The sequence below is a fragment of the Hemiscyllium ocellatum genome, chromosome 45 (assembly GCF_020745735.1).
Source record: "Hemiscyllium ocellatum isolate sHemOce1 chromosome 45, sHemOce1.pat.X.cur, whole genome shotgun sequence".
Lineage (NCBI taxonomy): Eukaryota > Metazoa > Chordata > Chondrichthyes > Orectolobiformes > Hemiscylliidae > Hemiscyllium > Hemiscyllium ocellatum.
The window spans coordinates 16,374,501-16,518,679 of record NC_083445.1 but is presented as its reverse complement, the minus strand read 5'-3'; the positions used below and the strand labels follow the sequence as shown (position 1 = coordinate 16,518,679).

Genomic DNA, 144,179 nt, shown 5'->3' with positions numbered 1-144,179 from the left:
ATAGCTGGTTGCCTGGAGACAAAAACAGATTCAAATTAGACCAATCAGTTTAAATTACACCCCGAAATATACCAAATTCCAATCAAGTTTGAATTTAGTATATAGACAATCTTAAAAAGCAATGACGTAAACCGATGCTTTTAGGGTATAAGACTGGGGAAAATTGAACACTTGGGAGGAGAACTACCAAGCCACCAGCATGTGAAGACTGCCAACAAAATAGCTCTCTTAAAGATACCTTTATCAATCAGTAACCTGTGAGGCAGAATTCACAAGTAGAAGAAAAGAAGACCGGAATACAGAGAAGAACTGAAAGCTGCCTGGTTTTGAAATAAGAAGTTTTGCTTTGTAAATCTTAATCGTGATTTTTTATCGGACCAGCATTGTAGAGGGAAACATCAAACCTTTTCACAGTACTTGATAATTACAGTCTACCCCAAATTGCCTTCAGAAAGAGGTCGTGAGCCACCTCCTCGAACACTGCAATCCAGACACTGAAGGATTTCCAACATAATATTCTACATTTTGACTCAGTGATGATTAAGGAATGGCCAGGTTCTAGTCTCTAATCATGATACCATTCAATTTGGGGTGGGGAGTGGGAGGTCACACAGGGTGGTGTTTCCATACATCTGTTGCCAGAATTGAGATTCTTGTCACTAATGCGCATGGTCCTTGGAACAAATACCAGCCACTTCAAGGAGCAATGAAAAGTCCATCCACATCACTGCAGCAAAACGAATGATGGTCTCCACTTCTTCAACTGTCAGGTCTATTTCACACAGTGGGTGAGACAAAAACCGTTTCATCATCACTCTAAGCTCTACAACAAAAGGAAAAATACATTCTTATGATTGCATTCAATGAGTTACTTTCTGTCCAAAATGCAATGGTGCAGGGTCCTCTGATGGTTCAGCAGAGTTCATTTCAGCCACGCGGATTGGAATAGTCTCATTTTGAAGTCAACTGGATGACAGATGGCCTCCTGGTTTAGAAAAGGGAAATACTAGTCAGGGTCTCTGCTATCCACGACACTTGGTGGCTATACATGTGAGCATACATCATAGATATGATAGCCCCTGTGCTGGTTATCACCAAAGTGGCACATGAGTGCCAATGGGAGATGGAAATCAGTGAGAATCATAGAACCCCTACAGTGTAGATAGAGGCATTTGATCTTGGACAGTGACAGCATCAAAACTACCACCCATTGTACTCACCAGTATCTCCCTGGCTTCAATAGGACCATTTTAGGCAAACCATATAATGAGCAAACGCTGTGACAGCACCAAATTTCATGGTGCATTTTTGTTGAATTTCAACTCCACTTTTTTCTGAGGATTTCAATATCAGCTGAACATTCTAACATCAGTGTATCTGACTGAGCCAATGACACACAATAGGCGTCAATCAATTTGCTGTCAGTGCAACTTGAATAGAGGTCAAGTAAAACCCACTTACCGCCCTGATATTCTTTGGCATGATGGTGACTATATTCTTGGGCGACATGATTCTCTTTGAATTGAATAGCATGGAAAACCATTTCTGGCACTGCACCCTCACCTGACAGGAAGAAATACAATATACACCTGGTAAACCCCGGACATGTACACCCAGTGTGATCATTTTGATTCACAAACGAGAATCCATTTTAAAGTAATTTTGGCTTGATACTTATAAAGGCCATAACTTGTTCATGTAGAGTCAGCATGGTTTTCTGAAAGGGAAATCATGTTTAATTGAATTTATTGGAGTTTTTGTGGACTTATACAAGAATTCCCAAAATGTATTTGATAAGATGCCACAGTAAAGATTACAACACAAGAACTTGTGCTGTGAAGGGTAACATATTCACATTGACAACGGGTTCATTACCTAAGAGGAAGCAGAGAGTGAGATAACTGGGCATTTTTTGGGTTAACAAGATTAGATGCCACAGGGATCAAAGGTGGAGCCACAACTATTTACAATCTAAGTACAGAATTTAAGTACAGAATGAGTGGTAGCTAAATTTGTTAATGACACCAATGTAGATAAGAAATTAAGTTTTTGAGACAAAATAGAGAGTTTGCAAAGGGATATTAGAGAGATATAAGAGAATTGGCAAAATTTGGAAAATTGACCGAGATGTGGAACAATATAAACTTGCCACATTGGCAGCAAGAAGACATTGGAGTGTGTCTAGGAAAACTTAACAAACAGTGAAATTCACAACTGATCTTGGAGGAACCTGTTTGGGAGAGGTCACATAACAGAAACAGATAGGTTAGAATTTTAAGTGCAACCTTGCTGTAAATCTACAATAGTTCAGAGAATCATAGAATCCCTACAGTGTGGAAACAGGGAGTTCGGCCCAACAAGTCCAAACTGAAGAGTAAATAGTGAGTAGAGTGGGTTCTTTCTTGCTTGATATTGAGCTCTGACCCTTGACTAAATATGAAAAATATAAGCCATAAATATTAAGTTAGCCTGGAGTTGTGTTTTGTAGAGCAATAAGATGGTGCTATTTTCTAAGAGCAAAAATAGCCCATCTTGTCAGTTGTGGGTGTTTTGAGAGAGTTTATGTGTTACTGATGATTATATCTGCAATAAATGGGTTGTTGAAAATCTTATCAGATTGAATGGATCGGTTGGACTGATAGAGGCAACAAGGAATTGAAAACAGCAATGAGGTGTGATAGATGGTAGTTACAGGAAGGGAGAAAATCCGCAGGTACAGTCACATATATGGGTTAATGCTAGGAAAGTTAGGAGAGGTAGGCAGGTAGTGCAGGAGTCTTTTGTGGCTATCCCCATTTCAAGAAAGTGTGCTGTTTGGAAAATCTAGGGGGTGATGGATTCTCAAGGGAATGTCGCATGAACAGGCAAGTTTCTAGTATCAAGACAGGCTCTAATGTAATGAGGGGTGCGTTGGGTTGTAAATGATTGACTATGTTAGGGGCTGCTCTAGTCAGAGGCACAGACAGATATTCCTGCGGCCAGTTGTGAAAAATCAGAATGGTGTGTTGCCTCCCTAGTGCCAGGTTCAAGGATGTCTCACTTGAAGGTGCAGAATGTTCTCAAAGGGGAGAGGGACCAGTAGGAGGTCATTGTACGCATTGGAACCAATGACATAGAAAGGGAAAAGGATGACATTCTGAAGGGAAAATATAGGACGTTAGGTAGGAATTTTAAAAGGAGGTCCTTGAGGGAGGATATTCCTGGGAATACATCCAGGGAAGTTATTTGGGTGGAACTCTGAAATAAGAAAGGGATGATCACCTTATTGGGATTGTATTGTAGACCTCCTAATAGTCAGTGGGAAATCGAGAAACAAATTTGAAAGGGGATTTCAGTTATCTGTAAGAATAATAGGGTGATTATGGTAGGGGATTTTAACTTTCCAAACATAGATTGGGACTGCCATAGTGTTAAGGGTTTAGATGGAGAGGAATTTGTTAAATGCGAACAAGAACATTTTCTGATTTAGTATGTGGATGTACTGACTTGAGAAGGTGCAAAACTTGACCTACCAGGAAGATATCGCATGTCAATAGCAGATCATAGTGTGCCGATAATTTCCAGGATTATAGCTGTTTCTTCATTTCCCTGAAAGCTATGGCTTCACAACCATTTCCAAGACCCACCCTCTTTTAGGAGTTGAAGCAAGGTGTCAGGATGGAGGCCAGGTTATGGACAAACTTTCCGTAAGAGCTCACCAGCCCAAGGGGAGACCTGAGCTCCGGTACAGGTGTTGGGGCCAGGGCACATTTGATTGCCTTCACTTTATTGACCAATGAGGATGACTCGGTATTGTCAACTCAATAGCCCAAGGAGGTCACTTGGGGTGCCTGAAACACACACCTTTCCCTACTTAGCCAGACGCCCTCCTGGAAGAAACACCTAACAATTATGTCCGAGTTCTCTAAGTGCTCCTTATTGGTCTTCCCTGTTATGAGCACATCATCTCGATAAATGGCGACCTGGCGATCTTGTAAGATGTTCTCCATCATCTGCTGAAAAATTGCATAGGCTGACAATACCCCAAATGGAAGTCTCGTAAATTAGTACAAATTTTCATGACTATTAATGGTAATATCAGTGTGGGAATCCTCATCTAACCACAATTGCAAATATGCATGGACCATGTCCAGTTTTGGGAAGGACAGACCCCCTGCCATCTTGGATATAATTCCTCGATGTGAGGGATAGTGTATTTATCCAGCTGAGAAAAGCAGTTTACCACTTATTTAAAATCCCCACAAAGGTGAACCGACGCTTTCTTCACAATCAGAACAACAGGTGCTGCCCATCCCAGAAACTGGACTGCTTTGATGGTTCCTTCGCTATCCGGCCTCCTGATTTCTACCTCTACTTTTGCGCCTGAGGCAAATGGCGGTGGTCGAACCTTGCAGAATTGTGGAATCACTTCCTGGTCAACATTAAAGATGGCTTTGGTCCCTTTGATAGTCCTGAGAACTTCCTGAAAGACTTTGGTGTATTTCTTTAGAACTTCACTGGCAACCATTTTCTGACTGAAAAATGTTGAACCAATCTCGGTGAATCTCTCGCAACCAACTTCACCTCATGAAGCTTGGGTCCAAGCCTTTTACCACAATCACTGGGAACCGAATCAGCTGCTTCTCAAAAGAGACAGGAACTGAAGCTGGAGCCTCAATCTATAAAGTTTCCCTGGGACACCTTCTCAGTCTAGCTGAGGCCTTGAACTGACTTCAGGATTGCAGTCCAGAGCAAAGTTTGTTAAAAAATGGTTCTGTGCACACTGACACAGCCGCGCTGTTATCGACCTCCATAAGAACTGGATGACCATTCCACAGAGGTTTATTTTGATTGATTCTGATTTGAATGATGTTAAGCAATTTAACTGTTCCAAACCAGATGTACATGGATGTTCCAGGGTGTGAACTCTACTGGAGAACAGCCTCTGACTTCTGTTAATTAAGATCTGGTGGGACTCCTTTCCGATCTCAAGTCCACACACTGGCAGCAACTACAATGGCTTGCCAGCTCAGATACTGAAGGAAATTTTAACTGTTTGGCAGAGGCTTGGCTTTGATTTGGGGTTGTGCTGTGGGCTGAACTAGAGTCCCTCTGTTTAGGATATGTCCTGAGGCTATGCAATTGTCTTCACTCAAGTGATGTTCCCCAAACGTAGTTAGACTGGCGATCATGTCCATTTCCATCGGAGTACCCTGTAACTCATGTGCTCCACTTGGCACAGTTTCCAATGATAAAGCCAGTTGTGGTGCAGGTTTGAAGTCCAACTGGGTTTCAGCTAGTAGGTGCTTTTGTATGGTCACATCATCAATCCCACGTACCAAATGGTCTCTCAGCATCCCAGGTTAAAACCAAAGTCACTTGCACTGCCAAGCATTTTTAACCTTGTCAAAAATCCTGTTACGGATTTCCCTGGTTCTCGACTTGCTGAGTCAAAATGATAGCATCTCAGAATTATAGGAGGCTTAGTGTAAACAGCTTTTGAAATGCTTTTGTATCTGGTGCCTCAGTGGAAGTCAGGCTCCGAATAACTGAAAAAACTATGGGTCCACAAACTGTCAGGAGAATTACTCATTGCATTCCATCTGTCCCAGTGTCATTTGTCCGGAAAGAAGTGATGCATTCTTTCAACATACTGTGCCCAGTTGTTGATGGCAGGGTCGAATGAGTCAAGCTTCCCAAATAATGGCATCTTGCTAGAAATGCTTCCCCCAGCTCAGAAACTGTTGTCAGTGAGGTCTTTCAGAAACATGCTTCACTCTCATTGTCACTGAGATAACTCCACAGCGGCCAGTTTCCCATCACTGGAAATTCCTTGACATTGGTTCAAATCCCTCTGAGCCAGCTCTCAGAGTGTCAGAAAGTGTTGCGGAGTGTCTTTTTACCTGTCAGCCTGGGCTCCCTGAACGGACGTGATTAATAGCCCCAATCAGGGAACTCGTATGCCTGTGCCGCACAACAAGGCAAGAGAGCAGTACTGTTAGCCTTTGAGATCTGGTTCAAGTGTCAAAACACAAAAAGGCAAAAAGCAAGGTAAGTGATACTGTCTGCATCCAAGTGAGCACAGTGTGAGTGGACACTAATAGCAAATGAGTGTTATTTGCTGCCCCAGTCCATCAGCTGGATATAATGCAGTGTCCTTGCAGTAGCAGGTGTTTCAGGGTGGTAGCTGTCTGAGATCTTGTTGCCAAGATGGAGCTCGAGAGGAACAAGCTGGAGTTGCCAGGGAACTGTGCAGACTTTCACTTTGAGAATTCACAGCATCTGCTTCTATCTGGCAGATGGGAGAAAAGGAAGCTGTCAATTTATGAGATAAGATTAAATAATGATGGGGGTGAGAATGAGCAATGTTTCCAGTTAAAGGATTGGACACTCTGGAGTCAGGAAACATGTTTCCGCTGACGGGTGAGTGCCGAGCCAGAGGACACAGCTTAAAAATACGGGGTAGACCATTTAGGACAGAAATGAGGAGAAACTTCTTCACCCAGAGAGTGGTGGCTGTGTGGAATGCTCTGTCCCAGAGGGCAGTGGAGGCCCAGTCTCTGGATTCATTTAAGAAAGAGTTGGACAGAGCTCTCAAGGATAGTGGAATCAAGGGTTATGGAGATAAGGCAGGAACAGGACACTGATTAAGGATGATCAGCCATGATCATATTGAATGGTGGTGCAGGCTCGAAGGACAGAATGGCCTACTCCTGCACCTATTGTCTATTATCTATTGTCTATTAAAGCCTTCTTGCTGATCATTAATGAGAATCTTGTCTCAAGGTTCAGAACTACATTAGAAAATACAACTTGTTGCTTGTCACATCTAGAAACATTGCCCTTGACTTCCCACTCAAATCCTCCAGATTTCTCACCATAGCCCATTTCATTCAGGCCCTGGGAAGATTCTGTTCTCTCTAGTGAAATATGACAAGTACAGTTCCTGTCCATCATAAACATGTGCAAGTTATTGTTTAGATATAAATTGGAGCTGCTCATATATAGAGGGCTGCAAACTGCACTGATGTCGTCTGATAAACTGTTAAAATATTAAAACTGTTAAACTGTTAACTGATAAACTGTTAAAACTACCAGGGATATATTTCCCTCCCCTCCCCTATCAGCGTTCCGAAAAGACCACTCCCTTCGTGACTTCCTCGTCAGGTCCACACCCCCCACCAACCCAACCTCCACTCCCAGCACCTTCCCCTGCAACTGCAAGAAATGCAAAACTTGCGCCCACACCTCCTCCCTTACTTCTCTCCAAGGCTCCAAGGGATACTTCCATATCCGCCACAAATTGACCTGCACCTCCACACCCATCATCTATTGCATCCGCTGCACCCGAACGTTTGCGGAACGTTTCAGAGAACACCTCTGGGACACCCGGACCAACCAACCCAACCATGCCGTGGCTCAACACTTCAACTCCCCCTCCCAATCCACCAAGGACATGCAGGTCCTTGGACTCCTCCATTGCCAGACCATAACAATACGGTTATCATCTTCCACCTAGGAACCCTCCAACCACAAGGGATGAACTCAGGTTTCTCCAGTTTCCTCATTTCCCCTCCCCCCACCTTGTCTCAGTCAAATCCCTTGAACTCAGCACCGCCTTCCTAACCTGCAGTCTTCTTCCTGACCTCTCAGCTCCCACCCCACTCTGGCCTATCACCCTCAACTTGACCTCCTTCCACCCATCGCATCTCCAACGCCCCTCCCCCAAGTCCCTCCTCCTTACCTTTTATCTTAGCCTGCTGGACACACTTTCCTCAATCCTGAAGAAGGGCTTATGCCTGAAACGTCGAATCTCCTGTTCATTGGATGCTGCCTGACCTGCTGCGCTTTTCCAGCAACACATTTTCAGCTCTGATCTCCAGCATCTGCAGTCCCTGTTACTTTCTCCCTGTTAAAATATAATGTCTAATTTCACAATAAAGCTCCTGTTACAGTGCACGAAGCAACTTCCTCCACTGCAGTGGCTGCACATGTGGATGATGTAAAATGTATAAAAATATTGAGGTTGTGCTCAGACTCACTCAGTGCATGAGAGAGCTCTGCTGAAGCATTTCCTCTGGTGATACTGCGGGCGGAAAGTCATGAGATTAGGAACAACTTACTTACTCCTGGGTGAGTACAAGGAATCAGATGGGGTTCACTGTCTCAGTATTTTTATATTACACTAGAACAGAAACTGTACTGAATGGGAAATTTCAATGGTTGGAAAGAATGGATGTCCAGCAGGAACGCTGATGTGTTCTCAGCTCAGCTCGGTTCATTCACAGGATAGAGTGTATTTAGTGTTCGAAGTAAAATGTTGTAAGAATTTTGGGGTGAACAAAGAACAAAGAGAACAAAGAACAGTACAGTGCAGGAGCAGGAGCTTTGGCCCACCAAGGTGCATTTTACATGATGCCTTTTTAAAGTAAAAAGCTTTTGCCTTAGACGGTCCATATTCATCTATCCCCTGCCTATTCATATATCTGCCAAGATGCCTCTTAAACATTACTATTGTATTCACCTCCACCAGTTCCTCTGGCTTTTTCCTATGATGATGATGTTAGCTTGTATGAGGGGGCATAATTACAAATTGAGGGGTGATAGATTTAAGACAAATGTCAGAGACAGGTTTTTTACGTAGAGTGTGGTAAGGGCGTGGAATGCCCTACCTGCTAATGTAGTCAACTCAGCCACATTAGGGAGATTTAAACAATCCTTCGATAAGCACATGGATGATTTTAAAATAGTGTAGGGGAACGAGCTGAGAATAGTTCACAGGTCAACATCGAGGGCTGAAGGGCCTGTTCTGCGCTGTATTGTTCTATGTCGTATGTTCTACGTACCAATGTCAAAGACTCCACATCCTTCCAGTGTGACAACTAGAACATGTACAGCATAGTCCAATTTGGAGTATAAATGCTAGCCTTGACTAGCTACCTGTTACCTGTTTCTGTGCCGTAGATTCTAATTTAATTCAGTGAAACTTGAACAGAACCTCCCCAGAGCAACACTGACAGGACAGCAATGATTACAACCAGCAGCAGTCAGCACTGGTGGGGTTGAGTTATAAAGATGAGCAAGATAGGCTGGGACTTTTTTCGCTGAGGCATAGAATGTTGAGGGGTGACCTTATAGAGATTTATAAAATCATGAGGGGCATCGATTCAAAAAGTTAAACGGCAACGGTCAGTTCAAAACCCGGGTGGATAATTTTAAGGTGAGAGGTGAAACATTTAAAAAGGACCTGGAAAGCAACTTTCTCACACAAAGGGTGGTTCAGGGTGTAGGTTTGCTCGCTGAGCTGTAGGTTTGATATCCAGATGTTTCATTACCTGGCTAGGTAACATCATCAGTGGCAACCTCCAAGTGAAGCGAAGCTGTTGTCTCCTGCTTTCTATTTATATCTTTCTCCTGGATGGGGTTCCTGGGGTTTGTGGTGATGTCATTTCCTCTTTGTTTTTTGAGGGGTTGATCGATGGTATCTAGATCTACTTGTTTGTTTATGGCGCTGTGGTTGGAGGGCCAGGCCTCTAGGAATTCTCTGGTATGTCTTTGCTCAGCCTGTCCTAGAATAGATGTGTTGTCCCAGTCGAAATGTGGTTTCTTTCATCTGTGTGTGGGGCTACGAGGGACAGAGGGTCGTGTCTTTTTGTGGCTAGCTGGTGTTCATGTATCCTGGTGGCTAACTTTCTTCCTGTTTGTCCTAAGCAGTGTTTGTGGCAGTACTTGCATGGAATTTTGTAGATGATGTTGGTTTTGTCCATGGGTTGTACTGGGTCTTTTAAGTTTGTTAGTTTTTGTTTAAGAATGTTGGTGGGTTTGTGTGCTACCAGGATTCCGAGGGGTCTTAGTAGTCTGCCTGTCATTTCTGAAACTTCTTTGATGTATGGTAAGGTGGTTAGGGTTTCTGGCTGTGTTTGGTCTGCTTGTCGTGATTTGTTCTTGAGGAATCTGCGCACTGTATTTTTTGAGTATCTGTTCTTCTTGAATACGTTGTATAGATGGTTTTCCTCTGTTTTCCGAAGTTCGTCTGTGCTGCAGTGTGTTGTGGCTCGTTGGAATAGTGTCCTGATACAGCTTTGTTTGTGTGTGTTGGGATGGTTGCTGCTGTAGTTAAGTACTTGGTCAGTGTTTGTCGGTTTTCTGTATACGCAGGTTTGTAGTTCTGCGTTGTCCTTTCTTTCGACTGTGACGTCCAGGAATGCGAGTTTGTGTTCGGTTTCTTCCTCCTTGGTGAACTTTATGCCTGTGAGAGGGTTGTTGGTGATGTTAAATGTCTCTTCTACCTTGTTTCGTTTTGTGATGACAAAGGTGTCATCTATGTAGCGGACCCACATTTTTGGTTTGATGGTTGGTAGGGCTGTTTGTTCTAGCCTTTACATTACTGCTTCTGCTATGAATCCTGATAGCAGAGATCCCATGGGTGTGCCATTGGTTTGTTTGTAGACTATGTTGTTGAAAGTGAAATGGGTGGTGAGGCACAGATCCACTAGCGTCATGATGTTTTTGTTGGTAATGTGATTGATGGTGGTTGGTGTGTGTGTGATGGTCTCTTCTAAAAGTGTGGTAAATGTTTCCTTTGCCAGGTCGATGTTGATGGAGGTGAACAGTGCTGTTACGTCGAATGAGATCATTGCTTCGTCTTCCTCTATTTTGGTGTTTTTGATGATTTTTAGGAATTCCTGGGTGGAGTGGATGGAGTGCTGTGACTCTTCTACTAGGAATTTCAGTCTTGCGTGTAGTTCTTTGGCCAGTCTGTAAGTTGGTATTCCGGGTAGTGAGACTATGGGTCTGAGGGGGGCTCCTGGTTTATGGATTTTTGGTAGTCCGTAGAATCATGGGGTGTTGGTCCCGTCGGGTTTCACTTTCTGGAAGTTCATCTTGTTTAATTGTCCGGAATTGTGTAATTTTCTTTGGAGATATGTAATTTTGTTTCCTAGTTGTGGGGTTGGGTCTAGCGCCACTTGTTGGCAGGTGTTGGTGTCTGCGAGTAGTGCATTGGCTTTCTCTATGTAGTCCCTTCTGTTCAGGATGACTGTGAGCTGACCTTTGTCTGCAGGTAATATAAGGGTGGTTCATATGTGGCACACAGTCTGTTCTTCCATAACATAACAGTTTGCGCTGTACAAAAATCACACTTTAGAAATAGTTAAAAAAAATCACACAACACCAGGTTATAGTCCAGCAGGTTTATTTGGAAGCACTGGCTTTTGGAGCACAGCTCCTTCATCAGGTGGTTATGGTGTATCACCTCCACACCCAACTGATGAAGGAACAGCGCTCCAAAAGCTAGTGTTTCCAAATAAACCTGTTGGACTATCAGCTGGTGTTGTGTGATTTTTAACTTTGTCTGCCCCAGATCAACACCGGCTCCTCCTCATGCCTCATGGGTTTAGAATTAGCGTTTAAATTTTGGCAATGTAATTGCATCGCAGCGAACAGTGTCCCCCATTCATCAATCATATTCCGGTGAATTTGTGTTGATGAAACATGTGTTATAGCAGATCGACCTGTAATCAGCCAGAGGGCGTGATAGATGCAGGTACAGTTACAACATGTAAACAATATTTGGACAGTTACATGAGCAGGCAAGTGTGACTAGTTTAAAATCTTTGAGAAACTTGATCAGCAGTTGGACTAATGACTCTATGACTAAGACAATTTTACTGCTCCTCAGATGCTGCCTGAACTGCTGTGTTTTTCCAGCACCACTAATCCAGAATCTGGCTTCCAGCATCTGCAGTCATTGTTTTTACCTAAAATAATTCACTATCCTGCTGCTAAGCCCTAATCACTCCATCATCCATGGCCATCTTAGCCTATGTTTATCACTCAAACCCTCCATTCCCAGCAACATCCTTGGAAATCTTTTATGAGACCACTCCTTCCTTAAAGTACTCTGGAAGAAGCCTCACCAATATCCTGTACAACCTCAACATGACATCCCAACTCCTTTATTTAAAGGTTTGAGCAATGAAAGCAGGTGTGCTCAACATCTTCTTAACCAACCCCTCCACCTCTGGCGCAAATTTCAATTCTTCTCCTGGTGTTCCAGATATCTCAGATGTAGGGCTGGCTTGTTGAACCATCTAGCTTTTTCCACTGCCTGTTGTCATCCTATGTTTAAATTCCACCACCCGTTCCCCTCTCCCTACATCCCCCTCACCTTCGATGGTTTGTATTGCCCTCAATGGGCTTTGCACGTAAATTATTCAGTCAGGAATATGGGTGATTCACCAGTTAATTGATGAAAAAATAACATGGGTGATCTGCTGAAGGAAAAACATTTGTTCATGTGCATGTAAGAGCAGTTCTGGATAGAGAAAACAAAATTAGAATCCATCATAAATAGTTGTGAATTTGTGCTGAAATAACTGCAAACTTCATTATCAACTTGGGAACAACAGTTTGTGCAGAGTAATTTCATTCACTCTTTCAGGTAATAAGGTTGAACATTTCCCTCCAGTGGTCTTTATTTGACATTACCACACAATTGCTTGCACTGCAAATGACAAAATGAAACTCAACGATCAATTTGTCTTTGGAAGACGGTCAAAATGATTCTTCATTGCTAGTCCTGCTTGGGCTCAGCTTCTGGTCTATCTTCTGGAACTGACTAAGAGGCTCTTTACCATTTGCTAATGTGTGAAATACATGTTGCAAGAGCTGGCCTGGTAGTTGTCTTATCTTTAATTCTTCCCCTCATCTAGAAATATCATAACTAGGTGGAGTAGACAATTCGGCTGCTCGAGACTGCTCTGCCATTTAATGACTGCTCTCGTCTCAGCTCAACTCCATTTTCCTGCCAACTCCCATAATCCTCTAACCTGTTACTAATTGAAAATCTATTGTCTTCTTAAATTGATTCAGTGTCCTGCCATCCACCACACTCTGAGGTAGTACATCCCACAGATTCATGGTCCCTGAGAGAAGGAATTCCTCCTCAACTCTATTTTAAATCGGCCACCCCTTCGTCTAAAACTATAACCTCTTGGACTAGATTGGCCCACAAGGAGGAATATCGATTCCATGTCTACTTTGTCAATCTCCTTTAATGTCTTACATACCTCAATTAGATCACCTCTCATTATTCCAAAGCCTAGCATGTCTCGGCCTGAACTCCTCAATATCTCCAAATGAGACAAGCCTTTCATCTCTCGGATTAATCTAGTGAACGTTCTGTGAACTGTCTCCAATGCAATTACATCTGTCTCTGGGAAGGCTCATCAAATCTGAGTCAGCCTTCACCTGGCTAAAGCAATGATAATATCCAGGAATTCTGTTTGAATTGATCAAGCTTCTCATCCAGCTTTGCTTCAGTTAAGTCAACAGTTCGCTGGTCTTTCTCAGCAATTCTTTCAGTTTTCCTGAAAAGTTTGCAGAGAAGGTTCATTAGGAAAAGTCTCAAATTGTTCAACCACTGTGAGAAATGGACTGGAACACCAGATTATTGGAGTATGTCTTCTACAACTGGATTTGTGGCACATTGGGAGGGCCAGTGGACAGCAAATCCACACAACTTGTGAGAAGACACTTAGTCTGGGTGATAGTTAGTTAAGGTATGGAATGCACTGCCAGGAAGTGTAGTGGAGGCCGGTTCAATTGAGGGCATTAGATGAATAGCTGAATTAGAAATAATGTGCGAGAGTATGGGGAAAAAGCGTGAGAGATTGACATGAAGCAATGATGCTTGTTTGAAAAAACGATGCAGACATGATAATCGAATGGTCTCTTTTTGGACCATAAAACCTCTCTGATTCTGTGATGAGGATGTCTGATGCTGACAAGTTGGAAAGAGGCCTGACATTTCAGCGTTGATGTTTTTATTATTGTCTGTGTCTAAATGAAAGGAGCTGATCAATGACAAGTGTGAAACAGTGCACAACACCAGCTTGTATGGATATTGCACCCTTTACATCATGAGATGTCTCAAGTGACTTGTCTTGCCATGAGGCTTGTGGCTCTGGTTTCTATTCTGCACATTGATCCGATGCCTATCCTGAATTCTCTGGTACGTTGTTCACTATAATGGCTTCCCCTAATCTCTGAGTGGCTGCTGCCTGATCTAATAAGTTCTGTAAACTCTCTGATTCACTCTGTTGAACCTAATAATATTCTCTGTAAGTACATCTCTCACTAGTACAGACTATTTTACCCTTTCTCCACAGCCACTTGATTGTGATTGGAGATCTTTCTGTTGCGTTATGATATAGCTCTCAACATTATATCCATTCCCATAATGCTACAACAGGAGAGCAATCAAAGTAAAACTGACTCTGGGGCCCTAAAGGAAATGCTACAATGTGTGGTGAAATTTTTGACCAAAGTGATAGATTTTGAGAAGTGTTAAAGCAGGAGACACAGGTTTAGGGAGGGAATTGCAGAACCAAGGGTGTAACCTCCCCTCAGTACAGTCACTGAAGGTGGAGGGTAGGAATGTGGAGATGCTCAATTATTACATGTTAGGAGATTACAGATCTCAAGGGTTTATCAGGTTGGAGAAGGTTAAGAGAGCAAACAATCGAGCCATAAACAAGGAATGGAGTGGTGGGTGAACAGGACTTTTTGTGAACTTTTATCAAATACTTGAAGTTTTCTTTTCCTCCCAGTGATCTTCTTCACCAATGGATGGGATTCATGGAAAACCAAAGCCATAAACTGTGGCAAAGGATTCTATCTTGGAACAACCAGGACATGTGTTGGTGAGTCATGGCATGGAGACTAAATTTCTGTTCCTTTCTTCCGCTGATATTAATTCCAATAATGGCCACTAGGCAGCAGGAGGACTCAAATTGAGAAATACTGATTATAACATAGGAAATTTTCAATATTTATACCTGATACCAAATTGGAGATGTACAATAAAGAATGTGGGCCGCTTATTAAAAAGTTTATTTCTATTAACAAACTTTCGGAGTGACATTTGGTGAAGTGTAAGGTGGTTCATTTTGCTGAGTGGAATAAAGAGATTCCTGATCCCTTGTCAGGGAAGTGCCTATGGTACAGTTGTTAGTGCACTTGCCACTGAGCAAGTAGCTCTGGGTTGAATCCTCCAAGCAGGGGAACCAATGAAAATTGCAGCACCAATGATGGGTTTCATGTCACTGAATCTAAAAGGAATTCCCTCTTTCATGTTTTGAACATAAGTCTCTCTCGCCAAAGGAGAAATTTATTGTTTGTAACCAGTACCATCATGTTCTTCCCAATGCCAGGAAAAGGGTCAGCAGGAGGTCATTCAGCCCATCAAGGTGAAGGTGAGGACTGCAGATTCTGGAGATTAGAGACGAGAGGCTGGTGCTAGAAAAGCACAACAGGTCAGGCAGCATTGGAGAAGCAGGAAAATCAATGTTTCGGGCAAAAGTCCTCATCAGGATTGAGTCTGGGAGCCTGGGTGATGGAGGGATAAATAGGAGGGAGGGGTGGGGCTGGGGGGAAGGTCACTGAGAATACAATGGGTGGATGGAGGTGGGGGTAATTGTGATAGGTCAGAGAGGAGGGTGGAGTGGATAGGTGGGAAGGAAGATGGACAGGTAGGACAGGTCATGAGGGTGGTACTGACTGGGAGGTTGGAACAGGGATAAATGGAGGGGGGGGGGGAGGGTGAATGAGGAAACTGGTGAAATCCACATTGATGCCATGGAGTTGAAGGGCTCCAAGGCTGAAGATGAGGCATTCTTCCTCCGGGCGGCAGGTGATAAGGCAGTGATGATCGAGGAGGCCCAGGACCTGCTTGTCCTCAGTGGAGTGGGAGGGGGAATTGAAGTGTTCGGCCACAGGACAGTGGGGTTCGTTGGTGTGAATGTCCCAGAGATGTTCTCTGAAGTGCTCTGCAAATAGGCGCCCTGTCTCCCCAATGTAGAGGAGAATTCTTCTGAGGATGTCATATAGCAGGGGTCCTTTGCAGTTCTGAGAAAGTGTGTCCCTCAGTTGAGGCACGGCTGACTGTAGAGAGATAAGCTGGCATTGCATGGCAGCGAGTGTGGAGCCGAGGATCCAGAAGGAGAACCGTTTCTGGAGATTTTGAATTTGTTGTCTGTACTGGCTCTGTTCAGACCCAAACTGTGATGGTCTGAATGTAGTCCGGAGTCCATGTGGGATCAGTTGGTTTATTCCTCTGAGGATGTACAGTGGGGATGTACACCTTCATTCCTGCAGACAAGCTTTTGTCCGTAACATCGATTTTCCTGCTCCTCAGATGCTGCCTGACCTGCTGTGCTTTTCCAGCACCACACTCTCGACTCATATTCAGCCCATCAAGCCCATTCCCTCAGAGAATGCAATTTGAGACACGGATGCAATATTGTGGTAGTGTCAGGAGACAATTTCTTTTATACATTCATTCACAGGATTGAGGGCATCACTGGTAAGGCCAGCATTTATTGCCCATCTCTAACTGCCCTGGAGAAGGTGGGAGTGAGATCAATTACAGTCCATTTGATGCAAGGTCAGTCACAATGTAGTTCAGGGCAATGTTCCAAGATTTTGACGCAATGGAGATATATTTCCAAATCAGAATGGTAGTTGCCTTGGAGGTAGTGGTAATCCCATGTATCTGCTGCCCATGTCCTTCTAGGTGGACAGGTTGTGGCTTTTGAAGGTGATGTCTCAGGAGACTGACTCATTTGCTGTCGTGCATTTTCTGGCACTGTACAACTACGGTGAAGAGGGTGAAGGTTGAAGGTGCTGGAGCAGTTATCAATCAAGTGGTCTGCTTTGTTCAAGATGGAATCTTACTCCTTCAGTAGGTGTTGGAGCTGCACTGATCCAGGGAAGTGGAGAGAGTTCCACTAAACCCTTTATTTGTGGCTTATAGTCGGTAGACAGGATTTGGGGATTCAGGAGGTGAGTTACTTACTAGAGAATTCCCAACCTCTGATTTTCTCTTGTGTCCACTGTATTTAAAACCAAAAACACTGCAGATGCTGTCAATCAGAAACAACAGCAGAAATTGCTGGAAAAGCTCAGGAGGTCTGGCAACAAATATGGAAAGAATCAGAGCTAACATTTCGGGGCGAGTGACCCTTCCTCAGAATGGATAAAGTTAAAAATCACACAACACCAGGTTATAGTCCAACAGGTTTAATTGAAAGCACACTCGCTTTCGGAGCGCTGCTCCTTCATCAGGTGGTTGTCGAGCACACAATTGTAAGGCACAGAATGTATAGCAAAAGTTTACAGTGTGATGTAATTGAAATTATACATTGAAAAATACCTTGATTGTCTGTTGACTCTTTCATCTGTTCGAATACCACGATAGTTTCACTTCTTTCATTTTAAATCACAAAACCTTTTTCAAAAGTCGCATTCTCAGGTTAACTGTAACAAGTGGTGTTAGCTAGACAACATGTTGAAGGTGTTAGCCCCCTGTGTTCTCTGTCTCTGCCATGACTTTGAGATCGATTCTCACCTAAAAAGTGAGGTAACAGAGTTTTACATGAATTCATGCAGTTCTTGAGCAAAGTACAATGCAACTCTGCAAGTACAAATTCACCCCACAAACGTATATGTATATTTGTGTGTGTGTGTGTGTGTCTGTCTGGGTTGGGGTTATGAGTGTGAGAGTGTATGTGTGTGTGTGTGTGTGTGTGTGTGTGTCTGGATTGGGGGTTGTGAGTGTGAGAGAGTGTGTATTTGTGTGGGCATGAGTGTAGATTGGTCTAAGTGTATGTATGGACTGTTTTGTCCAGTTCAGTTTATACAATTAGATTTGCTCAGATCCCCTACAGCATGGAAATATAGTAACTCCCAAGATGCTGCTCGTAGGATGTAGTGATGATGATGATGATGATGATGATCCCACTGAAGGTCAAGGGGAGCGAGTTAGATTCTCTCTTGTCAGAGATGGTCATTATCTGGCATTTCTGTGGTATGAATGTTAATGGTCTTTAAGCAACCCAATCTTCATGAGCAGCTTCAGTAGCTGAGGAGTTGAGAATGATGGTGAACGTTGTGCAATCATCAGCAAACCTCAGCATGAGCTTATGATGGAGGGAAGGATGGGCCTAGGACACTACCCTGAGGAAACTCTGCAGAAATGTTCTGGTGCTGAGGTAACTGACCTCCACCAACCACAACCATTTTCTGATGGGCCAGTTACAGTTCAACCAGCAGAGAGTTGGCCCAAGTGATAGGACAGTAGTGCGCTGGGTTTGATATTTCCTGCTTTTTGTACACAGGACATATCTGGGCAACTTTCCACAATGTCAGGCAGATGCCAGTGTTATACCGAGACTGAAACAGCTTGCCGAGGGGCATATTATGATTTGGAACACAAGTCTTTTGTACAATTGGCAGAATATTGTCAGGCCCCGTAGCCCTTGAACTATCCAGTGCCTTCGACATTTTGACATCACATGGAATGAATCAACTTGGCTGAAGACTGGCATCTCTGATGTTGGGGACCTTTGGAGGAGGGTGAGATGGATCTTCTAGCTGAAAATTGTGGCAAATACTACACTGTTACCTTTTGCAGTGATTTCTGGACTTCTCAGTAATCAAAGATGAGGATGTTTGTGGTTTCTCTTTCTCCAATGAGTTTTGCAATTGCCCACCACCATTAATGACTGGATGTGGCAGCACTACAGAGCTTAGATCGGATCCATCATTTGTAGAATCACTATCAATCACTTGCTGCTTATTTCGATGGGTTCACAAGTAATTCTGTGTTGTAGCTTCACCAGGTTGGTACCTCATGTTTAGGTTTACCTGGTGCTGTGCCTGGCATGCCTTCTTGCACTCTCCATTGAACGCTGATCCTCTGGTTTGACGGTAATGATTGAATGGGGGAGATGCTGGGCCATGAGGTTGCATTGGTGTTCTAGTACAATTCAGCTGTTGATGATAATCCACTGCACCTCATAGATGCTCAGTCTTCAATTGTTAAATCTCTTCCAAGTCTGTCCCTTTAGCACACTGCCTTACAACATAATGGACAGTATCCTTCATGTGAAAAGAGGTCTGTATATCTAAAGAACTGAGTGATCATTGCTCCAACTAACACTGTCATGGGCAGATGCATCTGTGGCAAGCAGATTGGTGAGGATGAGGTTAAGTAGATATTGGTGAGGATGAGGTTAAGTAGATATCGGTGAGGATGAGGTTAAGTAGATATTAATGGGGATGAGGTTAAGTAGATATTGGTGAGGATGAGATTAAGCAGATATTGATGAGGATGGGGTAAAGTAGATATTGGTGGGGATGAGGTTAAGTGGATATTTCCTTTGAATTGACTCCCTCACCATCTGCTGCAGAGCCAGTCCAGCAGCATAGTCTTTTAGGATTTAGTCTTCTCTGTAAGGATTCGGGCTTTCCAACCTGATGGATATGGGGTACCTTTGTCACCCTCAGTGCATCTTCCAAGTGCTGTTTAAGATGAACGTTTACTGATTCAACAGACAGAGGTGGGAGGAGGGGAGGTGGTACTAAGCAGGAGTCTCCATTGTCTATTTGATCTTCATCTGGTGCCTAAATCTGGTCAGGAGTCAATGTTGAGGGCTCCCAGGACAATGCCATCCTGACTGTGTACTACTGTGCTGCCAACACTGCTGGGCCTTTCCAGCCAATGGGACAGGACATACCCAGAGATGGTGATAGTGGTGCTCTCTGGGGCATGGTCTGAAACCTACAATTCCTTGAGTACGACTTCAACTCTGCAGTGGCTGAGTAGCTTCGTTAGTGGCTTCAGAGGACAGTTAGGAGTCAATCACTTTGGAGCCTGGTGTAGGTCAGACCAAGTAAGCACCAGATTTCATTCCCTAAAGTACAGGGCTTCCCAAACTGAGTCAAACCTCTGGGTCTGTACCATCATTGTCATCAGCAGACTGACACGGTTTAAAACAAAGACTCAGCACCACTTCCTTGAGAGCATTCTGCACTGGCCAATGAATGTCAGCAATGTTCATACCACAAGATGAATGTTAAAGGTCTGCAACAGACAGAATGTACCACATAACCGCAACATGTTCCTCAATCCATATAGTATTCCCAGCTGAGGTACAGTTCAGAGGGAGGACTTAAAATGATCTTAATTTATCTATACCTCACAGCAATATCAGTCCAGAAATGCCAATTCCTTCTTGAACACCAACAGTGAGAAAAATCCATTCATTTTCATGAGACCATTCAATTCCCAAAAGGTAAAATCAATCTATGAACTCTGTTTATCATATTTCCAGATGACAATGAGTGTGGAGAAAATGAAGCTGAATCATCGGCCCTGTGTGGTACCAACACAGAGTGTCACAACACCCTCGGGAGTTTCTACTGTACCTGTAAGAAAGGATACGCCAGTGAATCAGGAGAAACTAACTTTACCACCATGATACACTGCCGAGGTAAAGAAGCTAGTTACACTGCAGACCTGTTTTGATAAAAGTTGGAAGTGTGTATGGGCTCTAACTGTATTTCCAGCACTTTTATTGCTCTATTAGACTTGGATGTAAATGTTGACAATCCTCCTCCACGACTCTATTTATACAAATAAACAAACACACGGATCAGGAGCAGACGTAGACCATTCAGACCCTCAAGCCTGCTCTGCCTTTCAATAAGATCATGGCTAATCTGTTTCTGTTCCGAATTTCTCATTCCTGTCTACCCCAATAAGCTTTGACCCCTCGGTCTAACAAGAATCTCTCCACCTCCACCTTAAAAATATTCAATAACCCTGCCCCCACCGCCGTCTGAGGCTGAGAGTTCTGAACTTACACGATCCTCTGAGAGAAAACATATCTCCTCATCTCTGTCCTCAAAAGGGGAATCTTGAATTTTAAAACAGTGTCACTTGGTTCTGGATTCACACACAAGAGGAAACATACTTTGCACGTTTACCTGGTTAAGACGATGCAAGATCTTCGACACTTTCATCAAGTCACCCCTCGTTCTTCTAAATTCCAGCGGAAACAAGCTCAGTCTGTCTAACTGATCGTCATAAGATAATACATTCATTCCAGGTATCAATCTGGTAAACCTCCTCTGAACCACCTCCAGTACATTTACATCCTTCCTTAAATAAGGTGAACAGTATTGAGATGTGGTCTCAGCAATGCCCTGTATAAGTGAAGCAGAACATCCTTACTTTTATTTTCAATTCCTCCCATAATGAAGGAGAGCATCCCATGAGCCTTTGTAATGAAATACAACTCTCCCTTTCTAATATTTTGTGACTCATGTCTTAGAAAACCTAAATCCCTCTGCACCTCAGAATTTCACAGTCATTCTCCACTTCAGTAAATTTCTACTTTTCCTTCTTTCTGCCAAAGTGAAGAACTCCCACATTATACACAGAGAGTTTTTCTCCACTCCCTCATCCTATCTATATCCGTCTACAGACTCTCCGTGTCTCAATGTAATTTCCTCCCCATCTTGGTGTCATCTGCCAATTTAACTCAAAAGCTTTGCTCCCCACAACTCATTGCTGCTCTGTATTTCAAAATGTAATTAATGTCTCATGCCACCAGAACATTCACTCAGAACATAGGATTATGAGCTCAATAACATAATCATTGCATCATTAATAACCCCCACTATTCACTCTCACTGGGAGTGTTGGATGGTTAGGTGAGTGACTGGATGGTGAACACTCCTGATGAGCAGTCACCACCAACAGAATCTTAGCCTGACATGGCTCACCAAATTTGAACAGTCACATCTTCTCCTGGCACAACACATGTACATGTTGTACACACTACAGACTGGTGTCCAAGTTCCGTGTTGTTCTTCTTCAAAACTTGAACAACTGTTCTATTTGTCTGATTGGGCTATATGTCGGTACTTCATCTTACCTTGGATCAGTTGAAGGTGACCAAAGTTAAGTGGGAACACCTATTTCTGGTTAAATCTACTGCAGAACAGTGGAGGCATTCAAAATGAAATTGGTGAGAGTATCGGCCCAACATGTTCCCTTTGGGGTGAAATGTAGGAGCAAGAAGCCCAGAGAACCCTGGATGTCTCAGAATATTCAGGACTGGAAAAGTAGGAAAACAGAAGCTTTTAATAGGGACACAGGGAGCAAATCAATGGAGATCTTAGTGGAGGACATAAAATGCAGGTGTGAACTGAAGGCAGCAATTAAGAGAGAAAAGAGAGGACGTGAAAAAATAGTGACACATTAGTTTGGGGAGAGTCCCAAGGGATCCTATCAGTACATCAAGGGGAAATGGATAAACAGGGAAAAGCCCCTACAGCCCATTAGCGACCAAGGGGCGGCCTGTGTGTGGAACCAAAGGACATTGGTCAGGTGTTAAATGAGTACTTCAACTTTATCTTCACTTTGAAGAAAGGATGTGAGTCCAGAATTTAGGAAGGGGGACTGTGAGGTTCCTGAGCAGATTGACATCAGGAGTGGGTAGGCATTTGAGGTTTTGGAGGGTTTAGAAGTGGACAAATTCCCAGGTCTGGGTGAGATGTAGCCCAGGCTGCTGTGGGAGGTGAGGGTGGATATCACTGCGGTTCTGTCCCAAATGTTTAATTCCTCTCTGGCCAGTGGGAAGGTGAGAGAGGACTGGAGGACAGCAGGTGTGGCTCTACTCTACAAAAAGGGTGGACACGATATACCATGGAGTTACAGACCAGTGAGTCTCACATCATCATCTGGTCACTGGAGAAACAACTGGAGAAAATTCTGAAGGAGTGATTTAATCTCCACTTGGAAAGTTATAATCAGGGATAGGAAGCATGGCTTTGTCAAGTGTTGGTCAATGCATAACAAATTTGATTTAATTTTTCAAGGAGTTAATGAGGTTAGTGCAGTTTATGACAATATAGTGGCTTCAAGAGGTTACTTTGTTCTTTTCTAAAGAGAGATTTGAGGACAGAGAAGGTGAGCTGTTGATTTGGAAAGCCAATAAACAGTTTATGCAGCCTTGTTTTTTTTAGCTGGAACAATAGAAGCAGCCTGAATGGGTGTGGTCAAGCTCTCACAGAACGACGCTTCTCAGTTTCTTAGACTCTGCTGCTGAGATCTTGAAGAAGTGGAAGCTATTTTTTGTGATGTTTGGATATAGCTAAAATCTGAGGTTTCTCCCATCCTGCTGCTCGAGTTGCATGTGAGACAATCTATTTTCTGAATTTGCCTTTTGCTAAGGGGTATGTTCATGGGATGCTACTATATTGGAACAATCATTGTTTAGTTGCTAACTACTCTATTAATCTGTTACCTTTTCCAACAGGAGTACAGCTAAGCCGATTCCTTTTCTTATCATTTTTCTTTTGTTGTATTTTAACTATATTGTATGAATAAACTGTGTTTTGCTTAATGTTGAATAGCTTGACCAATCAAATTGCGTCAGGAATGCAGCACCCTAAATTTACCATTAAAATAAGGGCTAGGTTAATCTCTTAATATATTTTGAGTTTGTTTGGTCTGGTCCATAGCAGGTTAATGTCATTTATATGGATTCCAGCAAGGCCTTTAACAAAGGCCTACACAGGAGAGTGACAAAGATACAAAAGCCAACAGGATCCAGGGTAACTTGATAAGTTGGATCCAAACATTGACTTTGTGGGATGAGACAGAGGATAGGAGCAAAAGACTGTTTGTGTGGCTGGAGGCCAGGGTCCAGATCATATGACTGGATCCTTTACTTTTTGTGACATATATGATACACAAGAAAATGTGGGGAGTGATGATAAATACGTTTGCGAATGACATGATGATTGGTTGCTTGGTTGGTGACTGTGCAGCAGAAGGTATTAAGTTACAGCAGCATAAAAACAGATTGGGGATGGGCAGGTCAGTGGCAGATGCAACTTAACCCTGAAAAGTGCACTTTGACTTCCAGAAACTCCTCTTTTATAATGTGAACTGTTTTACAACATCAATATTGACTTTCCTGCATTCTCTAGCCACCATTTCTTTTTCCACAGTCAAAACTGACACAAACTATTCATTTAGTATCTCCCCAATCTCTTGAAGTTCAGCACACAGATGACCTCCTTGATTTCGCTATCCTCTCTTGAGGTCTCCTCTTACTCTAAAGTTTTTAGAGAGAATCCCTACAGTGTGGAAAAAGGCCCTTTGGCCCAACAGGTCCATACCAATCCTCCAAAGAATAACCCACTCAGCCCCCTTCACTATTATCCAATATTTACCCCTGACTAACGCCCTAACCTACACATCTCTGAACACTATGGGCAATTTAGCTTGGCCAAGTCATCTAACCTGCACATCTTTGGATTGTGGGAGGAAACCCACACAGACATATGGACAATGTGCAAACTCTACATAGAGGTTGGAATCAAGCCTGGGTCCCTGATACTGTGGGGCATCAATGCTAACCACTGACCCATTGTGCTTGTAGTGCTTGTAGAATCTCTTTGGATTGCCCTTAACCTTACCTGACCATGCTATCTCATTGACCCTCTTTTGCTTTCCTCATTTCTTTCTTAAGAAAGCCCTACACTCTTTATGTTGAGCACTTCAAATATCATTGCATTCAAAGCAATGAGCCAAGTGCTGGAAAGCAGGAATTGTGTCGATTTGAAGCATTCTTTGACAGTACAGACTCAATGGGTCAAATGGCCTCTTCGAAAGTGTATGATTTTGTGAAACTCGACTGAAATAACTTGGTTTGCTACAAGACAGCAGCTTAATATTTTCTAATGAAAATGGCCCTGTAATAAAGAATTTCCTCTTTGATGGAAACCCATAACAGCCGTGACACAGGGAGACAGAGGTCAAGTAGGTGGTTAGACAGAAGCTTACAGCAGATGATCAGTACATGAAGGTGGTCAGGGAGATCCATCATTGTTTTCAATTCTAGATAATGAGGAGTGTGAGACAGACCCGTGGTTCAAATACAGCATGCATCAACACAAATGGAGATTTCCATTGCACCTGTAACGAAGGATTTGTCTCAACCCCCAGTGAACACACTTTTACTGATAAAACAGCCATGTAAAAACAATTCTGCTTGTGATGCAACATCTGAAATATTCACCAGACTTTCACTCTTTAATACTGATACATATGTTCTTTACAGCAACCTGATTTCACACTGCAATGAATCCCAGAATAATTGAGCTGTGTTTCTTTCTTCTTTGTTATGTATCCAAACTTCCTGACTATTTCAATTTCTAGAACATTCTCATTTTCGCGACTCCCTTTTCTGTACAGTAATATGTGGGAAATTCCCATCTTCAGAGCATTAATTGGAGACTCTGGGTTATACACTTTGTAACATACCCACTGTGACATGGTATCTCCAGTGAGTGAATGGTCATGCAGGGGAGTCAAATCAAAGTAATACTGAAAAATAATTACTGAATCCAACATTAATTTGACATTTTGCAGGTAGCTAGCATATTATTTTGATTCAATTGTTCCTTGGCTTGACATTGGATGATGAGTTCATTGAGCTGCTATAATGTTACAGAGTCACTGGTTTGGAGCATTAGTTTCTCATTCCAGCACAACACGTGCTGTGTGTGGTACAGACTGGGGTTCAACTTCTGAGATTTTCTTTTCTGAAAATTCAGTGACTGTTGTGTTATGTTTTATCCGTCAGGAAAACCTTCAGAGAAATGCTTGTGAAATCGTTGCTGCATCACAGCAGGTGACCTAATTATATAAAGATCTCAAACTCCTTCTTACCTTCAGACCATTTGAAGCATGACATTGTACTGGAACCATTCTCTTCTATTGTCATGAAACAGCATAATAATTACCCAGACACTTCGGTGTCAGTGGAATGAAATGTTTACAAATAGTGCACGTATTACAATTCTATTGGATTCTTCAATACCACAACGCCCATGCCAGGTTTATTCCGGTACGAGAATTAGCAAGATAGCTGTATCAGTTAAAACAATTTTTGGGACAGAAACACACACCAGCCAGGACACGGAGACAGAGATCAAACAAAGGTTTAGACAGTAGCTGACAGCAGATGATCAGTACATGAAGGTGTCCAGGGAGGTTCATGGTTATTTTGTATTCCAGATATTGATGAGTGCGAGACAGACCCATGTGGTGCAAATGCAACATGCACCAACACATTTGGTGATTTTAAGTGTACCTGTAATGAAGGATTTGTCTCAACCAATGGGGAACGCACCTTCACCGATCAAACAGTCACACAGTGCCAAGGTAAAGACTGTTCTACTTGGGGAATAACATTTAAAACATTCACCAGACTTTCATTCTTTAACACTGATGCATTTATTTTTTCCAAAAGTCTGACTCTCACAAATGTAATGGATCCCAGAATAATTCAGCTGTGGCTCTTTCTTCTCTGTTTTGTATCCATATTTCCTGACTTGTTTCATCTTCTGTAAGACTCTCCTTTATAAGACTCCCTTTGGTATATAGTAACATGAGGGAAACTCATATCTTCACACCATTAAATCAAGATTCTGGATTATAAACTCGTTAAACCAGTGTCACGCTGACTTGCTATCTCAGGAGATGAATGGTAATGGAAAGGAGTCAAAGGATGCAGTCCTGAGAAATAATTAGTACATCCAGCATGAAGCTGACATTTCACAGATAGCTAGTATTCTATTTTGATTTGATTAATATTTGACTTGACATTGGATGAACTCATTGAGCTGCTACCATGTTACAGATCCTCTCTTACGGAGCATCAGATTCTCATCCCAATACATGGTGCAGGCTCATGTTCAATTTCTGAGATTTGTTGCTCGCAAATTGATTTACTACTGTGTTATGTTTTTACTCAGTCAATAAAACGTTCAGAGAAATGCTTGTGATGTCATTACTGAATCACAGGATGTGACCTGATGGTACGAAGATCTCACACTCTATCTTACCTCAGATCATTTGAAGCATGACCCTCTATTTTACAACCATTCTCCTCTGTTGTAATAAAACAGCAGATTATTGGCCCAGACAATTCTGCGTCTGAAGAATGTAACATTTGTGCCAAATAATTAGTTGTAACAAATGTTTGTTGGATTCTTCAACACCACCACATCCATGTGAGGTTCATTCTGGTCTGGGAGATAACAGGATTGCTGTATCAGTTAAACCAGTGTCTTGGATGGAAACTCACACCAGCCAGGACACAGGGAGACAGAAATCAAACAAAGGTTTAGACACAGGCTCCTAGCTAATGATCAGTACATGTTTTGGATCCATATTTCTTGAGTTGTTTCATCTTCTGTAAGACTCTCCTTTATGAGACTCCCTTTTCCCTTTAGAAACAGGTAAACTAATCTCGGAGGAAAACTCACAGCAGCCAGGACACAGGGAGACAGAAATCAAACAAAGGTTTAGACACAGGCTTCTCGCAGATGATCAGTACATGAAGGTGGCCAGGGAGATTCATGGTTATTTTGTATTCCAGATATTGACGAATGTGAGACAGATCCGTGTGGTTCAAATGCAACATGCACCAACTATGTTGGTGGTTTTGAGTGTACCTGTAATGAAGGATTTGTCTCAACCACTGGAGAACGCACCTTCACCGATATAACAATCACACAGTGCCAAGGTAAAGGCTATTATGTTGGGAAATGCCATTTAAAACATTCACCAGACTTTCATTCTTTAATACTGATGCATTTATTTTTTTTCAAAAATCTGACTCTCACACTGTTATGGATCCCAGAATAATTCAGCTGTGACTCTTTCTTCTCTGTTTTGTATCCATATTTCCTGACTTGTTTCATCTTCTGTAAGACTCTCCTTTATAAGACTCCCTTTGGTATATAGTAACATGAGGGAAACTCATATCTTCACACCATTAAATCAAGATTCTGGACTATAAACTCGTTAAACCGGTGTCATGCTGACTTGGTATCTCAGGAGATGAATGGTCATGGAAAGGAGTCAAAGGATGCTGTCCTGAGAAATAATGAGTACATCCAGCATGAAGCTGACATTTCACAGATAGCTAGTATTCTATTTTGATTTGATTACTATTTGACTTGACACTGGATGAACTCATTGAGCTGCTACCATGTTACAGATCCTCTCTTACGGAGCATCAGATTCTCATCCCAATACATGGTGCAGGCTCATGTTCAATTTCTGAGATTTGTTTCTCGCAAATTGATTTACTACTGTGTTATGTTTTTACTCAGTCAGTAAAATGTTCAGAGAAATGCTTGTGATGTCATTACTGAATCACAGGATGTGACCTGATGGTGCGAAGATCTCACACTCTATCTTACCTCAGATCATTTGAAGCATGACCCTCTATTTTACAACCATTCTCCTCTGTTGTAATAAAACAGCAGAATATTGGCCCAGACAATTCTGCGTCTGAAGAATGTAACATTTGTGCCAAATAATTAGTTGTAACAAATGTTTGTTGGATTCTTCAACACCACCACATCCATGTGAGGTTCATTCTGGTCTGGGAGATAACAGGATGGCTGTATCAGTTAAACCAGTGTCTTGGATGGAAACTCACACCAGCCAGGACACAGGGAGACAGAAATCAAACAAAGGTTTAGACACAGGCTCCTAGCTAATGATCAGTACATGTTTTGGATCCATATTTCTTGAGTTGTTTCATCTTCTGTAAGACTCTCCTTTATGAGACTCCCTTTTCCCTTTAGAAACAGGTAAACTAATCTCGGAGGAAAACTCACAGCAGCCAGGACACAGGGAGACAGAAATCAAACAAAGGTTTAGACACAGGCTTCTCGCAGATGATCAGTACATGAAGGTGGCCAGGGAGATTCATGGTTATTTTGTATTCCAGATATTGACGAATGTGAGACAGATCCGTGTGGTTCAAATGCAACATGCACCAACTATGTTGGTGGTTTTGAGTGTACCTGTAATGAAGGATTTGTCTCAACCACTGGAGAACGCACCTTCACCGATATAACAATCACACAGTGCCAAGGTAAAGGCTATTATGTTGGGAAATGCCATTTAAAACATTCACCAGACTTTCATTCTTTAATACTGATGCATTTATTTTTTTTCAAAAATCTGACTCTCACACTGTTATGGATCCCAGAATAATTCAGCTGTGACTCTTTCTTCTCTGTTTTGTATCCATATTTCCTGACTTGTTTCATCTTCTGTAAGACTCTCCTTTATAAGACTCCCTTTGGTATATAGTAACATGAGGGAAACTCATATCTTCATACCATTAAATCAAGATTCTGGACTATAAACTCGTTAAACCGGTGTCATGCTGACTTGGTATCTCAGGAGATGAATGGTCATGGAAAGGAGTCAAAGGATGCTGTCCTGAGAAATAATGAGTACATCCAGCATGAAGCTGACATTTCACAGATAGCTAGTATTCTATTTTGATTTGATTACTATTTGACTTGACACTGGATGAACTCATTGAGCTGCTACCATGTTACAGATCCTCTCTTACGGAGCATCAGATTCTCATCCCAATACATGGTGCAGGCTCATGTTCAATTTCTGAGATTTGTTTCTCGCAAATTGATTTACTACTGTGTTATGTTTTTACTCAGTCAGTAAAATGTTCAGAGAAATGCTTGTGATGTCATTACTGAATCACAGGATGTGACCTGATGGTGCGAAGATCTCACACTCTATCTTACCTCAGATCATTTGAAGCATGACCCTCTATTTTACAACCATTCTCCTCTGTTGTAATAAAACAGCAGAATATTGGCCCAGACAATTCTGCGTCTGAAGAATGTAACATTTGTGCCAAATAATTAGTTGTAACAAATGTTTGTTGGATTCTTCAACACCACCACATCCATGTGAGGTTCATTCTGGTCTGGGAGATAACAGGATGGCTGTATCAGTTAAACCAGTGTCTTGGATGGAAACTCACACCAGCCAGGACACAGGGAGACAGAAATCAAACAAAGGTTTAGACACAGGCTCCTAGCTAATGATCAGTACATGTTTTGGATCCATATTTCTTGAGTTGTTTCATCTTCTGTAAGACTCTCCTTTATGAGACTCCCTTTTCCCTTTAGAAACAGGTAAACTAATCTCGGAGGAAAACTCACAGCAGCCAGGACACAGGGAGACAGAAATCAAACAAAGGTTTAGACACAGGCTTCTCGCAGATGATCAGTACATGAAGGTGGCCAGGGAGATTCATGGTTATTTTGTATTCCAGATATTGACGAATGTGAGACAGATCCGTGTGGTTCAAATGCAACATGCACCAACTATGTTGGTGGTTTTGAGTGTACCTGTAATGAAGGATTTGTCTCAACCACTGGAGAACGCACCTTCACCGATATAACAATCACACAGTGCCAAGGTAAAGGCTATTATGTTGGGAAATGCCATTTAAAACATTCACCAGACTTTCATTCTTTAATACTGATGCATTTATTTTTTTTCAAAAATCTGACTCTCACACTGTTATGGATCCCAGAATAATTCAGCTGTGACTCTTTCTTCTCTGTTTTGTATCCATATTTCCTGACTTGTTTCATCTCCTGTAAGACTCTCCTTTATAAGACTCCCTTTGGTATATAGTAACATGAGGGAAACTCATATCTTCATACCATTAAATCAAGATTCTGGACTATAAACTCGTTAAACCAGTGTCACGCTGACTTGGTATCTCAGGAGATGAATGGTCATGGAAAGGAGTCAAAGGATGCTGTCCTGAGAAATAATGAGTACATCCAGCATGAAGCTGACATTTCACAGACAGCTAGTATTCTATTTTGATTTGATTACTATTTGACTTGACACTGGATGAACTCATTGAGCTGCTACCATGTTACAGATCCTCTCTTACGGAGCATCAGATTCTCATCCCAATACATGGTGCAGGCTCATGTTCAATTTCTGAGATTTGTTTCTCGCAAATTGATTTACTACTGTGTTATGTTTTTAGTCAGTCAGTAAAACGTTCAGAGAAATGCTTGTGATGTCATTACTGAATCACATGATGTGACCTGATGGTACGAAGATCTCACACTCCATCTTACCTCAGATCGTTTGAAGCATAACCCTCTATTTTACAACCATTCTCCTCTGTTGTAATGAAACAGCAGAATATTGGCCCAGACAATTCTGCATCTGAAGAATGTAACGTTTGTGCCAAATAATTAGTTGTAACAAATGTTTGTTGGATTCTTCAACACCACCACATCCATGTGAGGTTCATTCTGGTCTGGGAGATAACAGGTTGGCTGTATCAGTTAAACCAGTGTCTTGGATGGAAACTCACACCAGCCAGGACACAGGGAGACAGAAATCAAACAAAGGTTTAGACACAGGCTTCTAGCTAATGATCAGTACATGTTTTGGATTCATATTTCTTGAGTTGTTTCATCTTCTGTAAGACTCTCCTTTATGAGACTCCCTTTTCTCTTTAGAAACAGGTAAACTAATCTCAGAGGAAAACTCACAGCAGCCGGGTCACAGGGAGTCACAGATCAAACAAAGGTTTAGACAGAAGCTGACAGCAGATGATCAGTTACATGAAGGTGGTCAGGGAGATTCCTTGAGGCAGGTAGCTTCTATTGTCCCTGTAATGAAGGATTTAGCTCAACAACTGGAGAATGTTCTGGTCCTGATAAAACAGTTGCACAGTGCCAAGGTAAAGACTGTACTGAATGCAAAACAACTTCTAAAACGTTAAGCTATCCTATCCGTTATTGACAAGCACTTCACTCTCATGCTGTAAAGAATTGTGCTGTGTCCCTTCAATCTCTGATTTATACCTCTGCTCTCTGACTCTATTCACTTTTGTAAGATTGTCATTTACATATCGGCCCTTTTTATACAATGGCCCAGATGTTCCAGTCAAGTCAAAAGCCTATTTTCGACATTGATCAAATACCCATTTACTTTCCAATGTCTCCCATGTTGGAGAAACTTCAATAGGAGCCTCCTGTTTCAAACCTGCACTGGAATCCATGCCATAGAAAGCACCCAGTCCCTGTTTTGCAGCAATCTGGCTGCATCTGTGAATTAATTGTGCAGCAGCAGCAGAACCAGACACTTTGACAGCTCCTGTGAAAGGCGAAGTATTTCACTTATGTAAGTGTGGGAATAGTGTAGCACTTAGTTATAAGGGGTTAGGGTGCCAGGTAGGTGAAGGAGGTAGGGGCCAATTGGATGAGGTCTGTATTATATCGGTTATGTGGTATGCTGGGTATAGTTCTGGGGGTTGGATGCCTTGTGGATGAGCTGCTTAGGGTACTGGAGGTGAGGTGTCAGCTGGGTGAGCTGGTAGGGTAACAGGGTCTAGTAAACCAGAGAGTGAGGTCAGGAGCACAATATACTGTGCGGTTCCAGGTTACCAGGAAACTGTGGATGTCAGGTCAGGCTCAGGTGGGTGTTGCCTCTGATGGTGGGGAATGGTCAGAGTGGGGCTGGGGACGGGGCAGTGTCAGGTCTGGCAGCTGGGAGGAGGCTGTTGGGTTCAGGGGAGGGGGATGTTATGTGCTGCGATGGGACACGTCAGTCACAAGCAAGGTCACATTCCTGCCTTGGAGAGGGACTTAACATTTCTTCTAAAAGATGACTTTCCAACTCTGCTGCCTTACCTCAGTATTGTAGGGGAGTATCAGCCTAGGTTTTGTGTTCGTTCCAATGCAGCCATAACCTTCTGTTTCAGGTTCTGCTCTCATTGGGTGGTGCTCACACTGAGCTCTGTTGTGGTGTCACACTTAGTCATTCAGGCTGAGGAAGGCTCAATGTTAAATTATTACAGCATTCACATTCATTTCTCCTGTCAGTGAGCGACATTTTAAATGTCTTCATTATCTTACAGAACTAAACAGGATCAACACAGAACAATGCAGCCTGAACAATTTTACAAAGGTCGGAAAGGTATTTATAATGATTGGACACTGCGGTTATAGGGAGAAGTTTAGGATACCAAGTGGACATGTGTGCAGGCAAAGAGGAGGTTGTGAAGAATATTGACATGGCTGATGAGATATTGGTTGCTCTAATGATGGTGAAACAATCACAGTTCATTGTTGACATTGTATAAAACTGATAGCAACTTTTGGTGCCCACATATGTGCAGTTAAAAGTGGAGATGTGAATATTGTTCTCAATGATGACCTGCACCTCCACAGAGCAGAATGAGGGGCTTGATGTGAAATTCAACTTTTTACATTCAATTGAAATTCACAGAAAGGAAAAGGATAGAGGTTTAAAAAAATGAATGTATTCCACAAGGGACAACTGAGCATGAGATGTTTGGTGGCAGGTCAGGACTATAACCCTTCACAAGGAAAGAGCAAATATCCCTGTGAGATAGAGCAAGGCACAGGCTTATGGAACAAAGACTGGAATTGCTGGAAAAGCTCAGGAGGTCCAGCAGCACCTATGGAGAGAAAACAGAGTTAACGTTTTGGGTCCAGGAACATTTCTTCAGAACTGTGCGTGGCTAGGAAAAGGTTGTTACATGTGCTGAAAATGCAGTGTGGGGAAGGGAGGAGGAGTAAACTATGGATGGGGATGGAGCCCAGAGAGAGATAACACAGTTGGGCAGACAAGGGACTGGGTAAAGGTCAGCCTGGGAGAAGGAATAGCTGCAAATAGGAACCATTAATGGCTAGTAATGGGTTGTTTGTGGTAGTAGCCAATGTGATGACAAGGCCTGGTGTGTGTGGGGTTGGGGTAAGGACATGGGAGAAGGTGCTCAGGCTCTAAAATTGCTGAACTCATTATTGAGTCCAGAAAGGTGCAGGGTTCCCAAGCAGAAAGTGAGGTGCCATTCTTCCAGCTTGTACTGAGCTTCACTGGAGCACTGCAGCAAGCCTGAGACAGAGATGTTGGCCGGAAACCATGGTGATGTGTTGAAATGGCAAATAACTTGAAGCTCAGTGTCATTTTTGTGGACCGAATGTAGGTGCCCTGCAAAGAGCTCACCCAGTTTGATCTTCGTCTCCTCAATGTCGAGGAGACCACGTTGTGAACAGCAAATATAGTGGATCATTGATTCATTTGGAAGGTGCGTCTCGAGCCTTGGATTCTGAGGTAGGAGGAAGGAAGCAGGCAGGACTTATTCCTTCTGTGATTGAAAAGCAAGGTGCTGTGGGAATGTATGAGGTGTTGAGAATGGAGGAATGGACCAAGATGCTCTGGAGAGAACAATCCCTGTGGAATGCTGACAAGGTGAGGGAGGGAAAGATGGCACATCCTGCTGGATGTGGTGAAAACGACAGCTCATAATCCTCTCAATGTGGATGCTGATGGGATAGCAGGTGAGAATATGAGAGAGATCCTATCGTTGGTGAAGCAGGGAAATGAGGGGGTGAGGGCTGATGTGAAGGAGATGGGTCAGACATGGCTGAGGGCACCGTCTGACCCACAGTATCTGTTCTGATGATGCCATCTTCAAGAAGTGGGCCTCCAAAGACTCAACCTTTTTTCTCAACCAGGGATTCCCCACCATCATGGTTGATATCATTTTGTAGGGGCCATTCTCTCTGGGCCATCCACTCCTCCTCCATTCCCAACACCTTCACATACCCCTTTCAACTCCCTTTCCTTTTGATCCCCCTGTCTTTATAACTGTTTGGATGGTGTAGTTTTGTGTTTGCTGAGGCATCTCAAATGTTTTGATACATTCAGAGTGCTGTATGTATGTAGCTTATATACTTGTACCTGTGTATCTTTATGCAAGACATGATTGTGTATGATCAGCACATGCTTTACACACGCAGGATCTAAGTAACAGTGTACATGCCTGTCACCTGTGCACTTATAGGTGCCATATGTATATTAACATGATCAATGAATCAATCTGAGAAGGGATAAGTGAATTTACTGAACTGTGGTTTACTCTCTTGCTTGAAAGATTTTGATGCCTCTTTTCTCTTCTTCACACAGATCTCCCTGAATACTTACCATATATTTTGTTCATGGATTAACTCCACCATTAATCAGATTACTCATCAGAATGTACAGGTCAGTCATGACATACACCCCATTGCATCATGGGTAGAATATAGGAGCTGGTGACATTATTCTCTAAGGTCATGACCTGAAGATCAGTCCTTTTCTTCCCCATTTCCCTTCACTCATTGTTTTTTCTTCATCAAAGCATTTAACTCAACAAATTACAAAGCTCTCTGGATTGGAGTGTCTATAAACTTTATCACAATCCTACAATTCCTTTGCAATGACATAACTGAGCAGGTGATCTGAAACAGAAGCCTTGTACACGTATATTGACCTGTTGATATTTTACATTTCCTCATACCAAACAACAAATCTAACACTACATTAGCCTTTGTGATTATGTGGTGCACCTGCATCCCAACGTTATAGGAATCATGTATAAGGATACCCAGATCCTTCAGCACTTCAGCGTTCAGCCGTCCCTCTCTATTCAGATAAAATTCTGCTTTTCTCTTCTGACTGGAAGAATGGACAACCTGATGTTTTCCAAAATTATGCTCTTTCTGCCAAATTTCTATATCCCTTCTATACACCCATTTCCATCCCTTTGTAAACTCACGCATGCCTCTTTAATATTTGCTTTCCTACCTGTCTTTGATTCTTCAACAAATTTGGCCACAATGCACTCAGTGTTTTAAAAGCAAGTCATACACATAGACTAATTAACACTAGTTCCTAAAATAAGCCCTCAGTTACCTGATTGCGAATCATTTACCTTGACATTTAATTTCCACATTAAGTGAAAAATACTGGTTTAGTTTTGTCTGTGGTGGAAAGGTACAATGATTATGAAGATATCGATCCCAGACGGGACCCCTCGGCTTTGAGATTGGTCAAACGAGTCAACAGAATGCAGTCTGTATAAAGCAAGATTATCTGCTTCACAAAGTAAGGCATCCTGGTGCAATTCTGTTCAGCAACACAGACGTTAAAGCTTCTGTGTTCTGTGGCAAAATTGCGCAATTACAATTGAAAAATAAGCATTTTTATATGTTTTTTCAAGAGACATTACAGCCTTAAATACAAGAAAAGACCCATCAACTGTAATATGGTGACATTATTGACAACACGCTAATCCAATGTTATTTCCTGGGAAATGATTCTTGTTTTACGTAAATCATCATCTCATGCTAGCAGTTCAAGGTTAGTTTGAATGGGTAATTAATGGGTCAGTATTCATTTTACGAAAGCTCCATTGTTAGCCTTATCTTCTATTCTAGCAACAGCTTCACAAAGTCAAATCATAACTTGCAGCCATTTTGTTGTTAATGAAAACCCAAATATATTTGTTGCTTCCGACAACAGCTAGGATCCAAAATTTGAATCCTCAATTAGAGCTCTGAATTCGACAGCTTTTAACATGATTGATAGGGAATGTCAGTCAATGACAGAGAAGCAATGGCCAGGTAACAGTGAAGAAACATCTTGAGACCCCAATGAGGGATTACACCATGATGTTCCAGGACAGAAACAGACCATTTGGCCCAACAATTTGTCTTTCTGGGAGTGCCAGTCTAAATGTTGTGCAGGAGCAGGATTTGACCCAGAGACAGAAGCGTTACCTGTTGAGCCACAACTGGTCACCATTTGGTCAATGAGCAGATCCATTAAAAGGAGCAATGACAATCTTCGAATAAATGGCACTTGAGAAATTATTTGTGTTCGCTAGGATGGAAATGAATTGTTTTTTTCCCACAGGAAATCATTTCAAACTCCAGTGATATTTTAAGGAATTATTCCTTTTGGGAAAACATGGAAAAAGAACAACGACTCTATTCCTGCTCCATATTTCTGCAAACCATGGAAAATGCTGCCATTGTTGCTGCTCTGAATTTGCCACCTCAGGGAAACAGAACAATATCAACTGAAAATATCAGTAAGCTCAGCAAAAGATATTTTGTGTAATCGACTTTGTTCAATCAGCTTTGAGGGTCACACAAAGAATCATCATATTACTGACCTTCCACAGTGTCTAGTACTGAGATATTAAACAAGTTCATCATCATTGGGAAATCATCGGATACACTTGTCAAGATGTAGATCCTGAATTTAAAATGTTTCAAGACCCTTTCGGTTTATGATTAGATTAGATTAGATTCCCTCCAGTGTGGAAACAAGCCCTTCAGCCCAACAAGTCCACACCGACCCTCTGAAGAGCAACCCACCCAGACCCATTCCCCTACATTTACCCCCGACTAATGCACCTAACACGACGAGCAATTTAGCATGGCCAATTCACCTTACCTGCACACCTTTGGACTGTGGGAGGAAACCGGAGCACCCGGAGGAAACCCACGCAGACACAGGGAGAATGTCAAACTCCACACAGACAGTTGCCCGAGGCAGGAATTGAACCCAGGTCCCTGGTGCTGTGAGGCAGCAGTGAGAACCACTGAGCCACCATGATGCCCAATTTCATAAAATCTCATGGCTGTCTGAAGTTAACTAATGAGGACCTGAGCATCAAAGTCCAGGGATCTCCACTGGTTGTTTGATGGCTCACCAGAGACTGCAACACACGAACTTGCAAAACAAATGTATTTTCATCCATAAGATTTGTTTCCTGAACATGATGTAAAATGGTTAAATTATTTGTTAGGAAAGGAGGAAAAGAAGCTATGCCCTTTGATGTCACAGTCCAGAGCATAGGAACATGAATCTTTCTAGTGTTTGGTTGTGTAAGAACAAAGAGCAAAGAATAAAGAAAATTACAGCACAGGAACAGGCCCTTCGGCCCACCAGGCTTGTGCAGATCTAGATGCTGAAATTAAACCTGTCGCCTGTTTTCCAAGGATCTGTATCCCTCTGTTCCCTAGCCATTAATGTATCTGTCAGGATATATCTTAAATGATGCAATCCTGCCCGCCTCTACCACCTCCACTGGCAACGCGTTGCATGAACCCAGCACCCTCCACATAAAGAACATTCCACACATATTTCCCTGAAACTTTTCCCCTCTCACCTTGTGACCCTGGTAAGGGGCTGATAAAAATTGCAGGAATTTTGGTTGTTGCCAAACATGATCTATTCTTCAAACATGGTAAATATTAGAACATAGAACATAGAACATTACAGCTCAGTACAGGCCCTTTGGCACTCGATGTTGCACCAACCTGTGTAACCAATCTGAAGCCGAAGTAACCTACCCATATCCATTATGATCCAAATGTTTATCTAATGACCATTTAAATACCCATAAAGTTGGCGAGATCATTACTGTTGCAGGCAGAGCGTTCCACACCGTTACTACTCTCTGAGTAAAGAAACTACTTCCGACATTTATTCTGTGTCTATTACCCCTCAATTTAAAGCTATGTCCCCTTATGCTAGCCATCACCATCCAAGGCAAAAGGCTTTTACTGTCCACCCAATCTAACCCTCTGATCATCTTATATGTCTCTATTAAGTCACCTCTTAACCTTCTTCTCTCAAACGAAAAAAGCCTCAAGTCCCTCAGCCTAAACCCATAAGAACACATTGACCACTTTACTTTCACCCACCTGCTTGGTCACCTTCTCAAAGAGCTCAAGAAGATTTGTGAGTCACGACCTAGCCTTCACAAAACTGTATATTAAACATGTACAGCAGAAGATTTTACCTATCCCTGTCAGATGATCTTACATTACTTCCCAATGAAGATGTAGACTATCTCATTGACATATTCACATTAACTCTTTACCCACAAATCATAACATTGAATCTGGGCATTCAGCATTGAAATTAACAAACACTCCTTCAAAGTTTGATGGAATCTCCCCCCCTCCCCGAGAGCTGTTGAGATCAGTTCAATTCAAAATTTCCACTCTGAGATTGATAGATTTGTGCATGTTAGGAATTAAGGGTTGCAGAACTCAGACAGATCAATGGGATTAAAATACAGTCAATTGATTCATGGTTCAAGGGACCAAATGGTACCCTCATGTTTCTGTGCCCCATCCTGGGATTTGGATTAATCCACCACATTCTCATCTAATACAACACCTTCCTGTTTAGGCATGGCCTGCCAACATTTCAATCATGAGTCATTCTTTATTTTCTATTTTCCTTGCTGAGATGTTGTAATTGTTGGTACATCTGGCATTTATTGACCTCCTTTACCAGGTCAACATCTGCCATTTTGGTGTTAGATAAGAGTCCCATCAAGAACAGATAAGATACAAATACCAAGGTTCTTTTGTGAATTTGCTGCATTTTTACCACATTCCAATAGTTTTATACACATCTTTATTTTTGCAATCACAGAATTGTCCCAGGCAGGAGGCCATTCTGTCCATCAGGTTTCCCTCAGCTCCCCAAATGATCAATTCACTTGGTGCCATTCTCCCACCCTGTTTCCATACCCCTGCACATTCTTCCTTTTCTCTTGTGAACATTTCAGTTGATTCACATGCACCTCAGGCACTGCATTCCATACCCTAAACACTCGCTCTGAGAAAATTATTTCTCTTTTACTGCTTTTGCCAACTACTTACGATTTTTGCACACTCTTTCATGATCCTTTCATGAGTGGGAATGATTTAGATTCATAGACATTTACAGCACAGGAGGAGGCCATTCAGCCCACCATGTCAGCACCACTCAATGATGATCTGATGACACTAATCTCACTTTCCAGTTCTTGGCCCATAGTCCTGCAGGTTACAGCAACACAAGTGAACGTCAAAAATGTGAATGTTGCAAGGATTTCTGACTCTTCACGCAGTCAGTTGTAGACTCCCAACATCCTCTAAGTGAAAAGATCGCTCCTCAAATCTCCTCTTAGCCTTCTACCACTTACCTGGATATTGACAGCTCTACCAATGGGAAAAGTGCCTTCCCATCCATTCTGTCCAGGACCCTCAATATCATATACCCCTGTAATACGTCGTCCCTCAATCTTTGCTTCTCCAAAGGAAACAACTTCAGCCTATCCAATCTCTCCTCATAACTCAGACGAGGTTTAAGGTAACATTCTGGTTAAATCAGCTCCCTACCTCCTCTTGTGCAATCACATCATTCTGATAATGTGCTGACCAGAACTGCACACAGTACTCCAGTTGCTACAAAACCAGCAAGTTTTTTTTTCTTTTTATTCAATTTCCACCACCAGGAAGATAGAAACACCCAAGTAGCCAGTGACAAGCAGTGCCCTTCACATCCAAGGGCAATGCTGTGTGATCAAACAATGAAGGGGAGGGCAGGGACTAAATCAAAATAGAGTTGGAGAGGGAAATGATGCACTCCACTCCCTGCAGCGCCCACCTCTCCCTGAACAACTCCAGGGTGTTGGTGGACACCGCGTGCTCCCTCTCCAAGGACACCCGGGCTCGAATGTAACCACGGAAGAGAGGCAGGCAGTCGGCCCTAACGACCCCCTCCACAGCCTGCTGCCTGGACCTGTTTATGGCCAGTTTGGCCAGGCCCAGGAGCAGACCCACGAGGAGGTCCTCAGACCTGCCCTCCCTCCTCCGTACCTGGTGCCCGAAGATCAGGAGCGTGGGACTGAAGTGCAACCAAAAACAGAGGAGAAGGTTTTTGAGGAAATCAAAAAGGGATTGCAAACACCCACACCCAATATACTCATGGTCCACAGACTCCACAGCACCACAGAACAAGCAGTTGGGCTGGGAGTCCGTGAACCACCGCAATCTGCAGTTGCAGGGGACTGCTGCGTGCAGCACCCTCCACCCCAGATCCCCGAGAGAAAGGGGGAGGACTCCTGCGTAGAGGGCTCTCCACTGGGGATCCCCACCGCCCGGTGGCAAATGGGCACGCCAGGGCGTGTCCGGGCGGTGGATGAGGGAGAAGAGGTGGACGGTGTGCAGCAGCAGTCGAAACAGGGCATACCTTTTTACATCTTTGAAGGGGACAAAACTAAAATTTCGGAGGCGGCTCAGGTTGTGGGGCACAGGCTCCCACGGGGAGTACGGGACCTTGGGGCCAATGTGAAATTCCGTCCGGGCTGGGGTGAGCGCGAACGGGATCCCACCGCACACCTGAGCGTCCTCCAACTGGTGCACTACATCGGGTCCGAGCACTGCCGTTTTAAGGCGTCGGATGGCGGTGGCCACATACCGGACGTCTACTGCTGCCCTGCTCCAGCAAGTTTTATAGTTGCAGCTTAATCATCCCATTATTGTGCTCTATCACTTTGTAAAAAAAGGTCTTCTTAACCATCGATCAATCACACCTGCTACTTTCAGGGAAGTACTGACATACACAATCAGGGTTCTTCTGATCTTCAGTACTTTCCAGGGTCCTATCATTCATTGTGCAATTCCTTACCTTATTAGCTGTCCCCTCCAGACCAGACCAGGTAAAGGTGGTCGTTTCCTCCCCTAAAGGACAGTAGTGAACCAGATGGGTGGCACGGTGGGTCAGTGGTTAGCACTGCTGCCTCACAGCAGCAGGAACCTGGGTTTGGTTCCAGCCTCGAGCTACTGTGTGGAGTTTGCACATTCTCTCTGTATCTGCATGGATTTCCTCGAAATGTTCTGGTTTCCTTCCACAGTCCATAGTTGTGTAGATCAGGTGGATTGGCCATGCTAAATTGTCCATAGTGCCTGGGGATGTGCAGGCTAGGTGGGTTTAGATTAGATTACTTACAGTGTGGAAACAGGCCCTTCGGCCCAACAAGTCCACACTGACCCGCCGAAGCGCAACCCACCCATACCCTTACATTTACTCCTTACCTAACACTACGGACAATTTAGCATGGCCAATTCACCTGACCCGCACATCTTTGGACTGTGGGAGGAAACCGGAGCACCCGGAGGAAACCCACGCAGACACGGGGAGAACGTGCAAACTCCACACAGTAGCTCGAGGCTGGAACCAAACCCAGGTTCCTGCTGCTGTGAGGCAGCAGTGCTAACCACTGAGCCATGGGAAATACAAGGCATGGGGTTGGGTTTGGTTGGCATGTTTTTCAGAGGGTCAGTCTGGACTCAATGAGCTGAATGGCCTGCTTCCACACTGTAGGGATTCTATGATTCTCTGAATTGGCAATTGATTTATTGTCATCATTAGACTCCTAATTCCAGATTTTTATTCCATTCAAATTTCATTGTCTACCGTGGCAGAATTCAAACCTGGGTTCCCAGAACATTACATGAGTCTCTGGATTAACAGGCCAATGATCATACCACTAGGCCATTGTTCCCCTGTTTGGGCTCCTGTCAGAATTTCAGCCTCAACTTCCGAAAAATGACACATTGGTATTTACCACATGATCTTACCGTGAGAACAACTGGGACTGGAACACTAGGCTGAGACATCCTTCACATCCCCCAGGATCTGTCCATTCCATTCTGATGAGGAAAGGTGACCTTGTGATGTCAGTTAACCCTTGCGAGCATGAACTGCATTGTACAGCATTCTCGTTTTGGTTTATTCTCTTTGAAGTGAAGTGAGATACGATAAAGGGGATATGCTGAGGTCAGTTTGAAAGGTGTTTTGGTCAGTCAGAGCCTTCCGCACCTTTAGGTTTGAACCTCATTCCAAGAGATGGCATGGCATAGATTCAGTGCAGAGAAGATCCCCAAGCCTGATTCCCAGATGGCAAAGGATTGAGTTTCAAGAATTGACTGGAGACAAAATGATTTGACAGGAAAATCCTGGCACTGGATTTAAAGAGGGATACAGGATGTGGATGTAGTTAATCCAATCTCAGCTTCAGCAATTATGTAGACATGAAATTAAGGAGCACAAGTGAATCAGTGAGACTGATGGAAGGAACATTGATGGGGAGAACATTCCTCAGTCAGAGGGACTAGAACATGGAGTTGATTTCGGGTTAGTTTGTGGAGGGAGAAACCCATCGAAGAAACGGCCTTGGAAAGGAAGATGGAAAGGAACTCTGTCTTTTTGCAAGAGTAATCGGCTGAAAAAAAGGCTCCCCATTCTGGGATCTTGCTGCCCCTCCCTGTATTTATTGCAAGACCAGAATTAGCTGTTCTCTAATCCTAACTGTATGTGGTACGAACATCTAGAAATCCAGCTGCACTTGGTCATGACCATTTCTAGGATGTTGGTTATTATTGTTCTGTTTCTGCAACTGACTTACATGTATTTTGTTGCAAATTTTTACCCTAAATATCTCTCTCCAGCATTTGTAATACTTATTGATCCCTGCATAATTAGATTTAACAGTGGTGGCTTTGATCGCCTATAAGGACATGGATTCCATTCTGAATGGAAGTGAGTTCCACAGCACCACTGGTGGGAAACAGAAGCCTTTTCAATTAATCTCAGATGTCGTCTCAGCCGTGATAACGAACAGGGACAACAATGGACTTGAGCCAATTGTGAACATCACCTTCAAGCACAATCAGGTTTGTACAGAGTGTTATGACTGGGTGAGGTTCTCCAATTCATTACAGAGCCAGGCGGGGAACTGCAAAATGCCAAATCCTTGCTGAGGAGCAATGAGAAGGGCTGCCATTGTATATTCATCCACCCTCCCTGCTGGTCACAGCAAAGTTAATTTGAAAACAACCTTCTCTTGTAGGTGCCTTTCACCCAGACAAATATAATTGATGTTTTAAAGGGAGCCAATTTAACCAGGCTCCCTTGACTTAGTGAAAGACTGAGTTTATTACTTGCTAAATACAAGAAGAAATAATAATGTAATACACATACACGGTTCAGATATGTCCAAAAATAAAGCTAAAAAAGATATACTTATCAGTCTGTGAGTTCCATTTAGAGTAGAAAATGGGACATTGCATCCTTTAAATTGGGTGATAACTGGGAGGAAGGATGTCAATAGACAAGCAGTTGATTTTGAGCTGCATGCCATTTCAGATCAGCTGAAAGGCGTTTGACCTGCTTCCATTTGACACAGTTTCACTGCTTCCAATAGAGAGAGAGAGATTATCTTTCTTTTATGTGATATAATATTATTTTACATGAGCCACCGAAAGTCAGCTCTGAGACCTGTCACAATTTAACTGGAACGTGTGCACCAATAATCGAGCCCCACTGCTTTATGTGTGTTCACAAAATATATTAAACCCCAATAACACCACCAAAATGGTCAATTTGCCTGACTGACTGATATTCAGGGCAAAAGCATTTCACAGCTGGTGAATTTCATAACAGAAGAATAACTACTTATTTCAACACACTTCACATTGCCAAAAGCAGAGAAAAGAAAGAATTTCTAATTTATCGCTATGTGCCTCAGATTGTACTCCCTCAAAACCCAAAACGTAAACACAGACTCAGACATCATCTTGACAGAGATAGAGAGTTTAACACTTATATGAAGGGTGAAAAAAGAATACAGATTGGATAAACAAAATTCTGAACATCCACCTTCTAGTCCACAAGGTTGGAATGTATTTTCTCCCAGCCGTTTTGAGTTTAACAAGGATAACACACTGCTGCATGTGGAGTAATGGTCATTATTTGACTTCATTGTAGATTGGCTGGACCAAAGGCTTTTCTTGTTTCAGAATTTATTTTCAGCTTTCTTGTTTTGTTTTTGTCTTTTCCCAATTGGGGAATGAAGAGAAAGAGAGAGACAGAGAGATGAAGAGAAAGGGAAGGATAAATAGAACATTTCTACATGCAGTTTCTGGAACTGTCTGTCCCTCCCTCTCTCTCTCTCTCTCTCTCTCAGCTGCCCTGGGATTTCCGACACTTAACAAACTGCAGCTCAACGAACCTGAGGGCTTTTGACAAGCAGAACTTCCTTCACTTGAAACCTGGTCATTGCCATTCAATGCAGAATTTCCCTTTTCGCTGCTTCTGATTGCAACCTTGTACCACACAGTTCAAAACGTTTGCAGCACTTGATTTTTAAATTGCAGATAATTTTGAGTCGGCACTCCAAATTCCATTTTAGTTTATCGTCCCCAAAAAGAAAATATAGGCACCTTGTTAGAGACATAAAAGCTTTTAACGATGCAGGAAATATAAATTAATGAAAGACTTCTTTATTCTTATCAGAGTTGGTGAACATTGTCCCCACTTCTTCAGTTTCCTCCCCTCCTCGCTCAATATCCTGACTCTTGTGTGAGAACAGCCTGACATTCCTACCCTCAATTCTTCATTCCTCCTGCATGAAGGAAGACAGTGTCAGCAGATGATTCAACACAGACAGAGACACACATCGACAGACCCAGGCAGGCACATGCAAAACACACACACACACACACACACACACACACACACACACACACACACACCTGCTCTATCATTTAAGAAGATGATGAATTATCTGTTTGTGTTTTGATTCCACGTTCCCATATCACCTCAATAACCTGTCATTCCACTCCCTAACCAAATTCCATCTACCTCTTCATTCATAATATTCAGTGACATCACCTTCAGCACATTCTGAGGCAGACAGCCTGAACTTAGCGCAACCCTCTGAGGCAATAAACAATTCTCCTTATTTCTGTCCTAAAAGGGTCACCCATAATTTCAACATAGTGTCCATTTGACATGAACTCAACCACAACAGAAACATCTTGTACAGGCCATTCAGGATTTTGTACACTTCCATCAAGTCACCCCTCACTCTTCTAAACTCCAGTGAAAACAGACCCAGTCGGGTCAACCTCTCTTCATAAGACATTCCACTGATTCGAGATATCAACCCAGTAAACCTCCTCTGAACTATCTCCAATGTATTTATATCCTTCCTTGAAACGGGGACCAAAACTGCACACAGCATTTGAGATGTGGTCTTACCAATACCCTGTATAACTGATGCATAACATCCTTAAGTTGATATTGAATCCCTCTCATATTGAATATAAACCTTGCTGTCCACAGCAGGCGAACAGTGAGTGGACAACCCACTGTGTCCACTGGGATTACGCAGCTGGGAAAAGCTACTGGTCTCCTCATGGCTGCAGTGTGGGAGATTCCAGTGGAACACACACCCAGTGTCGATGCAACCATCTCTCCACCCTGGCATTGCTGATGTCTCCTGTTGGATGGCAGGTAAAACTGTTTCTCCATCTGTGTTCTCCACAGTTAGTTCAGAATTCATGAACTGGATACAGGCCCTGACTGTTGCAGTGATTGTGAACAAGATTATGTTAAATTCAAGCTCCTAGACTGTAGGATTTAAATTTTTTTTTTAGATTACTTACAGTGTGGAAACAGGCCCTTCGACCCAACAAGTCCACACCGACCCACCGAAGCGCAACCCACCCATACCCCAACATATACCCCTTACCTAACACTACGGCAATTTAGCATGGCCAATTCACCTGACCCACACATCTTTGGACTGTGGGAGGAAACCGGGGTACCCGGAGGAAACCCACGCAGACACATGGAGAACGTGCAAACTCCACACAGTCAGTCGCCTGAGGCGGGAATTGAACCCAGGTCCCTGGCGCTGTGAGTCAGCAGTGCTAACCACTGTGCCAACGTGCCGCCTGAGGGGTGGACTAACACTCTTGTTCAGGACAGTCTCAAATAATGGTGACATTGCAGAGCCAATCAACAAGTATTGTAGAAAGGACTCAATGGATTGGAAATTTGGCTTCTTAGGTCCTGGGTGTTTGGCACCTCAGGAACCAGTTAATACTTTTTGGATGCAGTCTCCTCTGGTTGATGCGGCCAAGTACATCATGTTGGACAATATCAAATGAAGGAGTCAATTAAGGCGTATGAATGAACAGAAAATAAGACAGGATTTGAAAACCCATAAGACAGTAGGAAGTAGTGAATTGCATAATCTGTAGTTGTTGGAAAGAAGACTTACCGTAGGCGGTTAGTGACTGAGAGAGTTGGAAAAGTCTAATTCAAACTGAAGGGACATCTGGAAGGGAAAGATCTGAACAGGCTGGACTTCATTCCAGGAAAGGGAAACTGAGCGGGAACCTAATGGAGATGTTTAATAAACAATAAACATAACATCTCAAAATAGCAAGGAGCATGTCCTTTCTGCAAGACAGCAGCAGAGTAGGACGCTTCTCAAAGAGCTCGTATATTTGAATTATTTTCCTTTCTCATTTTTTTCTCCTTTTGTCTTTTTTTTAAACCTCCTCTTCTCTCTTCTCCCCCTTGAACCTCCCAGGTTCGAACCTCCTGACCTCAGAACTCCCAGCCTCAGAAGTCCCAGCCTCAGAAATCCCGGCCTCAAAACTCCTGGCCTCAGAAATCCCAACCTCAGAAATCCCAGCCTCAGAACTCCCAGCCTCAGAAATCCCAGCCTCGGACCTCCAGCCTCTTAACTCACAGCCATCGACTTGGCTGCCTCAGAATTCCCAGCCTTGGAACTCCTGACTTCAGGACAGACCCAACCAGGCTGCCTTTTAGGATGATGGTCTCTTCACCCAGTGTGGCCACCTGGTGGCTGAGAGTAGCATCCTCTCAGCTCAGCATGGTGTCGTTTTGGCTTAGCATGGTAATCTTTCGGCATGGCATGGTGATCTCCCAGCAGTCCAGCATAGTGGTCTTCAGGCTATATGTAGTGTCCTCTTGCCCAGCATGGCATTCTCAAAGTGGCCCAGCACAGTCATCTTCAGGCAGTACATGGTGGCCTCTTGGCCCAGCAAAGTGGTCTTTGGTCAGTCCATGGTGTCCTCTTAACCTAGCACGGTAGTCTTCAGGTGGTACATGGTGTCCTCTAGGCCCAGCATGGTGGTCTTCAGGTGGTACATGGTGTCCTCTTCGCCCAGCGTGGTGGTCTTCAGGTGGTACATGGTGTCCTCTTCGCCCAGCATGGTAGTCTTTGGGCAGTACATGGTGTCCTCTAGGCCCAGCATGATAGTCTTTGGGCAGTACATGGTAGTCTTTGGGTAGTCCTCTAGTCTTTGAGCGGTACATCGTGTCCTCTAGGCCTAGCATGGTGGTCTTTGGTCAGTATATAGTGTCTGCTTGGCCCAGCATGGTGGTCTTCAGGTGGTACATGGTGTCATCTTGGCTCAGCGTGGTGGTCTTTGAGCGGTACATGGTGTCCTCTTGGCCCAGAGTTCTGGTCTTACAATAGTTCATGGTAATCTCTCAGTCCAGCGTGACGATATTCCAGCAGCCCAACATGGGTGTTCTGGTGGTAGGTGGAGGTCTCTTGGCCTGGTGGGTGATCTCCCAGCGTAGTGGTCTTCGGGTGGCAGTCTCTCAGCTTGGCATGGTCTCGGTGTGGACATCCAGTCTCAGGGAGGCTAGATGTCAACATAGACTGGTTCAGAAGATGGTTTCCCCGTATTTGTATTCTCCGTGTTATAATTTATTCCGAAATCTGCAACGCTGGACATTTTTTTACTTCTCTATTTTCCATAAACGGCATCTGAAAAAAGTGTACCTGCGGACTTTTGTACCTAAGATGGCACCGTAAGTGGCAATTGGCACAATTTTCCCTGTACACATTTGAGTACGTGTGACAATAAAGCTAATTCTCATTCTAATTCATACTGCCAGAAAACGGTGATGAGGTAACAGGCCAGTTGTGATCTTGTTGAGTGGCAGAGCAGGATCAAATGGCCTACTCCTGCTGTTAGTTTCTAGGTTCCTGTAGTCGCTGATAAATTGAACACAGGTTTGAAAAATAGCTCACGCAAAAAGTAGTTGGAATGTGGAACTTGTGAGGGAATTGAAGTGCACATAGTAAATGCATTTAAGAGAAATCTGGACTAAAAACAACACTTGAGAGAGAAGGAAATCAAGGATTATACTGAAAAGGGTAGTTGAAGATAAGTGGGTGAGACCCATGTGGAGAATAAACATTGGCAAGCGATAGGTTGGGCTGAATGGCCTGGCTCTGCATTGTATATTTAACACAATGGAACAGGAACAGCATTCAAGGTTTCAATGGGTTTGTCGTGAATTAAAAAGCTGATTAGCTTCAGTGGCTAGATTGTGGTGCAGAATAAAAGGTAATAATATCAGAAGGTACTGGATGATGTTTTGGGAGCAGACTCCATACTTCACCCCATCGTGATATCAGGACAATGATGATGCCAATGATACAGACAGAGAGAGACAGACAGTGAATTAAAGGGGAAATGGTGAGCATGAAAAGTATAATTAAGATTCTTAGAAATGTTGGACATTATGTGCATCTTGCAGTTAAGGGTTAGAAACACAGGCAAATCTAGATTATCTAAAGGCATTGCAGAACTAAAGGTGAAACCATCTCGTGTAAAAGCATTACATAGTGGGAAAATCTGCTTTTTTAATAATCACACAGCATTATCAATGACCACATAAACCCTAACCCGAAACCTAATAAAGGGTTAGTACCTCTGGGCCTGGCACTATCAAATCAAGTCAACACCCGGTCTTGTTAGCAATGGAAGGAGCAGTCCTAAGTGTTCAACAGGCTGATCAGATTGTGAATCCTTCCATCTCTCCTCCAATATTCCCCAAAGGATCAAAATGGTGGATATGAAGTTACAGAAGAAGTGACCACACTTACCACATCGACAAGGCTTCAGTCAGGAATGTGACAACTTACATGGGAAGAGGAAGAGGACATTCAGCTCCCTTCAGACCTGTTGCACCACTCAATAAGACAGTGGTCTGTACCTATACTCCATTATCTGTCTCCATGCCATAACCCATAATATCCTTCCCTGACAAAAAACTATCAACCTCAATTTTGAAAATGTCATTGGACTTCCAACCTTGAGAACTTTGTGGAGATCGAGTTTCAGATTTCCAATCACCCTTTTGTGAAAAGATGCTCTATTTGATCACCCTGGTCGGCCTCACTGGAACACATCACAGGAAATCGAGCCCTGCTGTTGCTGGACTCGTCACAAAGTTAAAGATTTTATAAAAAAACATGCACACTGTCCCAGCTGTCCCATCCTTACAATCCAGTATCACACAAAGCATGCAGCAGGGGGCTTTACTGAACAAAAATTACTATTTATTACAAATGAATCAAATCAACATTCAGGTAATTCATTATGAGCCGTTGACATGTAACTACTCGTAAAAACTCGAACCTCCATTTAAACATTTGTAACATCTCTGCTTTATTGGTTGAAAGTCACAGCTCACAGGAACTGATAAGGGTATATCTATCGGCTTTCTTAGACTTTAGATTTATTTTGCTGCAGAGAGAAAGATAGAACCTTCCTTTCCCTGAGGTCTGCTGGCTTCGAATTAAACAGTCATGTTCACAAACTTTTCAACGACTTGAGAGTCAATCACATAAATGATGATAGGCAGAAGGACTTTGTTATTGACAACTGGTCACCAATCATATCCCAATCAACTGGCCAAATCTCCCTTTGTATATACCCCTTGGCTCCAACCCATTTGTAGCAACCTGCTCCAACTGCTAAAAAAACCCAGCTGTGTCAACAGCATTTACAAAGAGTGTCAAGAGTGTGGTCCTGACGAAGGGCTTATGTCTGAAATGTAGATTCTCCTGCTCCTCGGATTGTGCCTGACCTGCTGTGATTTTCTAGTACCACACTCTCGATTCTGATCTCCAGCATCTGCAGTCCTCACTATCTCCTTAGAAAAAGTGACCGGAATCTGACTTTTTAAAGGGGCAGCAAACCCTTCCACAATGTTTGGCTTTTATAACAGTCCATGGCCCATTTCAATCCACAATCAAAATCACAGAATAATCAAACAATGCGATATTGGTGGCACATTGTTAGTCTAGGTCTCACTTTAAGGGTATAGCACCCTCCCCATGCTTTCACCCAGTCAGATTACCAGAGGGGATTTTACCATGTTCAGAAAGACAAAAACTTAATGCAAATATATTTCTTTCCAAGGACTATCCGTTTGTTTTGACGACAATTACATCGATTGGGATCCCAATTTCTCTGGTGTGTCTGGGAATCACCATTGTGACCTTTGCTTTCTGCACCAATGTGAGAAATGCTCTCCACATCACCCACATGCAGCTGTGTGTGAGTCTCTTCCTGGCGGAACTGCTTTTCCTTCTCGGGATCAACAGAACCACAAACCGGGTAAGAGAATCCACCACAGCCAGCAATACAACAGGTTGTGTCAGAGAGAGAGTGAGAGTGTCTGTATCACAGAGAGAGTGTGTGTGTGTGTGTCAGAGAGTGTCTGTATCACAGAGAGAGCATGTGTGTGTGTGTGTGTGTGTGTGTGTCAGAGTGTCTGTGTCACAGACAGCATGTGTGTGTGTCAGAGAATGTCTGTGTCACAGAGAGAGCGTGTGTGTGTGTGTGTCAAAGAGTGTGTCACAGAGAGAGAGAGTGTGTGTGTGTGTGTGTGTGTGTGTGTGAGAGAGAGAGATTTATGTTTATGAGTGTGTGTGAAAATGTATATGTTTAAGAGGAAAGGATCTGTGTGACAGAGTAAATGTGTGTGTATAACAGAAAGAGAATGTGTCTGAGCATGTGTGGGTTTGAGTGCGAGTGTGTGTGTGTCTGTACAGATGGGTACTTGTGTAAATATCTGTCCAGTGCAACTAAATGGTTTGATTGTATACTCGTGTACAAATATGTTTGATGTTCAGTTGATTGTATATTTGATCCTTGTGCATCAAGTTCTATCCCTTATGAAGCCCTCAGTTCCTTCTCCCACAGTTAGTGACCTTGCCTTCAGCTAGCTTTCGACCCACTGGTTCCAGAAATCTGGAATTCCTCCACTGAACCAGGCTTCTTCCGTACCATCCTTCTTTAATACATTCTGTAGAGATAGAAGTTCAGGACACTTCCGTAATGGTACTGATGCCCACTGGCTCATTCAAACTAGGGGACAACTTCTGCTGATGAGCATAAACCATCAGCTGGGACACGGTTTTGGTGTTGGCTCCAGGAGTGTGTCAGGTGGAACTGTGAGGAATCACTGCTTCAAGAAAAGCTCTCATGCTGTTTCTCATTATTACAGGTGATGTGTGGGATTATAGCAGGATTTCTACACTACCTGTTCTTGGCTGCGTTTGTTTGGATGTTCCTGGAGGGAGTCCAGCTCTTTCTCATGGTCAGAAACATCAGGAATTTGAGGGTTCCTCATTCAGAAAAAGTTGAGAAATTCATGTACCTTCTTGGCTACGGGGTTCCTGCAGCAATTGTGGTCATTTCTGCTGCAGTGGATCATGATGGCTATGGATCACCTAGGCAGTAAGTAATGGCTCCTCTTCTTCAAATCTTACAGCTAGAATTATCACCTTCCAGTTCAAGCTATCTTCAGAATTTAAACTTCTTTCTCTTTGTTGCACACTTGTTGTCAATGAAATTAGCTTTAACTTCAAGCCCCACTCCAGGCTTTGAGCATAAAAATCCAACATTTCAACACAGCACTGAGGGATCGCTGCTCTGCAAAGATGCCATTCTTCAGACGAGACATTAAACCAAAGCCCCATTTACCTGCTCAGGTCGATATACAAGTTCCCATAGGAAAGAACGACAGTGTATTTGTATTTATCCCTCAATCAACATCACAAAAAAGGATTATCCCAAACATTACTACATTGTTGCTCGTGGCAGTTTGCAAATTGTCTGACACATTTCCTACTTTACAACAGTGACTACATATCAAAAGTATTTCATTAACAGTTACATGTTTTGAAACATTAAATATGCCATACATGTTGTTTAATTCTCATATTACTCCTGAAGAGCTTGGGACTGATTTGTGACTGAATAATATGTGAATATGTATCACTGATGCACTGTGGTCATGTGCTGAGTAACCAAGGATCAATCTGTCAGTCCACCAACCAAAGGGAAATCTGTGAGAAATACACTTAATGAAACTCCAGCATTTTGATTTGAAAGTGTGACTATTTCTGCGATATGAGAACCAGAAGACACTCTCATTATGTTTTTCCTCTCATTTTCAGCTTTCCTCCCTTGACCTATTCCCTGGTTTTCCCTTCCTCTCATTTTTACTCATGTTCTCTCTCTCTCCTCTTATCCATTTTGTTCTTTCCCCATTCCCTCCCTTCCCTCTCCCCCTCTCTCTCTCTGTTTCCTTGTCAGCAATATCAGGAATAGGCTCCTGACTCATGTATCCCAACCCCACTCCAGTGATTACACTTCCTCCCTCTGACAATAACACTTGCCAGCAGTGGATTCTGTAACTGTGGTCCACTGCAGAGATCCTAATTTCCAATGTCACCTTTCACCTTTGTGCACAGGAAGGAAATGATGCATTTCACTGGATTGTTGAGTAATGAAGGGGATCATTCACCCCATCTTTCAGAGGGCTGCTCAATTAGTCCCCCCTCTTGGAGCCAAGACACCATAAAAGTTTGATCATTGTTTTCCTTTTGAAACTTCCCATTCATTCTATTACTGCAATATTTATCGTTCATTAGCAGAGGGATTGAATTCAAGAGTCGTGAGGTGATGTTGCAGCTGTACAGGACTTTGGTTAGGCCACATTTGGAGTACTGTGTGCAGTTCTGGTCGCCTCACTTTAGGAAAGATGTGGAAGCTTTGGAGAGGGTGCAGAGAAGATTTACCAGGATGTTGCCTGGAATGGAGAATAGGTCGTACGAGGATAGGTTGAGAGTTCTCGGCCTTTTCTCGTTGGAATGGCGAAGGATGAGGGGTGACTTGATAGAGGTTTATAAGATGATCAGAGGAATAGATAGAGTAGACAGTCAGAAACTTTTTCTCCGGATACAACAGAGTGTTACAAGAGGACATAAACTTAAGGTGAAGGGTGGAAGGTATAGGGGAGATGTCAGGGGTGGGTTCTTTACCCAGAGAGTGGTGGGGGCATGGAATGCGCTGCCCGTGGGAGTGGTAGAGTCAGAATCATTGGCGACCTTTAAGGTGCAATTGGATAGGTACATGGATGGGTGCTTAATCTAGGATAGATGTTCAGCACAACATCGTGGGCCGAAGGGCCTGTTCGGTGCTGTATTGTTCTATGTTCTATGTTCTATGCAATCTTCTCAGAAAGTACACTTCAAATCATCAACACTTGCAGTTGTAGAATTCATTTTTGTCAAAAAGATTGATGATCCTTGTTAACCACAGTAACAGTTGAGGGATGGATAGGTCTTGGATCTACAAAAAGGGAATGGAAATCAAGAGCGATGGAGGCAGATGTGGGGTAAGTGAAAAAGGGATGAAGTGCATATCCCTATGACAGGGCAAAGGTCAAACAGGCAGCTGAACAATGCTGTGAAGAGAAGTACCCAGTTTTGTACAGAATGTGACTCTCCCCAAAGGGTGGCTGGCCAGTCGGCATTAAGTCATCTCAAGAGCATTATACACCAGCACCATACACCAGGTCCAAGCAATGGAAACCCATGAAAAAGCAGACAGCACTCTGAAAAAAAAAACCTGAGAAGGGAACAGCAGCCAACATGCATCACAACTCATTAGTGGCCCACAGTCTGTTTGTGGGCAGTTTTGGTTCAGTCACATCAAGGCATGGAAACCTCGATTGGGTGTTAATCTCATAATCAACAGTTCTAAAGGCTGAGACTGTACCCTTTGGGGGTTTAAAAGGATAAGAGGTGATCTAAATGTGCCACATTAGATCCTGAGGAGACTTGACAGAATGGATCCATTCCGACAAGATGTTTTCCCTTGTGGGAGACCAAAACTACAGGGTGGGGGGGGGCGGAACAGTTTGAAAATAAAGGGGTCACCACTTGAATACAGCAATGTTGAGAAACATTTTTTCTCAGAGAATTGAGAGTCTTTGGATCTCTCTTCTCCAGACAGTGGTGGAGGCAGGGTCATTGAATATTTATAACACAAAGGGGGACAGATTCTTGGTTAACAAGGAGTCAAAGATTACTGCTGGGGGGGTGGGGGAGTGGGGGGGGGGGGGGGGGGGGGGGGGGTGGTCAGGTGAGAATGTGGAATTGAGGCCACAAAGATATTTCACTTTGGAATGAGTACCTTCCAAATTAGGTTAAAAATCACACAACACCAGGTTATAGTCCAACAGGTTTAATTGGAAGCACACTAGCTTTCGGAGTGATGCTCCTTCATCAGGTGATTGTGAATTAGTTTTACCTACAACCACCAGGAATATCATCATCCAATCAGTGCACAGGTTGTGAAACTATTTTTGCAACATAAATAGCTCCCACTTCCTTGGTCTTATTCTCTTGTTGATACTCATTGTTCTGAATGATTTACTTTCTTCTCTCAACTTCCAGCTGCTGGGTCTCCATAAAAAGAGGATTCATCTGGAGTTTCCTGGGACCTGTGTGTCTGATCATTGTGGTAATTTTCTAACTACTCATATCAAGTATATTGTGTTTTATTTCTATCTGATTGCATGAAATGTTTGTGTTTAAATGTACAGTAAACCCCTTTTTTATTTATCTAACCTTAGTAACAGATTCAAGAACAGCTTCATCCCTGCTGTGATCAGACTGATGAACAGACCTCAGTGGTTAGCACTGCAGCCACACAGTGCCAGGGATCTGGGTTCAATTCCAGTCTTGTGTGACTATGTGGAGTCTGCACATTCTCTCCATGTCTGTGTGGGTTTTCTTCAGCTGCTCTGCTTTCCTCCCACAATCCAATGATGTGCAGGTTAGGGTAATTTGGGCATGCTAAATTGCCCACAGGATGCGTAGGTTAGATGCATTAGTCAGGGGTAAATGGAGACTAATATGTTACCCTTCGCAAGGTTGGTGTGGACTTGTTGGGCCAAATGGCCTGCTTCCACACTGAAGCAATTCTATGAAATTGTATATTACACTTAATCTTTCTCTGCACCTTATCTGTAGCTGTAATAGTCCATTCTGCATTCTGTAATATTACCCTGACGTACTTATGTATGGTGTGATTTTTCTGGACAGCATGCAAATCAATAATTTACCCTGTATCTTGGTGTGTGACAATAATCAATCAAATTGAATCAAACTGTCACAAGCAGGTATTATCAATTTGCGGCTCATTTATATCCCATTGCTTTCCATAATATACTCTTTTTGCACATTATCTCTCTCTAATACTCTCTCCATCCCTGAGATAACCTCATGAAGGTTGGCATCCCATCATCAAATCACCCTTTATTTACACGTATATAGCACATTACACTGACCCAGCGAGCACAGAACATGCTCCTGGACTGAGAAGAAACCTCGACACTCCTATTTATATCTGTCAGCCAGGACTCCCTGATTGGATCAGGTTAACAGCCCCAATCAGGGAACTCATATTCTATGAGATCCACTTGACTGACATCCTTCCATTCACTACACTCCCCCCTCCCCCATAATGTTTCTGGGACATAGCAGTTCTACATCCAGCAAAAGACATTTGGGTTAAAGATGGATCCTGTCCTACCTCTTCCTCAGAGACTTATTTTGCTGCTACATGGTAGTCTCAGGTGGCCAAATGCACAATGACATTTTCAGTATACGGCACCCTCTACCAGTGTCATTTGCACAGCATCTCTTCCATGTCCTCGATTCTCCATATCCTCTCTTCTCCATACACTGACTGCCAAAATTTCTTCATCCCATTACCATGCCATCCATAGCCATCTCTCCCAAAACCTTTCCTTCCCCTCTCCATTATCTGTCTCCCTCATAATCAGGAGAAAGTGAGGACCTTCAGAGCAGGCAGGGAAAATATTACAAACATGGTGACAGGGAGGACAGGTTGAAATTTCACCATTTCTGGCTGCAAACATCACTTGGCAAATTGCAAAAAAAAATTAAGAATTAAATCGACCTTCTTTCACATTTGTTCCAACCACACTTTCTTGACAGTCATTCAACATTTTTTTGAATCTTCCAACAGATCAACACGGCTCTGTATTTCACAATACTCTTGATATTGAAAAGAGAAGTTTCTAAACAGGACACTAAAGTGTCGAAACTTCAGAATACAAGGTAAGATACAATTATCTGGAACTTGAAGGAAATATTGTTGAAGTTGACAGGAACATGTAAAGAAGGGTAAATTACATAGAAAATTCAAACCAGGAACAAAAGAGGACAATTCAGTCCTTCAAACCTCCTCAACTCCACTTTCCTGCACCCTCCCAATGCCCCTTTAATATGTTAGTAATGAAAATGCTGTCGATTTCCTTCTTGAATGGATTCAGTGTCACAGCATTCCACCACACTCTGATGTAGTGCAGCGTTACAGGAAAAGATTAGAGATATGTGACTAAGTGGGTTAGCATTTCAAAGAACCAACACAGGCTTAAACACTTCAATGGCCTCCTTTTGGGTGATATGATTCTGTGGGTGCATCCGTAAAAGTCAGCGTTATTTCAAGGATTTATTTGCTGATACAATGCATGCAGACAATATGAAAAGAATTATTGAACATTAAAAGACACTTTTTACTTTGTTTCACATTTTTTCAGTAAAATCATATGATCACAACATACAATATCTCATTAAGTAAGTTCTGTCACTAAAACACTGCCGATTATTGCTGAACCAACATGCAATGGAGAAGGGATGCTCATGGAGCTTCCTTCTCCCATTATTTGCTTCCACTCCACATGCATTCAGAACAGCATGTTACAGAGCTGCAGAGCTTTGAACTGATCTATTGGTGCCCTCCTTGTTTCCGGGCTCCTTGTATTCTCACTGATCTCCTTCTGTCTCTGATGCAGGATGCTGACATTCAAAGCCATTGCTCAGGTGTTTATCCTGGGCTGCACTTGGATTTTTGGTTTGTTTCAGTTTCAGGAACAGCCCGGTGTAATGACCTATTTATTCACCATCATCAACAGTTTCCAAGGCACTTTCATCTTTATCCTGCTCTGCATGTTAAATCCCAAGGTAAGCAGTGGTGTGGTTACACAGTGATGATGGGGGAGCTACTAAATGAGTATTTTGCATCAATGTTTACTGCGGGGAAGCACACAGAAAATAAAAAAAAGGCGAAATAGATAGCGACATCTTGAAAAATGTCCATATTACCGAGGAGGAGGTGCTGGCTGGCTTAAGGAAGAGCTAGCTATTTGGATAAGAAACTGGCTTGAAGGTAGAAGACAGAGGATGGTGGTGGAGGGTTGCATTTTAGACTGGAGGCCTGTGAGCAGTGGTGTGCCACAAGGATTAGTGCCGCATCCACTGTTTTTTGTCATTCATATAAATGGTTTGAATGTGAACATAGACAGTATGGTTAGTAAGTTTGCAGATGGCACTAAAATTGGAGGTACAGTGGACAGCAAAGAAGGTTACATCAGCGGAACAATCAGATGGGCCAATGTATTGAGGAGTGTCAAATCGAGTTTAATTTAGATAAATGTGGAGTGCTGCATTTTGGAAAGGCCCATTAGAACAGGACTTATACAGTCAATGGTAAGGTCCTCGGGAGTGTTGCTGAACAAAGAATGCAGGTTCATAGTTCCTTGAAAGAGAAGTCGTACGTAGATAAAATTGTGAAGAAGGCTTTTATTATGCTTGCGATTATTGGTCACTTCATTGGCTATAGGAGTTGGAGGTCATGTTGTGGCCACATAGGACACATTGAATTCTGGTCTCCTTGCTATCCGAAGGATGTTGTGAAACTTGAAAGGGTTCAGAAAATATTTCCAAGGATATTTCCAGGATGAAGGGTTTGAGCTATAGGGAGAGGTTGAATAGGCTGGAACAAATTTCCCTGGAGCATCGGAGCCTGAGGGATGACATCGTTTATAAATCATGAGGGGCATGGATAGGGTAAATAGACAAGGTCTTTTCACTGGGGTGGGGTGTCTGAAATTAGAGGGCAAAGGTTTAAGGTGAGAGGGGAATGATTTAATAGGGAACGAAAGGGCAACGTTTTCACGCAGAGGGTGGTGCCTGTATGGAAAGAGCTGCCAAAGGAAGTGGTGGATGCTGGTGCAATTACAACATTTAAAAGGCATCAGGATAGGGTTGGGGAGATTGGGCCATATGCTGGCAAATGAGACAAGATTTCTTTCTGATATCCTGATGACATGGATGAGTTGGAGTAAAGGGTCTGTTTCCGTGCTGTATATCTCTCTGACTCAGTGACTTGAATGCATGCCCTGTCAGAAGTAGACACCTAACACAACTTTTGTAAGATGAGCCGATTAATTACCCCCAAAGGTTCGCTCATTTTCCAATTTGTTGGATCCACCATCCAAGCAGTTTGATTAGTGATGTTAAATTTAAAAGTTTGGGGTTACAGCAGTTATGTGGGTGGGGGTATGGGATGGGATTCAGTATGGGTGTGATACTCTATGGAGGGTTGGTGCAGGCTTCGTTTGCCAAATAGCCTCCTTCTCCATTGTAGGGGTTCGATAATACTATGACTTTATCAACTGAGGACAGTCGGCCATTTCCTCATGCTGCAAGGCCAAAGGAAAGCCTCCCAACACTGAGGGAGCTGCAGTCTGCCAATACAGGAAAGAGACAGACAGGGAGGGTACCTCAAGATGGATGGGGCTTCTTGATACTTTTAAGCCAGTCGAAATTCTGATGTGTATTATTAGTATGTCAAGGTCAGAGATTCAGTGAAATTCAAATTGATTCCATTTAGTTCGATACCATCGGATCACTGACTGCCTGCTACATTGTGTTTTCAGGTGAGGGCAGCATATTCTAACTACTTCAACAGCAAGTGTAAGGCAATGGACACAAAGCCCTCAGAGGAGGACAAAGCCAACACAATGACAGTCTTGTCGGTAAGTAGGCCTTGACTGGCATCAATCAGCATGTGAAATGTCGCCATTGACCTTTGAATCTGATTGGCTGGCAGCTCAGTTGCCCCAGCAATGTAGTAGTGCTTTGGATAGGATTGGAACGACAAGAAGCCCCTGGATTCTAAGTCCCAGAGTCATGGGCCAGGTAAATATAGGTGGTGTCAGGGAAATGAAGGAAAGTGAGGCTGGGGAGGGGGAGGGGATTTGGAGGTGGTGGTGGGGACAGGGGATCTTGAAGAAGAAATGGGGAAGGAGGAGCAGACCTATCCATTGGAGGCAATCTCTGTTGGGGGTGGGCGGGGGCGTTGCTTACCAAGCTCAAGATAAAGGTTTCCTGTGCTCCTGATCTCCTCCAACCAGCCTGAACATTGAAGAAATTAAGTGCCCACTGAAGGACCTCAACTAGCCAAAGGGTAGTCTGGCCTCGGTCTCACCCAATCGACTGGAAAACTGCAGGCAGGTCAGGGTGGAAGAGAGAGTGGGGCGTGGCCAGCCATGTCATCTTCACAGCCTGTGTATAAACATGCTGGTGGGAGAGCATAAAGTTCAGTCCATTGACACAACAGTCAAAGCTCAACTGAGGCAGTCAAAATAACATCAAAATATTGCAGATGCAGGAGATCTGAAATGATAACAAAGTGCTGGAGAAGCTCAACAGTTCTGGTCACATCACTGGAGACAGAAATGAGGTTAACGCTTTGAATCCCATGTCTCTTTTAGATACCTATTCAAATTAAGCATCATTGCCTTTCCCAGGTTTGAAAATTACAATATACCCATTAACAAGACACCCATCGTTCACAAATATGTTGCACAAAATTGTACATACAGTCACCAAGTAAACTTTCAATCTGCTACTGATAGTCCTTCATTAGTTTCCCAAGTTACCTGACTTAAACATCAAACTACTTTCAGCAACAACTTGTATAGTTTTCTTTATAAATTGGCCAGATGTTTCAGTAACAAGATGAAAATTCACCTTAAGTTACAATTGTTCAAAGAGATATATAATTCTTCATTTAAATTACGATCTCATAGCCTCCCCTGACCATGCCTATCTGTTGAAATTTCCTGTATTCCCCGTGAATGTGACAGGTGCCTTCGAGGATCTTTATTATGAAAGATAATATCAGCTTTCCTTCCGGGTTGCACAAACATTTCATAATCAACAGAAAGGTAAACAATCCAAGAACACTAAGACACTGACATTTTTCAAATTGTTTTTGGCGAGTTAACAAGCCTTTGTCTTTATGTTAACAGAGAATATGGATGAATATATTTTTTATATATAAATCTTAGGCATCAGCACAAAACATAGCTTTGAAATAGTTGCTCATTAGTTTCCAACCAATTTCATGAGTTTTGCCTTGCTTGTTCCACATATTTTACACTAGTAAGGCAATTTCTTAATAAAGTTAGTTATGTATTTTTAGATATAATAATTAGATATTCATCCGAATATACACTTATAATAGTAGAATCAGATTTTAACAATTAGTTTTCTGGTTAATAACCTAACAATCTTATTTTGCAGGTCTCAAAGGACTGAGGAAACTTCTTTTCCCTCACTGGCTGTGTGACAGATGAAGACATGAAGACCATCATTGTCTCTGCCACAGTGATCATGGAACCATCAAACAGTGAGCAGCTACTGAGGAAACAGGACATTCAGTCAAACAAGTCTGTGTTGGTGTTTACCATCTGTGAGCTCAAATTGTTCTAATCACATTTATCCATTTTTTTACTGATGTCTTTTCAACCCCATTCCCTTCAGCTACTTATCGAACTGAATCTTGAAGACTGTTGCAGTGTCCACCTCAAGTACACATCTTGTTAGTGAATCCCAGTCACACAAACTGAAGGGGGTTTTCCTGCACATTGACTTAAATATGAAAGGATAGTGATGCTGTACTCACCAAATAATCCAGAGGCCCAGGCTGATGTTAGAACATAGAACATAGAAGGATACAGCGCAGTACAGGCCCTTCGGCCCTCGATGTTGCGCCGACCGAATCCTACCTAACCTATACTAGCCCAATAACTTCCAAATGCCTATCCAGTGCCCGCTTAAATGACCATAAAGAAGGAGAGTTCACCACTGATACGGGCAGGGCATTCCATGAACTCACAACCCGCTGTGTGAAGAATCTACCCCTAACATCTGTCCTATACCTACCACCCCTTAATTTAAAGCTATGTCCCCTAGTAACACCTGACTCCATTAGCGGTAAAAGGTTCTTAGTATCTACCCTATCTAAACCCCTAATCATCTTATACACTTCTATCAGATCTCCCTAAACCTTCTCTTCTCCAATGAGAACAGCCCCAAGTGCCTCAGCCTTTCCTCATAAGATTTTCCTACCATTCCAGGCAACATCCTGGTAAACCTCCTCTGCACTCGTTCTAAAGCTTCCACATCCTTCCTATAGTATGGTGACCAAAACTGCACACAATACTCCAGATGAGGCCGCACCAGAGTCTTATACAACTGCAACATGACCTCAGGACTCCGGAACTCAATTCCTCTGCCAATAAAGCCCAGTACACCATATGCCTTCCTCACAGCACTATTTACCTGGGTGGCAACTTTCAGAGATCTGTGTACATGGACACCAAGATCCCTCTGCTCATCCACACTGCCAAGTAGCCTACCATTAGCCCAGTAATCCATCATCTTGTTATTCCTACCAAAGTGAACGACTTCGCACTTAGCTACATTGAATTCCATTTGCCACATTTCCGCCCAGCTCTGCAACTTATCTATATCCGCTGTAACCTACCACTTCCTTCCTCACTATCCACAACTCCACCGACTTTTGTGTCATCCGCAAACTTGCTTACCCAGCTTTCAAGTCCTTCCTCTAGATCATTTATAAAGATAACAAAAAGCAATGGTCCCAAAACAGATCCTTGTGGTACACCGCTAGTAACTGCGCTCCAAGATGAACATAATCCATCAACTACTACCCTCTGTCTCCTTCCAGCCAGCCAATTCCTAATCCAAACCTCTAATGTATCCTCAATGCCATACCTCCGAAGTTTTAGCATTAGCCTACCATGGGGAACCTTATCGAACGCCTTACTAAAATCCATATACACAACATCTACTGCTTTACCCTCATCCACTTCCTTGGTCACCTTCTCAAAGAACTCAATAAGGTTTGTGAGGCACGACCTGCCCTTCACAAAACCATGCTGGCTATCCCTGATCACGTTATTCCTACCCAGATGTTCATAAATCTTATCCCTTACCATTCTCTCTAAGACTTTGCCCACCACTGAAGTCAGACTCACTGGCCTATAGTTGCTAGGGCTATCCCTACTCCCTTTCTTGAACAATGGGACACATTCGCTATCCTCCAGTCCTCTGGTACTATTCCTGTTGACAACGACGACATAAAAATCCAGGCCAATGGCTCTGCTATCTCCTCCCTAGCTTCCCATAGGATCCTGGGGTAAATGCCATCAGGCCCAGGAGACTTATCTATATTCATCCTTTCCAATATTCCCAAAACCTCTTCCCTGCATATTTCCAGGGCATCCATTCTAATTATTTGTGATTCCATATTCACATCAGCAACAGTGTCCTGTTCCTGAGTGAATACTGAGGAAAAGTACTGATTTAATGTCTCTCCAATCTCCTCCGCCTCCACACACAACTTCCCACTACTATCCTTGACTGGACCGATACCTACCCTAGTCATCCTTTTATTCTTGACATATCTATAGAAAGCCTTTGGGTTTTCCCTAATCCTACCAGCTAAAGACTTTTCATGTCCCTTCTCGCTTCTCTTAGCTCCCTCTTTAGCTCCTTCCTGGCTACCTTATAACACTCAATCGCCCTACTGAACCTTCACGCCTCATCTTTACATATGCCGCCTTCTTCCCTTTCACAAGGGACTCCAATTCCTTACTAAACCACGGCTGCCTCACAAGGCCCTTTACACCATGCCTGACTGGTACATACCTATCGAGGACACGCAGTAGCTGCTCCTTGAACACTCCCACATCTCATTAGTGTTCTTCCCTTGAAGCCTGTTTTTCCAATCCACACATCCTAAGTCATGCCTCACTGCATCATAATTTCCCTGCCCCAGCTATAGCTCTTGCCCTGCGGCACACGATTATCCCTCTCCATCACTAAAGTAAAAGTCACCGAATTGTGGTCACTGTCCCCGAAGTGCTCACCTACCTCCAAGTCTAACACTGGCCTGGTTCATTACCTAGAACCAAATCCAATATAGCCTCCCCTCTTGTTGGCCTGGGGATACAGGTTCAAATACCATGAAACCTGGTGGAATTTAAATTCAACTCATAAATCTGGAGTTAAAAGCTCAAGTATAATTGTGAATATCCATCTGATTTACGACTGTCCTTATCCAATGTGGCCTCCACGTGACTCCAGACACATAGCAATGTAGTCAATGTTTAACAGCCCTCAGAAGTGGCTGAAAGAGCCATTCAGTTCAAGGCTAATTAGGGATGGGTGACAATGTAGGAGCTGACATCCCATGAAATAATAAAGGAAAGAAAAGCCTCTGCTAAAAAACCGTACCATGCTGTCTGATCTGTTGTCACACTTTCATAATTTTAAACATTTCTATCACATGAATGCAGGAACAGGAGGAGGCCATTTAGCCAATTGTGCCCATTCTAACATTCAAAGGCAGCATAGTTTCATAATCATAAAAATAAAATATTTTAGTGACATTCATAACATGAAATAGCTGCTTTGTGACAGGGAAAAAAGACCAAAGAAAAGAAACAGGAGGCTGAGGGGTTCAAAGCACGTAGACCTGTTGGAGATGACAGGACAATGATCCTGTATTTCATTATTATTCATTCATGGGATGTGGGCATCACCGGCTACACTAGGATTTGTTGTCCATTTCTAACTGCCCTGGAGAAGGTTGGGCTGAAGTACCTTTGTGAATTGCTGCAGTCTGTGAATTGGGTAAATTTTGGAATTCTTACCTAGCAACAGTGAATGAATGACAATATTGTCCCAAGTCAGAATGGTGAGCAACCCAGTAACTTATTTTTACGCAGGCAGTGAAAGAAACACAAACTATAAACATAAGCGTGTGATTCATGATATAACTGGAGTCTATGAAGTTATCTTACAAGCAATGTCACAAGAAATTGTAAAAATATAGTCAAGATCCTTTCATTGGTTGGATACTGCTTCTCAGAGTGATCTGAGAGTTTCTCCCTCAGTGACATACCTGTATTGATGGGAATACATATCTTTATTGTGGACTATGTTGAAAACACCAGGAGATGGAGCACTATTGAGAGGAGTATCTGGCAGTTGGGGATTACCCAGCAAACCTTGCTGCATTGGGTTTCTGTGTTGAACACCAGGGGAAGGGCAGAGAGAGACTAACAACACAGCGGGCACTTGGTAAAGGAACAGCAGCCGCATGCAAATCAAAAAGCTCCCTCACTCCTCCTGTCCTGCACAAATTTAGGAATCATTTTTATACAGTTTCATGATTCAATATTTGGGCTATTTTTGCCAATCCTAATAAAAGGAATAAAATGGAACCTTTATTCAGAGCCCTATTTCTAAGTGGATTTCCATCCAACTCAAAGCCTGGTACCAAGAATTTGCCATTGATTTGCTGCTATCACAGATTTTGTTCCATTCAAAAGAATCATCATTTCATCAAACTTTATCCTTTGTATCAGTGACCATGGATCAGCAAGACTGCTCTTTCCCTTTTTGTTTCTTTGTTAATACTATTACTGCAGAGTTTTTAGTCGCTTTGAATCATGTGAATTTATTTGTCGGAGATTAATCAGATATAGTTTTAATAACACTTTATAATGTTGTGGTTAACTAGTTTTACAATGCTTTAGTATTAAAGTTTGTTTGTAATACATGGATTATTTTTAAGTTCATTCAGGAAGGGTAGTGAAGGTGCCTTCTACTCTAACTTGTCAAATACAAGGGAATCAATTGGCCAGATAGGTGATTGCAGTAACACATTTATACAAATGATATGACTGATGGAATAGTGGGTCTTGATTATCAGGACATTCCTCACTTCACGGCTGTAAAGTTTCACCTGACTAACTTCACCGCTGACTGACACGAGGTGTTTTAGATATTCCACAACAGACTCGGGATCTTGTGGTGCAGTGGTATTGTCTCCCAGGTCTGAGCCAGAAGACCTGGGTTCAAGTTGAACCTGCTCCAGAGATGAGTCATTACACGTTAGTGTGAAAATGCCCAATCCTGTTGATCTCAAAAGCTAAGCAGACTCAAGCCTGGCCAGTACTTGGATGGGAAGGTGCCTAAAAATACTAGATGCAGGACACTGATGTTCTTGTGACACAGTGGTAATGTCCCTACCTCTAACCAGAAGGCCTGTGTTCAAGTCCCTTCAACTCCAAAGCTATGTAGGAATCTTTATGAATAGAGGGATTCAAAAATATCTACTCTACAACAAAGGGAACGTTATTGATGAAGTAGCAGAAAATGGGCATCGCTGCTATCCTGAGCACCTCCTGGGACTCGGATGATTGGCTGTGGGATTCCTGATCCAATAACTGATCTCCCAGACCAAAAACCTTGGATGCACCAAACCAGAGCTCAGCCAACATTCAGTCTTCCATTGAGTAGCTATCACAGTGACTACAAGGCTAATTATCAGCGTGACATAACTGATTAAGGCCTGTATACCGAGGATGTGGAGATATGTTCAAGTTTGAAGATTCCATTTATGGTGTTGCCCAATCCCACAACTACAAGAGATATGTCATTAGTTCATCACTAGTTGGATAAGGTTCAGAATCCCTCAGCCTGTGGATATGGATTTCACCATTGATGCTAGTTACACTGGCCCTCATTCCAGTACCTGTCCTCATTAAGACATACAAAGAGCACTGAGGCTCCAGTTGGGGTTAATCCGGCAAATCTAAAAGTAACCATGTCTCAGCTGGTATTAGGGAATATTCTAGCAACTTCTTGTGTAGATGCACTCTGAACTAGCTGGATTGAACGGAAGGATAAATTGCTTCGGGACAGTCAACATAGTTTTGTCAAGGGTAGGTCGTGCCTCACAAACCTCATTGCAAAGGTGACCAAACAGATGGATGAGGGGAAAGCGGTCGATGTAGTGTATATGGATTTCAGTAAGGTATTTGAAAGGCTTCCCCGCTGTAGACTATTGCACACAATACGAAGACAATGGATTTGAGGCTGTTTTCATTAGAGAGAAGAAGATAGAAAGGCGACTTAATTGAGACATATAAGATAATCAGAGGGTTAGATATGGTGGAAATGAGAGCCTTTTTCCTCAAATAGTGGAGGCATTGTTTGCACTGCCTGCAACAATAGCCGACTCGCCAGCTTTAAGGGCATTTAAATGGTCATTGAAAAAACATATGGATGAAAATGGAATAGTGCAGGATAGATGGAGTTCAGATTGGTTCCACAGGTCGGCACAACATCGAGGGCCTATACTGTGATATCGTGATCTATGTTCTATATTTATCCTAATTCTAAAAGGGCATTTAATTCTAAATAATTGACAAAAAAGACTGAGCCTGAAGGCTGTATGTCTCCTTGTGAGGAGTATTTGTAATGAGTTGGATCAATTAACTGCGCAAATGGTTGTTAATGGGTATGTTGTAATTGGTGATCACAGAAACCTGGCTCCATGGTGACCAAGAGGATGGGAACTCAATATCCAGGCCATTCAATTTTCAGGATAGATAGATGGAAAGGAAAGGGAGATTAACACAATGGTCAGGAAGGAGGTTAGCCTGGATATTGTGTAATCTGTATCAGTGGAACTACGGAACACCAAAGGGGAATCAATGTTAACGGGAGCTGTGTACAGATTACTAAACTGTAGTTGTAAGGTTGGGGATTGTCCCAAACAGGAATATAGAGATGTAGTAAGGGTTATTATGGGTGACTTCAGTGCATGTGCTGATTGGTGAACCAAACTGATAGCAATACAATGGAGGAGGATTTCCTGGAATGTATGAGGGATGGTTTCCTCTACCAATTTATAGCAGAGAAAGTGAGGACTGCAGATGCTGGAGATCAGAGTCGAGAATGTGATGCTGGAAAAGCCCAGCAGATCAGATAGCATCCGAGGAGCAGGAGAATTGATGTTTCGGTTCTTCCTGACGAAGGGCTTATGCCCAAAACGTTGGTTCTCCTGCATTCCTGATGATGGGCTTATGTCTGATTCTCCTGCTCCTCAATGCTGCCTGACCTGCTGTGCTTTTCCAGTGCCACACTCTCAACACAACCAATTTATGTCAAGGAACCAACTAGACAACAGGCTGTCCTAGACTGGGAATTGTGCAATGAGAGAGGATTAATTAGCGAGCTCTTTTGGGGAAGAGTGACCATAATATGGTCGAATTCTTCAGGAAGAAAGTGACACAGTTGAATCTGAGACTAGGGTCCTGAGAATACAGACAGCTAACTTTGATGGTATGAGGCATGCATTGGCTAGGATAAGCTGACCAAGGATACTTAAGGTTTTGATGGTGGATTGGCAAAGGCAGACATTGAAAGAACACGTGGGTGAACTTCAACAACTGTACATCCCTGTCTGGTGTAAGGGTTAAACAGGGAAGATGGTCCAACCATGGTTAGCAAGGGAAATCAGGGATAGTGTTAAAGTCAAAGAGCAGGCACATAAATTACCCAGAAAAGCCCCCTGAGTACAGGGAGAAAATTAAAATTCAGCAGAGGAGACCAAAGGATTTAATTAGGAAAGGGAAAATAGATTACTTGTGGGAAACATAAAAACTGACTGCAAAAGCTTCTATAGCTATGTGAAGTGAAAACAACTGGTGAAGACAGGTTCCTGGTAATCAGAGTCAGGTAAATTCACGAAGGACAGTAAAGCGATGGCCGACCAGTTGACCAAATACTTTGGGTCTGTCTTCACTCAGGAGGGCACAAATAACTTTCATGAAATGCTCAAGGACACAAAGCCAAGCATGAAGGAGGAACTAAAGGCAATCCTTATTAGTCAGGAAATGGTATTGGGGAAATTGATTGGAGGAAAACCCCAGTGGTCCCCAGGACTCAATGACCTGCATCCCAGAGTATTTAAGGAAGTGGCCCTAGAAATAATGGATGCATTGGTGATCATTTTCCAGCATTCTATAGACTCTGGAAGAGTTCTAATGGACTGGAGATGTGGAGCAGGTGGGACTTGAACCTGGGCTGCTGGTCTAGGCACCACCATCCCCTTTAAAATTCAAGACCATTGCTGGCAGAGTATCAGGTCTGTTGACAACCTGTTTCACTGGTAGGCAAGTTGTAGGGGATCAAGACCGGCTGGGAGGCTAGAGTCACTGTGGTCCATGACTAACTTCTCTTCATGATGATGGAGGTCAGAGCCACTGGGCAGTAGTTGTTGAGCCACGTTGCATGTATTCCCCTTGGTACTGGGATAATGGTAGATGCGACAGTCAAGAAGATACCTACAATGCCTTTGCTTCCTCAGGAGGCTTAGGAAATTTGGCATGTCCGTAAGAACCCTCACCAACTTTCACAGATGCACTGTAGAAAGCATCTGTCCAGATCCATCATGGCTTGGTGCAGCAACTGCTCTGATCTGGACCATTAGAAACTACAGAGAGTTGTGTACACAGCCTAGACCATCACGAGGGCCAGCCTCCCATCAATGGACTCCATCTACACTTCTTGTTGCCACAAAAAGGCTGCCAACATTATAAAAGACCCCTCCCACCCTGGAAACACTCTTCCTACCTCTTCTGTCAGGGAGAAGATACAGAAGCTTAAACTCACACAGCAACAGGTTCAAGAACAGCTTCTTCCCTGCTGAATGGGCCTCTCTAATTTCCAAGCTAACATTGATCTTGCTTTTGCACACCTGTACAACTGTAACCTTGTGTGTCTCGCCCTGTCTAAGCACCTTGTGATCTGTGTGTCCTTGTACGGTGTGATCTGCCTGAATTGCTCACAAGACAAAAGTTTTCACTGTACTAAGGGACATGTGGCAACAATAAATAAAACCAAATCAAACTACTTCTGCACAGAGGGTGGTAAGTTCAGCAGAACATTGAGGGCCGAAGAGCCTGTACTGTATTGTACAGTTCTATGTTCTATGTTAAAAAAGCCTCACTGGCTTCCTGCAAAACTAGATTCATACATTGCGGAAAGCCAGCTTCTCTATTGTGATAAGAAAGTCATGTTTTAAAAGAAAACCTTGTTTTGTTATTGAGAACGATAGTTCAGTTTCTAACTTCAACCCATGATTTTGTCCAAATGTTCACTGTGTAAAATTTTGACCAAAAGTGAAATTTTAAAAAAATCCAGCTTTTTACCAACTGATTTGCTGTCTATGAGAATTCTTCAATGTGGCTAGGTGTCTAACCTGATACCACTTTCAAATGAACACAACGAAAAGGAGGAATTCGTATCAAAAAGATGTTTTTGGCACATTTTGTTGAGACTACAGCTGCTTTGACAGTGAAACGTGGGCCACAACTGACTCTTGCTTGCAAACTAATAGTTTAATGGGTGATACAATCCCCTGAGTCCTAAGAATCAAAGCACCTCTCTCTTCGAGGTTGATCATGGAAATTCCTCAATGGCCTTCATCTTTGCATTCCGTGGGGTCAAGCTTCCATGACCGATGTTCTGTCCCAAGAACATCACCTCTGCTTTGGTGAATTCCATTTTATTTAAATTTATCACCAGTTTTGCTTCTTGTAGTCGTTCAAACAGCTCTGGCGAGTTTACCATGTGATCTTTCCAGGACGTACTAAAGATCACTACATCGTCCAAATAGACTACACAGTTTGTTAACCCAGCCACAACTCTTGTTCCTGAATCTTTGGAATGTGGCGGATACGTTCTTCATTCCAAAGGGCATCACTTTAAACTGACATGGCACATTTGGGGTTACATACACAGAAATTTCTTTCACTGACTCTGATAAAGCTACCTGCCAGTAACCACACATTGCATCCAACTTTGTGGTGTAACTGGCTTGTCTGACTTTCTCGATACAATTTAGGAATTGGATATGAGTCGAATATTGTAACAGCACTGACCTTCCAATAATCCACACGGAATCGTTGAGTCCTGTCCAGTTTGGGAACTAGGACGATCAGCAAACTCCACTCACTCTGGCTTGGCTCGATGATGTCCTCATCGAGCATGGCCTCCACCTCCTTCTAGACTTGTCTGGCTTTGAAATGATTAAGCTGATAGGGTGTTGTTTTATCAGAACAGTATTCCCCTGTCTTCTTCATGTACAATAGCATTGGTTCTCCCCATCTGATTCTTACATATGTGTTTATACAGAAGTAACAAATCTCTCAACTGAATTCTGTGCTCCTGAGACAGATAGCTTACTAATCTATCCCGTTCCTCAATGACTTCTTCATTTTTAAATCTATTTTGAGGCACATCAACATCCACATCATCTGGATTTGATTCCTCACTTTGCGGGTCAGTATTTAATAACTGTTTCTCCAGTTCTTTCTTCCTATCTGGCATTTTTACTAAATAGATCACCTGACTCAAGTTTTTCTCAATTTGATAGGAACCACTAAACCTGGCTTTGAAGGAATCTCCTATCACTGGAAACAGTACTAACATATCACCCCTTGGGAAAATGTCTGAGTCTCAGAGTTTTTACTGAATCTCTCTGGGTAGCCCATACTGTGTGAAGAAAGCTACTAACTCCTTTACTACCCTTTTTGCCTTGATACTCCAGAATGGAATTGCCTCCGGAAATCTGATAGACACATCCATTATGGTTAACAAGTACTGGTTCCCACTTTTAGTTTTCGGGAAGGGACTGACACAATCAATTATAACCCAGATGAAATGATCTTCAAATTTGGGAATTGGCAACAAAGGGGCTGGTTTTATTACGGCCTGTGGCTTACCTACCATTTGGCTTGTAGGACATGCACGACAAAAGTTAACCATATCCTTGTGCATTCCAGGCCAATAAAAATGTTTTTATACCTTAGCCTGAGTGTTTTGTACCCCCGGGTGACCTCCTACAGGCAGTTCATGTGCTACCCATAACACCTCCTGTCTGTATGCTACCGGCAACACAATCTGGTGCGCTTTGGTCTATTTCTCCTCTGCACTGACTTGCCATGGTCTCCATTTCCATCTTAGGATTCTATCTTTTGGATAATAACCCTCTGGAATATTCTCTGCCTCTTCCATCGTCTTGTCTTGCTGTTGCAAGTCTCTTAGTCTTTCAGGACTGAGCACTTCTATCTGACCCTCTGCGTATTCAGGTTTTTCCTGCACCATTACATCAAACAGTGTATCCGCTAACTGAACCTCAACTCCTTCATCTTCCTCTTTACTTTTCGCTTTGTGCTGTGACTTATGACAGTGGGATCTGGTTACCACACAGTCTGGCAAAATACCAGGATATTTCTGTTTTAACCCCTCACTTTCTTGGTATTCCTTGGGCTTCTCCACAACAAAGGGTGTCACTCCCAACTTGGATCCTGCCAAATCATTCCCAAGAATAAACTGAATTCCTGGAACTGGCAGTCTGTCAATCATTCCTGCTGTAACTTCCCCAGTCTTGAGTTGGCACTCCAAACTGATCTTACATAGAGGAATGCTAAATTTCTGTCCATCTATCCCACAAATTATCCCACAGATAAGAAAGCGTGCATACTCGCTCATCCCTTACTATCAGCAACTGTTAGATCCTGTATCTCTCAAAATTATAATTTCTTGTCCTACTTACCCTGTTCTTTCTGAGTAAACTTTACCCACAGAGGTGAATTCTTTGTAGAGATCAGGTAATAACTCCATACCCAGCCCCTGCCTAGGCTGTGCACTCTCCTGCAGTTCCTTGGTTCTTCTTGTGGTCTCCCTTACTACCTTCACTAATACCACTGGCTTAGCTTCTTTTCCCACAGCACCTTTCTTTAATGACCAGCACTGTGACTGTATGTGTCCCACTTTATCTCAGTGGAAAGTCCTGAGGCTTTTCACCTCCTTTCCACCCTCTTGGGCTTCTTTTTTTATTTTATCATAAGTTCTTATCAGTGTGCTATACTCTTGGTTTCGTAGTGTAGGATCTCACCTTCTCCCAACTTCTGTCCCTCACAGGACGAAATTCTGTCTGGAAGCTTGTCTTATGCACCAACATGTACTCATCTGCTAACTCTGCTGCCCTTCATACTTCCTGAACTTTCTGTTCTTCCACGTGAATTCTTACCATCTCTGGAAGTGAGTTTTTAAACTCCTCCAGCAGAATAATCTCTCTTAAAGCCTCAAAGGTCTTATCTCTTTTCAAAGCATCGATCAAACTGACTATGTTTAATTCTTTTGAACTCAACATACGTCTGAGCTGGTTCCTTCTTTGCATTTCTGAACCGCTGTCAAAATGCTTCTGGTACCAATTCATTACCTCATAAATTACCTATTTAACCTCTTCATAATCTCTTCACCCCTCATATGACAACGCGGCAAATACCTCACTAGCTCTGCCCACCAGTTTAGTCTGAACTAGCATTACCCATAAATCCTCAGATCTATTTGCCTCGCGAGTTTTTGAAATGAAATAAAGAAGGCTTCAACATCATTCTCATCAAAATGTGGCAGAGTTTTGACATATTTGTATATATCACTACCTTCTCTTTTAATGTCCATCCTGTTAACTTGACTTTTCTGACTATGTCACAACTTCTCAAGTTCAAATTCTCTCTGTCTTTGTCTCTCTCTTTCCTCTCTCACACTTTCTCTCTCCCTTTCTTCTCTTGCTTTTGGTTCAGCAAAGAACCTTGTCTCTATTTTTTCCTCTCCCTCTTTTTCCTCTCTCTCTCTCTCTTCTCTCTCTCTTTGTTTATCATTTAACTCCATTTTCCTCAATTGTAATTCAGGTTTTTCGACCTCTTCTGCAGTTGTCTGTTTCTCTGACACACCTTAGTGTAATTCCTTTACAATTTCAGCTTTACTTTTTTGCCTTGGTTAAACCCAAATCTAACTGATTTGCGAATTCTAAAAGTATGGACTTTTTCTTTCCTTCTAAACTTTCTTGGCAAATTTGAGAATCATCTTCAACTCCCAGAACCTCGTTAGCAATTTTAAGAGCCATTTCTCTCACTTTCAACCTAATCAACCACAAGTCATCAAAATGAAACAAATTGACTCATCTACGATTTATTTAAAGATCTAGATCATTAACCTGCAAGTGTTTAAATCTCGTGGGTTTTTTTGTACCCCCCCAAATCTATTTAAATCTGTTCAAACCAGTTCAAATCCCAATTCCAAGACCCAAACTGTTCAAATTGTGGACCAAAGCCCCCCAACACATTCAAATCCTAGCGATGAGCCCCCAACTTGTTATGACACGGGGTAAACCCTCCTGATTACTTTAAACCAGCAACACAGCAACGGGATTTATCTTGTGCAGGAATCTGTGAAAATTTGAGAAGCCAAGAACTACTTAGAGTAAAAGTGACAACTTTATTTCTTAAAGTATAACAGAGAATAATTAACTAACAACTATTTACAACTCCTTCCTCTAACCTACCTTTTACCTCCCCCTTCCACAACACTAGTCTGATAAACCCCCGATTAAGATTTACTGAAAAAATTCAAATTTCAAAACCAGCCAGATTTCGAAACTTCTTTTTTTCTTCTTCTTAGGGATTTCTGCTTCACATGTTATTGATTGATAAAGGTACCTTTAACAGAGCTATTCTCTGGGCAGTCTCTGCATGCTGTTCTCCTCTCAACTGTTCAATTTTCCCTGGTCTTATACCTTCAAAGCATCGGATTGTATCATTGGCTTTTAGAATTATCATTGTACTAAATTCAATCATGACTGGAATTTAATATTTTTTGGGGTATAATTCTTTTGTCTCCAGGCAACCAGCCACCCTAACTGCTGGACCACATGCCACATTATATCTTGTTGAGAAACTTGGTGCTGTCAGATAGTCCTGCTAGCTTTTAACTTTCATAAAGGTACAGTGCACCCACATCTTCATAACAGTTATAAACCAGGCTGCCTGGGGCTTGATGTCTGTTTGGCAGCAAGTGGTAAAACCTGAAACCACATTAACTGGGGTACAGTGAGAAGTTACAGTCCAACAAGTTCACAACTAAGTCACTGAACTGCACCAGATGTCAACTCTGTCTCCTAGACTCTCCCCCACTCCTTTGAAAGGGAAGAGACAAACAGTGAGTTACACAAAGCAAGTTCTTGGGTTGATGCTTGTTTTTAATACAAACAAAAATTTCTCCAAAGTGGTTCGAAGTGTTGGCTGTGCCTCAGTGATACTCACCATTGTTTCTGAGTCAGAAAGTCAGATTTTAAACCCAGCCTTCTGAGACGAGTGCACTGAAAGCTAAGCTGATGTTTCCCAGTGCAGTACTGTGGGAGTGCTGCATTGTCTGAGGTGTCACTGTTTGGGTGAATTTTGAAACCAAACCTCACGTGCACTCTCAGGTGAGTGTAAGTAAATCTGTGTCCACTGTTCAAAGAAGAGAAGGAATGTCTTCCCCAGTGACCAATATTTATTCCTCAACTTAATGGTAAGGGAGTGTTGATGAACAAAGAGACCTTGGAGTGTGGGTTCATGGTTCTTTGAAAGTAGAGCCTCAACGTAGATAGGATGGTGAAGAAGGCATCAGGTACACTTGCCTTTTCTGGTCAGTGCATTGAGTATAGGATGTAATGTTATTGCTGTACAGGACATTGGTCCAGCCAGTTTTGGAATATTGTGTTCAATTCTGGTCTCGCTGCTTTATGAAAGATTTTGTGAAACTTGAAATGGTGCAGAAAAGAAAATGTTGCCAGGGTTGGAGGGTTTGAGCTATAGGGAGAGGCTGTATAGTCTGGGGTTATTTTCCCTGGAGCATCAGGGGCTAGGGGGTGACCTTATAGAGATTTATAAAATCATGAGGGGCGTGGATTGGGTGAATAGCCAAGGTGTTTTCCCCAGAAAGTCCAGAAACTAGAGGTCTGGGTGGGTTACTCTTCGGAGAGTCAGTGTGGCCTTGTTGGGCCAAGATGGCCTGTTTCCACACTTCGAAGAAAAGCTATTGATAGATTCAGTAAAGAAAACAATGCTGTAAATCTGCAACAGGAACTTAGAAAGGATAATGTTGTGGAAATACTTTACATCAGAACTGTATATCAAGCAATTACATCAGGTATATTGGTCAATAGGTATTCATGACTTACCCACTCATATTAATGACTTACCCAGAAAGTTAGCCCAACACATTCTGCTGAAGTGCTTTTGTCCTTTTCAATGTCTCAGCTTGTGATTTTCTCGCATGTGTTCCACCTTCTCTGAGAGACTGCCATGCTGTATATTTATTCACTCATGACTTACTGAGAGTCCTGGTCAAAATGAAACTTCTTTGCTTGGATTTTATTTCTGCACTCATTTGCATTTTGCTGCAGAAATGGAGAACTCAGCTAGGAAAGGGGAAGATGTTTGCGAACCAGGGAATCCATGGTGTTTTTCATGTACTAGATCACTCAGTGGGCAGTGGATGGTCAGGACTAGAGTTAGAATGTGTAGTTTAAGAAGCTCATTGAACTTGGATATCGATGTTCAGTGGAAAAAGAGTAGGGAGCGCCATGACAGTTAAGAATGGAGACCAACATTGTGATTTTCAGTTCGGAAATCCAAGTCTCACTTATAATGTAGCCCAAATACACAACAACAATGAGGATCGTGTATCCAATGCAGCGTTTAAAAATGGACTGTGGTGGTGCAGAAGGTAGCTAACCATCATCCCAAAGGCAGCTAGAGATGGAGATTGAAAGCTCAGTGGTGCTCGCATCCCATGAACCAATTTTGCAAAAGCCATTTGATAAAGTGACACGTGTTCGACTTGTTAGCAAAGTGCAAGTCCATGGGATTGCTGGGGCAATGGCACCTTGAGTATGGGCCTAGCCAAGGCACAGGAAGAGATAGAGAGCAGTGGTGAACCATTGTTTTACAGACTGAAGGGAAATACACAGTGGTGTTTGTTGTAAAATGGGTCCTCACCACTGCTCATCGAGGTGTGCAATGTATGTTTGCAGCCACCAGCTCCACTCCCACTTGAGCTTATTTGGTCCAGTTTTGGTAAAGGAAAACCACCTGGTGCTATAACAAGAAGAGGCTGTTACCTTAACAACGTGTTGTTAATTTGATATCAGCAACTAGGTACAAGTTAGGACAATCAGATGGACATTGTGATTGAGATCATGAGGGAGACCTTGATGTGGAGGCTTGCTCCTTCAAGCTGTTCCCCAAATGAGCCTTTTAAAAATCTATTCTTTCAAGGGATGTGGGACTCATTACCTTTGAATGGCTTGGTCAGGCTGTTTCAGAGAGTAGTTAAAAGGTTTTGCTGTGGGTCTCGAGTCACACTGACCAGGTAAAAATGGCATATTTTCTTCCTCTGAAGGGCATTTGTGAATCAGATTTTTTTACACAGCAATCAATGATGGTTTGGCAGACTCTTTTTCAATTTCAGGAATCTACTCCTTTTAATGGTAAACCTCACCACTCTCCATGATGGGATTTGAACCCAAGAGCATTCGTTGGGCCTTTGGGTTATGAACTTGGTGTCAGTGTCACTCTACCACAGCCTCCTGAACTGGGGTGGTGTTATCATAGTGGGCAGTGCACTGCTCAGCATTAACCCTTTCAAGCCCTTGCACTCTTATAAAACAGTGTCCCCATCGGGTTGATATTAGGAACACTGCTCTTTTCGATATTTGTCACCTGGTTTTGATTATATTATTACAAAGCTTGCATTTGATATCAAACTTGGCAATCAAGCGAACAAGTTAGCAGTGACATAGCCAGGTGCAGGACAAATAGAATTCAATGTGGAGAAGTGCACCGTAAGGATAAAGTTACCATTGTCCCACTCACCCCATTAGAGAGGGACAACTGGCATGGTGGTTTAACCTGAGGGTCAATATAGCTCAGGTGAGGGGAGAGATTGAGAAGGAGAGCCCGTTCATAGGAACCTCAGTCAGGGCAGGAATTGAACCCACGTTATTTTGCATCAGGAACCAACCATCCAAGATAAATGCCCCCACTCAGGAAAGGATTGAGAATGAGTAGTAGTTAGCAAAAAGGAAGTGGCAAGAAAGGTTTTTGATCCAAAGACCAAAGATGTACAGGTTAGGGAGGTTGGCCATGCTGAATATTGCCCCATAGTGTCCAGGGATGTGTAGGATGGGTGGGTGGGTTAGCCATGGTAAAAAAAACCCATGCAGGGTTGCAGGAATGGGGTGGGAGTAGGTGTGAGTCTGATGCTGTTCAGAGCATTTGGGCAGACTCAATGGGCTGAATGGTCTCTTTCTGCACTGTAGGGATCCTATGAGCAGCGAGTGGCTAGGGTCTGGAACACTCTGCCTGAGACTGTAGTGGAGGCAGGTTCAATCGAGACATTGAAAAAGGGAATTTGAGATTATCAGAAAAAGAAGAACAGATGCAGACATAGAGAGGAGGCCTAGAAGAAAAAAAGGTGTCATGGTGGCACAAAATGGATTATAGTGGTTCATCCAGACATTTGGTACAGAGTGGATGGGCTGAACAGCCACCTTCTGCACAGTAACAATTCTGTGATTCAGCCAGAAAATTGGCTAGCTCTTTGTAAATCATTGGTTAGTGTTATGGGCAAGACCAAACCCCCTCAAAAAATGTTAAGAAGACAGCCTAGATCCTAACATTTTCTCATTTTAAAGGCAATTGTTAAGATTAGATTAGACTTACAGTGTGGAAACAGGCCCTTCGGCCCAACAAGTCCACACCGACCCGCCGAAGCGCAACCCACCCATACCCCTACATTTACCCCTTACCTAACACTACGGGCAATTTAGCTTGGGCAATTTAGCTTGGCCAATTCACCTGACCCGCACATCTTTGGACTGTGGGAGGAAACCGGAGCACCCGGAGGAAACCCACGCAGACACGGGGAGAACGTGCAAACTCCACACAGTCAGTCGCCTGAGTCGGGAATTGAACCCGGGTCTCAGGCGCTGTGAGGCAGCAGTGCTAACCACTGTGCCACCGTGCCGCCCATTAAATGTCTGTTCTGGATTAAATTTGATTGTCAAACCACCAGATTTGAAGCAAAACACACTTTATCCGTACACCATAATTAAATATTTAACAAAATGAATTGGAATAACTTAACCCTTCTGGAAAACCTAACAGAATAATATATTATTTAATTGCTAAACAGTAACTGTTCCAACACAGAAACATCCCACAAACACACCCTTGGCAAAGGCCAATTCAGTAAAGTAGATAGTCTCATAAGCAATTGGAGGAAAACCATCAAGAGAAATCTCTGAGAAAGCAGAGAGAGATGGACTGCAGCTTCCAATCCCAGCTTCAAGACCCCAGCAACTCCTGCTGAAAAACTAAAACTAAAATTCATGGTTCTGAATTGACTCCACTCATTCAAAGCATTGTTGCAACATTTTAAAAACTCCAAGGCCTCACAAGCGATTTATTTTATTGGATGGAAATAGAGAGATTGTTACTGCTGTCTTAAAACATTTCTTCATAAAAAATACAGAACTAAATACATCCCTTAAAGCCACAGTGTTGTCACGTTCGGCATTAGCGGCAGTATCATTGTCAAACACTGAGCATGACAGACTACGGTGACGTGAAGAACTTAGAGAGCGTACAGAAGCACCTTTCCAGAATTAGAGTGGGGCTGACAGAACGTAGTTACTTGGTGAGATTAGTAAAGCGGGAATTGTTCTCTTTAAAGTTGACAAGATTACGGGGAGTTATAATCAGAGTGGTGAAGGATTTTGATGCAGTAACGATTACCCCTGGGAAAAAGGTTGTAGATCGAGGACATAGATTTAGGATGATTACTAAGAAATCCAAATAGGGGATGAAGAATGTTTTTCTCTTTCATGCTGTGTTGGGCACTGGTAGGAAAATGCTGGAAATGCATTCAAACGTATCTTTTACAAGGTGGACAATAGTCCCTGCATTGAGAAACAACTTTTCTAACAATGATGGACCAAAAAAACACACTTCTATTTACATCTACTTCCTCTCTTCAGTCTTAATGTAGACTTCTCAGCACATTTATAGATCAACAGAGATGTGGAATTCATTGTGGGTAGAAAACGTCACGCCACCTGCTTTGGACTAAAGACATAATTGAGAGCATTTTCTAAGTGGTGAGAGGTTAGAAACCCAAGATGAGCAGTGAGGCTTAGGCAAAGAAATCATCTAAAGGTAGTGAACAGGTAGAATAAAGACTATTTAAAGGCAAATGGAATGTTAGTCTTTGCCTCTATAGGGCTGAATACCAGTAATCTCTGGTTAGATATGAATTTGGAATTCTGTGCTCCATTCTGGGGAAGATAGGAGTGTGATGAGAATTCACAAGAACAATACTGAGGAATAAAGGGCTCACTTCTGGGCATCACCTTGCATACACTGGACTTGAAAACCCTTCAGTATGGACATTTCAAGGAATGACCCAGTTAAGACTCAAGTAACAGCAACATACTGTGAATGTGGGAGATTTGAAATAAAAACAGAAATTGCTGGAGAAATGCAGCAAGTCTGGCAGCATCTGTGGAGAGAGAAACAGAGTTAATATTCTGGGTTCAGTGACCCTTCTTCTGTTGATGAACTCTGTGGCTGGTTTACTTAACAACAGCAAAATCAAACCTTCCAGCAGCAAACAGGTTGATCAGAAGATACGCAACACACTGACAGTCCTGAAATGTGACATCTCTTCAAGAAATGAAACCTGGAATCCAAGTTCAAAACTGGAGGGTATAGGTTTCAGGTGAGAGGGGCAAGATTTAAAAGGAACCAAGGGGCAATTTTTTTCATACGGAGAGTGGTACGTAAATGGAATGAATTGCCAGAGGAAGTGGTAGATACAAGTACCGTTACAACATTTAAAAGACATTTGCACAGGTACATGAATAGGAAAGGTTTAGAGGGATGTGGGCTAAACTCAGGCAAATAGGACCTGATCAGCATGGACAAGTTGGACTGAAGGGCCTATCACTGTTTTGTATAGCTATGTAACTCGACAAAGAAAGCTATTAAGGTTCAGAGCCAGTGGAAAATTTAAAACTGAGATTTGTAGACTTTTATTAGACAGGATATTAAAGTATATGAAACCGATGCAAAGAGATGGAGTGATGATGGAAATACAAACATGGCTTAATTTAATTGATCAAGGGGCTGTCTCACCCTCTCATGACCCTATATTTCTCAGAAATTCATTACCAGCACAGCAACTGGAAAGGAACTCCAGGAATTTGTTTGTGACTTTTTTTTAAACAGTCAAGGATAGCGTTTGACTTTAGTAAGTTTATTTATTGTACTCTGGCCTGGACCCTTGTTTCGCTGAGACACATTATTGGCTGGTTGCTGTAAAGGAGTGGGCAGGTATGAAGGGATTATATGAAACTGATTCATGAGTCATGTCTGTTATATCTTCACCATATTTGAAACTGAATAAGTGGACAAGTCGATGTGATTTATTATTGTCACGTGTACCGAGGTACAGTGAAAGGTTTTGTTTTGTGTGCAGTACAGGCAGATTACACTGTACAAGATCAGAGGGTTATAGAACAGAGCGAGGACTACTCAGTTACACTGCAAAGAAAGTGCACAAAAATAACACCAGCATTAGATTTGAAATTTGAGAGGTCCATTCAGAAATCTAATAACAACAGGGAAGAAGCTGTTCTTGAACCTGTTGGTACATGTGTTTAAGGTTTTGTATATTCTGCCTGTCAAAAGAGGTTGGAAGAGATTATAACCGGGGTAGGAGGGGTCTTTAATGACGTTGGCTGCCTTCCCAAGGCAGTGGGAAGTATGGATGGAGTCAGTGGATGACAGGCTGGCTTGCATGATGGACTGAGCTGTGTTCACAACTCCCTGTAGTATCATACAGCCCTGGGCAGAGCAGTTACCATCCCAAGCCATGACACCTCCAGATAGAATGCTTTCTATGGTGCATCTGTAAAAATTGGTAAGAGTTCTTTTGGACGTGCTGAATTTCCTTAGCTCCTAAGGAAGCAGAGGTGTTGTTGTGCCTTCTTGACTGTTGCATCAACGTGGGTGGACCAGATCAGATTGTTGGTTATCATCACTCCTAGGAACCTGACCACATTGGCCACCAAATTGTTTATTGACATGGATTTAGAGGATGCTGCCTGACCTGCTGTGATTTTCAAGCACCACACTCTTGACTCTGAGCTCCAGCATCTGCAATCCTCACCTTTTCCTCACTTCTAGTGTAGTCAAGATCCTGAAGGTTGGGCTGGAAGAAGGCTGGTGAAAGGAAGATATGTGTTGGGCTGGTGGCTGTAAGGGTTGTGAGACAACTGTATCGGGGAGGGCTCGTGTTTAGTGTCTCATGGATGATCTATACCTGGCATTTGGTACTTGCCTGCACTGTTTCTGTTGCAGGACGTGAAGCTGTCTGGAGTGTAGCAAGTGCTGACCCCTTAGGAAGTCAAGGAGTGTGCAGAAAACATGTACAAAGCCACACGCAGGCTGAGAGACGCTTCATCTTTGCTTGTGCCTGCTTCACAAACTAAACAAGTCTGGGAATGTGGCTAACTTTGTGATCATGATCAGAGAGCCTGATTCGTTTTTGTCTGACATTGTTTGAGAGTTTGATGTGGGTGTGCAGGTACAACATAGAATAAGAAAGGCAAATAAAATCCTGGCATTTGTTGGAAAAGGACTGGATTGTAAAAGTAAAGAGGTACTGTTACAATTACAAAAGGCATTGGTGAGACAGCGTTTGGAATCTTGTGTTCACTTCCAGGCTCCTTACTTCAGGAAGGAAGTGGTGGCACTGGAAGCATTTCAGAGGAAGCTCACGAGTTTGATTCCAGGGATGAAAGTCTGCTCTTTGGCTAAAATATCATAATGTGATCTTTCAGATATGCCTGAGAGCTAGGGAAGGCCCTCAGGGTAACATTGCATCTGAAAGACAGCACCTCCACCTCTCCCTTTTCAGCAGTGATTCACTCAAACCCTGCAGTGGGACTTGAACCCCCGACTTTGTGAACCCCAAGGTGAGAGTGAAACTCACTGAGCCAAAACTGGCACAACAATCTTCCCCCAACCGTACCTTAATTAATGATGTAATTTGTAAAGAGATAATTTTTAGATTAGATGTCTGGAGAAATAAACTCCAATTGGATAAATGTGCACTCTCAGTTTTGAGTTTCTCCACAAAGGTCAACACCGCTGACCCACAAGGCTGTGTACTCAGCTCCTTACTGTACTCCCTGTACACTCATAACTGTGCACCCAAGTTTCATCCTAACTCCATGTACGTGTTCACTCATGGCACCACTGTAGGCTGGATTACAAACAATGACGAGATGGAGATAGAGTTCTTGTTGGCATCGTGTAAAGGTAACAATCTCTCCCTCAATGTCAGCAAAACAAAAGAGCTGGTCATTGACTTCATGAAGCAAGGTGGAGGGCATGCCCCTCTCTACATCAATGGAGCTGAGGTGGGGAGGGTCGAATGGTGAGGCAGGCTCGAAGGGCTGAGTGGCCTCCTCCTGCCCCTATTTGCTAGGTTTCTATGTCAGACTGACTCCATTTTGTGTTTATCTATATGTCCCGGGATCCTTGTCAGTAGAACAACAGCAGAGTTTTTTTACGACCTTTATTGAATGCTCCAAACTACTGAAGACCCATCTTTTCACATCAAGGGTTGAATTATGTTATGAAGATGTGGGTGTACTGTACCTTTAAGAGAGTTAAAAGCTAACATAACTGACGGCACCAAGTGTTCTCAATAAGATAATAATGTAACCCTTCGTTGAAAGCTAGAATAGCTGGTTGCCTGGAGACAAAAACAGATTCAAATTAGACCAATCAGTTTAAATTACACCCCGAAATATACCAAATTCCAATCAAGTTTGAATTTAGTATATAGACAATCTTAAAAAGCAATGACGTAAACCGATGCTTTTAGGGTATAAGACTGGGGAAAATTGAACACTTGGGAGGAGAACTACCAAGCCACCAGCATGTGAAGACTGCCAACAAAATAGCTCTCTTAAAGATACCTTTATCAATCAGTAACCTGTGAGGCAGAATTCACAAGTAGAAGAAAAGAAGACCGGAATACAGAGAAGAACTGAAAGCTGCCTGGTTTTGAAATAAGAAGTTTTGCTTTGTAAATCTTAATCGTGATTTTTTATCGGACCAGCATTGTAGAGGGAAACATCAAACCTTTTCACAGTACTTGATAATTACAGTCTACCCCAAATTGCCTTCAGAAAGAGGTCGTGAGCCACCTCCTCGAACACTGCAATCCAGACACTGAAGGATTTCCAACATAGTATTCTACATTTTGACTCAGTGATGATTAAGGAATGGCCAGGTTCTAGTCTCTAATCATGATACCATTCAATTTGGGGTGGGGAGTGGGAGGTCACACAGGGTGGTGTTTCCATACATCTGTTGCCAGAATTGAGATTCTTGTCACTAATGCGCATGGTCCTTGGAACAAATACCAGCCACTTCAAGGAGCAATGAAAAGTCCATCCACATCACTGCAGCAAAACGAATGATGGTCTCCACTTCTTCAACTGTCAGGTCTATTTCACACAGTGGGTGAGACAAAAACCGTTTCATCATCACTCTAAGCTCTACAACAAAAGGAAAAATACATTCTTATGATTGCATTCAATGAGTTACTTTCTGTCCAAAATGCAATGGTGCAGGGTCCTCTGATGGTTCAGCAGAGTTCATTTCAGCCACGCGGATTGGAATAGTCTCATTTTGAAGTCAACTGGATGACAGATGGCCTCCTGGTTTAGAAAAGGGAAATACTAGTCAGGGTCTCTGCTATCCACGACACTTGGTGGCTATACATGTGAGCATACATCATAGATATGATAGCCCCTGTGCTGGTTATCACCAAAGTGGCACATGAGTGCCAATGGGAGATGGAAATCAGTGAGAATCATAGAACCCCTACAGTGTAGATAGAGGCATTTGATCTTGGACAGTGACAGCATCAAAACTACCACCCATTGTACTCACCAGTATCTCCCTGGCTTCAATAGGACCATTTTAGGCAAACCATATAATGAGCAAACGCTGTGACAGCACCAAATTTCATGGTGCATTTTTGTTGAATTTCAACTCCACTTTTTTCTGAGGATTTCAATATCAGCTGAACATTCTAACATCAGTGTATCTGACTGAGCCAATGACACACAATAGGCGTCAATCAATTTGCTGTCAGTGCAACTTGAATAGAGGTCAAGTAAAACCCACTTACCGCCCTGATATTCTTTGGCATGATGGTGACTATATTCTTGGGCGACATGATTCTCTTTGAATTGAATAGCATGGAAAACCATTTCTGGCACTGCACCCTCACCTGACAGGAAGAAATACAATATACACCTGGTAAACCCCGGACATGTACACCCAGTGTGATCATTTTGATTCACAAACGAGAATCCATTTTAAAGTAATTTTGGCTTGATACTTATAAAGGCCATAACTTGTTCATGTAGAGTCAGCATGGTTTTCTGAAAGGGAAATCATGTTTAATTGAATTTATTGGAGTTTTTGTGGACTTATACAAGAATTCCCAAAATGTATTTGATAAGATGCCACAGTAAAGATTACAACACAAGAACTTGTGCTGTGAAGGGTAACATATTCACATTGACAACGGGTTCATTACCTAAGAGGAAGCAGAGAGTGAGATAACTGGGCATTTTTTGGGTTAACAAGATTAGATGCCACAGGGATCAAAGGTGGAGCCACAACTATTTACAATCTAAGTACAGAATTTAAGTACAGAATGAGTGGTAGCTAAATTTGTTAATGACACCAATGTAGATAAGAAATTAAGTTTTTGAGACAAAATAGAGAGTTTGCAAAGGGATATTAGAGAGATATAAGAGAATTGGCAAAATTTGGAAAATTGACCGAGATGTGGAACAATATAAACTTGCCACATTGGCAGCAAGAAGACATTGGAGTGTGTCTAGGAAAACTTAACAAACAGTGAAATTCACAACTGATCTTGGAGGAACCTGTTTGGGAGAGGTCACATAACAGAAACAGATAGGTTAGAATTTTAAGTGCAACCTTGCTGTAAATCTACAATAGTTCAGAGAATCATAGAATCCCTACAGTGTGGAAACAGGGAGTTCGGCCCAACAAGTCCAAACTGAAGAGTAAATAGTGAGTAGAGTGGGTTCTTTCTTGCTTGATATTGAGCTCTGACCCTTGACTAAATATGAAAAATATAAGCCATAAATATTAAGTTAGCCTGGAGTTGTGTTTTGTAGAGCAATAAGATGGTGCTATTTTCTAAGAGCAAAAATAGCCCATCTTGTCAGTTGTGGGTGTTTTGAGAGAGTTTATGTGTTACTGATGATTATATCTGCAATAAATGGGTTGTTGAAAATCTTATCAGATTGAATGGATCGGTTGGACTGATAGAGGCAACAAGGAATTGAAAACAGCAATGAGGTGTGATAGATGGTAGTTACAGGAAGGGAGAAAATCCGCAGGTACAGTCACATATATGGGTTAATGCTAGGAAAGTTAGGAGAGGTAGGCAGGTAGTGCAGGAGTCTTTTGTGGCTATCCCCATTTCAAGAAAGTGTGCTGTTTGGAAAATCTAGGGGGTGATGGATTCTCAAGGGAATGTCGCATGAACAGGCAAGTTTCTAGTATCAAGACAGGCTCTAATGTAATGAGGGGTGCGTTGGGTTGTAAATGATTGACTATGTTAGGGGCTGCTCTAGTCAGAGGCACAGACAGACATTCCTGCGGCCAGTTGTGAAAAATCAGAATGGTGTGTTGCCTCCCTAGTGCCAGGTTCAAGGATGTCTCACTTGAAGGTGCAGAATGTTCTCAAAGGGGAGAGGGACCAGTAGGAGGTCATTGTACGCATTGGAACCAATGACATAGAAAGGGAAAAGGATGACATTCTGAAGGGAAAATATAGGACGTTAGGTAGGAATTTTAAAAGGAGGTCCTTGAGGGAGGATATTCCTGGGAATACATCCAGGGAAGTTATTTGGGTGGAACTCTGAAATAAGAAAGGGATGATCACCTTATTGGGATTGTATTGTAGACCTCCTAATAGTCAGTGGGAAATCGAGAAACAAATTTGAAAGGGGATTTCAGTTATCTGTAAGAATAATAGGGTGATTATGGTAGGGGATTTTAACTTTCCAAACATAGATTGGGACTGCCATAGTGTTAAGGGTTTAGATGGAGAGGAATTTGTTAAATGCGAACAAGAACATTTTCTGATTTAGTATGTGGATGTACTGACTTGAGAAGGTGCAAAACTTGACCTACCAGGAAGATATCGCATGTCAATAGCAGATCATAGTGTGCCGATAATTTCCAGGATTATAGCTGTTTCTTCATTTCCCTGAAAGCTATGGCTTCACAACCATTTCCAAGACCCACCCTCTTTTAGGAGTTGAAGCAAGGTGTCAGGATGGAGGCCAGGTTATGGACAAACTTTCCGTAAGAGCTCACCAGCCCAAGGGGAGACCTGAGCTCCGGTACAGGTGTTGGGGCCAGGGCACATTTGATTGCCTTCACTTTATTGACCAATGAGGATGACTCGGTATTGTCAACTCAATAGCCCAAGGAGGTCACTTGGGGTGCCTGAAACACACACCTTTCCCTACTTAGCCAGACGCCCTCCTGGAAGAAACACCTAACAATTATGTCCGAGTTCTCTAAGTGCTCCTTATTGGTCTTCCCTGTTATGAGCACATCATCTCGATAAATGGCGACCTGGCGATCTTGTAAGATGTTCTCCATCATCTGCTGAAAAATTGCATAGGCTGACAATACCCCAAATGGAAGTCTCGTAAATTAGTACAAATTTTCATGACTATTAATGGTAATATCAGTGTGGGAATCCTCATCTAACCACAATTGCAAATATGCATGGACCATGTCCAGTTTTGGGAAGGACAGACCCCCTGCCATCTTGGATATAATTCCTCGATGTGAGGGATAGTGTATTTATCCAGCTGAGAAAAGCAGTTTACCACTTATTTAAAATCCCCACAAAGGTGAACCGACGCTTTCTTCACAATCAGAACAACAGGTGCTGCCCATCCCAGAAACTGGACTGCTTTGATGGTTCCTTCGCTATCCGGCCTCCTGATTTCTACCTCTACTTTTGCGCCTGAGGCAAATGGCGGTGGTCGAACCTTGCAGAATTGTGGAATCACTTCCTGGTCAACATTAAAGATGGCTTTGGTCCCTTTGATAGTCCTGAGAACTTCCTGAAAGACTTTGGTGTATTTCTTTAGAACTTCACTGGCAACCATTTTCTGACTGAAAAATGTTGAACCAATCTCGGTGAATCTCTCGCAACCAACTTCACCTCATGAAGCTTGGGTCCAAGCCTTTTACCACAATCACTGGGAACCGAATCAGCTGCTTCTCAAAAGAGACAGGAACTGAAGCTGGAGCCTCAATCTATAAAGTTTCCCTGGGACACCTTCTCAGTCTAGCTGAGGCCTTGAACTGACTTCAGGATTGCAGTCCAGAGCAAAGTTTGTTAAAAAATGGTTCTGTGCACACTGACACAGCCGCGCTGTTATCGACCTCCATAAGAACTGGATGACCATTCCACAGAGGTTTATTTTGATTGATTCTGATTTGAATGATGTTAAGCAATTTAACTGTTCCAAACCAGATGTACATGGATGTTCCAGGGTGTGAACTCTACTGGAGAACAGCCTCTGACTTCTGTTAATTAAGATCTGGTGGGACTCCTTTCCGATCTCAAGTCCACACACTGGCAGCAACTACAATGGCTTGCCAGCTCAGATACTGAAGGAAATTTTAACTGTTTGGCAGAGGCTTGGCTTTGATTTGGGGTTGTGCTGTGGGCTGAACTAGAGTCCCTCTGTTTAGGATATGTCCTGAGGCTATGCAATTGTCTTCACTCAAGTGATGTTCCCCAAACGTAGTTAGACTGGCGATCATGTCCATTTCCATCGGAGTACCCTGTAACTCATGTGCTCCACTTGGCACAGTTTCCAATGATAAAGCCAGTTGTGGTGCAGGTTTGAAGTCCAACTGGGTTTCAGCTAGTAGGTGCTTTTGTATGGTCACATCATCAATCCCACGTACCAAATGGTCTCTCAGCATCCCAGGTTAAAACCAAAGTCACTTGCACTGCCAAGCATTTTTAACCTTGTCAAAAATCCTGTTACGGATTTCCCTGGTTCTCGACTTGCTGAGTCAAAATGATAGCATCTCAGAATTATAGGAGGCTTAGTGTAAACAGCTTTTGAAATGCTTTTGTATCTGGTGCCTCAGTGGAAGTCAGGCTCCGAATAACTGAAAAAACTATGGGTCCACAAACTGTCAGGAGAATTACTCATTGCATTCCATCTGTCCCAGTGTCATTTGTCCGGAAAGAAGTGATGCATTCTTTCAACATACTGTGCCCAGTTGTTGATGGCAGGGTCGAATGAGTCAAGCTTCCCAAATAATGGCATCTTGCTAGAAATGCTTCCCCCAGCTCAGAAACTGTTGTCAGTGAGGTCTTTCAGAAACATGCTTCACTCTCATTGTCACTGAGATAACTCCACAGCGGCCAGTTTCCCATCACTGGAAATTCCTTGACATTGGTTCAAATCCCTCTGAGCCAGCTCTCAGAGTGTCAGAAAGTGTTGCGGAGTGTCTTTTTACCTGTCAGCCTGGGCTCCCTGAACGGACGTGATTAATAGCCCCAATCAGGGAACTCGTATGCCTGTGCCGCACAACAAGGCAAGAGAGCAGTACTGTTAGCCTTTGAGATCTGGTTCAAGTGTCAAAACACAAAAAGGCAAAAAGCAAGGTAAGTGATACTGTCTGCATCCAAGTGAGCACAGTGTGAGTGGACACTAATAGCAAATGAGTGTTATTTGCTGCCCCAGTCCATCAGCTGGATATAATGCAGTGTCCTTGCAGTAGCAGGTGTTTCAGGGTGGTAGCTGTCTGAGATCTTGTTGCCAAGATGGAGCTCGAGAGGAACAAGCTGGAGTTGCCAGGGAACTGTGCAGACTTTCACTTTGAGAATTCACAGCATCTGCTTCTATCTGGCAGATGGGAGAAAAGGAAGCTGTCAATTTATGAGATAAGATTAAATAATGATGGGGGTGAGAATGAGCAATGTTTCCAGTTAAAGGATTGGACACTCTGGAGTCAGGAAACATGTTTCCGCTGACGGGTGAGTGCCGAGCCAGAGGACACAGCTTAAAAATACGGGGTAGACCATTTAGGACAGAAATGAGGAGAAACTTCTTCACCCAGAGAGTGGTGGCTGTGTGGAATGCTCTGTCCCAGAGGGCAGTGGAGGCCCAGTCTCTGGATTCATTTAAGAAAGAGTTGGACAGAGCTCTCAAGGATAGTGGAATCAAGGGTTATGGAGATAAGGCAGGAACAGGACACTGATTAAGGATGATCAGCCATGATCATATTGAATGGTGGTGCAGGCTCGAAGGACAGAATGGCCTACTCCTGCACCTATTGTCTATTATCTATTGTCTATTAAAGCCTTCTTGCTGATCATTAATGAGAATCTTGTCTCAAGGTTCAGAACTACATTAGAAAATACAACTTGTTGCTTGTCACATCTAGAAACATTGCCCTTGACTTCCCACTCAAATCCTCCAGATTTCTCACCATAGCCCATTTCATTCAGGCCCTGGGAAGATTCTGTTCTCTCTAGTGAAATATGACAAGTACAGTTCCTGTCCATCATAAACATGTGCAAGTTATTGTTTAGATATAAATTGGAGCTGCTCATATATAGAGGGCTGCAAACTGCACTGATGTCGTCTGATAAACTGTTAAAATATTAAAACTGTTAAACTGTTAACTGATAAACTGTTAAAACTACCAGGGATATATTTCCCTCCCCTCCCCTATCAGCGTTCCGAAAAGACCACTCCCTTCGTGACTTCCTCGTCAGGTCCACACCCCCCACCAACCCAACCTCCACTCCCAGCACCTTCCCCTGCAACTGCAAGAAATGCAAAACTTGCGCCCACACCTCCTCCCTTACTTCTCTCCAAGGCTCCAAGGGATACTTCCATATCCGCCACAAATTGACCTGCACCTCCACACCCATCATCTATTGCATCCGCTGCACCCGAACGTTTGCGGAACGTTTCAGAGAACACCTCTGGGACACCCGGACCAACCAACCCAACCATGCCGTGGCTCAACACTTCAACTCCCCCTCCCAATCCACCAAGGACATGCAGGTCCTTGGACTCCTCCATTGCCAGACCATAACAATACGGTTATCATCTTCCACCTAGGAACCCTCCAACCACAAGGGATGAACTCAGGTTTCTCCAGTTTCCTCATTTCCCCTCCCCCCACCTTGTCTCAGTCAAATCCCTTGAACTCAGCACCGCCTTCCTAACCTGCAGTCTTCTTCCTGACCTCTCAGCTCCCACCCCACTCTGGCCTATCACCCTCAACTTGACCTCCTTCCACCCATCGCATCTCCAACGCCCCTCCCCCAAGTCCCTCCTCCTTACCTTTTATCTTAGCCTGCTGGACACACTTTCCTCAATCCTGAAGAAGGGCTTATGCCTGAAACGTCGAATCTCCTGTTCATTGGATGCTGCCTGACCTGCTGCGCTTTTCCAGCAACACATTTTCAGCTCTGATCTCCAGCATCTGCAGTCCCTGTTACTTTCTCCCTGTTAAAATATAATGTCTAATTTCACAATAAAGCTCCTGTTACAGTGCACGAAGCAACTTCCTCCACTGCAGTGGCTGCACATGTGGATGATGTAAAATGTATAAAAATATTGAGGTTGTGCTCAGACTCACTCAGTGCATGAGAGAGCTCTGCTGAAGCATTTCCTCTGGTGATACTGCGGGCGGAAAGTCATGAGATTAGGAACAACTTACTTACTCCTGGGTGAGTACAAGGAATCAGATGGGGTTCACTGTCTCAGTATTTTTATATTACACTAGAACAGAAACTGTACTGAATGGGAAATTTCAATGGTTGGAAAGAATGGATGTCCAGCAGGAACGCTGATGTGTTCTCAGCTCAGCTCGGTTCATTCACAGGATAGAGTGTATTTAGTGTTCGAAGTAAAATGTTGTAAGAATTTTGGGGTGAACAAAGAACAAAGAGAACAAAGAACAGTACAGTGCAGGAGCAGGAGCTTTGGCCCACCAAGGTGCATTTTACATGATGCCTTTTTAAAGTAAAAAGCTTTTGCCTTAGACGGTCCATATTCATCTATCCCCTGCCTATTCATATATCTGCCAAGATGCCTCTTAAACATTACTATTGTATTCACCTCCACCAGTTCCTCTGGCTTTTTCCTATGATGATGATGTTAGCTTGTATGAGGGGGCATAATTACAAATTGAGGGGTGATAGATTTAAGACAAATGTCAGAGACAGGTTTTTTACGTAGAGTGTGGTAAGGGCGTGGAATGCCCTACCTGCTAATGTAGTCAACTCAGCCACATTAGGGAGATTTAAACAATCCTTCGATAAGCACATGGATGATTTTAAAATAGTGTAGGGGAACGAGCTGAGAATAGTTCACAGGTCAACATCGAGGGCTGAAGGGCCTGTTCTGCGCTGTATTGTTCTATGTCGTATGTTCTACGTACCAATGTCAAAGACTCCACATCCTTCCAGTGTGACAACTAGAACATGTACAGCATAGTCCAATTTGGAGTATAAATGCTAGCCTTGACTAGCTACCTGTTACCTGTTTCTGTGCCGTAGATTCTAATTTAATTCAGTGAAACTTGAACAGAACCTCCCCAGAGCAACACTGACAGGACAGCAATGATTACAACCAGCAGCAGTCAGCACTGGTGGGGTTGAGTTATAAAGATGAGCAAGATAGGCTGGGACTTTTTTCGCTGAGGCATAGAATGTTGAGGGGTGACCTTATAGAGATTTATAAAATCATGAGGGGCATCGATTCAAAAAGTTAAACGGCAACGGTCAGTTCAAAACCCGGGTGGATAATTTTAAGGTGAGAGGTGAAACATTTAAAAAGGACCTGGAAAGCAACTTTCTCACACAAAGGGTGGTTCAGGGTGTAGGTTTGCTCGCTGAGCTGTAGGTTTGATATCCAGATGTTTCATTACCTGGCTAGGTAACATCATCAGTGGCAACCTCCAAGTGAAGCGAAGCTGTTGTCTCCTGCTTTCTATTTATATCTTTCTCCTGGATGGGGTTCCTGGGGTTTGTGGTGATGTCATTTCCTCTTTGTTTTTTGAGGGGTTGATCGATGGTATCTAGATCTACTTGTTTGTTTATGGCGCTGTGGTTGGAGGGCCAGGCCTCTAGGAATTCTCTGGTATGTCTTTGCTCAGCCTGTCCTAGAATAGATGTGTTGTCCCAGTCGAAATGTGGTTTCTTTCATCTGTGTGTGGGGCTACGAGGGACAGAGGGTCGTGTCTTTTTGTGGCTAGCTGGTGTTCATGTATCCTGGTGGCTAACTTTCTTCCTGTTTGTCCTAAGCAGTGTTTGTGGCAGTACTTGCATGGAATTTTGTAGATGATGTTGGTTTTGTCCATGGGTTGTACTGGGTCTTTTAAGTTTGTTAGTTTTTGTTTAAGAATGTTGGTGGGTTTGTGTGCTACCAGGATTCCGAGGGGTCTTAGTAGTCTGCCTGTCATTTCTGAAACTTCTTTGATGTATGGTAAGGTGGTTAGGGTTTCTGGCTGTGTTTGGTCTGCTTGTCGTGATTTGTTCTTGAGGAATCTGCGCACTGTATTTTTTGAGTATCTGTTCTTCTTGAATACGTTGTATAGATGGTTTTCCTCTGTTTTCCGAAGTTCGTCTGTGCTGCAGTGTGTTGTGGCTCGTTGGAATAGTGTCCTGATACAGCTTTGTTTGTGTGTGTTGGGATGGTTGCTGCTGTAGTTAAGTACTTGGTCAGTGTTTGTCGGTTTTCTGTATACGCAGGTTTGTAGTTCTGCGTTGTCCTTTCTTTCGACTGTGACGTCCAGGAATGCGAGTTTGTGTTCGGTTTCTTCCTCCTTTGTGAACTTTATGCCTGTGAGAGGGTTGTTGGTGATGTTAAATGTCTCTTCTACCTTGTTTCGTTTTGTGATGACAAAGGTGTCATCTATGTAGCGGACCCACATTTTTGGTTTGATGGTTGGTAGGGCTGTTTGTTCTAGCCTTTACATTACTGCTTCTGCTATGAATCCTGATAGCAGAGATCCCATGGGTGTGCCATTGGTTTGTTTGTAGACTATGTTGTTGAAAGTGAAATGGGTGGTGAGGCACAGATCCACTAGCGTCATGATGTTTTTGTTGGTAATGTGATTGATGGTGGTTGGTGTGTGTGTGATGGTCTCTTCTAAAAGTGTGGTAAATGTTTCCTTTGCCAGGTCGATGTTGATGGAGGTGAACAGTGCTGTTACGTCGAATGAGATCATTGCTTCGTCTTCCTCTATTTTGGTGTTTTTGATGATTTTTAGGAATTCCTGGGTGGAGTGGATGGAGTGCTGTGACTCTTCTACTAGGAATTTCAGTCTTGCGTGTAGTTCTTTGGCCAGTCTGTAAGTTGGTATTCCGGGTAGTGAGACTATGGGTCTGAGGGGGGCTCCTGGTTTATGGATTTTTGGTAGTCCGTAGAATCATGGGGTGTTGGTCCCGTCGGGTTTCACTTTCTGGAAGTTCATCTTGTTTAATTGTCCGGAATTGTGTAATTTTCTTTGGAGATATGTAATTTTGTTTCCTAGTTGTGGGGTTGGGTCTAGCGCCACTTGTTGGCAGGTGTTGGTGTCTGCGAGTAGTGCATTGGCTTTCTCTATGTAGTCCCTTCTGTTCAGGATGACTGTGAGCTGACCTTTGTCTGCAGGTAATATAAGGGTGGTTCATATGTGGCACACAGTCTGTTCTTCCATAACATAACAGTTTGCGCTGTACAAAAATCACACTTTAGAAATAGTTAAAAAAAATCACACAACACCAGGTTATAGTCCAGCAGGTTTATTTGGAAGCACTGGCTTTTGGAGCACAGCTCCTTCATCAGGTGGTTATGGTGTATCACCTCCACACCCAACTGATGAAGGAACAGCGCTCCAAAAGCTAGTGTTTCCAAATAAACCTGTTGGACTATCAGCTGGTGTTGTGTGATTTTTAACTTTGTCTGCCCCAGATCAACACCGGCTCCTCCTCATGCCTCATGGGTTTAGAATTAGCGTTTAAATTTTGGCAATGTAATTGCATCGCAGCGAACAGTGTCCCCCATTCATCAATCATATTCCGGTGAATTTGTGTTGATGAAACATGTGTTATAGCAGATCGACCTGTAATCAGCCAGAGGGCGTGATAGATGCAGGTACAGTTACAACATGTAAACAATATTTGGACAGTTACATGAGCAGGCAAGTGTGACTAGTTTAAAATCTTTGAGAAACTTGATCAGCAGTTGGACTAATGACTCTATGACTAAGACAATTTTACTGCTCCTCAGATGCTGCCTGAACTGCTGTGTTTTTCCAGCACCACTAATCCAGAATCTGGCTTCCAGCATCTGCAGTCATTGTTTTTACCTAAAATAATTCACTATCCTGCTGCTAAGCCCTAATCACTCCATCATCCATGGCCATCTTAGCCTATGTTTATCACTCAAACCCTCCATTCCCAGCAACATCCTTGGAAATCTTTTATGAGACCACTCCTTCCTTAAAGTACTCTGGAAGAAGCCTCACCAATATCCTGTACAACCTCAACATGACATCCCAACTCCTTTATTTAAAGGTTTGAGCAATGAAAGCAGGTGTGCTCAACATCTTCTTAACCAACCCCTCCACCTCTGGCGCAAATTTCAATTCTTCTCCTGGTGTTCCAGATATCTCAGATGTAGGGCTGGCTTGTTGAACCATCTAGCTTTTTCCACTGCCTGTTGTCATCCTATGTTTAAATTCCACCACCCGTTCCCCTCTCCCTACATCCCCCTCACCTTCGATGGTTTGTATTGCCCTCAATGGGCTTTGCACGTAAATTATTCAGTCAGGAATATGGGTGATTCACCAGTTAATTGATGAAAAAATAACATGGGTGATCTGCTGAAGGAAAAACATTTGTTCATGTGCATGTAAGAGCAGTTCTGGATAGAGAAAACAAAATTAGAATCCATCATAAATAGTTGTGAATTTGTGCTGAAATAACTGCAAACTTCATTATCAACTTGGGAACAACAGTTTGTGCAGAGTAATTTCATTCACTCTTTCAGGTAATAAGGTTGAACATTTCCCTCCAGTGGTCTTTATTTGACATTACCACACAATTGCTTGCACTGCAAATGACAAAATGAAACTCAACGATCAATTTGTCTTTGGAAGACGGTCAAAATGATTCTTCATTGCTAGTCCTGCTTGGGCTCAGCTTCTGGTCTATCTTCTGGAACTGACTAAGAGGCTCTTTACCATTTGCTAATGTGTGAAATACATGTTGCAAGAGCTGGCCTGGTAGTTGTCTTATCTTTAATTCTTCCCCTCATCTAGAAATATCATAACTAGGTGGAGTAGACAATTCGGCTGCTCGAGACTGCTCTGCCATTTAATGACTGCTCTCGTCTCAGCTCAACTCCATTTTCCTGCCAACTCCCATAATCCTCTAACCTGTTACTAATTGAAAATCTATTGTCTTCTTAAATTGATTCAGTGTCCTGCCATCCACCACACTCTGAGGTAGTACATCCCACAGATTCATGGTCCCTGAGAGAAGGAATTCCTCCTCAACTCTATTTTAAATCGGCCACCCCTTCGTCTAAAACTATAACCTCTTGGACTAGATTGGCCCACAAGGAGGAATATCGATTCCATGTCTACTTTGTCAATCTCCTTTAATGTCTTACATACCTCAATTAGATCACCTCTCATTATTCCAAAGCCTAGCATGTCTCGGCCTGAACTCCTCAATATCTCCAAATGAGACAAGCCTTTCATCTCTCGGATTAATCTAGTGAACGTTCTGTGAACTGTCTCCAATGCAATTACATCTGTCTCTGGGAAGGCTCATCAAATCTGAGTCAGCCTTCACCTGGCTAAAGCAATGATAATATCCAGGAATTCTGTTTGAATTGATCAAGCTTCTCATCCAGCTTTGCTTCAGTTAAGTCAACAGTTCGCTGGTCTTTCTCAGCAATTCTTTCAGTTTTCCTGAAAAGTTTGCAGAGAAGGTTCATTAGGAAAAGTCTCAAATTGTTCAACCACTGTGAGAAATGGACTGGAACACCAGATTATTGGAGTATGTCTTCTACAACTGGATTTGTGGCACATTGGGAGGGCCAGTGGACAGCAAATCCACACAACTTGTGAGAAGACACTTAGTCTGGGTGATAGTTAGTTAAGGTATGGAATGCACTGCCAGGAAGTGTAGTGGAGGCCGGTTCAATTGAGGGCATTAGATGAATAGCTGAATTAGAAATAATGTGCGAGAGTATGGGGAAAAAGCGTGAGAGATTGACATGAAGCAATGATGCTTGTTTGAAAAAACGATGCAGACATGATAATCGAATGGTCTCTTTTTGGACCATAAAACCTCTCTGATTCTGTGATGAGGATGTCTGATGCTGACAAGTTGGAAAGAGGCCTGACATTTCAGCGTTGATGTTTTTATTATTGTCTGTGTCTAAATGAAAGGAGCTGATCAATGACAAGTGTGAAACAGTGCACAACACCAGCTTGTATGGATATTGCACCCTTTACATCATGAGATGTCTCAAGTGACTTGTCTTGCCATGAGGCTTGTGGCTCTGGTTTCTATTCTGCACATTGATCCGATGCCTATCCTGAATTCTCTGGTACGTTGTTCACTATAATGGCTTCCCCTAATCTCTGAGTGGCTGCTGCCTGATCTAATAAGTTCTGTAAACTCTCTGATTCACTCTGTTGAACCTAATAATATTCTCTGTAAGTACATCTCTCACTAGTACAGACTATTTTACCCTTTCTCCACAGCCACTTGATTGTGATTGGAGATCTTTCTGTTGCGTTATGATATAGCTCTCAACATTATATCCATTCCCATAATGCTACAACAGGAGAGCAATCAAAGTAAAACTGACTCTGGGGCCCTAAAGGAAATGCTACAATGTGTGGTGAAATTTTTGACCAAAGTGATAGATTTTGAGAAGTGTTAAAGCAGGAGACACAGGTTTAGGGAGGGAATTGCAGAACCAAGGGTGTAACCTCCCCTCAGTACAGTCACTGAAGGTGGAGGGTAGGAATGTGGAGATGCTCAATTATTACATGTTAGGAGATTACAGATCTCAAGGGTTTATCAGGTTGGAGAAGGTTAAGAGAGCAAACAATCGAGCCATAAACAAGGAATGGAGTGGTGGGTGAACAGGACTTTTTGTGAACTTTTATCAAATACTTGAAGTTTTCTTTTCCTCCCAGTGATCTTCTTCACCAATGGATGGGATTCATGGAAAACCAAAGCCATAAACTGTGGCAAAGGATTCTATCTTGGAACAACCAGGACATGTGTTGGTGAGTCATGGCATGGAGACTAAATTTCTGTTCCTTTCTTCCGCTGATATTAATTCCAATAATGGCCACTAGGCAGCAGGAGGACTCAAATTGAGAAATACTGATTATAACATAGGAAATTTTCAATATTTATACCTGATACCAAATTGGAGATGTACAATAAAGAATGTGGGCCGCTTATTAAAAAGTTTATTTCTATTAACAAACTTTCGGAGTGACATTTGGTGAAGTGTAAGGTGGTTCATTTTGCTGAGTGGAATAAAGAGATTCCTGATCCCTTGTCAGGGAAGTGCCTATGGTACAGTTGTTAGTGCACTTGCCACTGAGCAAGTAGCTCTGGGTTGAATCCTCCAAGCAGGGGAACCAATGAAAATTGCAGCACCAATGATGGGTTTCATGTCACTGAATCTAAAAGGAATTCCCTCTTTCATGTTTTGAACATAAGTCTCTCTCGCCAAAGGAGAAATTTATTGTTTGTAACCAGTACCATCATGTTCTTCCCAATGCCAGGAAAAGGGTCAGCAGGAGGTCATTCAGCCCATCAAGGTGAAGGTGAGGACTGCAGATTCTGGAGATTAGAGACGAGAGGCTGGTGCTAGAAAAGCACAACAGGTCAGGCAGCATTGGAGAAGCAGGAAAATCAATGTTTCGGGCAAAAGTCCTCATCAGGATTGAGTCTGGGAGCCTGGGTGATGGAGGGATAAATAGGAGGGAGGGGTGGGGCTGGGGGGAAGGTCACTGAGAATACAATGGGTGGATGGAGGTGGGGGTAATTGTGATAGGTCAGAGAGGAGGGTGGAGTGGATAGGTGGGAAGGAAGATGGACAGGTAGGACAGGTCATGAGGGTGGTACTGACTGGGAGGTTGGAACAGGGATAAATGGAGGGGGGGGGGGGGGTGAATGAGGAAACTGGTGAAATCCACATTGATGCCATGGAGTTGAAGGGCTCCAAGGCTGAAGATGAGGCATTCTTCCTCCGGGCGGCAGGTGATAAGGCAGTGATGATCGAGGAGGCCCAGGACCTGCTTGTCCTCAGTGGAGTGGGAGGGGGAATTGAAGTGTTCGGCCACAGGACAGTGGGGTTCGTTGGTGTGAATGTCCCAGAGATGTTCTCTGAAGTGCTCTGCAAATAGGCGCCCTGTCTCCCCAATGTAGAGGAGAATTCTTCTGAGGATGTCATATAGCAGGGGTCCTTTGCAGTTCTGAGAAAGTGTGTCCCTCAGTTGAGGCACGGCTGACTGTAGAGAGATAAGCTGGCATTGCATGGCAGCGAGTGTGGAGCCGAGGATCCAGAAGGAGAACCGTTTCTGGAGATTTTGAATTTGTTGTCTGTACTGGCTCTGTTCAGACCCAAACTGTGATGGTCTGAATGTAGTCCGGAGTCCATGTGGGATCAGTTGGTTTATTCCTCTGAGGATGTACAGTGGGGATGTACACCTTCATTCCTGAAGACAAGCTTTTGTCCGTAACATCGATTTTCCTGCTCCTCAGATGCTGCCTGACCTGCTGTGCTTTTCCAGCACCACACTCTCGACTCATATTCAGCCCATCAAGCCCATTCCCTCAGAGAATGCAATTTGAGACACGGATGCAATATTGTGGTAGTGTCAGGAGACAATTTCTTTTATACATTCATTCACAGGATTGAGGGCATCACTGGTAAGGCCAGCATTTATTGCCCATCTCTAACTGCCCTGGAGAAGGTGGGAGTGAGATCAATTACAGTCCATTTGATGCAAGGTCAGTCACAATGTAGTTCAGGGCAATGTTCCAAGATTTTGACGCAATGGAGATATATTTCCAAATCAGAATGGTAGTTGCCTTGGAGGTAGTGGTAATCCCATGTATCTGCTGCCCATGTCCTTCTAGGTGGACAGGTTGTGGCTTTTGAAGGTGATGTCTCAGGAGACTGACTCATTTGCTGTCGTGCATTTTCTGGCACTGTACAACTACGGTGAAGAGGGTGAAGGTTGAAGGTGCTGGAGCAGTTATCAATCAAGTGGTCTGCTTTGTTCAAGATGGAATCTTACTCCTTCAGTAGGTGTTGGAGCTGCACTGATCCAGGGAAGTGGAGAGAGTTCCACTAAACCCTTTATTTGTGGCTTATAGTCGGTAGACAGGATTTGGGGATTCAGGAGGTGAGTTACTTACTAGAGAATTCCCAACCTCTGATTTTCTCTTGTGTCCACTGTATTTAAAACCAAAAACACTGCAGATGCTGTCAATCAGAAACAACAGCAGAAATTGCTGGAAAAGCTCAGGAGGTCTGGCAACAAATATGGAAAGAATCAGAGCTAACATTTCGGGGCGAGTGACCCTTCCTCAGAATGGATAAAGTTAAAAATCACACAACACCAGGTTATAGTCCAACAGGTTTAATTGAAAGCACACTCGCTTTCGGAGCGCTGCTCCTTCATCAGGTGGTTGTCGAGCACACAATTGTAAGGCACAGAATGTATAGCAAAAGTTTACAGTGTGATGTAATTGAAATTATACATTGAAAAATACCTTGATTGTCTGTTGACTCTTTCATCTGTTCGAATACCACGATAGTTTCACTTCTTTCATTTTAAATCACAAAACCTTTTTCAAAAGTCGCATTCTCAGGTTAACTGTAACAAGTGGTGTTAGCTAGACAACATGTTGAAGGTGTTAGCCCCCTGTGTTCTCTGTCTCTGCCATGACTTTGAGATCGATTCTCACCTAAAAAGTGAGGTAACAGAGTTTTACATGAATTCATGCAGTTCTTGAGCAAAGTACAATGCAACTCTGCAAGTACAAATTCACCCCACAAACGTATATGTATATTTGTGTGTGTGTGTGTGTGTGTGTGTGTCTGTCTGGGTTGGGGTTATGAGTGTGAGAGTGTATGTGTGTGTGTGTGTGTGTGTGTGTGTGTCTGGATTGGGGGTTGTGAGTGTGAGAGAGTGTGTATTTGTGTGGGCATGAGTGTAGATTGGTCTAAGTGTATGTATGGACTGTTTTGTCCAGTTCAGTTTATACAATTAGATTTGCTCAGATCCCCTACAGCATGGAAATATAGTAACTCCCAAGATGCTGCTCGTAGGATGTAGTGATGATGATGATGATGATGATGATCCCACTGAAGGTCAAGGGGAGCGAGTTAGATTCTCTCTTGTCAGAGATGGTCATTATCTGGCATTTCTGTGGTATGAATGTTAATGGTCTTTAAGCAACCCAATCTTCATGAGCAGCTTCAGTAGCTGAGGAGTTGAGAATGATGGTGAACGTTGTGCAATCATCAGCAAACCTCAGCATGAGCTTATGATGGAGGGAAGGATGGGCCTAGGACACTACCCTGAGGAAACTCTGCAGAAATGTTCTGGTGCTGAGGTAACTGACCTCCACCAACCACAACCATTTTCTGATGGGCCAGTTACAGTTCAACCAGCAGAGAGTTGGCCCAAGTGATAGGACAGTAGTGCGCTGGGTTTGATATTTCCTGCTTTTTGTACACAGGACATATCTGGGCAACTTTCCACAATGTCAGGCAGATGCCAGTGTTATACCGAGACTGAAACAGCTTGCCGAGGGGCATATTATGATTTGGAACACAAGTCTTTTGTACAATTGGCAGAATATTGTCAGGCCCCGTAGCCCTTGAACTATCCAGTGCCTTCGACATTTTGACATCACATGGAATGAATCAACTTGGCTGAAGACTGGCATCTCTGATGTTGGGGACCTTTGGAGGAGGGTGAGATGGATCTTCTAGCTGAAAATTGTGGCAAATACTACACTGTTACCTTTTGCAGTGATTTCTGGACTTCTCAGTAATCAAAGATGAGGATGTTTGTGGTTTCTCTTTCTCCAATGAGTTTTGCAATTGCCCACCACCATTAATGACTGGATGTGGCAGCACTACAGAGCTTAGATCGGATCCATCATTTGTAGAATCACTATCAATCACTTGCTGCTTATTTCGATGGGTTCACAAGTAATTCTGTGTTGTAGCTTCACCAGGTTGGTACCTCATGTTTAGGTTTACCTGGTGCTGTGCCTGGCATGCCTTCTTGCACTCTCCATTGAACGCTGATCCTCTGGTTTGACGGTAATGATTGAATGGGGGAGATGCTGGGCCATGAGGTTGCATTGGTGTTCTAGTACAATTCAGCTGTTGATGATAATCCACTGCACCTCATAGATGCTCAGTCTTCAATTGTTAAATCTCTTCCAAGTCTGTCCCTTTAGCACACTGCCTTACAACATAATGGACAGTATCCTTCATGTGAAAAGAGGTCTGTATATCTAAAGAACTGAGTGATCATTGCTCCAACTAACACTGTCATGGGCAGATGCATCTGTGGCAAGCAGATTGGTGAGGATGAGGTTAAGTAGATATTGGTGAGGATGAGGTTAAGTAGATATCGGTGAGGATGAGGTTAAGTAGATATTAATGGGGATGAGGTTAAGTAGATATTGGTGAGGATGAGATTAAGCAGATATTGATGAGGATGGGGTAAAGTAGATATTGGTGGGGATGAGGTTAAGTGGATATTTCCTTTGAATTGACTCCCTCACCATCTGCTGCAGAGCCAGTCCAGCAGCATAGTCTTTTAGGATTTAGTCTTCTCTGTAAGGATTCGGGCTTTCCAACCTGATGGATATGGGGTACCTTTGTCACCCTCAGTGCATCTTCCAAGTGCTGTTTAAGATGAACGTTTACTGATTCAACAGACAGAGGTGGGAGGAGGGGAGGTGGTACTAAGCAGGAGTCTCCATTGTCTATTTGATCTTCATCTGGTGCCTAAATCTGGTCAGGAGTCAATGTTGAGGGCTCCCAGGACAATGCCATCCTGACTGTGTACTACTGTGCTGCCAACACTGCTGGGCCTTTCCAGCCAATGGGACAGGACATACCCAGAGATGGTGATAGTGGTGCTCTCTGGGGCATGGTCTGAAACCTACAATTCCTTGAGTACGACTTCAACTCTGCAGTGGCTGAGTAGCTTCGTTAGTGGCTTCAGAGGACAGTTAGGAGTCAATCACTTTGGAGCCTGGTGTAGGTCAGACCAAGTAAGCACCAGATTTCATTCCCTAAAGTACAGGGCTTCCCAAACTGAGTCAAACCTCTGGGTCTGTACCATCATTGTCATCAGCAGACTGACACGGTTTAAAACAAAGACTCAGCACCACTTCCTTGAGAGCATTCTGCACTGGCCAATGAATGTCAGCAATGTTCATACCACAAGATGAATGTTAAAGGTCTGCAACAGACAGAATGTACCACATAACCGCAACATGTTCCTCAATCCATATAGTATTCCCAGCTGAGGTACAGTTCAGAGGGAGGACTTAAAATGATCTTAATTTATCTATACCTCACAGCAATATCAGTCCAGAAATGCCAATTCCTTCTTGAACACCAACAGTGAGAAAAATCCATTCATTTTCATGAGACCATTCAATTCCCAAAAGGTAAAATCAATCTATGAACTCTGTTTATCATATTTCCAGATGACAATGAGTGTGGAGAAAATGAAGCTGAATCATCGGCCCTGTGTGGTACCAACACAGAGTGTCACAACACCCTCGGGAGTTTCTACTGTACCTGTAAGAAAGGATACGCCAGTGAATCAGGAGAAACTAACTTTACCACCATGATACACTGCCGAGGTAAAGAAGCTAGTTACACTGCAGACCTGTTTTGATAAAAGTTGGAAGTGTGTATGGGCTCTAACTGTATTTCCAGCACTTTTATTGCTCTATTAGACTTGGATGTAAATGTTGACAATCCTCCTCCACGACTCTATTTATACAAATAAACAAACACACGGATCAGGAGCAGACGTAGACCATTCAGACCCTCAAGCCTGCTCTGCCTTTCAATAAGATCATGGCTAATCTGTTTCTGTTCCGAATTTCTCATTCCTGTCTACCCCAATAAGCTTTGACCCCTCGGTCTAACAAGAATCTCTCCACCTCCACCTTAAAAATATTCAATAACCCTGCCCCCACCGCCGTCTGAGGCTGAGAGTTCTGAACTTACACGATCCTCTGAGAGAAAACATATCTCCTCATCTCTGTCCTCAAAAGGGGAATCTTGAATTTTAAAACAGTGTCACTTGGTTCTGGATTCACACACAAGAGGAAACATACTTTGCACGTTTACCTGGTTAAGACGATGCAAGATCTTCGACACTTTCATCAAGTCACCCCTCGTTCTTCTAAATTCCAGCGGAAACAAGCTCAGTCTGTCTAACTGATCGTCATAAGATAATACATTCATTCCAGGTATCAATCTGGTAAACCTCCTCTGAACCACCTCCAGTACATTTACATCCTTCCTTAAATAAGGTGAACAGTATTGAGATGTGGTCTCAGCAATGCCCTGTATAAGTGAAGCAGAACATCCTTACTTTTATTTTCAATTCCTCCCATAATGAAGGAGAGCATCCCATGAGCCTTTGTAATGAAATACAACTCTCCCTTTCTAATATTTTGTGACTCATGTCTTAGAAAACCTAAATCCCTCTGCACCTCAGAATTTCACAGTCATTCTCCACTTCAGTAAATTTCTACTTTTCCTTCTTTCTGCCAAAGTGAAGAACTCCCACATTATACACAGAGAGTTTTTCTCCACTCCCTCATCCTATCTATATCCGTCTACAGACTCTCCGTGTCTCAATGTAATTTCCTCCCCATCTTGGTGTCATCTGCCAATTTAACTCAAAAGCTTTGCTCCCCACAACTCATTGCTGCTCTGTATTTCAAAATGTAATTAATGTCTCATGCCACCAGAACATTCACTCAGAACATAGGATTATGAGCTCAATAACATAATCATTGCATCATTAATAACCCCCACTATTCACTCTCACTGGGAGTGTTGGATGGTTAGGTGAGTGACTGGATGGTGAACACTCCTGATGAGCAGTCACCACCAACAGAATCTTAGCCTGACATGGCTCACCAAATTTGAACAGTCACATCTTCTCCTGGCACAACACATGTACATGTTGTACACACTACAGACTGGTGTCCAAGTTCCGTGTTGTTCTTCTTCAAAACTTGAACAACTGTTCTATTTGTCTGATTGGGCTATATGTCGGTACTTCATCTTACCTTGGATCAGTTGAAGGTGACCAAAGTTAAGTGGGAACACCTATTTCTGGTTAAATCTACTGCAGAACAGTGGAGGCATTCAAAATGAAATTGGTGAGAGTATCGGCCCAACATGTTCCCTTTGGGGTGAAATGTAGGAGCAAGAAGCCCAGAGAACCCTGGATGTCTCAGAATATTCAGGACTGGAAAAGTAGGAAAACAGAAGCTTTTAATAGGGACACAGGGAGCAAATCAATGGAGATCTTAGTGGAGGACATAAAATGCAGGTGTGAACTGAAGGCAGCAATTAAGAGAGAAAAGAGAGGACGTGAAAAAATAGTGACACATTAGTTTGGGGAGAGTCCCAAGGGATCCTATCAGTACATCAAGGGGAAATGGATAAACAGGGAAAAGCCCCTACAGCCCATTAGCGACCAAGGGGCGGCCTGTGTGTGGAACCAAAGGACATTGGTCAGGTGTTAAATGAGTACTTCAACTTTATCTTCACTTTGAAGAAAGGATGTGAGTCCAGAATTTAGGAAGGGGGACTGTGAGGTTCCTGAGCAGATTGACATCAGGAGTGGGTAGGCATTTGAGGTTTTGGAGGGTTTAGAAGTGGACAAATTCCCAGGTCTGGGTGAGATGTAGCCCAGGCTGCTGTGGGAGGTGAGGGTGGATATCACTGCGGTTCTGTCCCAAATGTTTAATTCCTCTCTGGCCAGTGGGAAGGTGAGAGAGGACTGGAGGACAGCAGGTGTGGCTCTACTCTACAAAAAGGGTGGACACGATATACCATGGAGTTACAGACCAGTGAGTCTCACATCATCATCTGGTCACTGGAGAAACAACTGGAGAAAATTCTGAAGGAGTGATTTAATCTCCACTTGGAAAGTTATAATCAGGGATAGGAAGCATGGCTTTGTCAAGTGTTGGTCAATGCATAACAAATTTGATTTAATTTTTCAAGGAGTTAATGAGGTTAGTGCAGTTTATGACAATATAGTGGCTTCAAGAGGTTACTTTGTTCTTTTCTAAAGAGAGATTTGAGGACAGAGAAGGTGAGCTGTTGATTTGGAAAGCCAATAAACAGTTTATGCAGCCTTGTTTTTTTTAGCTGGAACAATAGAAGCAGCCTGAATGGGTGTGGTCAAGCTCTCACAGAACGACGCTTCTCAGTTTCTTAGACTCTGCTGCTGAGATCTTGAAGAAGTGGAAGCTATTTTTTGTGATGTTTGGATATAGCTAAAATCTGAGGTTTCTCCCATCCTGCTGCTCGAGTTGCATGTGAGACAATCTATTTTCTGAATTTGCCTTTTGCTAAGGGGTATGTTCATGGGATGCTACTATATTGGAACAATCATTGTTTAGTTGCTAACTACTCTATTAATCTGTTACCTTTTCCAACAGGAGTACAGCTAAGCCGATTCCTTTTCTTATCATTTTTCTTTTGTTGTATTTTAACTATATTGTATGAATAAACTGTGTTTTGCTTAATGTTGAATAGCTTGACCAATCAAATTGCGTCAGGAATGCAGCACCCTAAATTTACCATTAAAATAAGGGCTAGGTTAATCTCTTAATATATTTTGAGTTTGTTTGGTCTGGTCCATAGCAGGTTAATGTCATTTATATGGATTCCAGCAAGGCCTTTAACAAAGGCCTACACAGGAGAGTGACAAAGATACAAAAGCCAACAGGATCCAGGGTAACTTGATAAGTTGGATCCAAACATTGACTTTGTGGGATGAGACAGAGGATAGGAGCAAAAGACTGTTTGTGTGGCTGGAGGCCAGGGTCCAGATCATATGACTGGATCCTTTACTTTTTGTGACATATATGATACACAAGAAAATGTGGGGAGTGATGATAAATACGTTTGCGAATGACATGATGATTGGTTGCTTGGTTGGTGACTGTGCAGCAGAAGGTATTAAGTTACAGCAGCATAAAAACAGATTGGGGATGGGCAGGTCAGTGGCAGATGCAACTTAACCCTGAAAAGTGCACTTTGACTTCCAGAAACTCCTCTTTTATAATGTGAACTGTTTTACAACATCAATATTGACTTTCCTGCATTCTCTAGCCACCATTTCTTTTTCCACAGTCAAAACTGACACAAACTATTCATTTAGTATCTCCCCAATCTCTTGAAGTTCAGCACACAGATGACCTCCTTGATTTCGCTATCCTCTCTTGAGGTCTCCTCTTACTCTAAAGTTTTTAGAGAGAATCCCTACAGTGTGGAAAAAGGCCCTTTGGCCCAACAGGTCCATACCAATCCTCCAAAGAATAACCCACTCAGCCCCCTTCACTATTATCCAATATTTACCCCTGACTAACGCCCTAACCTACACATCTCTGAACACTATGGGCAATTTAGCTTGGCCAAGTCATCTAACCTGCACATCTTTGGATTGTGGGAGGAAACCCACACAGACATATGGACAATGTGCAAACTCTACATAGAGGTTGGAATCAAGCCTGGGTCCCTGATACTGTGGGGCATCAATGCTAACCACTGACCCATTGTGCTTGTAGTGCTTGTAGAATCTCTTTGGATTGCCCTTAACCTTACCTGACCATGCTATCTCATTGACCCTCTTTTGCTTTCCTCATTTCTTTCTTAAGAAAGCCCTACACTCTTTATGTTGAGCACTTCAAATATCATTGCATTCAAAGCAATGAGCCAAGTGCTGGAAAGCAGGAATTGTGTCGATTTGAAGCATTCTTTGACAGTACAGACTCAATGGGTCAAATGGCCTCTTCGAAAGTGTATGATTTTGTGAAACTCGACTGAAATAACTTGGTTTGCTACAAGACAGCAGCTTAATATTTTCTAATGAAAATGGCCCTGTAATAAAGAATTTCCTCTTTGATGGAAACCCATAACAGCCGTGACACAGGGAGACAGAGGTCAAGTAGGTGGTTAGACAGAAGCTTACAGCAGATGATCAGTACATGAAGGTGGTCAGGGAGATCCATCATTGTTTTCAATTCTAGATAATGAGGAGTGTGAGACAGACCCGTGGTTCAAATACAGCATGCATCAACACAAATGGAGATTTCCATTGCACCTGTAACGAAGGATTTGTCTCAACCCCCAGTGAACACACTTTTACTGATAAAACAGCCATGTAAAAACAATTCTGCTTGTGATGCAACATCTGAAATATTCACCAGACTTTCACTCTTTAATACTGATACATATGTTCTTTACAGCAACCTGATTTCACACTGCAATGAATCCCAGAATAATTGAGCTGTGTTTCTTTCTTCTTTGTTATGTATCCAAACTTCCTGACTATTTCAATTTCTAGAACATTCTCATTTTCGCGACTCCCTTTTCTGTACAGTAATATGTGGGAAATTCCCATCTTCAGAGCATTAATTGGAGACTCTGGGTTATACACTTTGTAACATACCCACTGTGACATGGTATCTCCAGTGAGTGAATGGTCATGCAGGGGAGTCAAATCAAAGTAATACTGAAAAATAATTACTGAATCCAACATTAATTTGACATTTTGCAGGTAGCTAGCATATTATTTTGATTCAATTGTTCCTTGGCTTGACATTGGATGATGAGTTCATTGAGCTGCTATAATGTTACAGAGTCACTGGTTTGGAGCATTAGTTTCTCATTCCAGCACAACACGTGCTGTGTGTGGTACAGACTGGGGTTCAACTTCTGAGATTTTCTTTTCTGAAAATTCAGTGACTGTTGTGTTATGTTTTATCCGTCAGGAAAACCTTCAGAGAAATGCTTGTGAAATCGTTGCTGCATCACAGCAGGTGACCTAATTATATAAAGATCTCAAACTCCTTCTTACCTTCAGACCATTTGAAGCATGACATTGTACTGGAACCATTCTCTTCTATTGTCATGAAACAGCATAATAATTACCCAGACACTTCGGTGTCAGTGGAATGAAATGTTTACAAATAGTGCACGTATTACAATTCTATTGGATTCTTCAATACCACAACGCCCATGCCAGGTTTATTCCGGTACGAGAATTAGCAAGATAGCTGTATCAGTTAAAACAATTTTTGGGACAGAAACACACACCAGCCAGGACACGGAGACAGAGATCAAACAAAGGTTTAGACAGTAGCTGACAGCAGATGATCAGTACATGAAGGTGTCCAGGGAGGTTCATGGTTATTTTGTATTCCAGATATTGATGAGTGCGAGACAGACCCATGTGGTGCAAATGCAACATGCACCAACACATTTGGTGATTTTAAGTGTACCTGTAATGAAGGATTTGTCTCAACCAATGGGGAACGCACCTTCACCGATCAAACAGTCACACAGTGCCAAGGTAAAGACTGTTCTACTTGGGGAATAACATTTAAAACATTCACCAGACTTTCATTCTTTAACACTGATGCATTTATTTTTTCCAAAAGTCTGACTCTCACAAATGTAATGGATCCCAGAATAATTCAGCTGTGGCTCTTTCTTCTCTGTTTTGTATCCATATTTCCTGACTTGTTTCATCTTCTGTAAGACTCTCCTTTATAAGACTCCCTTTGGTATATAGTAACATGAGGGAAACTCATATCTTCACACCATTAAATCAAGATTCTGGATTATAAACTCGTTAAACCAGTGTCACGCTGACTTGCTATCTCAGGAGATGAATGGTAATGGAAAGGAGTCAAAGGATGCTGTCCTGAGAAATAATTAGTACATCCAGCATGAAGCTGACATTTCACAGACAGCTAGTATTCTATTTTGATTTGATTAATATTTGACTTGACATTGGATGAACTCATTGAGCTGCTACCATGTTACAGATCCTCTCTTACGGAGCATCAGATTCTCATCCCAATACATGGTGCAGGCTCACGTTCAATTTCTGAGATTTGTTGCTCGCAAAATTGATTTACTACTGTGTTATGTTTTTAGTCAGTCAGTAAAACGTTCAGAGAAATGCTTGTGATGTCATTACTGAATCACAGGATGTGACCTGATGGTACGAAGATCTCACACTCCATCTTACCTCAGATCATTTGAAGCATGACCCTCTATTTTACAACCATTCTCCTCTGTTGTAATAAAACAGCAGAATATTGGCCCAGACACTTCTGCGTCTGAAGAATGTAACGTTTGTGCCAAATAATTAGTTGTAACAAATGTTTGTTGGATTCTTCAACACCACAACATCCATGTGAGGTTCATTCTGGTCTGGGAGATAACAGGATTGCTGTATCAGGTAAACCAGTGTCTTGGATGGAAACTCACACCAGCCAGGACACAGGGAGACAGAAATCAAACAGAGGTTTAGACACAGGCTTATAGCAGATGATCAGTACATGAAGGTGTACAGGGAGATTCATGGTTATTTTGTATTCCAGATATTGATGAGTGCGAGACAGACCCATGTGGTGCAAATGCAACATGCACCAACACATTTGGTGATTTTGAGTGTGCCTGTAATGAAGGATTTGTCTCAACCACTGGAGAACGCACCTTCATCGATAAAACAGTCACACAGTGCCAAGGTAAAGACTATTCTACTTGGGGAATAACATTTAAAACATTCACCAGACTTTCATTCTTTAACACTGATGCATTTATTTTTTCCAAAAGCTGACTCTCACACTGTTATGGATCTCAGAATACTTCAGCTGTGGCTCTTTCTTCTCTGTTTTGTATCCATATTTCCTGACTTGTTTCATCTTCTGTAAGACTCTCCTTTATAAGACTCCCTTTGGTATATAGTAACATGAGGGAAACTCATATCTTCACACCATTAAATCAAGATTCTGGATTATAAACTCGTTAAACCAGTGTCACGCTGACTTGGTATCTCAGGAGATGAATGGTCATGGAAAGGAGTCAAAGGATGCTGTCCTGAGAAATAATGAGTACATCCAGCATGAAGCTGACATTTCACAGATAGCTAGTATTCTATTTTGATTTGATTACTATTTGACTTGACATTGGATGAACTCATTGAGCTGCTACAATGTTACAGAGTCACTCTTACGGAGCATCAGATTCTCATCCCAATACATGGTGCAGGCTCATGTTCAATTTCTGAGATTTGTTGCTCGCAAATTGATTTACTACTGTGTTATGTTTTTACTCAGTCAATAAAACGTTCAGAGAAATGCTTGTGATGTCATTACTGAATCACAGGATGTGACCTGATGGTACGAAGATCTCACACTCTATCTTACCTCAGATCATTTGAAGCATGACCCTCTATTTTACAACCATTCTCCTCTGTTGTAATAAAACAGCAGATTATTGGCCCAGACAATTCTGCGTCTGAAGAATGTAACATTTGTGCCAAATAATTAGTTGTAACAAATGTTTGTTGGATTCTTCAACACCACCACATCCATGTGAGGTTCATTCTGGTCTGGGAGATAACAGGATTGCTGTATCAGTTAAACCAGTGGCTTGGATGGAAACTCACACCAGCCAGGACACAGGGAGACAGAAATCAAACAAAGGTTTAGACACAGGCTCCTAGCTAATGATCAGTACATGTTTTGGATCCATATTTCTTGAGTTGTTTCATCTTCTGTAAGACTCTCCTTTATGAGACTCCCTTTTCCCTTTAGAAACAGGTAAACTAATCTCGGAGGAAAACTCACAGCAGCCAGGACACAGGGAGACAGAAATCAAACAAAGGTTTAGACACAGGCTTCTCGCAGATGATCAGTACATGAAGGTGGCCAGGGAGATTCATGGTTATTTTGTATTCCAGATATTGACGAATGTGAGACAGATCCGTGTGGTTCAAATGCAACATGCACCAACTATGTTGGTGGTTTTGAGTGTACCTGTAATGAAGGATTTGTCTCAACCACTGGAGAACGCACCTTCACCGATATAACAATCACACAGTGCCAAGGTAAAGGCTATTATGTTGGGAAATGCCATTTAAAACATTCACCAGACTTTCATTCTTTAATACTGATGCATTTATTTTTTTTCAAAAATCTGACTCTCACACTGTTATGGATCCCAGAATAATTCAGCTGTGACTCTTTCTTCTCTGTTTTGTATCCATATTTCCTGACTTGTTTCATCTTCTGTAAGACTCTCCTTTATAAGACTCCCTTTGGTATATAGTAACATGAGGGAAACTCATATCTTCATACCATTAAATCAAGATTCTGGACTATAAACTCGTTAAACCAGTGTCACGCTGACTTGGTATCTCAGGAGATGAATGGTCATGGAAAGGAGTCAAAGGATGCTGTCCTGAGAAATAATGAGTACATCCAGCATGAAGCTGACATTTCACAGATAGCTAGTATTCTATTTTGATTTGATTACTATTTGACTTGACACTGGATGAACTCATTGAGCTGCTACCATGTTACAGATCCTCTCTTACGGAGCATCAGATTCTCATCCCAATACATGGTGCAGGCTCATGTTCAATTTCTGAGATTTGTTTCTCGCAAATTGATTTACTACTGTGTTATGTTTTTACTCAGTCAGTAAAACGTTCAGAGAAATGCTTGTGATGTCATTACTGAATCACAGGATGTGACCTGATGGTACGAAGATCTCACACTCCATCTTACCTCAGATCGTTTGAAGCATAACCCTCTATTTTACAACCATTCTCCTCTGTTGTAATGAAACAGCAGAATATTGGCCCAGACAATTCTGCATCTGAAGAATGTAACGTTTGTGCCAAATAATTAGTTGTAACAAATGTTTGTTGGATTCTTCAACACCACCACATCCATGTGAGGTTCATTCTGGTCTGGGAGATAACAGGTTGGCTGTATCAGTTAAACCAGTGTCTTGGATGGAAACTCACACCAGCCAGGACACAGGGAGACAGAAATCAAACAAAGGTTTAGACACAGGCTTCTAGCTAATGATCAGTACATGTTTTGGATTCATATTTCTTGAGTTGTTTCATCTTCTGTAAGACTCTCCTTTATGAGACTCCCTTTTCTCTTTAGAAACAGGTAAACTAATCTCAGAGGAAAACTCACAGCAGCCGGGTCACAGGGAGTCACAGATCAAACAAAGGTTTAGACAGAAGCTGACAGCAGATGATCAGTTACATGAAGGTGGTCAGGGAGATTCCTTGAGGCAGGTAGCTTCTATTGTCCCTGTAATGAAGGATTTAGCTCAACAACTGGAGAATGTTCTGGTCCTGATAAAACAGTTGCACAGTGCCAAGGTAAAGACTGTACTGAATGCAAAACAACTTCTAAAACGTTAAGCTATCCTATCCGTTATTGACAAGCACTTCACTCTCATGCTGTAAAGAATTGTGCTGTGTCCCTTCAATCTCTGATTTATACCTCTGCTCTCTGACTCTATTCACTTTTGTAAGATTGTCATTTACATATCGGCCCTTTTTATACAATGGCCCAGATGTTCCAGTCAAGTCAAAAGCCTATTTTCGACATTGATCAAATACCCATTTACTTTCCAATGTCTCCCATGTTGGAGAAACTTCAATAGGAGCCTCCTGTTTCAAACCTGCACTGGAATCCATGCCATAGAAAGCACCCAGTCCCTGTTTTGCAGCAATCTGGCTGCATCTGTGAATTAATTGTGCAGCAGCAGCAGAACCAGACACTTTGACAGCTCCTGTGAAAGGCGAAGTATTTCACTTATGTAAGTGTGGGAATAGTGTAGCACTTAGTTATAAGGGGTTAGGGTGCCAGGTAGGTGAAGGAGGTAGGGGCCAATTGGATGAGGTCTGTATTATATCGGTTATGTGGTATGCTGGGTATAGTTCTGGGGGTTGGATGCCTTGTGGATGAGCTGCTTAGGGTACTGGAGGTGAGGTGTCAGCTGGGTGAGCTGGTAGGGTAACAGGGTCTAGTAAACCAGAGAGTGAGGTCAGGAGCACAATATATAGTGCGGTTCCAGGTTACCAGGAAACTGTGGATGTCAGGTCAGGCTCAGGTGGGTGTTGCCTCTGATGGTGGGGAATGGTCAGAGTGGGGCTGGGGATGGGGCAGTGTCAGGTCTGGCAGGTGGGAGGAGGCTGTTGGGTTCAGGGGAGGGCGATATTATGTGCTGCGATGGGACACGTCAGTCACAAGCAAGGTCACATTCCTGCCTTGGAGAGGGACTTAACATTTCTTCTAAAAGATGACTTTCCAACTCTGCTGCATGACCTCAGTATTGTAGGGGAGTATCAGCCTAGGTTTTGTGTTCGTTCCAATGCAGCCATAACCTTCTGTTTCAGGTTCTGCTCTCATTGGGTGGTGCTCACACTGAGCTCTGTTGTGGTGTCACACTTAGTCATTCAGGCTGAGGAAGGCTCAATGTTAAATTATTACAGCATTCACACTCATTTCTCCTGTCAGTGAGCGACATTTTAAATGTCTTCATTATCTTACAGAACTAAACAGGATCAACACAGAACAATGCAGCCTGAACAATTTTACAAAGGTCGGAAAGGTATTTATAATGATTGGACACTGCGGTTATAGGGAGAAGTTTAGGATACCAAGTGGACATGTGTGCAGGCAAAGAGGAGGTTGTGAAGAATATTGACATGGCTGATGAGATATTGGTTGCTCTAATGATGGTGAAACAATCACAGTTCATTGTTGACATTGTATAAAACTGATAGCAACTTTTGGTGCCCACATATGTGCAGTTAAAAGTGGAGATGTGAATATTGTTCTCAATGATGACCTGCACCTCCACAGAGCAGAATGAGGGGCTTGATGTGAAATTCAACTTTTTACATTCAATTGAAATTCACAGAAAGGAAAAGGATAGAGGTTTAAAAAAATGAATGTATTCCACAAGGGACAACTGAGCATGAGATGTTTGGTGGCAGGTCAGGACTATAACCCTTCACAAGGAAAGAGCAAATATCCCTGTGAGATAGAGCAAGGCACAGGCTTATGGATCAAAAATTGAATTGCTGGAAAAGCTCAGGAGGTCCAGCAGCACCTATGGAGAGAAAACAGAGTTAACGTTTTGGGTCCAGGAACATTTCTTCAGAACTGTGTGTGGCTAGGAAAAGGTTGTTACGTGATCTGAAAATGCAGTGTGGGGAAGGGAGGAGGAGTAAACTATGGGTGGGAATGGAGCCCAGAGAGAGATAACACAGTTGGGCAGACAAGGGACTGGGTAAAGGTCAGCCTGGGAGAAGGAATAGCTGCAAATAGGAACCATTAATGGCTAGTAATGGGTTGTTCTTGGTAGTAGCCAATGTGATGACAAGGCCTAGTGTGTGTGGGGTTGGGGTAAGGACATGGGAGAAGGTGCTCAGGCTCTAAAATTGTTGAACTCATTATTGAGTCCAGAAAGGTGCAGGGTTCCCAAGCAGAAAGTGAGGTGCCATTCTTCCAGCTTGTACTGAGCTTCACTGGAGCACTGCAGCAAGCCTGAGACAGAGATGTTGGCCGGAAACCATGGTGATGTGTTGAAATGGCAAATAACTTGAAGCTCAGTGTCATTTTTGTGGACCGAATGTAGGTGCCCTGCAAAGAGCTCACCCAGTTTGATTTTCGTCTCCCCAAAGTCGAGGAGACCACGTTGTGAACAGCAAATATAGTGGATCATTGATTCATTTGGAAGGTACGTCTCGGGCCTTGGATTCTGAGGTGGGAGGAAGTAAGCAGGCAGGACTTATTCCTTCTGTGATTGAAAAGAAAGGTTCTATGGGAATGTATGAGGTGTTGAGAATGGAGGAATGGACCAAGATGCTCTGGAGGGAACAATCCTTGTGGAATGCTGACAAGGTGAGGGAGGGAAAGATGGCACATCCTGCTGGATGTGGTGAAAACGACAGCTCATAATCCTCTCAATGTGGATGCTGATGGGATAGCAGGTGAGAATATGAGAGGGATCCTATCGTTGGTGAAGCAGGGAAATGAGGGGGTGAGGGCTGATGTGAAGGAGATGGGTCAGACATGGCTGAGGGCACCGTCTGACCCACAGTATCTGTTCTGATGATGCCATCTTCAAGAAGTGGGCCTCCAAAGACTCAACCTTTTTTCTCAACCAGGGATTCCCCACCATCATGGTTGATATCATTTTGTAGGGGCCATTCTCTCTGGGCCATCCACTCCTCCTCCATTCCCAACACCTTCACATACCCCTTTCAACTCCCTTTCCTTTTGATCCCCCTGTCTTTATAACTGTTTGGATGGTGTAGTTTTGTGTTTGCCTGAGGCATCTCAAATGTTTTGATACATTCAGAGTGCTGTATGTATGTAGCTTTTCTACTTGTACCTATGTATCTTTATGCAAGACATGATTGTGTATGATCAGCACATGCTTTACACACGCAGGATCTAAGTAACAGTGTACATGCCTGTCACCTGTGCACTTATAGGTGCCATATGTATATTAACATGATCAATGAATCAATCTGAGAAGGGATAAGTGAATTTACTGAACTGTGGTTTACTCTCTTGCTTGAAAGATTTTGATGCCTCTTTTCTCTTCTTCACACAGATCTCCCTGAATACTTACCATATATTTTGTTCATGGATTAACTCCACCATTAATCAGATTACTCATCAGAATGTACAGGTCAGTCATGACATACACCCCATTGCATCATGGGTAGAATATAGGAGCTGGTGACATTATTCTCTAAGGTCATGACCTGAAGATCAGTCCTTTTCTTCCCCATTTCCCTTCACTCATTGTTTTTTCTTCATCAAAGCATTTAACTCAACAAATTACAAAGCTCTCTGGATTGGAGTGTCTATAAACTTTATCACAATCCTACAATTCCTTAGCAATGACATAACTGAGCAGGTGATCTGAAACAGAAGCCTTGTACACGTATATTGACCTGTTGATATTTTACATTTCCTCATACCAAACAACAAATCTAACACTACATTAGCCTTTGTGATTATGTGGTGCACCTGCATCCCAACGTTATAGGAATCATGTATAAGGATACCCAGATCCTTCAGCACTTCAGCGTTCAGCCGTCCCTCTCTATTCAGATAAAATTCTGCTTTTCTCTTCTGACTGGAAGAATGGACAACCTGATGTTTTCCAAAATTATGCTCTTTCTGCCAAATTTCTATATCCCTTCTATACACCCATTTCCATCCCTTTGTAAACTCACGCATGCCTCTTTAATATTTGCTTTCCTACCTGTCTTTGATTCTTCAACAAATTTGGCCACAATGCACTCAGTGTTTTAAAAGCAAGTCATACACATAGACTAATTAACACTAGTTCCTAAAATAAGCCCTCAGTTACCTGATTGCGAATCATTTACCTTGACATTTAATTTCCACATTAAGTGAAAAATACTGGTTTAGTTTTGTCTGTGGTGGAAAGGTACAATGATTATGAAGATATCGATCCCAGACGGGACCCCTCGGCTTTGAGATTGGTCAAACGAGTCAACAGAATGCAGTCTGTATAAAGCAAGATTATCTGCTTCACAAAGTAAGGCATCCTGGTGCAACTCTGTTCAGCAACACAGACGTTAAAGCTTCTGTGTTCTGTGGCAAAATTGCGCAATTACAATTGAAAAATAAGCATTTTTATATGTTTTTTCAAGAGACATTACAGCCTTAAATACAAGAAAAGACCCATCAACTGTAATATGGTGACATTATTGACAACACGCTAATCCAATGTTATTTCCTGGGAAATGATTGTTGTTTTACGTAAATCATCATCTCATGCTAGCAGTTCAAGGTTAGTTCGAATGGGTAATTAATGGGTCAGTATTCATTTTACGAAAGCTCCATTGTTAGCCTTATCTTCTATTCTAGCAACAGCTTCACAAAGTCAAATCATAACTTGCAGCCATTTTGTTGTTAATGAAAAGCCTACATATATTTGTTGCTTCTGACAACAGCTAGGATCCAAAATTTGAATCCTCAATTAGAGCTCTGAATTCGACAGCTTTTAACATGATTGATAGGGAATGTCAGTGGAGTTGTGGATAGTGAGGAAGGAAGTGGTAGGTTACAGAGGGATATAGATAAGTTGCAGAGCTGGGCGGAAATGTGGCAAATGGAATTCAATGTAGCTAAGTGCGAAGTCGTTCACTTTGGTAGGAATAACAAGATGATGGATTACTGGGCTAATGGTAGGCTACTTGGTAGTGTGGATGAGCAGAGGGATCTTGGTGTCCATGTACACAGATCTCTGAAAGTTGCCACCCAGGTAAATAGTGCTGTGAGGAAGGCATATGGTGTACTGGGCTTTATTGGCAGAGGAATTGAGTTCCGGAGTCCTGAGGTCATGTTGCAGTTGTATAAGACTCTGGTGAGGCCTCATCTGGAGTATTGTGTGCAGTTTTGGTCGCCATACTATAGGAAGGATGTGGAAGCTTTAGAACGAGTGCAGAGGAGGTTTACCAGGATGTTGCCTGGAATGGTAGGAAAATCTTATGAGGAAAGGCTGAGGCACTTGGGGCTGTTCTCATTGGAGAAGAGAAGGTTTAGGGGAGATCTGATAGAAGTGTATAAGATGATTAGGGGTTTAGATAGGGTAGATACTAAGAACCTTTTACCGCTAAAGGAGTCAGGTGTTACTAGGGGACATAGCTTTAAATTAAGGGGTGGTAGGTATAGGACAGATGTTAGGGGTAGATTCTTCACACAGCGGGTTGTGAGTTCATGGAATGCCCTGCCCGTATCAGTGGTGAACTCTCCTTCTTTATGGTCATTTAAGCGGGCATTGGATAGGCATTTGGAAGTTATTGGGCTAGTATAGGTTAGGTAGGATTCGGTCGGCGCAACATCGAGGGCCGAAGGGCCTGTACTGTGCTGTATCCTTCTATGTTCTATGTCAGTCAATGACAGAGAAGCAATGGCCAGGTAACAGTGAAGAAACATCTTGAGACCCCAATGAGGGATTACACCATGATGTTCCAGCACAGAAACAGACCATTTGGCCCAACAATTTGTCTTTCTGGGAGTGCCAGTCTAAATGTTGTGCAGGAGCAGGATTTGACCCAGAGACAGAAGCGTTACCTGTTGAGCCACAACTGGTCACCATTTGGTCAATGAGCAGATCCATTAAAAGGAGCAATGACAATCTTCGAATAAATGGCACTTGAGAAATTATTTGTGTTCGCTAGGATGGAAATGAATTGTTTTTTTCCCACAGGAAATCATTTCAAACTCCAGTGATATTTTAAGGAATTATTCCTTTTGGGAAAACATGGAAAAAGAACAACGACTCTATTCCTGCTCCATATTTCTGCAAACCATGGAAAATGCTGCCATTGTTGCTGCTCTGAATTTGCCACCTCAGGGAAACAGAACAATATCAACTGAAAATATCAGTAAGCTCAGCAAAAGATATTTTGTGTAATCGACTTTGTTCAATCAGCTTTGAGCGTCACACAAAGAATCATCATATTACTGACCTTCCACAGTGTCTAGTACTGAGATATTAAACAAGTTCATCATCATTGGGAAATCATCGGATACACTTGTCAAGATGTAGATCCTGAATTTAAAATGTTTCAAGACCCTTTCGGTTTATGATTAGATTAGATTAGATTCCCTCCAGTGTGGAAACAAGCCCTTCAGCCCAACAAGTCCACACTGACCCTCTGAAGAGCAACCCACCCAGACCCATTCCCCTACATTTACCCCCGACTAATGCACCTAACACGACGGGCAATTTAGCATGGCCAATTCACCTTACCTGCACACCTTTGGACTGTGGGAGGAAACCGGAGCACCCGGAGGAAACCCACGCAGACACAGGAAGAATGTCAAACTCCACACAGACAGTTGCCCGAGGCAGGAATTGAACCCAGGTCCCTGGTGCTGTGAGGCAGCAGTGAGAACCACTGAGCCACCATGATGCCCAATTTCATAAAATCTCATGGCTGTCTGAAGTTAACTAATGAGGACCTGAGCATCAAAGTCCAGGGATCTCCACTGGTTGTTTGATGGCTCACCAGAGACTTCAACACACGAACTTGCAAAACAAATGTATTTTCATCCATAAGATTTGTTTCCTGAACATGATGTAAAATGGTTAAATTATTTGTTAGGAAAGGAGGAAAAGAAGCTATGCCCTTTGATGTCACAGTCCAGAGCATAGGAACATGAATCTTTCTAGTGTTTGGTTGTGTAAGAACAAAGAGCAAAGAATAAAGAAAATTACAGCACAGGAACAGGCCCTTCGGCCCACCAGGCTTGTGCAGATCTAGATGCTTAAATTAAACCTGTCGCCTGTTTTCCAAGGATCTGTATCCCTCTGTTCCCTGCCCATTAATGTATCTGTCAGGATATATCTTAAATGATGCAATCCTGCCCGCCTCTACCACCTCCACTGGCAACGCGTTGCATGAACCCAGCACCCTCCACATAAAGAACATTCCACACATATTTCCCTGAAACTTTTCCCCTCTCACCTTGTGACCCTGGTAAGGGGCTGATAAAAATTGCAGGAATTTTGGTTGTTGCCAAACATGATCTATTCTTCAAACATGGTAAATATTAGAACATAGAACATAGAACATTACAGCTCAGTACAGGCCCTTTGGCACTCGATGTTGCACCAACCTGTGTAACCAATCTGAAGCCGAAGTAACCTACCCATATCCATTATGATCCAAGTGTTTATCTAATGACCATTTAAATACCCATAAAGTTGGCGAGATCATTACTGTTGCAGGCAGAGCGTTCCACACCGTTACTACTCTCTGAGTAAAGAAACTACTTCCGACATTTATTCTGTGTCTATTACCCCTCAATTTAAAGCTATGTCCCCTTATGCTAGCCATCACCATCCAAGGCAAAAGGCTTTTACTGTCCACCCAATCTAACCCTCTGATCATCTTATATGTCTCTATTAAGTCACCTCTTAACCTTCTTCTCTCAAACGAAAAAAGCCTCAAGTCCCTCAGCCTAAACCCATAAGAACACATCGACCACTTTACTTTCACCCACCTGCTTGGTCACCTTCTCAAAGAGCTCAAGAAGGTTTGTGAGTCACGACCTAGCCTTCACAAAACTGTATATTAAACATGTACAGCAGAAGATTTTACCTATCCCTGTCAGATGATCTTACATTACTTCCCAATGAAGATGTAGACTATCTCATTGACATATTCACATTAACTCTTTACCCACAAATCATAACATTGAATCTGGGCATTCAGCATTGAAATTAACAAACACTCCTTCAAAGTTTGATGGAATCTCCCCCCCTCCCCGAGAGCTGTTGAGATCAGTTCAATTCAAAATTTCCACTCTGAGATTGATAGATTTGTGCATGTTAGGAATTAAGGGTTGCAGAACTCAGACAGATCAATGGGATTAAAATACAGTCAATTGATTCATGGTTCAAGGGACCAAATGGTACCCTCATGTTTCTGTGCCCCATCCTGGGATTTGGATTAATCCACCACATTCTCATCTAATACAACACCTTCCTGTTTAGGCATGGCCTGCCAACATTTCAATCATGAGTCATTCTTTATTTTCCATTTTCCTTGCTGAGATGTTGTAATTGTTGGTACATCTGGCATTTATTGACCTCCTTTACCAGGTCAACATCTGCCATTTTGGTGTTAGATAAGAGTCCCATCAAGAACAGATAAGATACAAATATCAAGGTTCTTTTGTGAATTTGCTGCATTTTTACCACATTCCAATAGTTTTATACACATCTTTATTTTTGCAATCACAGAATTGTCCCAGGCAGGAGGCCATTCTGTCCATCAGGTTTCCCTCAGCTCCCCAAATGATCAATTCACTTGGTGCCATTCTCCCACCCTGTTTCCATACCCCTGCACATTCTTCCTTTTCTCTTGTGAACATTTCAGTTGATTCACATGCACCTCAGGCACTGCATTCCATACCCTAAACACTCGCTCTGAGAAAATTATTTCTCTTTTACTGCTTTTGCCAACTACTTACGATTTTTGCACACTCTTTCATGATCCTTTCATGAGTGGGAATGATTTAGATTCATAGACATTTACAGCACAGGAGGAGGCCATTCAGCCCACCATGTCAGCACCACTCAATGATGATCTGATGACACTAATCTCACTTTCCAGTTCTTGGCCCATAGTCCTGCAGGTTACAGCAACACAAGTGAACGTCAAAAATGTGAATGTTGCAAGGATTTCTGACTCTTCACGCAGTCAGTTGTAGACTCCCAACATCCTCTAAGTGAAAAGATCGCTCCTCAAATCTCCTCTTAGCCTTCTACCACTTACCTGGATATTGACAGCTCTACCAATGGGAAAAGTGCCTTCCCATCCATTCTGTCCAGGACCCTCAATATCATATACCCCTGTAATACGTCGTCCCTCAATCTTTGCTTCTCCAAAGGAAACAACTTCAGCCTATCCAATCTCTCCTCATAACTCAGACGAGGTTTAAGGTAACATTCTGGTTAAATCAGCTCCCTACCTCCTCTTGTGCAATCACATCATTCTGATAATGTGCTGACCAGAACTGCACACAGTACTCCAGTTGCTACAAAACCAGCAAGTTTTTTTTTCTTTTTATTCAATTTCCACCACCAGGAAGATAGAAACACCCAAGTAGCCAGTGACAAGCAGTGCCCTTCACATCCAAGGGCAATGCTGTGTGATCAAACAATGAAGGGGAGGGCAGGGACTAAATCAAAATAGAGTTGGAGAGGGAAATGATGCACTCCACTCCCTGCAGCGCCCACCTCTCCCTGAACAACTCCAGGGTGTTGGTGGACACCGCGTGCTCCCTCTCCAAGGACACCCGGGCTCGAATGTAACCACGGAAGAGAGGCAGGCAGTCGGCCCTAACGACCCCCTCCACAGCCTGCTGCCTGGACCTGTTTATGGCCAGTTTGGCCAGGCCCAGGAGCAGACCCACGAGGAGGTCCTCAGACCTGCCCTCCCTCCTCCGTACCTGGTGCCCGAAGATCAGGAGCGTGGGACTGAAGTGCAACCAAAAACAGAGGAGAAGGTTTTTGAGGAAATCAAAAAGGGATTGCAAACGCCCACACCCAATATACTCATGGTCCACAGACTCCACAGCACCACAGAACAAGCAGTTGGGCTGGGAGTCCGTGAACCACCGCAATCTGCAGTTGCAGGGGACTGCTGCGTGCAGCACCCTCCACCCCAGATCCCCGAGAGAAAGGGGGAGGACTCCTGCGTAGAGGGCTCTCCACTGGGGATCCCCACCGCCCGGTGGCAAATGGGCACGCCAGGGCGTGTCCGGGCGGTGGATGAGGGAGAAGAGGTGGACGGTGTGCAGCAGCAGTCGATACAGGGCATACCTTTTTACATCTTTGAAGGGGACAAAACTAAAATTTCGGAGGCGGCTCAGGTTGTGGGGCACAGGCTCCCACGGGGAGTACGGGACCTTGGGGCCAATGTGAAATTCCGTCCGGGCTGGGGTGAGCGCGAACGGGATCCCACCGCACACCTGAGCGTCCTCCAACTGGTGCACTACATCGGGTCCGAGCACCGCCGTTTTAAGGCGTCGGATGGCGGTGGCCACATACCGGACGTCTACTGCTGCCCTGCTCCAGCAAGTTTTATAGTTGCAGCTTAATCATCCCATTATTGTGCTCTATCACTTTGTAAAAAAAGGTCTTCTTAACCATCGATCAATCACACCTGCTACTTTCAGGGAAGTACTGACATACACAATCAGGGTTCTTCTGATCTTCAGTACTTTCCAGGGTCCTATCATTCATTGTGCAATTCCTTACCTTATTAGCTGTCCCCTCCTGACCTATTTCCCCTTCTGATTTTGAACACACCAAGGATGGGAAGGTTTGAGAAATAGGATGTAATTCCAACACTGGGGAAAATCGAAACATCCAGGGCAGTGTGAAATCAGTTGAGTTCAAATACTTTCAGCCCAGAGCTGTGTCCATCAATTAAACTGACAGTTGAGCCTGAACAATATAACTAGACTATGAATATGTTACACTCCGATATGACTCACTTCAGGGTTTGACTTTTTTTTCACATTTAGATATGGAAGTAAGGGCTTTTCGGGGAGGAAACAGGTCAGCCCAGGACAGAATCTGTTTACAAGTGAAGGACACTGTGATGGATATCAACCGACAGACACACAGCAGAGGAAATACAACTGGTAACTTTACTGGTTATGTCTATTTCCATTTCCCTTCTCTGTCATAATGGCGTATGCTTGCGTTCTCCAGAACCATCTGAGATACCTTCACCAATCGTTCTTATAGGGCTTAGATTTACTGAAACCAAAAATGAAAGGACATGCACACAAAGTATTTGCAGAAGAGATGTTTAAACTTGAAGAACAGGAAATGTTTATGACATAGTTAATTATTTTATATCTGAGACACTTTTTTAATCAATTCACAAGATGAGGCCATCACTAGCTTGGGCAGCATTTATTGCCCATCCCAATTGCCCACAGGACAGTGAAGAGTTAACCACATTGCTGTGGGCTTGGAATCACATTATGAGACCAGACCAGGTAAAGGTGGTCGTTTCCTCCCCTAAAGGACAGTAGTGAACCAGATGGGTGGCACGGTGGGTCAGTGGTTAGCACTGCTGCCTCACAGCAGCAGGAACCTGGGTTTGGTTCCAGCCTCGAGCTACTGTGTGGAGTTTGCACATTCTCTCTGTATCTGCATGGATTTCCTCGAAATGTTCTGGTTTCCTTCCACAGTCCATAGTTGTGTAGATCAGGTGGATTGGCCATGCTAAATTGTCCATAGTGCCTGGGGATGTGCAGGCTAGGTGGGTTTAGATTAGATTACTTACAGTGTGGAAACAGGCCCTTCGGCCCAACAAGTCCACACTGACCCGCCGAAGCGCAACCCACCCATACCCCTACATTTACTCCTTACCTAACACTACGGACAATTTAGCATGGCCAATTCACCTGACCCGCACATCTTTGGACTGTGGGAGGAAACCGGAGCACCCGGAGGAAACCCACGCAGACACGGGGAGAACGTGCAAACTCCACACAGTAGCTCGAGGCTGGAACCAAACCCAGGTTCCTGCTGCTGTGAGGCAGCAGTGCTAACCACTGAGCCATGGGAAATACAAGGCATGGGGTTGGGTTTGGTTGGCATGTTTTTCAGAGGGTCAGTCTGGACTCAATGAGCTGAATGGCCTGCTTCCACACTGTAGGGATTCTATGATTCTCTGAATTGGCAATTGATTTATTGTCATCATTAGACTCCTAATTCCAGATTTTTATTCCATTCAAATTTCATTGTCTACCGTGGCAGAATTCAAACCTGGGTTCCCAGAACATTACATGAGTCTCTGGATTAACAGGCCAATGATCATACCACTAGGCCATTGTTCCCCTGTTTGGGCTCCTGTCAGAATTTCAGCCTCAACTTCCGAAAAATGACACATTGGTATTTACCACATGATCTTACCGTGAGAACAACTGGGACTGGAACACTAGGCTGAGACATCCTTCACATCCCCCAGGATCTGTCCATTCCATTCTGATGAGGAAAGGTGACCTTGTGATGTCAGTTAACCCTTGCGAGCATGAACTGCATTGTACAGCATTCTCGTTTTGGTTTATTCTCTTTGAAGTGAAGTGAGATACGATAAAGGGGATATGCTGAGGTCAGTTTGAAAGGTGTTTTGGTCAGTCAGAGCCTTCCGCACCTTTAGGTTTGAACCTCATTCCAAGAGATGGCATGGCATAGATTCAGTGCAGAGAAGATCCCCAAGCCTGATTCCCAGATGGCAAAGGATTGAGTTTCAAGAATTGACTGGAGACAAAATGATTTGACAGGAAAATCCTGGCACTGGATTTAAAGAGGGATACAGGATGTGGATGTAGTTAATCCAATCTCAGCTTCAGCAATTATGTAGACATGAAATTAAGGAGCACAAGTGAATCAGTGAGACTGATGGAAGGAACATTGATGGGGAGAACATTCCTCAGTCAGAGGGACTAGAACATGGAGTTGATTTCGGGTTAGTTTGTGGAGGGAGAAACCCATCGAAGAAACGGCCTTGGAAAGGAAGATGGAAAGGAACTCTGTCTTTTTGCAAGAGTAATCGGCTGAAAAAAAGGCTCCCCATTCTGGGATCTTGCTGCCCCTTCCTGTATTTATTGCAAGACCAGAATTAGCTGTTCTCTAATCCTAACTGTATGTGGTACGAACATCTAGAAATCCAGCTGCACTTGGTCATGACCATTTCTAGGATGTTGGTTATTATTGTTCTGTTTCTGCAACTGACTTACATGTATTTTGTTGCAAATTTTTACCCTAAATATCTCTCTCCAGCATTTGTAATACTTATTGATCCCTGCATAATTAGATTTAACAGTGGTGGCTTTGATCGCCTATAAGGACATGGATTCCATTCTGAATGGAAGTGAGTTCCACAGCACCACTGGTGGGAAACAGAAGCCTTTTCAATTAATCTCAGATGTCGTCTCAGCCGTGATAACGAACAGGGACAACAATGGACTTGAGCCAATTGTGAACATCACCTTCAAGCACAATCAGGTTTGTACAGAGTGTTATGACTGGGTGAGGTTCTCCAATTCATTACAGAGCCAGGCGGGGAACTGCAAAATGCCAAATCCTTGCTGAGGAGCAATGAGAAGGGCTGCCATTGTATATTCATCCACCCTCCCTGCTGGTCACAGCAAAGTTAATTTGAAAACAACCTTCTCTTGTAGGTGCCTTTCACCCAGACAAATATAATTGATGTTTTAAAGGGAGCCAATTTAACCAGGCTCCCTTGACTTAGTGAAAGACTGAGTTTATTACTTGCTAAATACAAGAAGAAATAATAATGTAATACACATACACGGTTCAGATATGTCCAAAAATAAAGCTAAAAAAGATATACTTATCAGTCTGTGAGTTCCATTTAGAGTAGAAAATGGGACATTGCATCCTTTAAATTGGGTGATAACTGGGAGGAAGGATGTCAATAGACAAGCAGTTGATTTTGAGCTGCATGCCATTTCAGATCAGCTGAAAGGCGTTTGACCTGCTTCCATTTGACACAGTTTCACTGCTTCCAATAGAGAGAGAGAGATTATCTTTCTTTTATGTGATATAATATTATTTTACATGAGCCACCGAAAGTCAGCTCTGAGACCTGTCACAATTTAACTGGAACGTGTGCACCAATAATCGAGCCCCACTGCTTTATGTGTGTTCACAAAATATATTAAACCCCAATAACACCACCAAAATGGTCAATTTGCCTGACTGACTGATATTCAGGGCAAAAGCATTTCACAGCTGGTGAATTTCATAACAGAAGAATAACTACTTATTTCAACACACTTCACATTGCCAAAAGCAGAGAAAAGAAAGAATTTCTAATTTATCGCTATGTGCCTCAGATTGTACTCCCTCAAAACCCAAAACGTAAACACAGACTCAGACATCATCTTGACAGAGATAGAGAGTTTAACACTTATATGAAGGGTGAAAAAAGAATACAGATTGGATAAACAAAATTCTGAACATCCACCTTCTAGTCCACAAGGTTGGAATGTATTTTCTCCCAGCCGTTTTGAGTTTAACAAGGATAACACACTGCTGCATGTGGAGTAATGGTCATTATTTGACTTCATTGTAGATTGGCTGGACCAAAGGCTTTTCTTGTTTCAGAATTTATTTTCAGCTTTCTTGTTTTGTTTTTGTCTTTTCCCAATTGGGGAATGAAGAGAAAGAGAGAGACAGAGAGATGAAGAGAAAGGGAAGGATAAATAGAACATTTCTACATGCAGTTTCTGGAACTGTCTGTCCCTCCCTCTCTCTCTCTCTCTCTCTCTCAGCTGCCCTGGGATTTCCGACACTTAACAAACTGCAGCTCAACGAACCTGAGGGCTTTTGACAAGCAGAACTTCCTTCACTTGAAACCTGGTCATTGCCATTCAATGCAGAATTTCCCTTCTCGCTGCTTCTGATTGCAACCTTGTACCACACAGTTCAAAACGTTTGCAGCACTTGATTTTTAAATTGCAGATAATTTTGAGTCGGCACTCCAAATTCCATTTTAGTTTATCGTCCCCAAAAAGAAAATATAGGCACCTTGTTAGAGACATAAAAGCTTTTAACGATGCAGGAAATATAAATTAATGAAAGACTTCTTTATTCTTATCAGAGTTGGTGAACATTGTCCCCACTTCTTCAGTTTCCTCCCCTCCTCGCTCAATATCCTGACTCTTGTGTGAGAACAGCCTGACATTCCTACCCTCAATTCTTCATTCCTCCTGCATGAAGGAAGACAGTGTCAGCAGATGATTCAACACAGACAGAGACACACATCGACAGACCCAGGCAGGCACATGCAAAACACACACACACACACACACCTGCTCTATCATTTAAGAAGATGATGAATTATCTGTTTGTGTTTTGATTCCACGTTCCCATATCACCTCAATAACCTGTCATTCCACTCCCTAACCAAATTCCATCTACCTCTTCATTCATAATATTCAGTGACATCACCTTCAGCACATTCTGAGGCAGACAGCCTGAACTTAGCGCAACCCTCTGAGGCAATAAACAATTCTCCTTATTTCTGTCCTAAAAGGGTCACCCATAATTTCAACATAGTGTCCATTTGACATGAACTCAACCACAACAGAAACATCTTGTACAGGCCATTCAGGATTTTGTACACTTCCATCAAGTCACCCCTCACTCTTCTAAACTCCAGTGAAAACAGACCCAGTCGGGTCAACCTCTCTTCATAAGACATTCCACTGATTCGAGATATCAACCCAGTAAACCTCCTCTGAACTATCTCCAATGTATTTATATCCTTCCTTGAAACGGGGACCAAAACTGCACACAGCATTTGAGATGTGGTCTTACCAATACCCTGTATAACTGATGCATAACATCCTTAAGTTGATATTGAATCCCTCTCATATTGAATATAAACCTTGCTGTCCACAGCAGGCGAACAGTGAGTGGACAACCCACTGTGTCCACTGGGATTACGCAGCTGGGAAAAGCTACTGGTCTCCTCATGGCTGCAGTGTGGGAGATTCCAGTGGAACACACACCCAGTGTCGATGCAACCATCTCTCCACCCTGGCATTGCTGATGTCTCCTGTTGGATGGCAGGTAAAACTGTTTCTCCATCTGTGTTCTCCACAGTTAGTTCAGAATTCATGAACTGGATACAGGCCCTGACTGTTGCAGTGATTGTGAACAAGATTATGTTAAATTCAAGCTCCTAGACTGTAGGATTTAAATTTTTTTTTAGATTACTTACAGTGTGGAAACAGGCCCTTCGACCCAACAAGTCCACACCGACCCACCGAAGCGCAACCCACCCATACCCCAACATATACCCCTTACCTAACACTACGGCAATTTAGCATGGCCAATTCACCTGACCCACACATCTTTGGACTGTGGGAGGAAACCGGGGTACCCGGAGGAAACCCACGCAGACACATGGAGAACGTGCAAACTCCACACAGTCAGTCGCCTGAGGCGGGAATTGAACCCAGGTCCCTGGCGCTGTGAGTCAGCAGTGCTAACCACTGTGCCAACGTGCCGCCTGAGGGGTGGACTAACACTCTTGTTCAGGACAGTCTCAAATAATGGTGACATTGCAGAGCCAATCAACAAGTATTGTAGAAAGGACTCAATGGATTGGAAATTTGGCTTCTTAGGTCCTGGGTGTTTGGCACCTCAGGAACCAGTTAATACTTTTTGGATGCAGTCTCCTCTGGTTGATGCGGCCAAGTACATCATGTTGGACAGTATCAAATGAAGGAGTCAATTAAGGCGTATGAATGAACAGAAAATAAGACAGGATTTGAAAACCCATAAGACAGTAGGAAGTAGTGAATTGCATAATCTGTAGTTGTTGGAAAGAAGACTTACCGTAGGCGGTTAGTGACTGAGAGAGTTGGAAAAGTCTAATTCAAACTGAAGGGACATCTGGAAGGGAAAGATCTGAACAGGCTGGACTTCATTCCAGGAAAGGGAAACTGAGCGGGAACCTAATGGAGATGTTTAATAAACAATAAACATAACATCTCAAAATAGCAAGGAGCATGTCCTTTCTGCAAGACAGCAGCAGAGTAGGACGCTTCTCAAAGAGCTCGTATATTTGAATTATTTTCCTTTCTCATTTTTTTCTCCTTTTGTCTTTTTTTTAAACCTCCTCTTCTCTCTTCTCCCCCTTGAACCTCCCAGGTTCGAACCTCCTGACCTCAGAACTCCCAGCCTCAGAACTCCCAGCCTCAGAAATCCCGGCCTCAAAACTCCTGGCCTCAGAAATCCCAACCTCAGAAATCCCAGCCTCAGAAATCCCAGCCTCGGACCTCCAGCCTCTTAACTCGCAGCCATCGACTTGGCTGCCTCAGAATTCCCAGCCTTGGAACTCCTGACTTCAGGACAGACCCAACCAGGCTGCCTTTTAGGATGATGGTCTCTTCACCCAGTGTGGCCACCTGGTGGCTGAGAGTAGCATCCTCTCAGCTCAGCATGGTGTCGTTTTGGCTTAGCATGGTAATCTTTCGGCATGGCATGGTGATCTCCCAGCAGTCCAGCATAGTGGTCTTCAGGCTATATGTAGTGTCCTCTTGCCCAGCATGGCATTCTCAAAGTGGCCCAGCACAGTCATCTTCAGGCAGTACATGGTGGCCTCTTGGCCCAGCAAAGTGGTCTTTGGTCAGTCCATGGTGTCCTCTTAACCTAGCACGGTAGTCTTCAGGTGGTACATGGTGTCCTCTAGGCCCAGCATGGTGGTCTTCAGGTGGTACATGGTGTCCTCTTCGCCCAGCATGGTAGTCTTTGGGCAGTACATGGTGTCCTCTAGGCCCAGCATGATAGTCTTTGGGCAGTACATGGTGTCCTCTAGGCCCAGCATGATAGTCTTTGGGCAGTACATGGTAGTCTTTGGGTAGTCCTCTAGTCTTTGAGCGGTACATCGTGTCCTCAAGGCCTAGCATGGTGGTCTTTGGTCAGTATATAGTGTCTGCTTGGCCCAGCATGGTGGTCTTCAGGTGGTACATGGTGTCATCTTGGCTCAGCGTGGTGGTCTTTGAGCGGTACATGGTGTCCTCTTGGCCCAGAGTTCTGGTCTTACAATAGTTCATGGTAATCTCTCAGTCCAGCGTGACGATATTCCAGCAGCCCAACATGGGTGTTCTGGTGGTAGGTGGAGGTCTCTTGGCCTGGTGGGTGATCTCCCAGCGTAGTGGTCTTCGGGTGGCAGTCTCTCAGCTTGGCATGGTCTCGGTGTGGACATCCAGTCTCAGGGAGGCTAGATGTCAACATAGACTGGTTCAGAAGATGGTTTCCCCGTATTTGTATTCTCCGTGTTATAATTTATTCCGAAATCTGCAACGCTGGACATTTTTTTACTTCTCTATTTTCCATAAACGGCATCTGAAAAAAGTGTACCTGCGGACTTTTGTACCTAAGATGGCACCGTAAGTGGCAATTGGCACAATTTTCCCTGTACACATTTGAGTACGTGTGACAATAAAGCTAATTCTCATTCTAATTCATACTGCCAGAAAACGGTGATGAGGTAACAGGCCAGTTGTGATCTTGTTGAGTGGCAGAGCAGGATCAAATGGCCTACTCCTGCTGTTAGTTTCTAGGTTCCTGTAGTCGCTGATAAATTGAACACAGGTTTGAAAAATAGCTCACGCAAAAAGTAGTTGGAATGTGGAACTTGTGAGGGAATTGAAGTGCACATAGTAAATGCATTTAAGAGAAATCTGGACTAAAAACAACACTTGAGAGAGAAGGAAATCAAGGATTATACTGAAAAGGGTAGTTGAAGATAAGTGGGTGAGACCCATGTGGAGAATAAACATTGGCAAGCGATAGGTTGGGCTGAATGGCCTGGCTCTGCATTGTATATTTAACACAATGGAACAGGAACAGCATTCAAGGTTTCAATGGGTTTGTCGTGAATTAAAAAGCTGATTAGCTTCAGTGGCTAGATTGTGGTGCAGAATAAAAGGTAATAATATCAGAAGGTACTGGATGATGTTTTGGGAGCAGACTCCATACTTCACCCCATCGTGATATCAGGACAATGATGATGCCAATGATACAGACAGAGACAGACAGACAGTGAATTAAAGGGGAAATGGTGAGCATGAAAAGTATAATTAAGATTCTTAGAAATGTTGGACATTATGTGCATCTTGCAGTTAAGGGTTAGAAACACAGGCAAATCTAGATTATCTAAAGGCATTGCAGAACTAAAGGTGAAACCATCTCGTGTAAAAGCATTACATAGTGGGAAAATCTGCTTTTTTTATAATCACACAGCATTATCAATGACCACATAAACCCTAACCCGAAACCTAATACAGGGTTAGTACCTCTGGGCCTGGCACTATCAAATCAAGTCAACACCCGGTCTTGTTAGCAATGGAAGGAGCAGTCCTAAGTGTTCAACAGGCTGATCAGATTGTGAATCCTTCCATCTCTCCTCCAATATTCCCCAAAGGATCAAAATGGTGGATATGAAGTTACAGAAGAAGTGACCACACTTACCACATCGACAAGGCTTCAGTCAGGAATGTGACAACTTACATGGGAAGAGGAAGAGGACATTCAGCTCCCTTCAGACCTGTTGCACCACTCAATAAGACAGTGGTCTGTACCTATACTCCATTATCTGTCTCCATGCCATAACCCATAATATCCTTCCCTGACAAAAAACTATCAACCTCAATTTTGAAAATGTCATTGGACTTCCAACCTTGAGAACTTTGTGGAGATCGAGTTTCAGATTTCCAATCACCCTTTTGTGAAAAGATGCTCTATTTGATCACCCTGGTCGGCCTCACTGGAACACATCACAGGAAATCGAACCCTGCTGTTGCTGGACTCGTCACAAAGTTAAAGATTTTATAAAAAAACATGCACACTGTCCCAGCTGTCCCATCCTTACAATCCAGTATCACACAAAGCATGCAGCAGGGGGCTTTACTGAACAAAAATTACTATTTATTACAAATGAATCAAATCAACATTCAGGTAATTCATTATGAGCCGTTGACATGTAACTACTCATAAAAACTCGAACCTCCATTTAAACATTTGTAACATCTCTGCTTTATTGGTTGAAAGTCACAGCTCACAGGAACTGATAAGGGTATATCTATCGGCTTTCTTAGACTTTAGATTTATTTTGCTGCAGAGAGAAAGATAGAACCTTCCTTTCCCTGAGGTCTGCTGGCTTCGAATTAAACAGTCATGTTCACAAACTTTTCAACGACTTGAGAGTCAATCACATAAATGATGATAGGCAGAAGGACTTTGTTATTGACAACTGGTCACCAATCATATCCCAATCAACTGGCCAAATCTCCCTTTGTATATACCCCTTGGCTCCAACCCATTTGTAGCAACCTGCTCCAACTGCTAAAAAAACCCAGCTGTGTCAACAGCATTTACAAAGAGTGTGAAGAGTGTGGTCCTGACGAAGGGCTTATGTCTGAAATGTAGATTCTCCTGCTCCTCGGATTGTGCCTGACCTGCTGTGATTTTCTAGTACCACACTCTCGATTCTGATCTCCAGCATCTGCAGTCCTCACTATCTCCTTAGAAAAAGTGACCGGAATCTGACTTTTTAAAGGGGCAGCAAACCCTTCCACAATGTTTGGCTTTTATAACAGTCCATGGCCCATTTCAATCCACAATCAAAATCACAGAATAATCAAACAATGCGATATTGGCGGCACATTGTTAGTCTAGGTCTCACTTTAAGGGTATAGCACCCTCCCCATGCTTTCACCCAGTCAGATTACCAGAGGGGATTTTACCATGTTCAGAAAGACAAAAACTTAATGCAAATATATTTCTTTCCAAGGACTATCCGTTTGTTTTGACGACAATTACATTGATTGGGATCCCAATTTCTCTGGTGTGTCTGGGAATCACCATTGTGACCTTTGCTTTCTGCACCAATGTGAGAAATGCTCTCCACATCACCCACATGCAGCTGTGTGTGAGTCTCTTCCTGGCGGAGCTGCTTTTCCTTCTCGGGATCAACAGAACCACAAACCGGGTAAGAGAATCCACCACAGCCAGCAATACAACAGGTTGTGTCGGAGAGAGAGTGAGAGTGTCTGTATCACAGAGAGAGTGTGTGTGTGTGTGTCAGAGAGTGTCTGTATCACAGAGAGAGCATGTGTGTGTGTGTGTGTGTGTGTGTGTGTCAGAGAGAGCTTGTGTTTGTGTGTGTGTGTGTCAGAGTGTCTGTGTCACAGACAGCATGTGTGTGTGTCAGAGAATGTCTGTGTCACAGAGAGAGCGTGTGTGTGTGTGTCAAAGAGTGTGTCACAGAGAGAGAGTGTGTGTGTGTGTGTGTGTGTGTGTGTGAGAGAGAGATTTATGTTTATGAGTGTGTGTGAAAATGTATATGTTTAAGAGAAAAGGATCTGTGTGACAGAGTAAATGTGTGTGTATAACAGAAAGAGAATGTGTCTGAGCATGTGTGGGTTTGAGTGCGAGTGTGTGTGTGTCTGTACAGATGGGTACTTGTGTAAATATCTGTCCAGTGCAACTAAATGGTTTGATTGTATACTCGTGTACAAATATGTTTGATGTTCAGTTGATTGTATATTTGATCCTTGTGCATCAAGTTCTATCCCTTATGAAGCCCTCAGTTCCTTCTCCCACAGTTAGTGACCTTGCCTTCAGCTAGCTTTCGACCCACTGGTTCCAGAAATCTGGAATTCCTCCACTGAACCAGGCTTCTTCCGTACCATCCTTCTTTAATACATTCTGTAGAGATAGAAGTTCAGGACACTTCCGTAATGGTACTGATGCCCACTGGCTCATTCAAACTAGGGGACAACTTCTGCTGATGAGCATAAACCATCAGCTGGGACACGGTTTTGGTGTTGGCTCCAGGAGTGTGTCAGGTGGAACTGTGAGGAATCACTGCTTCAAGAAAAGCTCTCATGCTGTTTCTCATTATTACAGGTGATGTGTGGGATTATAGCAGGATTTCTACACTACCTGTTCTTGGCTGCGTTTGTTTGGATGTTCCTGGAGGGAGTCCAGCTCTTTCTCATGGTCAGAAACATCAGGAATTTGAGGGTTCCTCATTCAGAAAAAGTTGAGAAATTCATGTACCTTCTTGGCTACGGGGTTCCTGCAGCAATTGTGGTCATTTCTGCTGCAGTGGATCATGATGGCTATGGATCACCTAGGCAGTAAGTAATGGCTCCTCTTCTTCAAATCTTACAGCTAGAATTATCACCTTCCAGTTCAAGCTATCTTCAGAATTTAAACTTCTTTCTCTTTGTTGCACACTTGTTGTCAATGAAATTAGCTTTAACTTCAAGCCCCACTCCAGGCTTTGAGCATAAAAATCCAACATTTCAACACAGCACTGAGGGATCGCTGCTCTGCAAAGATGCCATTCTTCAGACGAGACATTAAACCAAAGCCCCATTTACCTGCTCAGGTCGATATACAAGTTCCCATAGGAAAGAACGACAGTGTATTTGTATTTATCCCTCAATCAACATCACAAAAAAGGATTATCCCAAACATTACTACATTGTTGCTCGTGGCAGTTTGCAAATTGTCTGACACATTTCCTACTTTACAACAGTGACTACATATCAAAAGTATTTCATTAACAGTTACATGTTTTGAAACATTAAATATGCCATACATGTTGTTTAATTCTCATATTACTCCTGAAGAGCTTGGGACTGATTTGTGACTGAATAATATGTGAATATGTATCACTGATGCACTGTGGTCATGTGCTGAGTAACCAAGGATCAATCTGTCAGTCCACCAACCAAAGGGAAATCTGTGAGAAATACACTTAATGAAACTCCAGCATTTTGATTTGAAAGTGTGACTATTTCTGCGATATAAGAACCAGAAGACACTCTCATTATGTTTTTCCTCTCATTTTCAGCTTTCCTCCCTTGACCTATTCCCTGGTTTTCCCTTCCTCTCATTTTTACTCATGTTCTCTCTCTCTCCTCTTATCCATTTTGTTCTTTCCCCATTCCCTCCCTTCCCTCTCCCCCTCTCTCTCTCTCTGTTTCCTTGTCAGCAATATCAGGAATAGGCTTCTGACTCATGTATCCCAACCCCACTCCAGTGATTACACTTCCTCCCTCTGACAATAACACTTGCCAGCAGTGGATTCTGTAACTGTGGTCCACTGCAGAGATCCTAATTTCCAATGTCACCTTTCACCTTTGTGCACAGGAAGGAAAGGATGCATTTCACTGGATTGTTGAGTAATGAAGGGGATCATTCACCCCATCTTTCAGAGGGCTGCTCAATTAGTCCCCCCTCTTGGAGCCAAGACACCATAAAATTTTGATCATTGTTTTCCTTTTGAAACTTCCCATTCATTCTATTACTGCAATATTTATCGTTCATTAGCAGAGGGATTGAATTCAAGAGTCGTGAAGTGATGTTGCAGCTGTACAGGACTTTGGTTAGGCCACATTTGGAGTACTGTGTGCAGTTCTGGTCGCCTCACTTTAGGAAAGATGTGGAAGCTTTGGAGAGGGTGCAGAGAAGATTTACCAGGATGTTGCCTGGAATGGAGAATAGGTCGTACGAGGATAGGTTGAGAGTTCTCGGCCTTTTCTCGTTGGAATGGCGAAGGATGAGGGGTGACTTGATAGAGGTTTATAAGATGATCAGAGGAATAGATAGAGTAGACAGTCAGAAACTTTTTCCCCGGGTACAACAGAGTGTTACAAGGGGACATAAATTTAAGGTGAAGGGTGGAAGGTATAGGGGAGATGTCAGGGGTGGGTTCTTTACCCAGAGAGTGGTGGGGGCATGGAATGCGCTGCCCGTGGGAGTAGTAGAGTCAGAATCATTGGCGACCTTTAAGGTGCAATTGGATAGGTACATGGATGGGTGCTTAATCTAGGATAGATGTTCAGCACAACATCGTGGGCCGAAGGGCCTGTTCTGTGCTGTATTGTTCTATGTTCTATGTTCTATGCAATCCTTTCAGAAAGTACACTTCAAATCATCAACACTTGCAGTTGTAGAATTCATTTTTGTCAAAAAGATTGATGATCCTTGTTAACCACAGTAACAGTTGAGGGATGGATAGGTCTTGGATCTACAAAAAGGGAATGGAAATCAAGAGTGATGGAGGCAGATGTGGGGTAAGTGAAAAAGGGATGAAGTGCATATCCCTGTGACAGGGCAAAGGCCAAACAGGCAGCTGAACAATGCTGTGAAGAGAAGTACCCAGTTTTGTACAGAATGTGACTCTCCCCAAAGGGTGGCTGGCCAGTCGGCATTAAGCCATCTCAAGAGCATTATACACCAGCACCATACACCAGGTCCAAGCAATGGAAACCCATGAAAAAGCAGACAGCACTCTGAAAACAAAACCTGAGAAGGGAACAGCAGCCAACATGCATCACAACTCATTAGTGGCCCATAATCGGTTTGTGGACAGTTTTGGTTCAGTCATATCAAGGCATGGAAACCTCGATTGGGTGTTAATCTCATAATCAACAGTTCTAAAGGCTGAGACTGTACCCTTTGGGGGTTTAAAAGGATGAGAGGTGATCTAAATGTGCCACATTAGATCCTGAGGAGACTTGACAAAATGGATCCATTCCGACAAGATGTTTTCCCTTGTGGGAGACCAAAACTACAGGGTGGGGTGGGGGGGAGCAGTTTGAAAATCATCACTTGAATACAGCAATGTTGAGAAACATTTTCTCTCAGAGAATTGAGAGTCTTTGGATCTCTCTTCTCCAGACAATGGTGGAGGCAGGGTCATTGAATATTTATAACACAAAGGGGGACAGATTCTTGGCTAACAAGGAGTCAAAGTTTACTGCTGGGAGGGGAGGTGGGGGGGGGAGCGGGGTCAGGTGAGAATGTGGAATTGAGGCCACAATCAGATCAACTGTGATCTTGTTGAATGGTGGAGCAGCTTCAATGTGATAAATGGTCGACTTGTGCTCTTATTTCATTCATGATTCATATTACAAAGATATTTCACTTTGGAATGAGTACCTTCCAAATTAGGTTAAAAATCACACAACACCAGGTTATAGTCCAACAGGTTTAATTGGAAGCACACTAGCTTTCGGAGCGATGCTCCTTCATCAGGTGATTGTGAATTAGTTTTACCTACAACCACCAGGAATATCATCATTCAATCAGTGCACAGGTTGTGAAACTATTTTTGCAACATAAATAGCTCCCACTTCCTGGGTCTTATTCTCTTGTTGATACTCATTGTTCTGAATGATTTACTTTCTTCTCTCAACTTCCAGCTGCTGGGTCTCCATAAAAAGAGGATTCATCTGGAGTTTCCTGGGACCTGTGTGTCTGATCATTGGGGTAATTTTCTAACTACTCATATCAAGTATATTGTGTTTTATTTCTATCTGATTGCATGAAATGTTTGTGTTTAAATGTACAGTAAGCCCCTTTTTTATTTATCTAACCTTAGTAACAGATTCAAGAACAGCTTCATCCCTGCTGTGATCAGACTGATGAACAGACCTCAGTGGTTAGCACTGCAGCCTCACAGCGCCAGGGACCTGGGTTCAATTCCAGTCTTGTGTGACTATGTGGAGTCTGCACATTCTCTCCATGTCTGTGTGGGTTTTCTTCAGCTGCTCTGCTTTCCTCCCACAATCCAATGATGTGCAGGTTAGGGTAATTTGGGCATGCTAAATTGCCCATAGGATGCGTAGGTTAGATGCATTAGTCAGGGGTAAATGGAGACTAATATGTTACCCTTCGCAAGGTTGATGTGGACTTGTTGGGCCAAATGGCCTGCTTCCACACTGAATCAATTCTATGAAATTGTATATTACACTTAATCTTTCTCTGCACCTTCTCTGTAGCTGTAATAGTCCATTCTGCATTCTGTAATATTACCCTGACGTAATTATGTAGGGTGTGATTTTTCTGGACAGCATGCAAATCAATAATTTGCCCTGTATCTTGGTGTGTGACAATAATCAATCAAATCAAATCAAACTGTCACAAGCAGGTATTATCCATTTGCGGCTCATTTATATCCCATTGCTTTCCATAATATACTCTTTTTGCACATTATCTCTCTCTAATACTCTCTCCATCCCTGAGATAACTTCATGAAGGTTGGCATCCCATCATCAAATCACCATTATTTACACGTATATAGCACATTACACTGACCCAGCGAGCACAGAACATGCTCCTGGACTGAGAAGAAACCTCGACACTCCTGTTTATATCTGTCAGCCAGGACTCCCTGATTGGATCAGGTTAACAGCCCCAATCAGGGAACTCATATTCTATGAGATCCACTTGACTGACATCCTTCCATTCACTACACTCCCCCCTCCCCCATAATGTTTCTGGGACATAACAGTTCTACATCCAGCAAAAGACATTTGGGTTAAAGATGGATCCTGTCCTACCTCTTCCTCAGAGACTTATTTTGCTGCTACATGGTAGTCTCAGGTGGCCAAATGCACAATGACATTTTCAGTATACAGCACCCTCTACCAGTCTCATTTGCACAGCATCTCTTCCATGTCCTCGATTCTCCATATCCTCTCTTCTCCATACACTGACTGCCAAAATTTCTTCATCCCATTACCATGCCATCCATAGCCATCTCTCCCAAAACCTTTCCTTCCCCTCTCCATTATCTGTCTCCCTCATAATCAGGAGAAAGTGAGGACCTTCAGAGCAGGCAGGGAAAATATTACAAACATGGTGACAGGGAGGACAGGTTGAAATTTCACCATTTCTGGCTGCAAACATCACTTGGCAAATTGCAAAAAAAATTTAAGAATTAAATCGACCTTCTTTCACATTTGTTCCAACCACACTTTCTTGACAGTCATTCAACATTTTTTTAAATCTTCCAACAGATCAACACGGCTCTGTATTTCACAATACTCTTGATATTGAAAAGAGAAGTTTCTAAACAGGACACTAAAGTGTCGAAACTTCAGAATACAAGGTAAGATACAATTATCTGGAACTTGAAGGAAATATTGTTGAAGTTGACAGGAACATGTAAAGAAGGGTAAATTACATAGAAAATTCAAACCAGGAACAAAAGAGGACAATTCAGTCCTTCAAACCTCCTCAACTCCACTTTCCTGCACCCTCCCAATGCCCCTTTAATATGTTAGTAATGAAAATGCTGTCGATTTCCTTCTTGAATGGATTCAGTGTCACAGCATTGCACCACACTCTGATGTAGTGCAGCGTTACAGGAAAAGATTAGAGATATGTGACTAAGTGGGTTAGCATTTCAAAGAACCAACACGGGCTTAAACACTTCAATGGCCTCCTTTTGGGTGATATGATTCTGTGGGTGCATCCGTAAAAGTCAGCGTTATTTCAAGGATTTATTTGCTGATACAATGCACGCAGACAATATGAAAAGAATTATTGAACATTAAAAGACACTTTTTACTTTGTTTCACATTTTTTCATGTGACTTTACAGTAAAATCACATGATCACAACATACAATATCTCATTAAGTAAGTTCTGTCACTAAAACACTGCTGATTATTGCTGAACCAACATGCAATGGAGAAGGGATGCTCATGGAGCTTCCTTCTCCCATTATTTGCTTCCACTCCACATGCATTCAGAACAGCATGTTACAGAGCTGCAGAGCTTTGAACTGATCTATTGGTGCCCTCCTTGTTTCCGGGCTCCTTGTATTCTCACTGATCTCCTTCTGTCTCTGATGCAGGATGCTGACATTCAAAGCCATTGCTCAGGTGTTTATCCTGGGCTGCACTTGGATTTTTGGTTTGTTTCAGTTTCAGGAACAGCCTGGTGTAATGACCTATTTATTCACCATCATCAACAGTTTCCAAGGCACTTTCATCTTTATCCTGCTCTGCATGTTAAATCCCAAGGTAAGCAGTGGTATGGTTACACAGTGATGATGGGGGAGCTACTAAATGAGTATTTTGCATCAATGTTTACTGCAGGGAAGCACACAGAAAATAAAAAAAAGGCAAAATAGATAGCGACATCTTGAAAAATGTCCATATTAGCGAGGAGGAGGTGCTGGCTGGCTTAAGGAAGTGCTAGCTATTTGGATAAGAAACTGGCTTGAAGGTAGAAGACAGAGAGTGGTGGTGGAGGGTTGCATTTTGGACTGGAGGCCTGTGAGCAGTGGTGTGTCACAAGGATTAGTGTTGGGTCCACTGTTTTTTGTCATTCATATAAATGGTTTGGATGTGAACATAGACAGTATAGTTAGTAAGTTTGCAGATGGCACTAAAATTGGAGGTACAGTGGACAGCAAAGAAGGTTACATCAGCAGGACAATCAGATGGGCCAATGTATTGAGGAGTGTCAAATCGAGTTTAGTTTAGATAAATGTGGAGTGCTGCATTTTGGAAAGGCCCATTAGAGCGGGACTTATACAATCAATGGTAAGGTCCTCGGGAGTGTTGCTGAACAAAGAATGCAGGTTCATAGTTCCTTGAAAGAGAAGTTGTACGTAGATATAATTGTGAAGAAGGCTTTTATTATGCTTGCGATTATTGGTCACTGCATTGGCTATAGGAGTTGGAGGTCATGTTGTGGCCGCATAGGACACATTGAATTCTGGTCTCCTTGCTATCCGAAGGATGTTGTGAAACTTGAAAGGGTTCAGAAAATATTTCCAAGGATATTTCCAGGATGAAGGGTTTGAGCTATAGGGAGAGGCTGAATAGGCTGGAACAAATTTCCCTGGAGCATCGGAGCCTGAGGGATGACATTGTTTATAAATCATGAGGGGCATGGATAGGGTAAATAAACAAGGTCTTTTCACTGGGGTGGGGTGTCTGAAATTAGAGGGCAAAGGTTTAAGGTGAGAGGGGAATGATTTAATAGGGAACTAAAGGGCAACGTTTTCACGCAGAGGGTGGTGCCTGTATGGAAAGAGCTGCCAAAGGAAGTGGTGGAAGCTGGTGCAATTACAACATTTAAAAGGCATCAGGATAGGGTTGGGGAGATTGGGCCATATGCTGGCAAATGAGACAAGATTTCTTTCTGATATCCTGATGACATGGATGAGTTGGAGTAAAGGGTCTGTTTCCGTGCTGTATATCTCTCTGACTCAGTGACTTGAATGCATGCCCTGTCAGAAGTAGACACCTAACAAAACTTTTGTAAGATTAGCCAATTAATTACCCCCAAAGGTTCGCTCATTTTCCAATTTGTTGGATCCACCATCCAAGCAGTTTGATTAGCGATGTTAAATTTAAAAGTTTGGGGTTACAGCAATTATGTGGGTGGGGGTGTGGGATGGGATTCAGTCTGGGTGTGATACTCTATGGAGGGTTGGTGCAGGCTTCATTCGCCGAATAGCCTCCTTCTCCATTGTAGGGGTTCGATAATACTATGACTTTATCAACTGAGGACAGTCAGCCATTTCCTCATGCTGCAAGGCCAATGGAAAGCCTCCCAACACTGAGGGAGCTGCAGTCTGCCAATACAGGAAAGAGACAGACAGACAGGGTACCTCAAGATGGATGGGGCTTCTTGATACTTTTAAGGCAGTCGAAATTCTGATGTGTATTATTAGTATGTCAAGGTCAGAGATTCAGTGAAATTCAAATTGATTCCATTTAGTTCGATACCATCGGATCACTGACTGCCTGCTACATTGTGGTTTCAGGTGAGGGCAGCATATTCTAACTACTTCACCAGCAGGTGTAAGGCAATGGACACAAAGCCCTCAGAGGAGGACAAAGCCAACACAATGACAGTCTTGTCGGTAAGTAGGCCTTGACTGTGAAATCAGCATGTGAAATGTCACCATTGACCTTTGAATCTGATTGGCTGGCAGCTCGGTTGCCCCAGCAATGTAGTAGAGCAGTGGATAGGATTGGAATGACAAGAAGCCCCTGGATTCTAAGTCCCAGAGTCATGGACCAGGTAAATATAGGTGGTGTCAGGGAAATGAAGGAACGTGAGGCTGGGGAGGGGGAGGGGATTTGGAGGTGGTGGTGGGGACAGGGGATCTTGAAGAAGAAATGGGGAAGAAGGAGCAGACCTATCCATTGGAGGCAATCTCTGTTGGGGGTGGGCGGGGGCGTTGCTTACCAAGCTCAAGATAAAGGTTTCCTGTGCTCCTGATCTCCTCCAACCAGCCTGAACATTGAAGAAATTAAGTGCCCACTGAAGGACCTCAACTAGCCAAAGGGTAGTCTGGCCTCGGTCTCACCCAACCGACTGGAAAACTGCAGGCAGGTCAGGGTGGAAGAGAGAGTGGGGCAAGGCCAGCCATGTCATCTTCACAGCCTGTGTATAAACATGCTGGTGGGAGAGCATAAAGTTCAGTCCATTGACACAACAGTCAAAGCTCAACTGAGGCAGTCAAATAACATCAAAATATTGCAGATGCAGGAGATCTGAAATGATAACAAAGTGCTGGAGAAGCTCAACAGGTCTGGTCACATCACTGGAGACAGAAATGAGGTTAACACTTTGAATCCCATGTCTCTTTTAGATACCTATTCAAATTAAGCATCATTGCCTTTCCCAGGTTTGAAAATTACAATATACCCATTAACAAGACACCCATCGTTCACAAATATGTTGCACAAAATTGTACATACAGTCACCAAGTAAACTTTCAATCTGCTACTGATAGTCCTTCATTAGTTTCCCAAGTTACCTGACTTAAACATCAAACTACTTTCAGCAACAACTTGTATAGTTTTCATTATAAATTGGCCAGATGTTTCAGTAACAAGATGAAAATTCACCTTAAGTTACAATTGTTCAAAGAGATATATAATTCTTCATTTAAATTACGATCTCATAGCCTCCCCTGACCATGCCTATCTGTTGAAATTTCCTGTATTCCCCGTGAATGTGACAGGTGCCTTCGAGGATCTTTATTATGAAAGATAATATCAGCTTTCCTTCCGGGTTGCACTAACATTTCATAATCAACAGAAAGGTAAACAATCCAAGAACACTAAGACACTGACATTTTTCAAATTGTTTTTGGCGAGTTAACAAGCCTTTGTCTTTATGTTAACAGAGAATATGGATGAGTATATTTTTTTAGATATAAATCTTGGGCATCAGCACAAAACATAGCTTTGAAATAGTTGCTCATTAGTTTCCAACCAATTTCATGAGTTTTGCCTTGCTTGTTCCACATTTTCTACACTAGTAAGGCAATTTCTTAATAAAGTTAGGTATGTATTTTTAGATATAATAATTAGATATTCATCCGAATATACACTTATAATAGTAGAATCAGATTTTAACAATTAGTTTTCTGGTTAATAACCTAACAATCTTATTTTGCAGGTCTCAAAGGACTGAGGAAACTTCTTTTGCCTCACTGGCTGTGTGACAGATGAAGACATGAAGACCATCATTGTCTCTGCCACAGTGATCATGGAACCATCAAACACTGAGCAGCTACTGAGGAAACAGGACATTCAGTCAAACAAGTCTGTGTTGGTGTTTACC

At 42.9% G+C, this 144,179-nt stretch overlaps 2 protein-coding genes across 2 annotated transcripts; both read left to right on the top strand.

The window, feature by feature from the left end:
* The first annotated feature begins 47,726 nt into the window (after positions 1-47,726).
* Positions 47,727-60,886, top strand: LOC132835875 (adhesion G protein-coupled receptor E4-like). The gene is made up of 7 exons (XM_060854973.1): positions 47,727-47,786; positions 51,560-51,792; positions 54,801-54,867; positions 56,401-56,492; positions 57,230-57,398; positions 59,156-59,254; positions 60,807-60,886. Exons 1-7 carry the CDS (start codon positions 47,727-47,729, stop codon positions 60,819-60,821), a joined length of 735 nt encoding a protein of 244 aa, XP_060710956.1. The 3' UTR covers positions 60,822-60,886.
* Positions 60,887-68,152: 7,266 nt separating this feature from the next.
* On the top strand, positions 68,153-140,635 carry LOC132835874 (adhesion G protein-coupled receptor E3-like). The gene is made up of 18 exons (XM_060854972.1): positions 68,153-68,287; positions 82,489-82,669; positions 97,688-97,780; positions 103,260-103,418; positions 109,025-109,171; positions 110,211-110,357; positions 111,575-111,721; positions 114,197-114,246; positions 116,272-116,349; positions 118,909-119,086; positions 123,744-123,863; positions 126,053-126,243; positions 128,668-128,838; positions 133,571-133,768; positions 134,689-134,921; positions 138,000-138,066; positions 139,599-139,690; positions 140,440-140,635. Exons 1-18 carry the CDS (start codon positions 68,153-68,155, stop codon positions 140,633-140,635), a joined length of 2,583 nt encoding a protein of 860 aa, XP_060710955.1.
* The last annotated feature ends 3,544 nt before the right edge of the window (positions 140,636-144,179 follow it).

Bases quoted from the DNA above. Each gene is read 5' to 3' on its own strand.
- LOC132835875 (XM_060854973.1), top strand. From the start codon at position 47,727: ATGGTAATCTCTCAGTCCAGCGTGACGATATTCCAGCAGCCCAACATG. The intron at 47,787-51,559 runs GTAGGTGGAGGT...TCATTATTACAG, and splicing joins CCAACATGGGTGTTCTGGTG to GTGATGTGTGGGATTATAGC. The intron at 54,868-56,400 runs GTAATTTTCTAA...ATCTTCCAACAG, and splicing joins CTGTGTGTCTGATCATTGTG to ATCAACACGGCTCTGTATTT.
- LOC132835874 (XM_060854972.1), top strand. From the start codon at position 68,153: ATGGCCGACCAGTTGACCAAATACTTTGGGTCTGTCTTCACTCAGGAG. The intron at 119,087-123,743 runs GTAAGCTCAGCA...TTTCACATTTAG, and splicing joins AATATCAACTGAAAATATCA to ATATGGAAGTAAGGGCTTTT. The intron at 138,067-139,598 runs GTAATTTTCTAA...ATCTTCCAACAG, and splicing joins CTGTGTGTCTGATCATTGGG to ATCAACACGGCTCTGTATTT.